The sequence below is a fragment of the Lontra canadensis genome, unplaced genomic scaffold (genome assembly GCF_010015895.1).
Source record: "Lontra canadensis isolate GAN:19392208 unplaced genomic scaffold, GSC_riverotter_1.0 scaffold130, whole genome shotgun sequence".
Taxonomy (NCBI): Eukaryota; Metazoa; Chordata; class Mammalia; order Carnivora; family Mustelidae; genus Lontra; species Lontra canadensis.
In genome coordinates this window covers 121,432-239,887 of record NW_022631124.1, presented here as the reverse complement: position 1 = coordinate 239,887, position 118,456 = coordinate 121,432, and the positions used below count along the sequence as shown (strand labels likewise).

Here is a 118,456-nt window from a genome sequence, read left to right as displayed (position 1 = left end):
GAAGGGACATGAGAGAAGCTTCTGGAATGCTGGAAATGTTCTGTATTACGGTTGGCAAACTATGGTCCAGCTAAATCCTGTCCACTGCCTGTTTTCCTAAACAGTATTTTATTGGGGCACAGCCATGCCTATTCACTTACACATCATGTGGCCCATAAGACATTCTTCCTATCTGGCCCTTTACAGAAAGTTTGCCGACCCTTGCTCTATACCTTGATTTGGACAGTGGTTTCATAGGTATAAGTTCGCTCTGCATAAGATTTTTAAAACTTTACAGTATTTTATGATACCCTCCATAAAAACATGTATGTTCTATAGTTTGCTGTACTGGACAGATATTTTAAAGTTTACCTTTTTCTTGAAACAAAGCAAACTTGCTTGATCTTTACTTGGTTATTCCAATAGATGAAAGCTCTGGGAGTCAGTCTGTACAACCTGACATTTCTACTGACTGTCATGCTTGGGGGACTATGTTTCCTCGTATGCTTGCATAATTTTGACTAGTACTAGTCACTAATTTAAGAAAAAAATTACCTGTGGGCATTTCCTCGGGGTCAGGATAAGCCTGTCTTCCCGCAGAGATGACTTCTACCGCCTCTGCCACTCGCCTGAAGCCCCGTCATCTGGGACGACTTCCGAGTCACTTGCTGTGTTTCCTTGGCCATCCTGGGGGGGTCAGGTGTGACTAGGATTATGTGAGAGCCAGCTTGTGTGTTTCTACCTTCCACAGCAATTCTTCCTTCCTATCTTCCTGTTCTTTCTTTTCCTTCCCTCTTGCTTTCCCTCCCTCCCTCAGCAGGGCAGGCTTAATTCTCTTTACCTTTAGCGCATGGGATTGCTCTTTGGGGTCGTGGCTATTAGGTTTCCTATCTCTGGGGGCATGGGGCTTTGACTTCTCTGTACTTTACATCATGGTCACCAAAACCCTGGTTCGCTTTCACCAGGGCATCAAAGTGGCCTACTTCTCTGGATTCCTGGGTTCTCTTAGATTCTTGACTGTTGGCTCTTCAGTGCTTCTTTTTCCTTATTTTCTCCCAGCAGAATTGTCCCTTAACATTGTAAAAAGTGAGAGCTTTTTTTCCTCTTCTGTTTGGCATAAGAAAACCTAACTATAAATGTTAATTCCTCTCTTTGTGACACAGTCTACAAAATCGAGACTTACACTGATTTTACCTCTTATTTTAGTATCTTGGAGCTTTGATTTAAAAATGCATAACTACCTTGTAGAACAAATTATGTATTTATTAGAATTATATACCTAAACTTCGCAGTAATTTAAGATATTGTAAAATTCTTTTTTTTTTTATGTGATCGGTGTGTATGCGATTTGGTGGTTGTTGTTGTTGTTGTTTTTAATTGTGTTATGTGAGTCACCATAAAATACGTCATTAGTTTTTGATGCAGTGTGCCAAGATTCATTGTTTACATTTAACACCCAATGCTCCATGCAATCTGTGCCCTCCTTAATACCAACCACCAGGTTCACCTGTCACCCCCATCCCCCTAGGATATTGTAAAATCCTTAGTAAACTAGTCTACCTTCAGCCCAAACCATAAAAATCCAGTCACTGGGGTCACCTGGGTGCTCAGGGGGTTAAGCCTCTGCCTTGGGCTCAGGTCATGATCCCAGGGTCCCACATCGGGCTCTCTGCTCAGCAGGGAGCCTGCTTCTCCCTCTCTCTCTGCCTGCCTCTCTGCCTACTTGTAATCTCTGTCTGCCAAATAAATAAATAAAATCTTTGGAAAAAAAATGGGTGATCTCAGAAGTAATAGGAGCCCACACACCTACCCCATGGGCTGCTTGTTATTGCTGGCTAGGAGACAAAAAAGAGAACAGTTACAGTTAAAAAAAAAAAAAAATCCAGTCACTGAAGTAACCGAAAGTGAACAGTTTTCCTTACAAGGCAGTCATGTATTGGGGAAAGTCATCAGAAAGTAATGACTGCCAGCTGACACATGAACCGGACCCAAGCGCTCGGAGGCTCCTCACCCCGTCCTGTCCACAGCAGATGGGAATGTAGCTTGCCTTTGAGCTGCCTTTGAGTTGGGAGACACCAGTATGAACTCAAGTTTGGCTTACTGTAGATAGTTCTGTATAGAAATATTTACAGATGTGTATATATAGGGTGAGTATACACACATATGTATTTTTTTGCTCTGTCAATTGAGATCGAGAAGCAATGACATCCCCACTCCTAGCTTGCAGATCTTGCTTTCTAATACCAGTCTTCAGTAAAAGGAACCAAGGCTCTATGGAGAAGTGGCTGTGTTTAGGACTGGGGTAGGAAACAGACAAGATGAACCTGGAGCATCTGGAAGTGCTAGAAAATGAGGAAGTGCTTCGAAGCAACCACAATGATGAGCTAAGTCAAAGGGACACAGGGGCCAACTGAGTTTCCAATGGCCAAAGCTGGAACAATTTGAGAAAAAGGCATCAGATTATAACCCAAAGAATAAGATTCCGAGTGCAAGTTGGTGCAGCCACTTTGGAAAACAGTGTGGAGATTCCTCAAAAAATTAAAAAGGGCTACCCTATGACCCTGCAATTGCACTACTGGGTATTTACCCCAAAGATACAGATGCAGTGAAAAGAAGGGCCACATGTACGCCAATGTTCATAGCAGCAATGTCCACAGCAGTGATGTCCACAATAGCCAAACTGTGGAAAGAGCTGAAATGCCCTTCAACAGCTGAATGGATAAAGATGTGGTCCATATATACAATGGACTATTATTCAGCCATCAGAAAGGATGAATACCCAACTTTTGCACCAATATGGACGGGACTGGAGGAGATTATACTGAGTGAAATAAGTCAAGCAGAGAGTGTCAATTATCATATGGTTTCACTTACTTGTGGAGCATAAGAAATAACATGGAGGACATTAGGAGAAGGAAAGGAAAGGTGAAGGGGAGTTACATCGGAGGGAGAGACTGTGGACTCTGAGAAACAAACTGAGGGTTTTGGAGGGGAGGGGACTGGGGGATGGGTGAGCCTGGTGGTGGGTATTAAGGAGGACATGTACTGCATGGAGCACTGGGTGTGGTGCATAAACAATGAATTTTGGAACACTGCATCAAAAACTAAGGATGTATGGTTCAACATCCGCAAGTCAATCAATGTGATACAACACATTAATAAAAGAAAGAACAAGAACCATATGATACTCTCAATAGATGCTGAAAAAGCATTTGACAAAGTACAGCATCCCTTCCTGATCAAAACTCTTCAAAGTGTAGGGATAGAGGGCACATACCTCAATATTATCAAAGCCATCTATGAAAAACCCACCGCAAATATCATTCTCAATGGAGAAAAACTGAAAGCTTTTCTGCTAAGGTCAGGAACACGGCAGGGATGTCCATTATAACCACTGCTATCCAACATAGTTCTAGAAGTCCTAGCCTCAGCAATCAGACAACAAAAGGAAATTAAAGGCATCCAAATCGGCAAAGAAGAAGTCAAACGATCACTCTTCGCAGATGATATGATACTATATGTGGAAAACCCAAAAGACTCCACTCCAAAACTGCTAGAACTTGTACAGGAATTCAGTAAAGTGTCAGGATATAAAATCAATGCACAGAAATCAGTTGCATTTCTCTACACCAACAACAAAACAGAAGAAAGAGAAATTAAGGAGTCAATCCCATTTACAATTGCACCCAAAACTATAAGATACCTAGGAATAACCCTAACCAAAGAGACTAAGAATCTATACTCAGAAAACTATAAAGTACTCATGAAAGAAACTGAGGAAGACACAAAGAAATGGAAAAATGTTCCATGCTCATGGATTGGAAGAATAAATATTGTGAAAATGTCTATGCTACCTAAAGCAATCTACACACTTAATGCAATTCCTATCAAAATACCATCCATTTTTTTCAAAGAAATGGAACAAAGAATCCTAAAATTTATATGGAACCAGAAAAGACCTCGAATAGCCAAAGGAATATTGAAAAAGAAAGCCAAAGTTGGTGGCATCACAATTCCAGACTTCAAGCTCTATTACAAAGCTGTCATCATCAAGACAGCATGGTACTGGCACAAAAACAGACACATAGATCAATGGAACAGAATAGAGAGCCCAGAAATAGACCCTCAACTCTATGGTCAACTAATCTTCCACAAAGCAGGAAAGAATGTCCAATGGAAAAAAGACACCCTTTTCAATAAATGGTATTGGGAAAATTGGACAACCACATGCAAAAAAATGGAAATTGGACCATTTCCTTACACCACACACGAAAATAGACTCAAAATGGATGAAGGACCTCAATGTGAGAAAGGAATCCATCAAAATCCTTGAGGAGAACACAGGCAGCAACCTGTGCGACCTCAGCCGCAGCAACATCTTCCCAGGAACATAGCCAAAGGCAAGGGAAGCAAGGGCAAAAATGAACTATTGGGATTTCATCAAGATCAAAAGCTTTTGCACAGCAAAGGAAACGGTTAACAAAACCAAAAGACAACTGACAGAATGGGAGAAGATATTTGCAAATGACATATCAGATAAAGGGCTAGTGTCCAAAATCTATAAAGAACCTAGCAAACTCAACACCCAAAGAACAAATAACCCAATCAAGAAATGGACAGAAGACATGAACAGACATTTCTGCAAAGAAGACATCCAGATGGCCAACAGACACATGAAAAAGTGCTCCATATCACTCGGCATCAGGAAAATACAAATCAAAACCACAATGAGATATCACCTCACACCAGTCAGAATGGCTAAAATTAACAAGTCAGGAAATGACAGATGCTGGCGAGGATGCGGAGAAAGGGTAACCCTCCTACACTGCTGGTGGGAATGCAAGCTGGTGCAACCACTCTGGAAAACAGCATGGAGGTTCCTCAAAATGTTGAAAATAGAACTATCCTATGACCCAGCAATCGCACTACTGGGTATTTACCCTAAAGATACAAACGTAGTGATCCGAAGGGGCACATGCACCCGAATGTTTATAGCAGCAATGTCTACAATAGCCAAACTATGGAAAGAACCTAGATGTCCATCCACAAATGAATGGATAAAGAAGATGTGGTATATATACACAATGGAATACTATGCAGCCATCAAAAGAAATGAAATCTTGCCATTTGCGACGACGTGGATGGAACTAGAGGGTATCATGCTTAGCGAAGTAAGTCAATCGGAGAAAGACAATTATCATATGATCTCCCTGATATGAGGAAGTGGAGATGCAACATGGGGGGTTAAGGGGGTAGAAGAATAAATGAAACAAGATGGGATTGGGAGGGAGACAAACCATAAGTGACTCTTAATCTCACAAAACAAACTGAGGGTTGCTGGGGGGAGGGGGTTGGGAGAGGGGGGTGGGGTTATGGACATTGGGGAGGGTATGTGCTATGGTGAGTGCTGTGAAATGTGTAAACCTGGCGATTCACAGACCTGTACCCCTGGGGATAAAAATATGTTTATAAAAAATTAAAAATTAAAAAAAAAAAAACTAAGGATGTATTTTATGGTGACTAACATTACACACATATACAAAAAGAGTAAGATTCCAAGTCCACATTGACATAAATTATTAAATAAATAAAGGAGACTAGATAAATCTGCACAGAATTACAAGTAATTTATGTAGATACTTGGCCCATAAAGGTGGAGCATATTCCCTACTCAAGTCTTCCTTCCAAAAAATACAGTGGGAAGAGGAGGAAAAAGAGTAGTTCTCTATGTGGGGGCACCTAGGTGGCTCAGTGGGTTAAGCCTTTTGCCTTCGGCTCAGGTCATGATCTCAGGGTCCTGGGATTGAGCCCCGCATCGGGCTCTCTGCTCATGAGGGAGCCTGCTTCCCCCTCTCTGTCTGCCCCTCTGCCTACTTGTGATCTCTCTGTGTCAAATAAACAAATAAAATCTTTAAAAAAAAGAGTAGTTCTCTATGAACCTCACTGACATACAGTACCTCAGCCAGTTGACCAAGATTAACCTCAAAAGCAGTTAAGTCACAACGATAGTATGTACCGTTAATATGGGTTGAAAGTCACACTTTACCTCTGTGACATTCTCTCCAAAATCCATAACCCCAATCGAAATCATGAGGAAAACGTAAGACAAATTCAAACAAGGGACATCCCACACATCTAATCAGGATGCCTCAAAACTGTCAAGGTCATCAAAAATTCAAGGAGAGTCTGGGAAACTGTCACAGCCAAGAGGAGTCTAAGGAGTTATGCTGACTAAAAATGTAAAGTGGCATTCTGGATGGGATCCTGGGGCAGAAAAACAGTAGGTAACAAGTAAGGAAATACGAGTGAAGTTATGGACTTCGGGTAATAATAATGTACCAGGATTGATTCACTTCCATGAACATACCATACTAATGAGTATCAGTAATGGGGGAAATTTGGTGTGTGGTGCATGGAAACGCTCTGTACTATCTTGGTGATTTCTACAAACCTCAAACTTCCCTAAAATAAAAGGTTTATTTCTTAAAAGCTTATTTAAAAAAATTACATAGCAGGACAGATATAACAAAAAGCTTAGCTAGATGCAATTCTATAGTTATAAAAAATAGCTTCTGCCATAATTGGTGTTTTAGTTTCCTAACGTTTGTCAAAATGTTAAGTATTTTAGTTCAAATAAATTGGAAAAGAAAAAAGGTCAGGGCTATTACACACTTACTTAGCGAGTCTTCTTTTTGTCTTTTGGTTAAACTAAATGTCTGGTTAGGTCTGAAACATAGTTAACAGTTTCCAACTGCTTACAGAATCAAATCAAAAGTCCTTACCATGGCCTAGGTAAAATCCTACATAATCCGGCTCCCACCTACCTGCTTTGGCTTCATTTTATAATTTTATTTTTTATAAACATATATATATATATATTTTTTCCCCCAGGGGTACAGGTCTGTGAATCTCCACGTTTACAAACTTCACAGCACTCACCATAGCACATACCCTACCCAATGTCCATAACCCCCCCCAACCCCCCTCTGCCCAGCAACCCTCAGTTTGTTTTGTGAGATTAAGAGTCACTTATGGTTTGTCTCCCTCCCAATCCCAACTTGTTTCATTTACTCTTCTCCTACCACATTAACCCCCCATGTTGCATCTCCTCTCCCTCATATCAGGGAGATCATATGATAGTTGTCTTTCTCCGATTGACTTATTTCGCTATTTGGCTTCATTTTATATATTCTCCCTGCTCTTTTCACTGATCATGGAGCCACACGCTCTCTGTTCTCAAATCCTAGTAAACCTCGGGGCTTTCACTCTGTTCTTGACTGGTATGTTATTTAACGCTGGGTAGCAAACCATCCCCAACACTTAGTGTGGCTTAATACAACTTAGGATGCTCTGAGTCGGTTATTTGGGCTGGCTCACCCGGGACACTCATGGAGCTGTGGTCTGCTGGCAGCTAGCAGGGCGGGGGGTGGCTGCTAAGTCACGTCTCGTGGTTAGTGCTATTTGCTGATGTTTTTCTAGCAGGCTTTTTCAGGCGCCTGCAGCAGGGGTTCCAGAGGGAGAGAAGCATTTGTTTGATGAAAGCAGATTACAAGGCCATTCCATATTCAAGCAGTGGGAACAGACTCCATCTCTGATGGAAGGAGTCACAAATATGTAGACATTAAAAATCTACCATATGGATGATGCTTTTCCTGAAAACTTTCCAGAACTGTCAACCCTTAAAAATAATTTCTTCAAAGAGGCCTTTCCTAACCACTACATTTAAAGTAGCTTTTTGCCCTCCCTTCCCCATCTCTATTTCATTTCTTGGTTTGATTTGCTGTCATTACAATTATCCGTTATTTCATTGAGCAGAAACGTACCCATCTTTGTTTTTTCGGCACACCAGGGTTTAACAGAAACTGGAAGAACAGTGCACTTCAGTAAAAAGTGCTTTAGTAAAAACAATGAAAACAAATTTTGTCTTTTCTGTCCAGACCAAAAAATGACCTATTTTTTAAAATTCAAGGTAGAAAGTAAGCTGAAATGTTTCAAAGTAGTTAAATTTAGGGCTTCAGTCTCCAACATTAACATCCCAGTTTAGAAGTGTACTTTTTAAAGATCACCCCAGACACAATAATCCTTCAATTGAACCTCTGGTTTGCTCCAGCGTGTAAGAGAGCTCACTCTGGATAAGGTTCGAGGGACCTGTTCCCATCTGTCAAAGTATAGCGGCAGTCACTGTGGCAGCCCCAGCAGGCCTCAGGCTGTCCAAACACCTGACCACTCTAGCCCATCGCCGCCTCACAGCGGGGGCCCTGAGACGTGGCCAGACGACCAGCATCATGCTGGATCCCAATCAATCCTCATACAGAAGGCTGTACCATATAAAGCATAACACTTTTCCGCCATATACTCTGCTCAAATAAAAAGAGATCAAGTCATTACAGAACATTTTTCCATTTTATTTTTTTATGAATGACAGACCTACTCAATCATTTTATTCAGTTTATTTAAATAAGGATAAGGCTACTTCAAAGACCTTTTACATACAAAAATGTACATTACAAGGTTGAACTTTCTGTACTGAATTACAAAACCTGCACAAGCATTTAATAAAAGAGCACACTTAAAAACATTTTGACCATTTTGTAGCCTCTAAAAATTACTGAAGTGGCGTAGTAAATAGAGGAAGCTCTTACATACATGTGATTTAATCTACTGGCAGTTTTACTTAATGTAAGTTTTTAAAAAGGTCATTGCTACTGAGTGAGTCTCTAGACCAGTTTTAGAATCCTCTCTCAAAACTTAAGTCAACCAAAATATTGTTTCAAATAATAATTACAATTCTGAAGAATTTTAATTCTAGCAAAAATATTATGGCCTCCTAGTAGCAGTTGAACCAACTTTCCAAATTGCCTGGTAGCTGTCAAGATTACTAAAGCTATTATGGTTAACTGTACTGCCTTTACAGCCACGGGGAAGCAATTCAGGGCCTTTGGTGCTGCAGGGGCTTGAGATTTCCAGAATTCACACAGCAGTCTATGATCCCTCAAATGTAAGAGGACCAGGGGTCATCCTATCCTCACTCCTCAATGAATGCATGGGGCCAAGAATTATGACATGCAAACCTAAGCCTGACGCTTAGGGTCTGCAAAAGGAGGATGGAGAATGGAAGCAGACTAAGTTAAAACATGGGAAAGGAAAACAAGAAAAAGAAAACGGGCCATGAAGGAGAAGAAAAGAAGACCTCTGCCAATGGCAGGAAGTGGTAAAGCGCCTATAACTACACCTCAGAACCTACTTGCTGACCCGACCGCTTAGCTGTCTACTGAGATAATAAAACAGGTGGCTCTGTTGGAACATGAAATCAACAGCAACAACATTAACCCATGTTCCTAAAATTCATCGACGGTATTCTAAAGTTGTCTGCCACTCCAATTGAGTCCTTCCAAACTTTAAAGCACACCAAAGCAACCCTTCAAAACCCAAGATGCTCGACACTTCTGCTTCAGATTCCCCTCATTCAGGAGGCATCATGACGTGGAGGAAGACATTTCAAGACAAGCTGTATCTATGCCCCTCGAGAAGGCACAGTGCTCCAAGATGTCAGTATTATGGAATACACAGTACGTGGTTTAGCACTTCTCCACACTCAAACTCAAAATAGCTCAATAATATGCTGCTCTATGAGCATTGATTCTGAATGTTCATAATATAAACTTCAATTTGAAGCAACAATGTTACACAGTTCAGCTGTTATTACCAACCTACTCTGTAAGTTAAATATACAAATTAAAAATTAATTTTATTGAGTAACTAAAATAAGTTTCCACTGACTTAAAACCGTCAAATGGCTAACTCTCTCTTAACTAAGAGAGGAATGCAGATGAAAGCAGAAGGGACAACTGAATTATCAAATAGAATTTGTCATCCTACCCTAAAATCTGTACTTTTAAAATATCCCTTAATATACAGTTATGTAAGAGGGTTACTGTTGTCCTTCAATAATATTACACATATCAGCCGTGCAGTTAACTCTATTATTCACTCACTTGGCATAACATCAGTAATTTATGCAACACATAGTATGTATCGATTTTGTCTTATCTGTACAGATTTATAGTCTAGATAAAGGCAGAATGGCTAAAAACTGGAGGGTTCAAGTTTTAGTACAGTATTTACCTGCCAGGCTGAATGAATTTTTTGTAAGGCTATTTAATAGCGGAACTAAAATACCTGTTTTAACAAATCAGAAGAGGAAGGAGACTGCTGTAAAAAGTTAATGAAAAGGCGAACCCCAATGTGAAGATCAGTCATAAAAGGAAAAAAGTATAAAGTATCCTCCACACTTGGTTAGAAATACAAGGCAAAAAAGTGGACAGGAGAACGTGTGGCTAGAAGGTCTACTGTATGTTCCCACTGACTTCCTTCAGACTGGGACGGTAACACTGCTTTAACATGAACACAAAAGCTCCGTGGGTGATGTGTGTGCGGCAGCCCTGTGGGAAGCGCCTGTTACCCCAGCAGGGACCCCCGTCCGGCTGGTACTTGTCTCCTACGAGGTCACTCTGCAGTGACTCCCGGCTTCAGCATCTCCTCTTCTGCCTACTCCAGATCATGCTAAGCGTCCCACCTCTCACCACTATCCCCCCTGGACTCTCTCAAGTGCTGGGACTCCATCCCTCTCCACCTATTTGCCAAACCTTCTGCCATAAGCTACCACCTCGAACATGACTACGTCACCTAAAGATTTTAAAGTTGGCTTCTTTTGGAAAGGATGAAGCTCCTAGGAAGGAGTGACACCTGAGCTCCCAGAGCAGGATCAAGGACTGCTCATGAAAATAGTGAGGAGTGCTGCATGACAGGGACCTCTTAAAGGGGGGACCAGCTGTGAGCCTGACCAGTCAATTCCGTTACAACTTCAAGGGAAGGAGCAACAGCAAGCACTGATTTCCCTTTTTGGTTTTTATGGGGAAAAGTAATGTAAGCACTTCAAGAACAGCAATTTCATCTGTATATTTGGAATAGTTTATTGGCAGCACTACAAATATGCTTCTCTTGGTGAACCTTAAGGAGGAGTTTGGCAGTATTTACTAAAATATTGGGATAAACTGTTAAATTCTTTTGCTAGGGAAAATAAATAAAAATTGCGAACTTCTAAAATATTTTGGGTTTAAACAAAAATCTCAAATTCCCCCAAACACTGAAACAGAGTAATTAAAATAATTCCTAAAATTCATCAGATGCTTTATATCAGACTTGCAGCTAATGATTCATTGGGATCAATATAAATGACTTACACTAAGTCACCTGGTTTAAAAAGAAATTTTTTCCTAGTAAGGGCACAAAAGGCAAAAATTAAAAAAAAAAAAAAAAAGAAGGGGAAAGGAAAGACTGTATTTTTCAAACCTAATTTTAAACCTCTTAAGAAAATTCCACAATAATCAGGATCTCCGTAAATACTGTCAATATATGCGAACTTGCTTGAAAAACTACAGTTACAGTTATATTTACATTTTTGGAAACTTTCCTTCAGGGCCATGTAACATGCTGTATCTTCCTCTTTGTTTCTGGGGGCTTCAGGTTATTCTGAAAAGACATGAACAGAAACCAGTGTACACTTACAGAAATGTCAGAGGATAGCTTGAAATGAGCACTTGAAACCACCGCAGTTTACTACTAATATATGAATGGCAGATCACTGCTGCCATCTGGTGGGAGAAGATTTTAGAAGACTGGGAAATGCACGTCTCGCCTGCCACCCATTTTTTTCCAGCTGTGGTTCTCAAATCTCTGCATATTAGAATCACCCACAATACTTTCAAACATGCCCAGACCTGGGTCTTATCCCAGAACTAACTGAGTCAGAATCCATACAAGGTGGCAGGGATGAGGCTCCGATTTCTGTCTGGGCTTTCTGGAGGCTCCTCCAGGTAATCCTCAAGTGCACTCAGAATTGAAAACGTCTAAGGACTCCAGGCCTCCTTCTTTCCTGCCTACCCCATCGCCTTCCTCAATCTCACAATCCAAGATCTTAATACTAGTAAATTAAAAAAAAAAAATCATACCTCTTAAAGAGTAAAATTTTTCTGAGTAGTAAGATGTGTTTTAAGAGACTGAAAAAAAATCAAGGCTAACTCTTTTATCATAATATTTGAGGTCTAGATTATTCTTCCTACTTTTTTTTTCTCCTTCCCACTCTTCTCTGACACCCTCCTCCTCGGCCCCACAAATATGACTGAAAGAAGTGGAAAGGCAGCTTGGTGCTGATAGAAGCTCATGCAGAGGTCAAATGGGTCTGTATTCAAATAGCAACCTGGCCACTTACTAACTCTGAAACCCTGGACAAGTTTATTTAAACTATCTGAGCTTCCATTTCCTTATCTGTGAAATGAGAAAAAGAACTGTGCTACTGCACAGGGTAGCTGAAAGGATGAACCAATGGAAGAACCAAACGCTGGTCAGATTTACGGTAGTCTTCTTTCTGCTACTATTTTACAATGTTTGAACTACTCTGAGTTTTGATCCCTTTGACATACAATTTGAAGAGTATAATAAAGTCAAAGTATACCATAGGAATGCTACAAACTGAATGCGTGGCCCCTCAAAATTCCTATGTTTACATCTAATCCCCAATGTGACGGTATTAGTGGGTAGGGTCTTTGGAAGTGCTTAAATCACAACAGAGGTGCTCTCATGAATGGGCCCTCAGAAAAGAGACCTCAGAGAGCTTACTTGCCCCTTCTACCACATGAGAACACAGCAGAAAGCAGCCTAGGGTGAATCAGGAAGTGGGTTTTCACCAGACAATGAACCTGACAGCACCTTGATTCTGCACTTGCCAGCCTCTAGAACTGTGGGAAATGCATGTCTGTTGTATAAGCCATTGAGTCAGTATTATTTTTTGTTATAGAAGCCTAAATAGACTAAGACAAGGAATAATATAAAACTGCAGGATGTTTAAAGTAAAACAATTTTCTGAGAAGCCAGGGAAGAATCAAGTATGTATATGTGTGTATATGTATATACATATGTATTTGTACATATAAGTGTATATACATACATATACATGTATATGCCCTCTCACAAATTAAACTCTAAATATATTGCCTATCAGTACCAAATTTGCCAGTATATGAAATCCAAGCATCCAAATGCTTAACTATAATTCAGTCCAACACAGGACACTCCCCTACTTCCCCTATCTCTCCAAGGACAGATAAATTTGAGGGAAGGGGATGTCCATGATAAATTCTGAATACTCTAGTGTGGTTTTAAGGTAAGTATAAAACACACTGAAGGTCAAAATGCTACTGAAAAGATATGTGACTCTGGACAAACTACTTAACATTCTGAGCTTTACTAACAAAGGAATATTTTTCTCTTTTAGTCCCCCAAATGGTTAAAGGATCGGAATGACAAAATACTAGGGAAAGTGCCTAAGACATTTTAAGTAGAAATAAGTTTGGTAGACTTGAAAAAAACATTAGCTTATCATCACGGATTTTATGATTCCAGGAGTCAACGCAAAAAAGGACACAGAAGAGTCAGACCATTAAAGAGTTCAAGAACTGCCTGTGGCCCGGCTCACCCACCCCCACTCCACGAGGCCTCCCCACTCAGAGACTCCATCCCTCTCTCTTACTAGCACAGAAGCCACCCCACACTTACCACAGCCTCAGCTTCTTCTTTAGGGGCCGCTCGCTTTAACTTCACAGGAGTAGCTCCAACAGGGGACAAAGGTGGGGACTTCACAGGACCCAAAGGACTTTTCCTATGCGTTAAGTCATGGTTCTGTTTAGTGTCATTATTATTGTGTTCCATTTTATTGTTCATAGGCAAATTGGAAGACAGAATTAGGGGTGAAACACTTGAAGAGGAATTTGACAATTTTCGAAAGGCATTACTGGTAAAGCTTGCCTGAGGGGGAGGCCTGAGCCGGTCATTATCGCCATTCTCTGTCTTTCTCACTTTGATGCTTGTACTTGTTGAACTTCCATCAAACACGATGAGGGGTCTTTTCCTTAACCCATCTACAGTGCTAGTCCTGAAATCAAAGAGATAAATTCTTGAAAAATACCATCTGCAATGCAAACCAGTCTGCAGGAACTCAAAAGTAAAACAATGACCGGAAAACATTTACTGGTAAGACTCATCTATTTTAAGGAGGACTCCTAGGAATGAAATTTTCTATGTTCATCCTAAATGAAGTGACAATTTTCTGATGTTTAAAGTATAAAATATTTATTGACAAGAAGCTTAAGTTACCTTTAATGTACACACAAAATGGATTTTTTTTAACATCAACCAACCAATTAACCCTAGAACTTAAAACAAGATTTCCTAGCAACTAAAAAATTTTAAGTTTTAAAAATCACCCCATCTAATTGATAAGGTTACCTTGACTATTTATCAGTTATTATTTTAAAAAGATAATGAACTATTAATAAGACTATAGCAAAACTACCACAGTGACACTCTATAGACAATGAGAATATTCTATTCTATTTATCAATAGTCTCTAACGCCAAGGCACTCTCTAAATTCTAACTATAGTATTTGTGTAATGTTAATTTTAAAATTTGGCAAGTCTTCATGGTTAGATTCTGCAAAACCTAACTTCCACTCTGAATCATAAAGATAAATAATAAAAACATTCAGTTGTCTACTATTCATTAAACCTCAAGTGAAACAACAGATTGGAAAGAAAAAACTTTTAGTTAAACATGTAACAAGAACTTGAGCAGTCAATTACTAGGAAGAACACTTCAGCCTTGCTACGCAAAGTGTGGTCAAGGGACCAGCAGCGTAAACATCACCTTGGGAGCCTGTTATGAAATGCAGAATCTGGGGCTTCAACCTGTCATTTTAACCAGATCCTAGGTAACTGGCCAAACTCACCAATTCGAAGGTTATCACTGAACATCATCTGGTAGCAGATACAAATGACTTTCCTACATACACTGTGCCACTGCCAAAGGGAAACAGAGGGCTCATCAGAGAAAGCAGGGCTCATCAGCTTGTGAGAGTTCAACCCAAGATCCCAGAGGCATGCTGAAGTTTGGGAAGCACTGCACTGTTGATCTGGGCCTCGCTCTGTGTGACCTGGGGCATATCACAATACTGCTAATTCAACAATACTGGACAATCTCTTAGATCCTTCCAGCCTTAAGGTTTTGAGTCAAGAGTGAAATTTGTGGGGCACCTGGGTGGCTCAGTGGGTTAAGCCTCTGCCTTTGGCTCAGGTCATGATCTCAGGAACCTGGGATCAAGCCCTGCATCGGGCTCTCTGCTCAGCAGGGAGCTTGCTTCCCCCTCTCTCTCTGCCTGCCTCTTGCCTACTTGTGATCTCTCCATCTGTCAAGTAAATAAATAAAATCTTAAAAAAAAAAAAAAGAGGGAAATTTGTGGTTTTTTTAGAAAGTCACAAATCCGGGGCATCTTGGTGGCTCAGATGGTTAAGTGTCTGCCTTCAGCTTGGGTCATGATCCCAGGGTGCTGGGATCGAGACCCACGTTGGACTCCCTGCTCAGCAGGGAGTCTGCTTCTCCCTCTCCCTCTGCCTGCTGCTCCCCCTGCTTATGCTGTCAAATAAACACATAAAATCTTACAAAAAAAATCATAAATCCTTTTGAAAAGGATACTGAGGAGCTTAAAGAGATTATCATACGAAGTAACAGTATTAAAGCTTTGCTTAGGACAATATGCATGAACATGCTGATCAAGAAGAAAATACTTTCTTAAGAATCAACAAAAGTAAAAAAAAAAAAAAAAAAAGGAATCAACAAAAGTAAGGGGTACCTGCTGGGTGGCACAGTCAGTTAAGCCGCCAATTCTTGGTTTTAGCTCAGGTCATGATCTCAGGGTCCTGGGATGGAGCCCATCCGCCTATAGGCTCTACACTCAGCTGAGGGTCTGCTTCAGGATTCTATCTCTCCCTCTGCCCCTCCCCATCCCACCACTCACTCAAGCCCTCTCTCTAAAATAAATTTTTTAAAAAGATGAATCAACAAATGTAAACCGAAGATGTATTTGGCATAACCACAGATTTACAAAAGCTAACACTAATATGCAGCCCATACCACTATATAACCATCAAGCTAAAATGATGTTTAATTTGAACTGAATGTGTTCCTGATCAAAAGAAAGACCATTTTCCCAAAAAAACTATGAACATACATGTTACATTCTTCAACTATTTTCATACCTGGGGAATACTCCCCCTACCAATCATGAGTTCTTCTTTGTAACTAGAGATTAACACCCCTCATCAACTCGGAGCCAGCATTCGCCCTCACGCCCAGCCCTCATTCCACCTTCTCCCACAATCACTAGTGCGCTGCCAATGACAGTACCGTATAAACAGAAGGGTCTAAAAATAAATTCAGTAATTAATCAATAGCGCCCACTTGTGATAAAACAGACACAGGAAAAGAAATAACTAGCCCATTCAAGGATCTTAGGACACTTTGTCCTCATTAAACCATCTATCACTGTTACAGAAACATAACCATTTAAGAAAGAAATTCATTTGCTTGTGGTTTTATGAAAAATTTTCTGAAATTTAAAAATCTTAGTGTCGGGGCGCCTGGGTGGCTCAGTGGGTTAAAGCCTCTGCCTTCGGCTCAGGTCATGACCCCAGGGTCCTGGGATCAAGCCCCGCATCGGGCTCTGCTGAGCAGAGAGCCTGCTTCCCTTCCTCTCTCTCTGCCTGCCTCTCTGCCTACTTGTGATCTCTGTCTGTCAAATAAATAAATAAAATCTTAAAAAAAAAAAAAAATCTTAGTGTCCCTGAAGCTATATGACAGTTCCTTCATTTCTTTATTATTCGAAGACCTTAAAGTCTTGACTCCACATTTTCTCACAATTCAGCAAATCTTGTTGGCTCTACCTCCAGACTCCAGCCACTTCTTACCAAGTTCCCTACTTCAGTTGAAGTTCCCACCATTTATCACCTGGATCACAGTACAGCCTCCTGATTGATTTTCCTGTTCCCTTCCCCCTACCTTAAATCACTTTGTACTGCAGCCAGAGTGACGCTATTAAAATGCACATCAGATGATATCACCACTTTGCTCAAAATCTTCCAATGGCTTCTTATCTCACAGCAAAGCCAGAGTTCTTACAATGACTTACAAAGCCTTACACGATCTAACCCAACAAACTCCCCTACTCACCTCCAATAAACCTCTTTTCTCTACTCTCCTTTTGACTCTCTCCACTTTGGCCTTGATGGGCTCTTTATTGTTCTTGGTTTATGATGGGCACACTCCTGGCCCAGGCTCTAGTATTCTGTCTGGAATGCTAGCTTGCTCTCCACCATCTACAGGTTTCTTTACGGAAATGTCATTTCTCAGTGAGGTTGTTCTTAGCCACTTTACCTAAAATGGCAATCTCTCTCCCTGATTTACTGTTCTCCTTAGCATTTATATGTGTCACTATGTAACATACCATATATTTTACCTAATTTTTTAAATTATGTTTCTCCCAATTAAAGTATGAGTAGGGAATTGTTGGTTTTAGTCATGCTATAAGCACAGTGCCTGATGCTCAAATAAATAGTTATTGAGTAAATGAATTTTTCTTACCTAAGTTTATTTTACCTGGAGAAAAAAAAAAGAAAAGCAAAATTGTTAAGTCATATGAGATAAAAACCATAACCGCTACCAAGTACCTTTTAGTCTCATTTTTCATCTCATGTTGCTCTCTTTTCTTTTCCATCATTTTTCCCCACCTATTCTTTGGCAAATCTCTTTGAGGCAACGGAATTGCGTGCTGAACATAAAGATCAGTGAGATTGTCTTTGTTTATTCTGTCATTTTCAACAGCTATGTTCTTCTGTGGAAAAGGAAACAAAAGTAATTTCAAAATAACATCCTTCATGGTAATTACTACTTACCTAATAGGGTAGAACATTCCTGCTTAAGTAACAAATTTTATAATTATAACACTTAATAAGTATCTATTTTATAACTTATTTTCCACAATATAATACTTAACTTATTTTACTTACAATTTAAAACATACAAAATTTAATATAACTTAACTCATAATTTACATTTACAATTCTATAATTATACCATTACTATGTATTTACTGTAATTACAGAATTTGTTATTTAAGTGTGAGTTTATTAATTAAGTCATATAGGACTTATAGGGACTTCAAGTACACTGCAATCCCACATAGTACTGTAAGTAGTATTTCAGAGGTTAACCTCTGCAAATATTAAATTCAGCCTCATCTTAAAAGACAATGGTCATATATTCTCAGTGTGACAAGGACTGCAGTCCACAACTGGTCAGCCAGTCATTAGGCATGGAGACCATTTCCAGTAGCATGGAATCCATGAAGTAAACTGAAAATGGGAGACTTCCTGGGGAAATCAGACCCAAAGAAAAAGCCAACAACGGTAACTATTACTGCATGCTGTCAAAAAGTTACCCAGAGTGTGACTAACATGATCAAAGTAGTGGGCTGGAGGTCTCACCCCAAATACTGTTTCCCACATCTCCCTAATAATGCTCTTAAATTGAAGTCAACTACCAAGATTTCAAACGGCCCTACAGATGGACACTGCAGTCCCCTTACTAATGACTGTACTAAGAGTGCATCATTACAAACTGCCCTTCATATTTTCACCAGTCTTTTCAAGTAGCTTCCAGTCACTGTCCAGCCATCCCTCTCTAAATTACCTTACTCTCCCTCACTTTCCAATTTGCTCTCAACATCATGGAAAACATGCGGCATAAGGAAAAGGAGTAGCTACGATAAAGAGTTGATTTATCTGTGTTCAGTTTAAGTGGCAAATCAAGTCCAATTATGTACTCTGATAAACTTATCCTGATTACTTTTTTCTTCTAAATTTAAAAGTACAAATATTACTTTTCTCTGTTATACTTGACCACCCTTTGTTATCAGTTTTCACCCTCTATTCACTCAGAAATATGAAAAAATCCTGGCGAGTCCCCTGGATAACACTTCCAGAGAATTCATAGGCACCTCAGTTTAGAAGTACTGCTCCAGGGTGGTAGTTCTCGAGCATGGTCCCTGGGCTAGCAGCAAGAAGTTGTTGAAAATGCCAATTTTCAGGCCACGCCTTGGACCTACTGAATCTGACACTCTGGGGATGGAACCTAATAATCTGTAATTTAACACGCTCTGGGGGTGATTCGTGATTCTGATGTGCCTAAAAAGTTTGAAAACCTCAGGGGAAAGGTAACCTCCATAAATCTACTCAGTAGGGCTGAAGGAAATTAGCGAAAGAGTACTAAGGCGTAAACATATGGAAAGCAACAAAATATGGTACTTAAAACCACAAGAAAACTTTCAGTAATTCTCTACCACTTTAAACCAAGTTCATCACTTCTTTTGTCTCGTGTTTTGTTGATTGTGTGAGGTCACATTAGCTCGAAAAGAGGAAATGCCGCATTGAGAGCCAGGAGTCCTGAATTCTCCCCCATTTAGCAACGGTGTGACCTTAAAAAAAAGTCACTTCACTTCTCTGAGAATGAGTTTCATCTTTAAACGAGGTGGGGATATGAACAAAGGGCTATTTCTCCGACGCTTTCCAGCCCTGACAGTCCTTGATTACTATCCTTCATTTCTACTACGATTCCGCCCCCCCCCCCCCGGTCCCCCGCACACATTTAGGCCGCTGGGGTCGCCTAGGACTCCTCTGTCAGAGAAATCAAATACCCAAGAGAATGAGTCCTAATTCTCAGGAATTCCTGATATTCTAAGGACCTCTGTTTCTCGGGGAGAGGTGTGGGGAGACCTGGTCCGTCCGTGTGGAGTGGAGAGTGACACAAACCAGGCGGGAGGGGCGACGGCGGCGGGTGTGTCCGCTTGCCACTGAGGATTACTTGGGGCCAGCTCAAGTCCGAACCCCTCTCCAAAAAGGCCCACCCGTCCCAGCGCGCCCGACCTGCTCCAGGGTGAGGAGAAGGAACTCCTGGGACAGCAGCTCCGGGTGCAGCAGCAGCTCCGAATCCGTGCAGCTGCGACCGCCCACATCCCCCGCCATCGTCGTCGCCAGGAGACCCCGGCCAGCTACCCACAAGCCTCCACGAAAGAAGCGTCCCGGAAGTGACGTGAGGGCGGGGCCGTGAGTGTGACGTCCCTCCTGGTGCGCCGGGCGTCCCTCTACGCATCTGGTGGCGGACCGGCGTGCTGGGACAGATCTTGTTAAGGGAGGACTCCCGGGGCCGAAAGAAGTGGAAGGGACGTCTGCAGAGAAAACGATTGTCGTTTGACTTCTTACAAGAAGAGTCAAGAAAAACGAAGGTCCCGAAGCGGGCCACGATTGGTCGCACTTCCTGTGACGTCCAGGGCAGAGGCCAAAGGGATTCCTAGGGCAATCTCGCGGGAAAGAGGCGGGGCAGCTAGATGTCCTTTACCTCTGTATATGGCACTAGTCGCTTCTGAAATTGCCTTAGTATTTTTTTTTTCAACCTGTTTCTGTGTTTCCTGATACTCCTTCAAGATGATGATCTTAGGCCAGAGACTTTAATTCTTTGTAACCCCATGGCCTCACACATAGTAGGTTCTGAAATATTCCCTGAAGTAATACTCTGAATTAACCTGCTCACGTATGAAAATAATAACAAAACCACCAGTGAAAAGGCCAGGCATTTGTTAGACATTAACGATGTGCCAGGCACTGGATTTAATATGGATAATCTTGCTCCTCAGAACAGCACTATGAGGTATATGTTATGAGAATGTTTTATTTTCCAGGTGAGGAAACTGAGGCATTGGGTAATTTGCTGAAGATCAGAGATTGAGGAAGTAGCAAGCCAGGCACTTAAGTACATTTTCTCTGCTCTTATAACTAATGTGAAGTAACAGTTTAAAACGTATTCTTGTAGGTTTCTGTGATGATATAATCCTTGGCAATTCACCAAGAAATCTCTTCTAGTTCTCTTTCATCTTTCGTGGGAGAGATACACATCCCAAAATATTAGGCACATTTAAAACTTGCAGGCTGGGGGCGCCTGGGTGGCTCAGTGGGTTAAGCCGCTGCCTTTGGCTCGGGTCATGATCTCAGGGTCCTGGGATCGAGTCCCGCATCGGGCTCTCTGCTCAGCAGGGAGCCTGCTTCCCTCTCTCTCTCTCTGCCTGCCTCTCTGTCTACTTGTGATCTCTGTCTGTCAAATAAATAAATAAAATCTTAAAAAAAAAACTTGCAGGCTGTTCTAAGTGTTTACTGTTTGCAACTCTATGAGATGTATCCTCTTACTGGAAGTTAATTGCAGTAAAACATGTGAACAACTCCGAGGATGCTAAAATATAAACCTTGAAGAAGCATTGGAAAATAAGTGAGATGCTAAATCAAAAAGACAAAGTAAGGCTAAGAGGTGTTTTGCAATTTTTCTTTGTCATTTATGTATATGATACTTTATCTATTAATTGACTTTCAAAACTGGGCAGAAACTTCAGTTAGTCTGGTTCTTTCATTTTAGTGTTGAGGAAGCTGACCTGAAAGACATTGAAATGACTTGCCCAAAATAGAACGGAGTTTTAGACCTGAGCTGAGGGAGGTATTTGGATGTTCTAATTTGCAGTTAAGTGCATTAACTTCATGGTATTAGAATCATGGTATTTTATATCCAAAATCTGATTACATTTTCATAACAAAAGTGAAATTCGTGTGGCTGGTATTATCCTCATTTCCCTTTCTAGAAGGCATGTTGTTTTAATGGCAAAAGCAGTTGTCTTAGAAGGAGCCTGGACTTGAAAACTAGACCTTAGTTCAGATTTTTTTCCTGCAGCAAAATGAGACCATGGGTGAGTTACTTAAGTCTCTCAGCCTCAATCTTATCAGAAAAAATTGCTGTGCTAACATCTGTGAAGAATTATCAAAGGAGTACAGATTATATAACACACTTGGCACAGAGCAGGTGCTTATTAACTGGTAGCTGTTTTTATAGAAAGTATTCAACCATAATTATGAGGCAGTCTACAAAACTGGTGAAAAGGGCAGGCTTTGGAGTGGCCCAGACTTGGATTTTAGCCCTGGCTCCAGCACTCACCTAGGACAAATATTTCATGTCTCGCCACTGCAGTGTCCTCACCTGTGAAGTGAACACTGTAAGGCTACCCCACAATGTTGTGAGGTTGGAGCCAGAGGATGTAAAGTGCCTCCTCTGTTGCCACTAACTGGAGATTTGTTGTAGTCTATTGCTAGTCATCAAAGGAAGCAAGTGGCAGGATGGTGGTGTGGGTGGGGGAAGAATTGAGTTTAAGAGTCTGAAAATATGATTTTACATCCTTGCTGTGCTCTTTTACCCTGTGGTTTTCTAGACCAATCACCTAACCTAAAGCCTCAAGCTCTTTTATCAGCAAAAATGTTTTGTGGAAGGTAAGATCTGTTCTCCCCCCACCTCCGCCCCTCTTTGTTAATTTCCCAAAAGTACTTCTCTGCTTTAAAACTAAATCCATTAAGATAATTCCAGTTCCCTCTGAACCAAAAATCTCTAGAGGGAGTGTCTCCTGGGGCAGGAAAAAACATCAGATTCAGAGAGGAGGAAGTAGATTCAAACACAAACACTCCCCAAAGGAAAGAGAGACTATTTGATAAAGCCTGCCCCCACTGCATCCTGGGCAGAGCCTGGGGGAGTGGAGCCTGAGAGAATTTGTGGTCAGGTGACTGTGCTTTAATCAGAATTTCTGATGTAGGAAATTGGGGTGAGGGAGAATTTGCATTTCTAACAAGTTCTGAGGTAATGTTTCAGATATGTGTGGGCAAAAGGGCCACCTCACAGATATTTCTGCCACATCACAGGGCAAGGAAGCCACAGACATTCCTCAACCATCAAGCTAAGCAGTCGCCTTGATTGGCAGGCCTGTCAGCACCGGAACAATGAGACTGAAAACCAAACACTAGAGTGGACAAAGAACATCTCAGAACCCTGTGGGGACCAGTGATGCTAGGACCTGACATCTCCGGCTTCCTTTCTTGGCACTTTAGAAATTCCCGGACCTGATTAACACAGGCCTGGGGAAGAGGGAGGGCCTCTGTTGATAAGATTATTGTCACTGAGGCTGAGTGGGGGCTTGAAAAAGAAATAAAGCTCAGTTATGGAAAAAAATTCTATTTGTTACACATTTGAGTTTGTAGACTGAAGTTCATTCCTGCTACTCTGTTATCTGTGAGTATTCTATAGTAACCAACAGTGTTTATGTTTAGTATTTATAAGAATTTTCTCTTTACTCAAAGATCATGAGGTTTTATTCTTTAACATTTTTATTTGGTGCCGATACTTGAGAAAAACAAACTGAGGGATACCGATAAACACTTCCATGCCTGGCATCATTGCCTCACTAGGTTATGAGTTCCTGTAGGACAGGGTCCACACATTTACTTTGAATCTCCCATCTGGTTAGTAGCACACAAGATGCTTGTATTTAGTAGGTACTCGGTAAATGTTCAATGAATGAGTCATGAATAAAATATGTACTGATGACTTTGGGTGTTGATTCTCTTTGTTGGTAGTGTAATATTTAAGATAGTTATGTTATGAATATTTTAGTATTCTCAAAAATATATTTGAGCATAAATAAAATTAAGAACTTCAGGGCGCCTGTGTGGCTCAGTGGGTTAGGGCCTCTGCCTTCGGCTCAGGTCAGGATCCCTCGGATGGAGCCCCACATTGGGCCCTCTGCTCGGTGGGGAGCCTGCTCCCTCCTCTCTTCTGCCTGCCTCTCTGCCTACTTGTGATCTCTGTCTGTCAAATAAATAAAATCTTTAAAAAATTTAAGGAACTTCAAAGTGAATATAACAGTTTGAAGAGTTCTTCACATTTTTGACCTGGGTTTTTAGGTGTTTAGAACAACAGTTCTGCTTCAAGTTTCAAATAACTACTTTCAGTGCCACAGTAATAATTAATGGTTATGGGGCATCTGGGTGGCTCAGTGGGTTGAAGCCTCTGCCTTCGGCTCGGGTCGTGATCCCGGGGTTCTGCGATCGAGTCCCGCGTCGGGCTCTCTGCTCGGCGGGGAGCCTGCTTCCTCCTCTCTCTGCCTGCTTCTCTGCCTACTTGTGATCTCTGTCTGTCAAATAAATAAATAAAATATTTAAAAAAATAATTAATGGTTATATTTTTATTACCATTTCTTATTCTTTTTACAATCAGATCATAATAAAGATGCATTTGTGGACTTCAACTACTCTTCCATAGGTAATCCTTTCATGAGCTTCTTGAAACATTGTTTTGTCTTTGGGTTCTGGGTACCCAGCAAAATGCTTCGAACACAGTGTGAGACCAGTAGCATACACTGAATGAATATGAGCAAACCTTTTCTGATTCTCAGGCACTTCCTAACTCAGCTCCCCTGTGACCAAACTTCTAGAGCACATTACTTTTTGCCTTAGGATCGTATTAGGTGGGTCTTTCTTTCACATGTTCCACTAAATCGGGGGTTTTCAAAATTGAGTGATTATTAGGGTCAGCTGGAGAGCTTGTGAAAAACTCTTTGCTGGGTCCCAGCCCACAATTCGGATTTAGGAAGTTTGGAGTAGGGACATGGGAATTTGCATTTGCAGGTTCTGAGATGATGTTGATATTGTTGATTATTGACCATACTTCATAAACCACCGCACAAAATTAAGTTGCTTGAGGGCGGGGGCTAGGTCTTCCTCATTTCAGGATCCCCAGCAGCCTCTGCCATAGTACCTGGGACATGGGAGTAGCTCAAGAAATAGTGGACTTGGGGGCACCTGGGTGGCTCAGTGCGTGAATCCTCTGCTTTCAGCTCAGGTCATGATCTCAGGATCCTGGGATCAAGCCCTGAATCGGCCTCTCTGCTCAGTGGGGAGCCTACTTCCCCCTCTCTCTTTGCCCCTCTGCCTACTTGTGATCTCTCTCTCTCTCTGTCAAATAAATAAATGAAAAATCTTAAAAGAAAAGAAATAGTGGACTTGAATAATAGTTCAAAGTTTATTTTACTGAATCTAGATTACAGGTATATGAATATATGTACATATATCCTTAAATGAGCTAATACATGTAAAAGCTCTTAAAATATGACATGTAGTGAACTAAGTTTGCTTAAAAAATAATAAATGTGACCTTTCTTTGCTTGACTTCATCGTCTAAAATGATATCCAAACGTTCAAGAGATATGCTCTTAATAAGACTGCTTATAAATGAGAGTAGCAGAATGTTAGCATTAAAAGCCTCTTTTGAAGATAGCCCGGTTTATTAACATTGAGCATCAGGGATTTTCAAAATTAGTTATGTGCTCCCCACATGCAGATAGACACAGCAAGAACATGACAGACACACTCGTTGCCCTCACGAGCTGATAGCCAGTGAGGAAATGAGGAACCCAGAGGAAATATGAGGAAGTGTAAGTAGAGGATATTAAGTTTGGGGAATGACTAGTAACTATGAAAGGATTCCCTTGTATCTTATAACTCCTGATCATCATTAATCTGTCAGAACTTGTCTTTTGCATATTCTATAAAATTTTGCTCTTAACATGTTTAGTATGGGCCCAAGGGATAGTTACTAAATATTAATAAATGAAGTTGAAAATTCTTTTGAAAAACATATGACTTTGATATTTCTTCTTCAGTGTAACCAATCAAAACAACACGAGGAATTTAGAATAAGCCCGATGCAGGTATTTGCACGTTTATGGAATAATTATTTATATCCAGGTGTCTGTCATATGTGAAACAGACTTCTTGGAAAGTTCCAGGAAGAACAGATGTTTCTAGGTGGAATCATGTGCACATGTGGAACTTGCCATTTTAAGAATCCTATGGGAAATCTTTTCACAAAGGAAATAATTATTTCTGAATTATCTTTTTCCCCCCTATTTTTTGTTAATACACACTTTGACTTCTCGATTATTTAAAGCAGAACACAAATGCTCCATCAACTAACCAATCAATAGAATTTAACTTAATAAAAAAAATTTGCTGTGGTGTTGAATTCCGGATTCTTCTTCCTGCTCTATTCTTACCACCATGGAAACTGGGACAAGTCTTTGGGACTTTACCCCAGTCAACTCACTTATAAAACGGAGACATTACTAGTGCCCACTTCATAAGGATATGGCAAGGCTTAAATGAAATCATTGCTGTACGACCAGCATCTGGCATTCAAGAGATGGTTACCTCTGCAACCAGTTTTGCACAGCTCTCCGTATGATGTAGAGTAGGGCACTAACATGGAAAAGCACAAATCCTAGGCTCAGCTGGGTCAGTGATTAGGTGATGGTCCCTCACATGTTCTCCCAGAGCCTGGGCAGAATGAGGCGACTGGGCTGAATTTGCTCTGATGCCTTTCTGCTCCCTGGCTCCACTGGCTGCAGGCCTCCTTGGATTTGAGTCCATTCACTACCTCTTGCCCTTGAAGTGCAACTGCTGGTCATAGCTCTACCCTTCAGGGAAACCTGTTCCCCATACCAATGCTAATCTGGTTTCACTGGGCAGAACTGAAACACTCGTTGGGGGCGGGGCATGTGTGTGGCCATTAATTTACAAGGGAGGTGGGGGTAAAGGACAGGCCACCAAAGATTGCTTCTTGGTGTTTCTTTATTTCCTTCATTTAACTTTATTGGGGGAAGGGGCCATTGTTTCTTCTCCCCTTGAAACAGAAGACTGCAGAGTAGAATCCAGTATTTGCCTCCAGATTCAGGATAACAACTGTTTTACAATCCCTTGGGGGCAGTGGCAGAAAAAAACTGGGGCCACAGCTCACAGATGGGTTCTAAAGTCAAGGAAAACCATTTAGAAAATTTGCCGTTTATATGCTAATAATTGAACGCTGACAACTCTGGAGGAAGCTTCCTAATTGTTCCATCTTAAAACTGGATTTTGACTATATATTGAAGAGAGAGGTTCGTGGATTTATAGTATCCCAGGATTCTTCATTGCAGCTGATGACGCAAAGGAATAGCTACTGATAGACTTTACTAAAGAGAGTGGGTAAAACAGACCCAGGACTCCCCTTTAAGATAAATGCGTCATGTAAATGTACAGCCCTCTCTAGGGATCCCGTTCGGCCCCAGGGGCTCTGGATTAGCCAGGGGCCTGGGTGTGGTGGGCAGCGCCTGTCCAAAGGGACACTTCAGCCCCACAGCGGGTACTACCAGCTAGCCAACTCCCCAAGCCCAACTCTGTCAGATGGCAGCGCGGTCAAGCCTTTCCAGGACTCACTGACTGATTGGTCCATTCATTCACTCGGCAGGTATTCCCGAGAGCCTACCCTCTGCCCAGCGCCGCGTTCGTGTTAGAAACTGAGCGGCGAGCAAATCAGGCGGGGCCAGTGTTTTCCCGAAGCTCTGCGTGCGGGTGGGGGAGGAGAAAATACCTTAACAACAGCAGTCCCCGCCGGCGTTTCTGGGGCACCCACCCTGTGCCAGGCGGTGTTCTAAGTGCTTTTACACGAATTAACTCATCTGACCCCGCGTACCGCCCCGAGGCGGGCGCGCTGTAGTGATCCCGGCAGGCGGGAGGAAACTGAGGCCGAGGGGCAGCCCACCAGGGCACAGCTCGCAGTTTAGAGCCGCCCCGAGCGCTGGGCGGCGGGGCGGCGGGGCGGCGGGGCCCGGCTGGACTGCGCTGGGACCGCGGCGCTCCCGCCCTCTGCCGGCGCCGGGCGGCCGCCCCACGTGACGGGAAGCAGCGGCGGCGGCGGCGGCTGGGCCGGGCCAGCCCAGGAGCGGCGGGCCGGGAGCCGGCGGCGGGCGGCGCGGGGCCCCAGGCCGCAGGGTCGGCGCGGGACCGCGGAGGCCGGCGGGCGCCGCGCGGGTGAGTGCCGAGGGCGGTGGCCCGGCTGGGACAGGCGCCGGGTGCTGGGGGCAGCGAGCGGAGGGGGTGGGGCGGGGGGCGGTGAGGAGGGGGTGCCTAGGGGGGTGGGGGCGGGGCGCGAGCCGGCAGGTGTGTGTGAGCGGGGAGGGGGACAGGTGTGTAGGCCTGGGGGGGGCGGGGGCTTGTTGGGGTGAGCCAGTGTGCACGTGCGTGTGGGCTGGGGCAGGTGTGCCGGGGCTTGGGGTCCGCAGGTGTGGATGATGTGGGGGGTGTGTGTCTTTAGGCGGGTTAAAATCCAAGAAGACCCAGTCCCGGGTTTGGGGTAGGCTTTCGGTTTTCTGGCGGGGAGGAGCCGAGGACTCCACCCCTGCGCCCCTAGCCCCGCCACCCCGTGTAAGGAATGGTTTTGTCGCTTTAATTGATGTTTCCTGGAGCTCTTGGGATTTCAGAGTTCAAATTCCGGGTCACGTTCGGCCCTGAATTGTTGCCCCTGAACTGGCAGACTGGGCAGGGGTGTGCCGGGGAGAAGGGAAGAGACCTCAAGGGCTGGAAGCTGCCAGCCCTATGGGATTTTTTCCTTTCCATTGCCTTCTGGAGGTGCAGATGGAAGTTGGGTTCTCCGCTTGCCTCTTGTGGGTTATATGGGTACGACTTTAAAGACAGGAGCTGTGGTCTTCATTTGTCTGCCCCTATCATTGCTTCTTCCCAGGGGATGTTGGGTGATCCTCGGAAAGTACCCCACCCCCCAGCCTGGTTTTCCTGGGGATTCTATCTGGTTCTGGAAATTGGGGTTCACACAGCTTCTTAATGCTAATGGACTGTATCGGGCGGGCACTGGGGTCAAAACCTGTCGGAGCAGGGTTTTATCCTTGATGAAGTGCATGTGGTTAGCCTCCTGTCCATGCGGAGTGAGAGCAGTCGGCTGCTGGTGTGATTTTAGTGACAGGTGAAGGAATTGACAGGTGTGTGAGGAGGGTCCTAGGGCAGTGTGAACGGCGACCTGAGTCAGAACTGAGGTCGTGGGTGGGCCTGCCTGTGCCCACTGCTCCCTCCTGATGGGGACTTGCATCTCTCTGTTGGTCAGCAGGAAGCTCCCAGAGCTATGGTCAGTTAGATAGGAACTTCTGGCTGGCTACTTCCCTTGCTTTTTCCTTCCATTTCTGCTAGCCGGGCAGATTCAGCAGTCATTGAAGTGGCCTCTTTGATGTGTGGCACCGGAAAGAGTACTGACCAGAATCCCTTGGAACTGTCTGCTATGAGCCTTTCTCGGGCTCCAGTTCCTCTACAAAACGGGGACAGTGCTGCTCCACGGTGGTGATGAGCATGGAGCTTTGGGTTCATACCCAGTCCCTGCTGCTTCCTAACTGTGAGCCTTGGGCAATTGACGGAAAGTTCTGCATCTCGATTTCCTCAATCAAAACAGTAGTCATGGGGTGCCTGTGTGGCTCAGTGGGTTAAAGCCTCTGCCTTCGGCTCAGGTCATGATCCCAGGGTCCTGCCTCTCTGCCTACTTGTGATCTCTGTCAAATAAATAAATCTTTAAAAAACAAAACAAAACAGTAGTCATATTGGAAAGATGCATGTGCTCTTATAAGAAACTGCATTTGGCACAGGGCCTGGCACTTAGTAGGTGCTCGATAAATTATTAATACATGTAAATGAAGCTATAAAGCTGTATCCCAGCTCTGAAAATCAGTAGTTTTATGCTCTGAGAAGTTGTTGGTTTTTTTTTTAAGGTATTATTTATTTATTTGTCAGAGTGCGAGCGAGTGAGCATAGGCAGGGGGAGCAGAAGGCAGAGGGAGAAGCAGACTCCCCACTGAGCAAGGAGCCCGATGAGGAACTCATCCTGGGATCCTGGGATCATGACCTGAGCTGAAGGCACACCCTTAACTGGCTGAGCCACCTGGGGGCCCCTGCTCTGAGAAATTGTTAACCCGATGAATACTTTAATCTGGAGTTAGACTTGTAGTGGGTTCTGAATTCCAATTTGCTGTACACATTCACAGTATACATTTTTACAAAGATTTCAGGTGAAAGGTGTGGCAGTGCCCCTCACTTTCAGGTCCTCTGCCTTTCCTCCTGCACTCATGGCTGGGAACAGCGGCCCTTGGTACAAGGGCCTGTGGAGAGCTTATCCACCACCAAGGGGCTGGGGAGATGGGGTGGGGGAGGCTTCCTCTAGCCTCACCCAACCCTCCAACGACAGCAGTTTGTAAGAGGGCCTCTTCCTCCAGTGGACCAGTTTTAAAAGCCCAGAGCTCCCTATTTTAAAAATGCTTTTTCTAGGCCCGAATTGCAGCTAGCATTTCTGTTTAGGGAGGAGGAAAGAAAAAGTAGTTGTTACGGTTTCTTCCTTCACACCAATATTAAAAATGTGCGATCCTTTAAGAAAGTGTGAGGACATTTTTCTTACTGCGTTAACCCTCTTCATCTTGGTCTGAATCCGGTCCTCATTAGAAATACATTAAAGGAATCCTTTGTGGTGGCCAGATGTTTGGATACTGCTGGAATAATTTGGCTGGGACTCTACAACTCATCTCCTCTGTGGCCAACCTGACCCGTTTGGCTTTATTAAAAAAACACGTAACTCCTAAATGAACACAGAAGTAACAACTTAGTTCCGGGCCACCCCAAACGAGCTTGAGTGTTTGATGCAACAACAGAGCAGGAGCACTCATGGAGCACGTTTTGCAATCTTGCAGATGATTTGAGAGCAAGATCTTTTCTCTGTTCTCGAGAGTCAAGTAACTGCTTTTGAGTAAATGAAAGACTCAAAAAAATACTGAACGTGAAAGAGGACAATGGCCTAGCTTCCAGCAGGCACTCCGCAATTCTTTCTGGCTCTTTGAAGGTCCAGTATTGAGGAGATGCACCAAAAGAGATGCCCTTGAGACCTAGTCCCCCCCTGCTCTTCTTCTGTCCCCTCCTTCCCTTCCCAAATCCCTTGAGTTGTAACTGCTGACAGTATATATAGGAAGTATATGAAATACACATACATAGACATACCGTGTATATGCATATGGTGTGTGTGTGTGTTTGTATACGTACATAGGGTATACATACTTGAGGATGCCTGCATATCATACGTATGCATATGGAGTGTGTGTTTATATGTATAATATGCATAAATAGTGTATTTGTGTGTGTCCATTTACATATGTGTATTTACATGTACTTGCCAAGGAAAATGATACCAGCTATGAATAATTACATAAACGTATGAGCCATGCTGCTATCAGGATGACAAAGGGGATGTTAGACATGAGCTCTGTTTTCTTCTTCTTCTTTTAGATGCGCTTTCGGCTCACTGGAGCAGACTCGTTTTGTGATAGCTAGTCTGAACACTATTTCTCTCACGTGAGGGCAAAGATAACATGAAGCACTTCTCCAGTTGGGTCCTTATCAAAAGAGGGAAATGTTGTCCGTGGGACAAGTCAATACTTTTGCTGTTGATTCCTGGCAAATTTAAGATTGAGTCACGAAGGAGATGGCTGTGAGAAAGCGAAGAACATGGGACGGGAGCCAGCCTGGGGTACCGTTCCATAAGAATTTAAGTCACACAAGCATATATCCTGTTTTGATAAAATTACTAGGTCAGTGGGGCAAAGTGGGAGCATATATATCATTTCTGTGTCTGAAATTTGGTATGGTGGTGCTGACACTGCACCCCATTTGGTAAGAGACATTTATTTGTGACTAAAGTTGCTGAGGGGGCCGTGGTGCCGGGGGTAAGCTGTTTGGCAGCAAGAGGGTAAGCTGAAGGATGATAAGAGGGTTCCTCTTCTGGACTCAGCATGGGAAAGCGAGGGCCCTGCTGGGAACAAGCGTCCCTGAGTGGAGCTATGACAGGACATCATCTGAAGGCCTTGTACCATGGTGGCCTCATGCTTAGAATTGTCACTTCCTTCAGGAGGACTGAATTCTCAAAGAGGATCTGAGATCAACTTGCCCCCTTCAGTCCTTAGAGTGGAAAGAATAGGGCCATGAAATCAGAAATAGGAACTGGGGTTGAAGCCGGTTTCCTCCCGTTGTAGCTGTGTAACCTTGAACAAGCCACTGAAAAATGTCTTCACATCCATAATAGTATCCACCTCTCAGAGAACTGTGGGAGTGGAAGAAAATAATTTACATCACATGTGTGGTATCCAAACCCAGGTCTTTATGGGCTCTCGGGGTGGACGTAAGGGCATCTGCCGGGGCTGTCTTTGGTTGGTGACCCTCCTCAGTCCACACTTGGAGCAGTCTTTACCCCCAGGCAGGCTGTGTATGCAGTGCTTAAGGGGGTGGGTGCTTGAGTCAAGCTACCTGGGTGGGAATCCAGCTCTCCATGGTCATTTTGCTTTTCTAATCTGTTTCCTTCTCTGCAAAATGGAATAATGATAGTACTCACCTATAGGTTCCTTGTGAGCCTGGAGATACCACTTAACAGAGAATCTGGCACACAATGAGTCTTCTAGAAGTCTTTGCTCCCCTATGGTACTGTTATTAACTACCCTTCCTCCAGAGGAGCTAGAGAGGAGTATAGGGGAAGTCTATAGTCCAGTCCAAATTTCTCTTTTACAAGGAAGCAACAGGTGCAGAGGCTTGAAGTGACTTGGCCAAGTTCATGAGCAGGTGTCCGAGCTGTGGAGCGCAGGATCCCCAGACTGATGTTGAGAATGCCTGCTTTGGACCATTCCTGCTTGACCACAATTCTCTGGGTTAACTCTGGGGCCCGAATCCTTACCTTGGAAGCCTTCATCTCTGTTCTTTTCCAGCTCTGCTGACCCAAAACCCTACTGTTCTCCCTCAGAGCCCTTTGCCTGCCTGCTTCTCCTGAAGCTCATAGTGTATCAGATTTTGGACCCAGTGGAATCAGCTCACATTTGCCCCAGTTCAGTCTGAAGTTGTCGGTGGGAAGAAGCACCTCAAATGAGCAGAAGTCTCAAACCTTCCTCTTTGAAATGAATTCTCAGGAGGTAAAAACAAAACAAAACCAACAAACTCAATTTGTAGGTATTACTGATACACGTCATTTTAAGCTAGGACACCGAACTTGAGAAAAAATCACCTCCAAAAGTAACTCAATAAAGCAGCAAGTAGAATTGCCTCAGCATAGCCTGAGGCTCTAGGGAGGTTCTGCTGGATGGCTAGTCACTTCGTGCTCTCCTCTGTCCTTGTGGGTTAGTGACACCCAGATCATTCTGAGCATCTCTTCTCCAGTTAACAAAGGAGATTCTCGGAGCTCCTTTTTCTCTGTCCAATTACTTAAAGGCAAGATAATAAATCGATAAACTGTGATTACAGTTATCTTTTTAACTTTCTATTTTGAAGTGGCTGTGGGCTTACAGAAGAGTCCAGGAAGAGTACAGAGCTCACGTGTATGTCCTTCCCCAGCTTCCCCTTTTGTGAGGAAGTGTGGTACAGTGATCAAAACTAGTATGTTAACATCAGTGTTATTAACCAAACTTATATACACTAATCGTTTTCAGCGGGTTTTTCCACTGACTTCTGCTTTCTGTTCCCTAATCCTGCTTCTGATCCAGTTTCCCCACATTACATGTGGTTGTCATGTGTCCTTGGCCTCTGACCTATGACACTTGCTCAGTCCTCGCTCTTCGTGACCTTAGTGACTTGTGAGGAGAGTCAGGGATTTTGTAGTCTGTCCCTCAGCTGGGGTTCAGCTGGTGTTTTCTCGTGATTAGGTTGCAGTGATCAATTTTAGTCTAAAATACCCCAGCAGCAACATGCCTCAGTTCCATTTTATTTATTTATTTATTTATTTATTTATTTATTTTAAAAGATTTTATTTATATATTAGAGAGAGAGCGCACAAGTAGGCAGAAAGGCAGGCAGAGGGAGGGGTGCAGGAAGCAGGCTCCGCACTGAGCAGAGAGCCTGACATGGGGCTCGATCCCAGGAACCTGAGATCATGACCTGAGCCGAAGGCAGAAGCTTAACCCAGTGAGCCACCCAGGGGCTCCCTCAGTTACATTTTAATTTTAGGTTGGGATGCAGTCCATGTCCGTGCCTTCCACCCCTGAAACAGCAGAGGCAACTGTGCTGAAACTTTGCCGGGTCCCTAGCACTCTGCCTGAGCCCCAGTATTTGATTCCTCTGGCCATGCCCCTGCTGAGCTGGAACAGAACTTTCTTCTTTTTCCCCATCATGTCTCTTCTTGCTTCCATGTGCCCAGTCCCCTAAGTACACTGGTATATTCCCTTGAGAATTCAGGGGAGATCTGTCAGAGGACCCAGTTGCAGTTTAAGAAGCAAAAATGTCAAGCTTTCTTATCATTGGAAAAATTGTGACTACTGAGTCTTTAAATCCTACCAAGTCTCATCTGACTTTTGAGTGGTTACTAAGATAAATTCTCTATTTTTTCCTTTGGATTTTTAAAAAAAGATTTTATGTATTTATTTGATACAAAGAGAGAGGGAGGGAGAGAGAGAGTTATTTCTGCAGACTGAAGGCCATTGTGAGCGTCCATGTGAAGTAGGGATGTTTAGCACTTAGTTTTTTTGTTTTTTTTGTTTGTTTGTTTTGCAACAAACAAATGTTCTGCCTTTATTTTTTTTTTATTAACATATAATGTATTATTTGCCCCAGGGGTACAGGTCTGTGAATCATCAGAATCATCACAACACTCACCATAGCACATACCTTCCCCCATGTCCATCACTTAGCCTCCCTATCCCTACTCCCCTACCTGCCAGCAGCCCTCAGTTTGTTTCCTGAGATTAAGAGTCTCTTATGGTTTGTCTCCTTCCTGATCTCATCTTGTTTCATTTTTCCCTCCCCCCCCACCTCTCAAATTCCTCATATTAGAGAGATCATATGGTAATTGTCTTTCTCTGATTGACTTATTTCGCTCAGCATAATACTCTCTTGTTCTATCCACATCCTTGCAAGTGCAAGATTTTGGGGGTTTTTTGATGGCTGCATAGTATTCCAGTATGTGTGTGTGTGCGTGTGTGTGTGTGTGTGTGTGTGTGTGTATACACACCACCTCTTCTTTATCCATTCATCTGTTGATGGACATCTACGCTCTTTCCATAGTTTGGCTGTTGTGGACATTGCTGCTATAAACATTCGGGTGCATGTGCCCCTTCGGATCGCTACACTTGTATCTTTAGGGTAAATACCCAGTAGTAGCACTTTGTTTTTAGTAGGGACTTTGATTACCATTTTATTTTGCTAATTTAGCACAAAGCAAGCATCTGAAGGTAGTTTGCAGTGGAAGAATTTTTGCTAGCAACATTTTCCTCTTCCCACCCAAGAGTGAGTTTTGAGTCTGTGACTTGGCTGTTCATTCAGTCAAGAACATAGCATAGGAAATAGAGGTTTCCAGATCAAAGGAAAATGAGTGTCCAGTCCCACCTACCTGCCCTGCTTGATGCCCACAATGAGCGTGTGGTGGGAGGGAGGAGGACGGGCAGGTCAGAGCCCAGGACCCCCAGGTACAAAGATGGTGGCTGGACACCGGGCAGTAGGTCACAAGCCACTGCCCACACTGTTTCTGCTTTCTGTAGTAAGCTGACCTGAGCTGGGCTGATACCAACTAGCCAAGCCCATCTCCCGACGTTTCTGGCTGGCCCAGTGCCAGCGTGGGTCAGCCTCCATGGCTAAGATCACAGAAAATGGGCCCCGTCACTGGTTTCTAACTTTTCCCATCCAAAATGTCTCTCAGGACCAGCCTGAACCTGCATGGCGGTCAGCAGAATGTAGTTCTGTGTTGCGGGGCCCTCCTTTCTGGATCCTTCTTCCCCACAGTGATGTGCTATCAGCTCTGCCCTCTGCGTTTCTGCTGCCCCACCTGATCACAGGGGACCATGTAATAACCCGTTGACATGGAGCCAGAAACAGCTGATGGAGCCCAGGAGGCTCTGTGTTCCCTCCCAACCCTTTCCAAGAGCACGAGGGCGGATGACGGCTTTGCTTAACTCCCTTCTAAGTTTGGTTTTTAGAGTTGGTTTTTTCAGTTTTCATGAAGATTTTCCCTGTAATGGATATTGGTATCTGTTTATGGATTCATAGTAAGTATATTTACCCAGAGTAAGTGAGAAACTTCTTAAGAAACATTTTTTTTTTTTTTATAAAAGGCAAGTCCTTTATTAAAATGGCAAAATGCAAACTTTTTAAAAGTCCTTGTTTTGTATAGAAATACTGCAGGTCGCAGGAACATTCAGGAAAGCAGGCACATTTCTACCTAATGCCTGATTTCCTGTGATCAGCCAGTGTGGGGTTATGGGTAAAATCTGCAGTACCCCCATGCCCACCTCCAACCCCAGCTTTGACCCTCACACATTACCTCTTTCCATATGTACAAGTGACTACAGTTGGCAGATGGGAGTAAGGCAGTGTTTTTCACTTTAGGGATTGCTATGCTGTTAAATTCAAACAAACCATTGTGGTTAATGGTACCTCTTTCCTGACTAATGGTTTCAGACCCTTGAAAAGGTGCTCAGAGAGTGGTTTTGGCTTAGGATCCCTCTTCACAACTGGTCAGTTTGTAGAGTCCCTTGGATACTCGCAGACTTAGATCTTGGTACTTTCTAACTCAAGCAACTAGCAGACATAAGAATTTGGAATTGAATGTAGCCGGGTAATCAGGAAACAGGGTCTACCAGGGACTGATGTGAGGAAGTCAATAGCTATAATTCATCTTTATACTAGGAGCAGAAAGGTTGCCTGAGGTTGGGTTTTTGAGGGCTGCCTATCTTATGCTGAGTTTGGAGTTTATCTGTGAGGCAGCAGCATACTTTCCGAAACATTTTAAGGACGGTGACAACATGATGCTGTTTTAGGCATGAGGTCCATGTTCCTGCCCGTCCTCCTGTATGGCTTTGAACCTGGCCTGACTTTGGCCCAGACACTGGGATGACTGTTTGATCTCTGTTCACTTATGATGGATTGTCAAGAAACTCAAAAGAAATTAATGTAAATTGAGAAAAATAGCAAATCTGACTTTTGACAGTGTCCTTTTTAAAATGTAGATGAAGAATGAATCTTTAGCTTGTTACAGGAAGGCACCTGCTATAATAGGGCTGTCCTACCCATTGGCGAGTTTTTGAGTTTTAACCCTCTGACGTGATCTCTGGTGCACATAGAGCTGACAGGGCTCTGAAGTGGTGGTTTCATTTTATTTTTTTTTTTTTTAAGATTTATTTATTTATTTATTTATTTGGCAGAGAGAGAGAGAGAGAGAGCGCACAAGCAGGGGGAGCTGCAGAGGGAGGGAGAAGCAGACTGCCCACTGAGCAGGGAGCCTGATGGGGGGCTGGGTCCCAGGACCCCAGGATCATGACCCAAGCTGAAGGCAGACACTGAACCTACTGAGACACCCAGGCACCCTGAGTTTGTTTCATTTTAAAGTGTTGCTGTAATTCTCCAGTGGGAGACTTTTTGCAGACACATGGGACGCCTTATCCATCATGAGGTTGCTTTCATATTCTATGCACATTCTATGACAGCAGCTAGCAGAGTGTCATTCTTTTAGTTCAAGAATAATAATGAGTGGTAAAGATCTCATCTTAATCAATGTCACTTTACCATAGCGTTCTTATAGCAGAATGTATTTATTTCTGTCTCAGATCAGGGGTCCATGTGTGTGTTTTTTACCTATATAAACACACACATGAACACACACAGATGTGTTTTTTTTCTTTAATCTTATAATGTTGCACTATAAGCCTGTTTCTACATCGAGATAATCTCTTTCAAACATTGTCTTAGTCCATGTTTATTCTTTCTGTGTGACTTTTTTTTTTTTAACATTTTATTTATTTATTTGACAGAGAGAGAGATCACAAGTAGGCAGAGGCAGGCAGAGAGAAAGGATGAAGCAGGCTCCCTGCCGAGCAGAGAGCCTGATGCGGGGCTCGATCCCAGGACTCTGGGATCATGACCTGAGCCGAAGGCGGAGGCTTTAACCCACTGAGCCACCCAGGCGCCCCTCTGTGTGACTTTTTAAAATGAGTCCTGACCTTGGTGGGATTTAGTACAGAGAAAATGAAGAGGGAGAAAGGTACTTTGTAATTCCAATCTTGAACTGGTTGAAAACGAAGAGTGGAGTTACAGTTGACCCTTGAAAAACATGGGTTTGAACTGTATCGGTCCACCTATACTTGGATTTTTTTAATATAAATATAGTACTGAAGTTTTTTGCTATAAATGCAGTACTATAAATTTTTTCTATATATATAGTACTCTTCCTTATGATTTTCTTAATATTTTCTCTAGCCTACTTCATTGTAAGGATACAGTATATAATACATTAAACATACAAATGTGTGTTAATCCACTGCTTACGTTATCAGTAAGGCTTCTGTTTAACAGTAGGCAACTAGAAAGTTAAGCTTTCGGGGAAATCAAAAGCTACACATGGATTTTGAATTGTGCTAGGGGTTGCTCAAGGGTCAGCTGTGCTTATGTGAAAGGTGAATTGAAGCTGGGGAGAGGCCCGGGGGGTGGGGGGGGAAGAAGCTGGCCTCCTGGGAGCTGGGACCCAGGAGGATGTGTTTACCTTCTTGGGCATCCCATCATGTGTTAGTATTTTCCTCTGTCTTTAAGAATCTAGGGGGATTTCTGGGAATCACTGATAGGCAGACCTATATTGGACTTTGTAAATATGGGTACAATGTAAAGTAAACACTGGATTTAGATGAACTGAGAAATTAGAAGTAAACCATTTATTATTATTTTTTTTAAAGATATTTTATTTTTTTATTTGGCAGAGAGATCACAAGCAGGCAGAGAGGCAGGCAGAGAGAGAGAGGGGAAAGCAGCCTCCCCGCTGAGCAGAGAGCCTGATGTGGGGCTTGATCCCAGGACTCTGAGATCATGACCCAAGCCGAAAGCAGAGGCTTTAACCCTGAGCCACCCAGGCGCCCCAGAAGTAAACCATTTATGTCTATGATAAATGTTTTCATTAAGTGAAATTTTATTTTTTTAAACTATTTTTTAAAAGATTTTATTTATTTATTTGACAGAGAGAGAGAGAGAGAGAGATCACAATTAGGCAAAGAGGTAGGCAGAGAGAGAGGAAGGGAAGCAGGCTCCCTGCTGAGCAGAGAGCCCAATGCAGGGCTCAATCCCAGGACCCTGAGATCATGACCAGAGCCAAAGGCAGAGGCTTAACCCTCTGAGCCACCCAGATGCCCCATTCAGTGAAATTTTAGACAAGGAGCGTGCATTTTGTGAATCTTACCAAGTTCATTAGGCTGAGCTTCTAGGTCTGTTTCCACAGTAGGCTGGTTTGGGGAAATGAGTAGATTTTTAGTGGGTGTGTGTATGCACACATACAATTTAATTACTGTTCACTACACTTAAAGGAGTATTTATAGTCTGAATTAAGATATAAGGAATAATAATAAAAGCAAACTTAGTTTGGGGCACCTGGGTGGCTCAGTTAGTCAAGCGTCCGACTCTCAGTTTTGACTCAGGCCATGAATTCAGGATCTGGGATTGAGCCCTGCATTGGGCTCCATGGTGAACAGGGTGTCTGCTTCAGGATTCTCTCTCTCTCCCCTTGCCCCTCTCCTCCAATAAACAAATAAATCTTAAAAAATAAAATAAAGCAACCTCTGCTTAGGAAGCAGAACATTACTAATACTTTTGAAATCTAGCCTATCCTTATTCTCTATCCTGCCTCCCTGAATTTGTGTTTATCATTCCCTTACTTTGCTTTATGATCTTAGTATATATGGCTGAAACCCTAAACAGTATATTAGAGGGACATATTTTTTAGTCTTACAGAGCCTTGCATATCATTCAGTATAGAGTACTCTGCAGTTTACCCCTTAGCTAGAGATCCGTCCTTGTTGGTAGCTGCAGCTCTTTCTCTCCTCCCGTTCAGTGCTGTGTCCTGTCCACGGATGGTGAGCTGCTCCCAGTGTCCCTGTCTCAGACAAGATTGCAGCCGGTGATGTTCTTGCTTATCGCCTGGTGAACATAAATTCTGTAGGCCACGTGCCTAGAAGTGGGATCACTGGCTTATGCCTAATGTCATGGTCTTCTCCATGGTGCCAGAATGGTCTTGCCAGTTTAGAAGATTCTACTAGCTCCGTAGAGAGCTCTCATTGCTCCCATGTTCTTGCATGCAGCTGACATCATCGGTCTTCAAAGGTCTTGTCGGTTTCACAGTTTAAAATGAAGTCTCATGGTCATTACAATTTGCAGTTGCAGATGATGAATCAGGTTGAGCATTCTTTCATGTCTGTTGGCTGTTCATGCTTCTTCTGAGAGACACCTGTTCACAGATTTTGCCCATTCATCTATGAGATTGTTGTTTCTTTCTGCAGGAGTTCCCTGTATCATCCAGGGATTTTTTATTTTGTTACTTTCTTCACAATGTTTTGAAGAACAGAGGTTTTACATTTTAGCATGAACAAAGTTTATCTTTTTTTCCTGGTCTTTGTACTTTTTCTTGCACCTTATTTTGGAAATTCTTCCCTACCCGAAGGTCATAAACATATTTTTTCCATATTTTCCTCTCAAAGTTTTAAAGTTTAAAGCCTCTCATTCTTAAGGATCTTAATCCATCTGGAGTAATTATGATCCATGGTAGAAGGTAGGAATTGAGTTTCTTTTTTTTTCTTCTATGCAGGTATCCAGCTGTCCTGCACTGATGATTGTTGTTTTTATTAACATATAATATATTATTTGCTTCAGGGGTACAGGTCTGTGATTCATCAGTCTTACACAATTCACAGCACTCACCATAGCACATACCCTCCCCAGTGTCCATCACCCAGCCACCCTATCCCTCCCCACCCCCCACCCCCGCCCCCTGCAACCTTCAGTTTGTTTCCTGAGATTAAGAATCTCTTATGGTTTGTCTCCCTCCCTCATCCCATCTTATTTCATTTTTCCCCTCCCTTTTCCCCACCCCCTGCTCTGCCTCTCAAACTCCTCATATCAGAGAGATCATATGATAATTGTCTTTCTCTGATTGACTTATTTCACTCAGCATAATACCTTCTAGTTCCATCCACGTTGTTGCAAATGGCAAGATTTGGGGGGTGGTTTTGATGGCTGTATAGTATTCCATTGTATATATGTACCACATCTTTATCCATTCATCTGTTGATGGACATCTAGGTTCTTTCCATAGTTTGGCTCTTGTGGACATTGCTGCTATAAACATTCAGGTACATGTGCCCCTTTGGATCACTACATTTGTATCTTTGGGGTAAATACCCAGTAGTGCGATTGCTGGGTTGTAGGGTAGCTCTATTTTCAAATTTTTGAGGAACCTCCATGCTGTTTTCCAGAGTGGTTGCACCAGCTTGCATTCCCACCAACAAGTGTAAGAGGGTTCCCCTTTCTCTACATCCTCGCCAACATCTGTCGTTTCCTGACTTGTTAATTTTAGCCATTCTGACTGGTGTGAGGTGCTATCTCACTGTGGTTTTGATATTTATTTTCCTGATGTCGAGCACTTTTCCATGTGTCTGTTGGCCATGTGGATGTCTTCTTTGTAGAAATGTCTGTTCATGTCTTCTGCCCATTTCTTGATTGGATTATTTGTTCTTTGGGTATTGAGTTTGATAAGTTCTTTCTAGATTTTGGATACTAGCCCTTTACCTGGTATGTCATTTGCAAATATCTTCTCCCATTCTGTCGGTTGTCTTTTAGTTTTGTCGACTATTTCCTTTGCTGTCCTGTACTGATTATTGAACATGAAAGATTGTGCATACAGCCCATGATGTACAGTGCCACTCTTGTCACAGTGGGAGGTTCCAGGTGCACACATAGAACCTGGAAGCCTGGAGCCTGGACATGTTTTCTTGGATTCACTTCGTACCAGTACCCTGTTATCTTAATAACTGTGGCTTTATGTGACACTTTATCTTTTGAGTCAAGTCTCCTTAACTTATCTTTTCCAGAAGTGTCTTGCTTTCTTTGAAAGGCTCTTGTCTGCCATATGACTTTTATAATCTGCAAGTTGAGTTACAAACACATTTACCAGTGAGGACTTTTATTGAAATTGCATATATAGACCCTAAGTGCATAGCCCAGTGAATTTTGACAAATCTATGCACCTGTGTAAGCAATACTGAAAACAAAATCTAGAATATTTCTGTCATCCCAGAAAGTTTCCTTGTGTCCCTTTCCATTTGGTCCCCCTTTGTCTCCAAGGTAAACACTGTTTTGATTTCTGTTGCTAGAGAGGAGAGTTGCCTACTTTTGAACTTCATATAAATGAACATATACCGAATGTGTCTCGTTTCTTTCATTCGGTGTTTTTGATTTCATTCATATTGTTGCTTAGCAGTAGTTTACTCCTTTTTACTTCCAAGTTATGTGAACACCCCACTCTGAAATGGATACAAATGAGTAAAACCAAGCTGTTTCCTGTTTGGGGCTATTATGACTAAGGCTGCCTTGTGTGTTCTGGTAAAAGTCTTTTTGCAGATATTGATTATATACTCAAGAGAACTGGAAACATTCAGAGTGGAATTATGGAATAACAGCATAAATGCATATTTAACTTTATTAAAAAAAGTCAGATTTCCACAGTGATGACACCATTTTGTTTATTTGAAATGTAGTTGACACACAGTATTATTAGTTTTAGGTATATAACGTGATGATTTCACAATTCTATACATTACTCATTGCTCACCATGACAGGTGTAGTCACCATTTTTCGCCATACAGTGTTACTACAATATTATTTTTTTTAAAAGATTGTATTTATTTATTTGAGTGGGAGAGAGGAGGAGGAGCAGAAGGGGAAGGAGAGGGACAAGTGACCTCCATGCTGAGCAAGGAGCCCAGCATGGAGCTCCATCCCAGGACCCTGAGCTCATGACGTGAGCTGAAGGCGGATGGTTAACCGACTGAGCCACCTAGGTGCCCCTACAATATTATTGACTATATTCCCTATGTTGTACCTTTCATCCCTGTGACTAGTTTATTTCATAACTGTACATTTGTACTTCTTAATCCCTTTACCTATTTCACCCGTCATTCCAATCCCTCCCCTCAGGGAACCTCCAGTGTATTTTGTGGTTCTGTCTCTATTTTTTGTTTGTTTGTTTGTTTGTTTTTGTTTTGGGGGGGTTGTTTTTTGTTCTTAGGTTTTGTTTTTTTGATTCCATGTGTAAGCGAAATCATATGGTATTTGTCTTTCTCTGTCTCGCTTACTTCAATTAGCATAATACTCTCTGGCTCCATCTGTGTTGCCATAAGGTACTTTTTATGGCTGAGTAATATTGTACTATGTATATTTTATATAGATATATACACACATATATGTAACATATATACATATCATGTCTTCTTTATTCATTTATCTATCAGTGGGTGCTTGATTGCTTCCATATCTTGGTTATTGTACATACTGCTGCAGTAAACATAAGGGTGCATATATCTTTTTGAATTAGTGTTTTCATTTTCTTTGGGCAAATACCCAGTAATGGAATTACTAGATTGCATGGCATTTTTATTTTTAATTTTTTGAGGAACCTTCATACTGTTTCTCATAGTAGTTGCATCAATGGACATTCCTACCAACGATCCATGAGGGTTCCCTTTTCCGCACATCCTCACCAACATTTGTTATTTCTTGTTTTGATACTAGCCGTTCTGACAAGTGTAAGATGACATCTCATGGCGCCATGATTAGCGATGTTGAGCATCTTGTCATGTGTCTGTTGGCCATCTGTACTACTTTGGAAAAATGTCTGTTCAGGTCTTCTCATTTTTCAAATTGTTATTTTGGTGTTAAATTGTATAAGTTCTTAATGTATTTTGGATATTAAACCTTTACTGGATATATCATTACAAATATCGTCTCCCATTCAGTAGATTGCCTTTTCATTTTGTTGATGGTTTCCTGCACTGTAAGAGCTTTTTATTTGGCATAATCCCAATAGCTTATTTTTGCTTTCATTTCTCTTGCCTGAGGAGACCTATCTAGAAAAATGTTGCTAGGGTTGATGTCCAAGAGATTCCTATCTATTTTTTCTTGTAGGAGTTTTATGGTTTCAGGTCTCACATTTAGGTCCTTAATCCATTTTGAATTTTTTAATTAAGGAAATGGTCCAGTTTCATTCTTTTGCATGTAGCTGTACAGTTTTCCCAACACTATTTATTGAAGAGACTATCTTTCCCCCATTGTATATTTTGCCTCTTTTGGCCATGTAAGTGTGGTTTTATTTCTGGGGTCTCTGTCCTGTTCTATTGATCTATGTGTCTCTTCTTGTGCCAGTGTCATACTGTTTTGATTACTGCAGCTTTGTGGTATATTTTGAAGTCTGGCATTGTGATATGTCCAGCTTTGTTCTTCTTCCTCAGGATTGCTTTGGCTATTCAAGGTCTTTTGTGGTTCCATACAAATTTTAGGATTATTTTAGTTCTATGGAAAATACTGTCGGTATTTTGATAGGGAGTGCAATGAATCTGTAAATTGCTTATAAGTATGGCCATTTTAACAATATTAATTATTCCAATCCATGAGCATGGTATGTCTTTCATTTGTGTTATCTTCAGTGTGTTCCATCAGTGTTTTATAGTTTTCAGAGTGTAGGTCTTCTACCTCCTTGGTTAAATTTATTTTTCAGTATTTTATTTACAATGCAATTGTAAATGATATATTTTTAAAAATTTCTTTTTCTGCTACTTCATTATTAATGTATAGAAATACAACAGATTTCTGTGTGTTAATTTTGTACCCTGTAACTTTACAGAATTTATTTATCCTAATATTTTGTTTTGGTGGAGTCTTCAGGGTTTTCTGTTTATAGTATCATGTCATCTGCAAACACTGACAGTTTTACTTCTTCCTTATCAATCTGGATGATTTTTATTTCTTTTTCTTGTCTGATTACTGCAGCTAGGTCTTCCAATACTGTGTTGAATAGAAGTAGCAAGAGTGGACATCCTTGTTTTAGTCTTAGAGGAAAAGCTTTCAGTTTTTCACCATTGACTATGATGTCAGCTGTGAGGATGGTACCATTTTATACAGCTTCCAACAATGTATGAGATTTTTAGTTGTTCTGCATTCTCATTATCATGTAGTGTTGCCAGTCTTTTTAATTGTAACCGGTCTAATAGGTGTGAAATATTATTTTATTATGGCTTAAGATAAATTTTTCTGATGACTAATGGTGGTGAACATCCTTTCATTCTCTTATTGGTCACTCATATACCCTCTTTTTTTCTTTTAAGTTGTTTATTTTAGGTAATCCCTACACTCAACATGGGGTTTGAACTCATAACCCCAAGATCAAGAGTCATAAACTCCTCCAACTGAGCCAGGCTAGAGACCCTCATATACCTTCTTTTTTGAATTAAAAAAAAAAAGTTTGTCTCTTTATTGATGGTTTGTAGAAGTTTTTATATATTCTAGGTATGAGCCCTTTGCTGGATATATGTATTACAAATTTTCTCCCATTCTGGGGCTTGCCTGTTCATTTCTTTAATGGCGTCTTTTAGTGGACACAAGTTTTTAGCTTTTATGAAATCCAGTTTATCAACTTTTTTTTTTAATTTTTTTTTTAAGATTTTATTTATTTATTTGATAGAGAAGGAGAGATCACAAGTAGGCAGAGAGGCAGGCAGAGAGAGAGGGGGAAGCAGGCTCCCTGCTGAGCAGAGAGCCCGATGTGGGGCTCGATCCCAGGACTCTGGGATCATGACCTGAGCCGAAGGTAGAGGCTTAACCCACTGAGCCACCCAGGCGCCCCTTATCAACTTTTTTTTTTAATGGACTCTGAGGGACTCTCTTTTATAGGTCCCTCGGCCAGCCTTCCTGTAGCCTCAGGAGTGCCTTGGTTTGTCAGTGGTCATCTGCCTGTGTTTTGATGTCTTTCCGCTATGTCTGTCTTGCCTTGTATCCAAATTTTCCGTGTTATGTAGTGACACCTGTTATATTGGATTACACCTCTCACCAATGACCTCATCTTAACTTGATCATCTTCAGTGACCTGGTTTCCCATAAGGTCCTATTCACAAGTAGTGGGATTCAGGACTTTAATGTATTTGGTGGCTATAATCTACACATAACAGATGGTAATAGTCTTGTTCCTTGTTTTATGCTTTTTCTCTTTTATTTTGTAAATGTGAATTAAACCAACAGATTTTATTACCTTAAGCCAATATCACTTGCCAGCTTATTCATACTGTGTCTTTGTGTGTTCAGTATGCTAATAGTTAATACTTTTGCATGTTGATTTATAAGTAAGAATGATTAGGATTTTCTTTTTTCTATATCCTTATCAGGTTTGGATAGTGAAGTTATACTTTATACTGGCTTTATAAAATGAAGTGGGACATGTGCCTCTCCTTTTAATTTTTTTTTAATTTTTTTATTCTCCAGAACATTTATTATTTCAACTTGGTATTATCTGATTCCTAATTGTTTGGTAGAACTTCCTAGGAGGGCCGTATGGACACGATACTTGCTTTCTGGGACAGCGTCCACAAAAACAGGATATATAGCCGGTGTTGCATTGCTTATAAAACTCATCTGAATCAGCTCTCCTGGGCTTCTGGGAGCCTCTGGAACTGTTGTAAGTGATCTTAAGTCAAGAACATGGAAAGACATTTTTGAAGCTCACGGATAACCTCAGAATTGCTGCTGCCCCGCTCGGTGTGTAGCAGAAAGAATGGAACTGCCATTTTTTGAGCTGAGATTTAAGAAACGTAGAGAATAGGAGGGAAGATGCCAGAGCAGCAAGAGACTTTCACAGGGGATGCAGGCGTGAATGGAAAGCTAATGTGTCTGTGTATGCCTGCAAAAGAAAATTCGGATTTTCTCATTAACATTTTCAAAGATATTCACTTAGATTCTAATGTCACCAGCGGGGGTGTGTAGGCTCTCTAGGTGGTAGAAAGTCATTACTAATATTTTAACTTGGTCCTTAGTACATACTGTTTTACACTGTTACTTGCTTATTTTTCTAGTCCTTCTTCCTTAATGAGATTGGGATACTCCTGGGAAATGGAACAGTGCCCTTTATTTTGCACACATAGAAGTGCTTATTGCGTATGTAATGTCATCCTTATTTAAATTGCTCTCTGTGTACTAATATTTTCAGTCTCTTTCCTTCACCAGGTCTGTATTTTGCAGTTTTGAGGAAAATATTAAAATGTTGCACTTTCAAATGACCATACTTTTAAGGGGATGTTCTATCAAAAAGTCTAAATTTCAGATCAGTTTGAGATCACATAATAGAGTATGAGTTATACATCTTGGAGAAATTTTCAGTTTTATTACCATGTTAAAACCTCTCTGACTTCAGACCCCACTAAGTTGGACTTAATGATAATACAGAGAGACATGACCTACAGTCTATCTTTTTATGATTCATATTGTCTCTAAGTGAGTTTATCCTGTGAATTAGATCATGGAGAAAATTTCTCTGCTGCTTAAAGGAATAAACCACTTTGAAGTACCAGAATATTATTTTGTCAGCTTTCAGTTACCCCTGTGAAATTCTGTTTTAGCAACTGTGAAGTTTGTAATACATTGCTGATGATTGGGAGGCTGTGCGTTAGCACCCCAGGACTTATTTATCCCCTAGTTCCAAGTTGGTACCCTACACCACATCTTCCCAGTTGCCCGCCACCCTGCAGCCTCTGCTAAGCACCACTGAACTGTATTTTTATGAGTTTGACTTTTTAAGATACCACATGTAAATGAGATCATGCTGTTTGTCTTCCCCTGTCTGACTTATCTCACTAGCAGAATGCCCTCTAAACCCACCCACTTGTTGCAAATGGCAGCATTTCTTTCTTTCTCAGGGCTGAATAATATTCCATTGTATATACACACCACACCTTCTTTATCTATTCCTCAGGGGAAAGATTCTCCTGGCCTGTGAGGGAAAAATGCAGAATCTCTGAATAGCCTAATGGGATTCCTTTGAAGTTTACAAAGTTCCCTCCCTCCCCCACACACCCCATCTGCTTTTAGAATTCATTCTTTATCCTTGATTTCTAACAGGTTTTTTTTGCATTGAGATAATAGGGTGATCTGTTAGCTTTGTGAACTTGGATGTTCAGTTCTCTCCCCAGTTTTGGGAAACTCTCAGCTATTATTTCTTTAAATAATTTTCTGCTCCCTTCTCTCTCTCCTTCAGAAACTCCAGGCACTCCAGCATTTGTTCTTTTGATGGAATCCTGTTGCTCGCTTTGGCTTCCTTCACGCTTCATTGTCTTCTCTTTGCCCTCCCCACACTGGGTTGTTTCAGAATGCCCATCCTCTCACCACTTATTCTGTCCTCCAGACACTTTACTCTCCCGCAGATGCTCTATTGCATTTTTCATTTTACTCATTGAGCTCTTCAGCCTCAGAATTTCAGCTGTGTTCTTTTTTTATGATTTATCTTTGTTAAAAATCTCGTTTTGCTCATGTATTATTTTTTTCAAGGTTTCATTGAATTGGCCGAGTTTTCTCGTGGCTCACTGAATTTCTTCAGAGCAGCTACTTTGAAATTTTTATCAGCTAGATCACACATTTCATGCCTTTGAACTCAGTTTTGGGGGAGTTCTTACTCTCCTTGCGATGGCACGTTTCCTTAGTTTGTCACGGTCCTTGTAGCTTTGAGTTGCCACGTTCACATCTGTGATAGTGGCCGCTCCTAAAATCTGTACGAGTTGCCTGGAGATGGGTGTTCTGGGCCACCGCGGTAGTAGGCGGGTTCTTGGTCTCTTGCCATGCTAGCGTCCACTCTGCTCCCTTGCTCCCTCTTGTGGTGGGATTCTGAAGCTTTTGGGTCTTCTCCGGTTCTTATCTTTGGTAAGATAACTTACCAACCGACTCCTGGAATCCTCTCCTTTGTTTTCCTGACGGTGGCGCTGTGGCTCGTTTGTGGTTTCTCCCTGGCCAGCGATCTAGGCCTGCTGTCTGAGGGGCTCTGGGTCTACTGGGCTCTCTCCCATGCTGTACATGCGCAGGAGCTGCTGAACGGTGGGTGGAGGTGTGGGTCTAGTGCTCAGGCGTTGGGGGTGCCTGGAGACGCACTGGTGAACTCCCTGGGTGTGGTGCTCCCACCGGCTTGTGGTGGACATTCTGCTGCACACCGTCTCCTGACTGCCCTTGGAAGTTCCCATTGGCCTCTCTCCCAGTGTCCTTCCTTCCCGCAGCCACGGACATCCAGCCTCTGTACTGTGGGGTCCTGCTGCAGAGCAATGGGAGTCCGCTGCCGCATCCCACACCGCTGGGGTGGCCCGCACTGCTGCATCCCTGCTCTATCCCCTGCAGCAGAGACTGCCCCAGTCTGACAGATAAGTCCCCTGCAGTGGTTCCTTGCCAACACAGCCCTGGGAAGGTTTACCTTAATGCCTCCTCTGCTGTGACTGATTGGCCAGTCTGCTCAGATTGTTGTGTGGTCTTGTGTGGTTTTTGCTGTAGTGGCATGCTGGAAGCTCCCCTGGGGAAGGCTGGACTTGTGCACAGTCTGCCCCTTGTGTGCATAGCCACGCCCATCGGCATTCTGCAGGTTTCTCCCCAGCTGCAGGGACGAGGTCTGGCAGGGTTGGTGGCCGTTTGGTGGCTCCACTGGTTCCACAGCCCACTCTGAGTTCTGCCTGCCTGTTGCCGGGTGTGCGAGTGGGTGAGGCTCTCCTTGGTCCCATGGTGTGCGGTGCTAGATCCTAGCACCCAGCCTGGGGCACTGGTCTGTGGATGGATGTCTAATTCCTTGTGAAAAGGCAGGATAAAAAGGAGGAATATCTTAGCCACCATGATGCTGACATCAGTCTCCTTCGGCTTCTTATAAACCACATTTTTTTTTCCAAGGCCTATAGCAGGGAACTTTAGCAAGACTTGAGTAGTTGTAGTTATCAGAGAGTAAAACATTTCTTCTTAAACACTCATACTACAAAACTTTTAAGTAAACCAGATGCTTGTCTTACAGCTCTAGCTCTCCTCTGCCTCGTCCTCTGTCCACCCAGTCCTTAGACTAAATACGCCATGTTTGCATAAATTTACCACAAACGTGTCTGGTTCATCTCTTGTGTGAAGCGAAGACACCACACCTCGGAAGAGTTAAGTAGGAATTTGCTTATGAGTGCCCACAGCCTGTCTCTCTGTTCCTTCTGCAAAGGGAAGGGTACAACTGACACTTCGAACATTAGAGTCACTCTGTCATGCAATCCTAAAAGACAGCCGTTATTGATTGAACAGGGAAGGCAGCAGTATTTCTTAACCCCTCGCTTTCACGGACTTAGGACGTCTCGATGTCTACATCTCAATACCTGTGTTTTATACTTTGGCACTGAAATGGGGAAAAAAAACCATCATCTAGGTTAGATTTTGTGGTTCTGTTTGGTCATGACAAATAGATGGTAGACTTTAAAAACAGTTGGCGTCACACTCTGAAGCTTACTTTTCCTCCAACCCTGGCTTTCCCCAGGACCCTGCAAGTTCCTGCGGCCCCAGATAGTTGGACAGGATTCCTTCTTCTATGATGCCTTCCGATCCTCGCGCCCCACTTTCTTGCCTCTCTTCCATAGTCTCTGTGAGGGCAGCTCATGTAAATGAGTATGACAGTGTGTGGGGTGGGGGAGGCTGTGGGTGAGTGTGTGTCTGGCTTACATTTCAGTCTGTCTTTCAGTGTCAACAAGGTGGACACTGGTTCCCTAGCTAAGGGCAGAAGACAGCATTGTTTCATCTCTCGCTACCCAGCTTGGGAAATAAATACCGAAAGTGGGCTGGGGCTTTGAGTTAGATGTATCGAAGATTATTAGATCATAAACTTTTATTGGGTCCTTGTTATGTCCTCAGATATTAAATATTTTATATGAGCTCACTTACTTAGGCCTCAAAATATCGTTATGAGGTAGTGCCCTTATTACACTTCATTTTACAAATGAGGAAACTTGAGGCATGGAGAAGCCAGGTGACTTTCCAAGTCACATAGCCAGTAAGCGACAGGAAGGAACTCCGATGGTGTCCAGCAGAAATGCCTCATCCCCAGACCTGAGATACCCTCCCTCCTGGGGATTTTATTGACAGGAGACTGGAGTTCTCCTTGTGTAGCTGTTGCTTCCCCAATAGACAGGGGAATATAAGAAATGATAGCATTCTACATTCTTTCTTGAATATTTCCAAGAGGTCTTCTAGCCTTGGCTAGAATGCCTGAAAGGATTAAGGAATTTTAGTCTCTCTGGAAGCGACCCTGCTCTGGACAGCCCAAAGTGACAGAAGAGTCCAGTGGGCCTCCCCTAACTTCCACGAACCTTCTACAGACCTCTGTGGAGCTCTTTCTCCCTCCTGCTTTCGTGGAGCGGGGAGCCTGTGTGATTGCCTTCCTGTGGGCTGAGAAGTCAGGGAAAGGCCATCTTGCTCATTTCTGCTTCCTCTGACTTGGTGGTGTTTCACTCTTCAGAGGTTGGGGCAGTCGGTCTTCTAGCGGGAAGCATCCCTTAACTGACATGTCAGTGACCTTCTCACAGGTCTCTAGATCTCTCCACCCCTGGCAGACATAGGGATTTGAGGCACATCTTTACCACTCTGCATGAACACCTCTCCTCGGAGAGCCAAATACGGTGCTGAGAAGAACACCACGTGCCAGGTGCGGCTCCCGCCTCAGTGTTTCTGACAAGATCTGTGGGGCAAGGTTTAACCAGCTGAGGCAGCTGCGTCCCACTGTTCACTAAAACACTCAGCCAAGTGGCCAGAGAGGCTCAGGGGAAGATCAGTGAGGACCTTTTTTGCCTTTTTCCAAATAGTTTCTGTTATGTTGTCTCGGGGCGGATCTGTGTGCTGGTCTTCTGCATCACACAGAAGCTCTTGGTCCTCTCCCAAGAGCAACCTGAGGAAACTCCATGGACTTCTGGGCTCCACTGAGAATGGGCAGGATGGCCTTTGTCAGGAGCCCATGCATGTGCTCTCCTGCTGCAGTCTCCCATTGCCTGGTGGAGGGAGACCCAGAGGGAGAGCTTTTCACCCCGGTACTGTTTCTTAACAGTGTCGAATAGTTTCTTCCTGAAATCATAACTGAGGAAGGAGGTATATCCGTTGTGACCGGACATGGTTCTGCTTGGAGTTCGTTCCCCTGAATTAACGTCCTGGTCCCTCTCCCCGCAGGTCACCAGCAGACATGATGAGCACCAAGGCCTTCACGCTAGTCTCTGCTGTGGAGTGGGAGCTGCTGGCGGGAGACAAGGAGCGGGTGCACATAGAATGCGTGGAGTGCTGCGGGAAGAACCTTTACGTGGGCACCGGTGACTGCGTCGTCTACCACTTCCTATTGGAGGAGCGGGCGCTGCCCACTGGGACAGCCACCTTCTCTGCCACCGAGCAGCTGCACCGACACCTAGGCTTCCGGAAGCCAGTGAATGAGCTGCGAGCGGCCTCGGCCCTCAACAGGCTGCTGGTGCTCTGTGACAACTCCATCACCCTGGTCAACATGATGAGCCTGGAGCCTGTGCCCTCGGGGGCACGCATCAAAGGGGCCACAGCGCTGGCCTTGAACGAGAACCCGGTGAATGGGGACCCATTCTGCGTGGAAGTCTGCATCATCTCGGTCAAGCGCAGGACCGTCCAGCTCTTCCTGGTGTACGAGGACCGGGTTCAGATCGTCAGGGAGGTGTCCACGCCGGAGCAGCCCCTGGCCGTGGCCGTGGACGGCCACTTCCTTTGCCTGGCTCTGACCACGCAGTACATCATACTGAACTACAACACGGGCTTCTCCCAGGACCTGTTTCCTTACTGCAGCGAGGAGAAGCGCCCCATCGTCAAGAGGATCGGGAGACAGGAGTTCCTCCTGGCAGGTCCTGGAGGACTGGGTGAGCCTCCACCAACCTCCACCTCCCGTCTGTCCATTCCTTTTGCCTGACCTCCGTGAGACTGTGCACAGACCCTAGCTGTGAAAATAGGTGCTCATGAGGAGTATTCTCCAGCACTAGGGATGCGTGGCGAGATATAAACAGAGTTCCGAACCAGTGTGCACTCTAACATTCCCTTAGATTGTCCAGGGAATGTAGGGTCCATGGAACAAAACTAGGCCAGTCACAAGGTAGACCAGCTTTCTTCTGTGCTAGTGGAGCCTCGAGATGACTCGGGGAGAAAATTCCATTAAGTAAATGACTACAAAATAAAAATCCGTAAGCCTTCCGTATAAGATTTTTTCCACGTGGGTGGGTTTGTCAGGTTGTTTGCATTCTTTGTTATGGAAAGGAGTGGAGCTCACTTAGACATAATTTCAGGTGTGACACCCATTACTGAACTGACTGCAGTTTCATCCCACCGCACTGTCTTGTCACCAGGCCCCGAAAGGGCTTTGGCTCTGTCGTCTGGCCTCGTGAATTCCCTGTGCTGCCTTCTTGAAATTCAGGCTCAGAGCTGTTCATGGTGTGGGTGACTTGTATTTTCTTTCAGTCACGGATGGCTCATTTTAGGGTTCGTGTGTGTCTGTGACACACAGTGGGTGCTGGGGAGGGTGAGCACCCCCCTCACTCCCAGTGCTCATTAACCGTAGTCTGTGTGTAGGCATCTCATTCCAGGTGAGGGGTACAAACATATTTTCTGGTCACAACAAAAGTTGAGTCACAAACTCTGGTCATTAACACGTACAGATTTTTACTTTTTTAAGTCAGTTTTATTTTCTTGATCTATTTTGGGTTCACAGCAGGATTGAGCGCAAAGTGCAGATTTCCCATGTACCCACTACTCCCAGACACACACATCCTGCTGCACCGTCCGCGTCTCCCCACCAGAGGGCCACATTTATGATAATGGAGTATCTACAGGGAGAGATTATAACTTCCAAAGTCTGTAGTTTACGTCAGGGTTCACTCTTGGAGTTGTACGTTCTTTGGGTTTGGACAGATGTGTAATGACATGTATCCATCATCATGGTACCATAGAGAGTATGTTCACTGATTCTCGGTGTTCAAAATTCTTGTCTTCTACCTGTTCCCATCCCCTATACCCCCAACCTCTGGCAACTGCTGATCTTTCCAGAATGCCGTGTAGTTGAACTCATACAGTACCTTACCTTTTCACATTGACGTCTTTCACTTAGTAATATGCATTTAAGTTTCCTCTGTGTCTCTTCGTGGCTCAGTAGCTAAGATTTAAATATATATATATATATACATATATATATATATTTATTTATTTATTTGAGAGAGAGAGAGCACACAAGCATTCAGAGCAACAGGCAGGGGAAGGAGGCGAAGGAGGCAGAGGGAGAAGCAGGCTTCCCACCGAGCAGGAAGCCTGACATGGGGCTCGATCCCAGGCCCCCAGGATCATGACCTGAGTCAAAGGCAGATGCCTCACCGGCTGAGGCACCCAGGCGCCCCACGATAGTTCAGATTTTTACTTTTTAGAGAAAATATTCTTTACCCCAGCCACCTTTTTTTCTTAACAAAAATTCCCAATTTTAATAAAAATTTGTGTTATGGAAAACATAAGTAAATAGAATATTATAATGAGCTCTAATGTACCCATCGCTCAGCTCCAGCTGTTATGAATTCCTTGCCAGTTGTTTGATTAATACACCTCCCTGTTTCCCCTGCTCGATTATCATAGCATCATGGGCCTGATAGCACTTCTCCTAGACACCATTCAGTGTGAAGTTCTAAGTTCTTTAAAAAAAAGAAAGATAAAAGGAAAGAAAACCACAATACCATTGCATACCTAAAAAAAAATTTAACAGCAATTCCTTAATATTACCAAACATCAGGGCATGCCATGTTTCTCCTACTATCACACGGATACAAAGAGACATATGTAAATACTTACCTACATAAATTTGTGTGTAAGGATATGTATGTTTTCCAGTTTGAGTCAGATCCCTCATGAGGCCTCATGATCCCTCCCTACATTGCCACTGATTGATCAGTTAAGTGTCTCTCTGTCTCTTAAGTTCTCTTACGGTTCCTTCTCCTTCTCTTTTTATTTTCCCCTAACTTTTTGTTGAAGAGGTTGGATCACTTCACCTGTTACCTTTGCGTTTCCTGCCAGCTGATCATTAGGATGCCAGGTGTTGTCAGATTCAAGTGTGGGATGTTTGGGGATTTGTTGTTGTTGTGTTGTTGTTGTTGTTTTGCTTGTTTCGGGGAGAGGCCAGACTTCGTCATCGGGGTGGAGGCCTTGCATCGGGTTGTGTAATTTCTTTCTCTCTCTGCGCTGTCAGTGGCTGTTGATGAGTGATGTGTACAGCCTTTCAGTCTTGGGGCTGCCAAGTGGCAGCGTCCTCTTTCTGTCCCTTCCTCCTCCGTGTGTTAACTGGACTGCTTCAGTGGAGAGGAACTTACTGTATTTGGTTGCCCCGCGGGTGCATTGTTAAGAAAGGCAGAACGAGGAGGTTCTCAATAAGGTGATCCCTTCTGTCTTCCAGAAGTGGCTTTTTGGAAGATATCATGACGCATCATGGATTCAGACACATATGGTGCGTTTCCATCTCTTTGTGCTTGCGTGGGGCTTGTCCACGTGGACTGCCGGGCACCTTCCACATGACCCTGGAACTCGGCTGGCTTCCTTGCCTTCTGGTGTGGAAGGTGTTCCAGGTTCATTGTGCGCCTTTCCTGCCCCAGATCTGGTTTCAGCCATTTCTCCAAGGACCCCTGATGTTTAGAGACCACGGGCTGGTGCTAGATCTGCTCGTTGCCCATTGTGTTTAGGCTTCGTCATTGAACAGAGTTGGGAAAGAGGCGTTTCTGTAAAGGTAAAATCCATGGTGAGGCCGTACTGATGGAAACAGTTCACGGCTCCCTGGTGTTGACCTCATCTGTGTCTGTGTTCTGTCTGCTTTCAGCCACATTGAGGGTCTTAGTAAACCACTGCCGACATCATTGTTCCTTTGACTAGTCCCACAGTACGCAGAACAACAGTACTAACACCACTGTTCCCGCAACGTAATGACCGAAAACAGTTTGATTGTTTATGGTTCTTTTTGTCTTGAGGGTCGGGTGTATATAAACCCCACCAGAAACTGACCTGTCACATTACTGTGTTCTGAAGTCACTTGGAAGAGTCCCCCTCTGTTTGGTTATCCCACCACCTGGTTACATAGTTAATTCGTCTTATTTTACTTTTGATTTTTAGGAATTGCTTTATTTTATTTTATTTTATTTTATTTTATTTTATTTTATATTTTCACTGTGTAAGTATGTGCGATGTTCCAAGTCATGTGGGCTACAGCAAGGTATACCCAAAGAGCTGATTCCTGTCTTCTTCCCCCTTAGGCAACCTTTATTTTTATGGTATTTTATGGTTTATCCTCTCATTTTTTAATAAAAAGTACAAATAAATATTACATCTCTTTCTCAGCACTTTTTTTTTTTTATTTTGTTAGCCTAACAATGTATTATGGAGACCCCTTTGTAATATAATCCAGAGATTTCACAGCGGCATGCTACTGCGTTGTGTGGAGGTGGTGTGGTGTTTTATTTATTTTTTTTTTATTTTATTTACTTATTTGACAGAGAGAGAGAGATCACAAGTAGGCAGAGAGGCAGGCAGAGAGAGAGGGGGAAGCAGGCTCCCCGATGAGCAGAGAGCCTGATGCGGGACTTGATCCCAGGACCCTGGGATCATGACCAGAGTCAAAGGCAGAGGCTTAACCCACTGAGCCACCCAGGTGCTCCTGGTGTGGTGTTTTTAATCAGTCCCCTTTTAGTGGGCATGTGGGTTTTTCCAGTTTTACTAGTGCCTTATTTTTTTTGTACTTTCCTGGTGGATCTATGGAAGAGCCTTTTGTAGGTGGGATTGTTGAGTCCAAATACAAATGCATGTGAGTTTTGCTAGGTATTGCTGTATTCCGTTGATAAAGGTGTGCATTTTCTGTTCTCCCCAGCAACATATGACAATGCCCGTTTCCCCTCAGCTTTGCCAAAAGAGTAGGGTATGTTGCTGAGCTTCCTTCCGTGTTGTCCTCAGTCCTGTACATGAGAAGTGGAATCTCAGCGTAGTTAATTGCATTTCTCCTGTGATGAGCAAGTGTGAACACTTTTTAAAAAGATTTATTTATTTATTTCAGGGTGCGGGGGGAGGGGCTCAGAGGGAGAGGGAAAGAGAATCTTAAGCAGACTCCTCTTGGAGCCCGAAGTGGGGCTCGATCTTACAACCCTGAGATCATGACCCGAGCCAAAACCAAGAGTCGGTTGCTTAACTGACTACGCCACGAAGGTGCCCCAAGAGGGGACATTTTTTCATACATTTAGGAGCCATTGCATTTCTTGTGATGGGGATTGTCCTTTTCTCTTGCCATTTCTTTTAGTGTCCTTTCTGTGTTTGAGATACCAGCTTGTTGCCTGGTATAGGTTTCAAATATTTGTTTCCAGTTTTTACCATGAAAAGGTTTTTCTTCAACGTTCCTATATAATCAAATGTATTAACCTTTTTACTTTACTAAGTCTTGATTTTGAATCACAGTTAGGCGAGAAGTCCACCACTGAACCACCAGTGCACGTGACTTCAAGTCATCCTTAGGGTCGCTTCCCTCTCTTCTGGTTACAGACAAAAATCACCCATGTTTCCTGCTGGTACTTTTGTGGTTTCATTTTTCACAATGCGGAGTATAAGGAACAGATTTAGTTTTTCCTTTTCTCTATGGCTGTCCATTATCCCAGCCATCCTACTACAGAGCCCACCCTCTGTGACTGATACAGACAGCCACCTTTAACACACACCGAATTCTCTTACGCCTTTGGGTCTATCTCTGGATTTTCTGTTCTGTTCCCTCAGTGTGTTCATCTGCTTACGAGCCCGTACCTTACTGTTTCAGTTATAAAGGCCTTATAGGGAAAACATTGACGCCAACCACTTGTACGCTCTCTTATTCGTTACCTATATACAGGTTCTGTATGCGCATAGTAATCAGCAGCTTTATTACATGGCTTCAGAATTAAGTTCAGATACGGACGCCTGGGTGGCTCAGTTGGTTAGGCTCGTGACCCTGGGATCCTGGGATGGCGTCCCACCCCCAACACCCATGTCGCTCAGCGGGGAGTCTGCTTCTCCTTCTGTTCCTCTCCCTCCCCCAACTTGTGCTCTTTCTCTCTCCCTGTCTCTCTCAAATACATAAGTAAAATCTTTATTTAAAAAGAGTTAAGTTCAAATAAATACTCTAATGAATGCAAATGCACCTTTAAACATATGAAAGCTATGTATTTTCATTTTGCTTCTCTTTCTCCCTGAAGATTTCTCCTGTGTCATGAGAAACCACTCTTAGCCTTTTGCCTTAGCTTAGATTTTCCTGTTCTCAGCAATATTTTGTTGAAATTTTCATAATGCGATTGAGTCTTGTGATTTTAAACTCTGTCCTTTGATACCACTTCTTGAAAAATGCAGACAATTAAGCCTCTCCCGACTCCACATGGCCCCCTGGCTGCCTGGCCCCCTCCCCTTCTCCCAGCTCAGATAAAGGGACCTCTGATATTTAAAGCGTTCACCGTTGAAAATAATGCTTTTTAAAAATGTACCATGTACACATTTGTTACATTTGCACGTTGACAGCACTTGACTCCAACAATATAGAAACAATAGTATTTGTCACCTGCTCTGCAGGCATGTAATTAATTGGGGGGTGTTAATAACAGTACCTCCGTGCCTAAGTGGTTCTGGGCACCTTCTAGTGCCCGACCTGGGCCCATCAGCTGCCAGTGACCGCTCTGCTCTTTTATTCCAGTGTCATCTTCTGCTTTTTGGGTAAACAGAAGCCTTTGTTCTGGACCTCTGTTTTCTGCCCATTCTGTTACAAGAACATTCATGTCAGGGCCTCTGCACCGCATATCTCCTGGGCTGGGTGGTACCCAGCCTTACATGGGTAAAGGCAGTCACCGGGATTTAATTCCAGGAGGAGGCAGGACAGCATCTTACAGTCCATGTTCCTGGGGGAGTGCGCTATTCATGGTTATTTGACCCGAAATCTGGCAGCGTCGTTGGGCTTACGGTTTACGATTGGGCTTACGGTTTACGATTTGCCAGGCGCCCCGGGGGAGTGGCGTGCCTTCACGTTATTCCAGCTGGCTGGTTTTAAACGCACAGAAGGGTCAAGAGAGTGCTTCCTCCTCCAAAGCTCAGTCCTCCTTCCAGAGTCTTAATGCTTCCCAGAGCCTTGGGCCTCGCTTTCTCCCCACCAGTTTTTAATGCTGCCTGAACACCTGGGCAGTGCTGTTGGTAGGCTAGTTCCGATGGTACTGACGTCCTCTCTGGTATGGTAAAACACTGGCAATGCCAAACCCAGGGCCTTGGGTCCCAGGCATTGTCCCACCTCTGCGACAGAACCAGCCTACTCTCTTTATTCTGCCCCACCAGCCTCAGGAGCAGTCCTCCCTCACACTCTGGAGATGACGGTCCCTCTCGGGTCATCCTGTACACTGTTGTGGCTTCTGGTGTGCTCTGTGGAAGCGTGGTGTGTCCTCCCTCTTCCTGCCTTCAGGAAGCATGCTACCACCAGCCCCTGAGAAAGCCCTGGAACCCCAGGCTTGCGTCTCTCCAAAGTCTGTGACCTCCAGTTCCAGGAAGTGCCAACACTGCCTCTCAACCAGCTCTGCATCCTGGTCCCTGTTTCGTTTCAGACTCCACAGTCTGTTCCATCTCGAGACTGACCCCCGCATGGTGGCCCTTGCCTCCCCTTTTCTCTTGCTCCTACTGAGTCTGTGGCCGGGTTCCCCGATTCACCCCCAGAAGTGGCTGCCCCCTCTGTTGTGCCCCAGCCCTGGCCTGGTCCATCCCGCCTCCGTGGTGGCAGGCAGCCATCCGGCCCTCCCTTGTGTGGCTCCTTGCACACACCCTTCACACTCCTGCCCAACTGGCCTTTAGAAGCCCCTGCGATCTCTAACAAGTGCGGGCCACACTCCTCAGCCCGCCTAGGGGCCAGCGCTGCCCATTCCAATGCCAACTTGACTTTCAAACAGGGTTTGTCCTGTTCTGGGGACACAAGCCCGCCCCACTGCTGCCCCGTGCATGTGTCCTCTTCCCTGTGCAGGCTGGGCTCTGGTCACTCAGCTCTGGACTTGACCTCCAGAAGCACTCCATCTGCACTCGGAAAGTTTTTTGCGCCTTTCTGTGCCCTGGTCTCCATCTCTTGTGTGGTCATTGTTTAAGCATTTCCCTTAACACCTTCACCACCTTGAACCCTTGAATCCATTGTCCGTCTCTTGGTAGCGAACTCCGTGCTCCACACCGTGAATGTTCATTGAACTGAAATCACTGCTCAACATGCTAATTTGTAGTAGTTCTTTTTGTCTGTACTCATTTAAGAGAGAGAATTCTTTTCTGTTCGCGGTACGTTCACCCAGAGCCACATCATCTTTTAATGTATTATACTTAATTTTATATTACTATATTATTTATACTATAATATATAATATATAATATATATACTATACTATAATATATGATATATAATATATAATTATATATTATATATACACTATAATATATATATTTATACTATAATATATATAATATATATAATATATATTTATATGTATATAATATATATTTATACTACTATATTATACTACTACTATACTATATATAGTACTATAATACAACTATTATTATATATAATACTATATATAATATGTATATACTATACTATATGTAATATAATATATACTACTATATTATATAACATATATATATTATACTACTATATTATATACTACTATATACTAAAAATATCGCAGAGACCACCTTTGTACTTATCGGTTGGCAATAGATTTAAAAGTGGAATCAATTAAATTCAGTTTGGGTAGATAATACCCAAATTATTCTTCAAAATATATTTCCTTATACCATACCAATACTTGTCTTTATCATTCTATAACATTTGGCCAATCTAATGAGTAGAAGTTGTTTTTACTGTTTTTCATTTAAACATGTCCCCTTAGTTATTGATGAATATGAGGCTCTCTTCATATATTTATTAGCCATTTGCATTTTGTCTTTTTTTTTTAAAGATTTTATTATATATATATATGTATGTATATATATATATATATTATTATATCAGACAGAGATCACAAGTAGGCAGAGAGGCAGGCAGAGAGAGAGAGGAGGAAGCAGGCTCCCCGCTGAGCAGAGAGCCTGATGCGGGGCTCGATCCCAGGACCCCAGGATCATGACCCGAGCTGAAGGCAGAGGCTTTAACCCGCTGAGCCACCCAGGTGCCCCTGCATTTTGTCTTTTGTGCTTTATTCATTTATAGCCTCTCTTTCTGTATTGAGTCGTTGGTCTTTTTCCTAATGATGTTTGGAGACTCTGAAGGGCCAAAGGGAAATGCTCCAGATCAGAATGGTTTACATAAAGCAATTGTGACTTCTTAGTAGACGACATGTACACACACAGACACACACACACACACACACACTCTCTCTCTCTCTCTAGGCTTATTGTGCCGTCATCTTTTTTTTTTTTTTTTAATTCAAGGTACCTAACATATACTGTAGTTTCAGGAGTAGAATTTGGCGATTTATCAGTTGCATATAATACCCAGCGCCCATCACAGCAAGTGCCCTCCTTCATGCCCATCACCCATCTAGCCCATCCCACCCCTCCCCCCAGCAACCCTCAGTTTGGGAGTTCCAGTTGTTGCTCGCACATGCCAAGAACCCATATGTAACTTGTTAAGGAGGCCGTAACAGTGCTCTGAGCACAGCGTTGTTCTTCAGGGAGGGCCTCGAGTGTGTTCGGCAAGAGCAGGGCGAGTACGCATGTGTGAGGTCCTACGTGCTACCCAGTTTCAGGAACGGCCCAGTGAGGAAAAGAGCTATGTTTGTAATTAATTGATTAACTGTAGTGTATTTTAGTCTTTGTAACTACAGAAAATTTCGGTGCGTTGATGATTTCACAGTTTAGGAATTTTGCTATATGCTACAGTTGAGATAACCTTCCCTTCTTTAAATCTTGAAGTTCTCTGCCTACCTCTGTGTCTCCCCTCCCTGTTCTCCATCCTGTACAGCAGAGACCAGGTGTCGTGGTGGTTTGCAGGCAACAACATGCTGTTTCTAAAGGTGTTTTACATCAACTCGTTTGAAAATGAAGTTATATTGGACTGACTTTACTTTGCAAATGTATTAATTGTGGTAAACCCCAGTGTCTGCAGACTATATAGCTCATCGAGAAATGGCTGGTTTGGTGCTTCATGGACAAGACAGATAAGCTGTCATTTGTTATGGAAGTTATGGACAAACACTCAACAGCAGTGTGTCTTGCAGTGCAAAATTGGTTCTGTCCCTGCGTTCAAGGGTGCGCGTGTCCAGTATTAGACTGCAACTCCGAGCAGGGGCAGTTCCTGATAGGACGCCCTGCGCAGTGCCTGGCACATTGTAGAAGCTCAGTAAATGTTTGAGGGAATGTATTCAATATTCATTCAACAAGGAAGGGCCATAACTTAGGCACGCTAACCAGCTGGAGGACTGGATGTGGGAAAGACCTTGTAGAACTGCTTAAATTGCTGGGAAGTAACTTTTTCCACACAGCTGAGGACATGTGCTTTATACACCTTCCAGGGGGTACATGTAAACCTTTTTTAAAGCTCATTTTTAACTGGAAGTAAATGAAAGGTACACATTCAGGGTGAGGTAGTTCTCATCCTGATAAAGTCATGTAGGCTTCTTCACACCTGTAGCATATTCTTTTTTTTTTTTTTTTAAACATTTTATTTATTTATTTGACAGAAATCACAAGTGGCAGGCGGGTGGGGGGGAAGCAGGCTCCCTGCTGAGCAGAGAGCCCGATGTGGGGCTGGATCCCAGGACCCTGAGATCATGACCTGAGCCGAAGGCAGAGGCTCTAACCCACTGAGCCACCCAGGCACCCCTATGCAGCATATTCTGTCATCTTTCTGATCTTAAACCAGAAGGAAGAAGGGGATGGCATTCTGCCCCCAGACCCATCTACAGGAAGGAAAAATGCCACAGGTCTTCGGAGGCGCACCTGACTCTTCCCGTTTTTACAGGCATGTTCGCCACAGTTGCTGGTATATCTCAGCGGGCCCCTGTGCGCTGGTCAGAGAACGTGATCGGCGCAGCCATTTGCTTCCCGTATGTCATAGCGCTTGATGACGAATTCATCACGGTGCACAGCATGTTGGACCAGCAGCAGAAGCAGACCCTGCCCTTTAAGGAAGGCCACATTCTACAGGATTTTGAAGGTACTACTTTGCACAGAAATCTCAATGAAATTGAGTTATCACTTCGTTTGTGACGTTCAGTAGATGTTAGTAAGGATCCATTCGGAGCTGGACCTCAGGCTAACCTTCGAAGCTACAGAGGTGCTGGTAATGCAGTCTCCAGGCTCCAGGGCCTCCAAGGGCAAAGGGGAGATAGACATTTAGACAGAGAGCTGTAGCAGTGGAAGAGCTTGATAGGCATGAAACAAAGCCAATTGGGAGAGCAGAGGAGGAAGTGTTTCTTGGAAATATCAGGGAGGGCTTCCTGAAGGAGATGGTATTTTAGCCAAATCTGTAAGGATGAGTAGGAGTCAGCCAAGCAGATCTGGTGTGGAAGAACGCCAGGTAGAGTGGAAGGTGCCTGCAGATCTGCGCAGGAGGGAGCCCTGAGCTTTGGGCCATGCGAGCAATTAAGGATGACTATAGCACGTCATGCATGAGGGGGGCCGGCCTGAGATGAGGCTGCAGCAAACCAGGGCTGTCTGGACAGACCTCCCCTTGTGTGCACCAGTGAGCCAGGCAAAGGATTTCTTTCACTTTTCCTAAATTTTATTATGAACATTTTCAAACATACTGAAAAGTCGAAGGAAAACAAAGTGAAGCACCATAGACTGTTCAGCTAGACTCAACACTTGTAAACATTTTGCCAAGCCCTTCAAAAGTAAGAAAAAGACATCATGACAGTTAATCTGAAATACTTCAACATGCATCTCTTAAGAATGAGAGCATTTTCCTACGTAACTGCAAAGCCCTTGCACCCCTTAGAAAATGAACTCTAATATCCTGGCCATGTTCAGATTTTCCCAGTTGTTCGAAGAAGATCTTTTATGATATTTTCCTCAAACTGAGAACGAATCTAGATTTATACGTTGCATTTGCCACTTAAGAATTTTAGCTCACCAAACACTACCGTTCCTGTTCAAGACGTGAAAGATATCACTTACTAAGACTTTCGGCCCCCACAATAAGCGTGTCACACTTCAGTCGGGGGCCCCAACACACACATCAGAAGAGCATGTCTCATAACAATATCCTGGTGCCATGGACCGGTGGCAGAGGTGGGCACGGGGTCATGGGCACATAGAGACTGCTGATGTAACCTCCCCTGCCCCTGGTGCAAACAAGGGGAGGCTTCCCAGGAAAAGGGACACCGGTGTAGAGAAGGGACAGAATCTCATCTGAGTATGAGAAAATGACTTCGCTTGTGATATAGAAGACACGTAATCTGGGCAAGAGAGCAGAGTGGGAAGACTATAAGGAAGATGTCCAGGTAAGGAAAGATGAGGCCTTCCGTGACACCAGACAGTGGGGCTGGAGTGGAACGATGGCTTCCTAGGAGAGAAGAGTGGAGGATCTGGGAAGACTTGGCTGACCCTGAGTCATCCTTCAGACAGGAAGGAAACATCATCTCATTGCTTCCTGTGCACAGGTGATAGTTTTCTTAAAAGAGTGTGTCTGGAAGGGAGCAGAGCCCAAAGCTTCATAGAGTGTGCCTTCGATTAGAGCTCCAGTTCTGTGGACTGTCTGCACAAGGTCTCACAAATCCCACGAGGGTGATGGCCATGGGTCAGGTGACCTCACAGGGCTGTGGGGAAGTGATAAGGTCAGACTAAGACTTGGTTATTTAGATGGTAGGTGAATATGAAATACCTCATGGTTCAGAGTGTCGTATTATAATCTTTGTTTCCTATAAGCTAACATGGAAAGAAAAGAATTCTTAAAAAATTTTACAGGAAGTATAGCATAATTCTCATAGATCACCATACTTGATCTCTACAACTTCTTTGGACATATGTATCTATTCAACTGATTTTATTTTATTTTATTAAGATTTTAGTTATTTATTTGAGAGAGACAGAGCATGAGCAGAGGGAGAGGGAGAAGCAGACTCCCTGCTGAGGGCCGAGCCCAACACGAGCTCAATCCCAGGACCCTGGGATCATGACCTAAGGTGCAGTCAGATGCTTAACCAACTGAGCCAACCAGGTGCCCCACTACTCAGCTGATTTTAAATTAATTACCCCCCCCCTTTTTTAAGATTTTATTTATTTGAGAGAGTGAGAGAGCATGAGAAGGGGGCGGGTCAGAGGGAGAAGCAGACTCCCTGCAGAGCTGGGAGCCCAATGTGGGACTTGATCCGGGGACTCCAGGATCACGGCCTGAACTGAAGGCAGTTGCTTAACCAACTGAGCCACCCAGGTGCCCAGCACTTTCAAATAAACGGCAGAAAAGCATATTTTTTACTTTGGAAATGTGGTATAGCATCCACTCTTTTCCTGACAGTTAACAATATGGGAGGAAGGAAAGAAAAGCATTGCAATGTATAATTTCTTTAGGAATTTTGTGTTGGGAGAACTACAATGAAATCAGCCATCAGATTGGATGACAATCCCGTTTTGGGAGAGCAGCGTATGTCTGTGCAATATGTTCTTTCTCTTTCCAACACTGTTGAACTTTTCCCCAGGAAGAGTGATTGTCGCCACCAGTAAAGGAGTTTACATCTTGGTTCCATTACCCCTGGAAAAGCAAATACAGGATCTTCTAGCAAGTCATAGAGTGGAAGAGGCTTTGGTTTTAGCAAAAGGAGCCCGGAGGAACATTCCAAAAGAAAAATTTCAGGTTTGTAATTAAGTTGGCCCCAAGAACGCATGCCGCCAGGCCACCAGCTAGCGAACATTCGTATCTCACTAACATACGTTGGCCCTCTCTGTGCGCCACGACCTTGCAGATCGGTTTTGGCTCTGGTGTTTTGTTTTCACAGCCTGTCCACATCACACAGGTACGGAGGCGGTTTGCAGAGCAGTCCAGGACAGCTGGACTGAGGTCTCACTGCCCACCGAGCCCAATAAACCTCTGGTTTGATTCCGGGGTCTCATGTACACACCAAGTACTATTTCTGATCGACTCTCTTCTTCAGTGGGCCTTCAGAGAAGAGTCAGGAGCATAGTTCTCATGAACCAACAGAGTAACCGTATCAGCAAATCACAGTTAAATATTCAGAATTGGTAAATACAACAGAGATAGGATTACTTTAAAATATCAGGAAGAAGTAAAGACAAATTTAGACCTTGGATCAAAAGAGATAAAGTCTACTTGATTTTCAAATAAGGAGATGGTAGAAACTCATTCATTCAGTCTTTTTTTTTTTTTTTTAAGATTTTATTTATTTATTTGACAGAGACACAGAGAGAGGGGGAACATAAGCAGGGGGAGTGGGAGAGGAGGAAGCAGGCTTCCCACCGAGCAGGGAGTCCGATGTGAGCCTCGATCCCAGGACCCTGAGATCATGACCTGAGCTGAAGGCAGCCACTTAACCCCTGAGCTACCCAGGTGCCCACATGCAGTTTTTCTGAACAAAAAGACAATATGGTCTGATAAGGAGAGTAGGGGAATAGATGAAATGCCCTAAAACGGAGCTGGATATCTTTAATTTCTATGATTATATAAAAAAGAGTGGACTTTACAGATAATGCTATAGAAGCCAGCATTAGTAAGAAAAAATCCCAGCTGGTTCCTGTGGAATTATAAATATGTGAAACTACAATAAACTTCTTGTTCAAATTAGAAAAAATTTTTTTTTTAAATTCTAAATTAGAATTTGTCTCCTGATTTAGAATTTGTATTTGTTGGGATGGGGTTGAATGTTAAAAGTTTAGACTTCTAGTATCTATAGGAAAAGCTTTGTTAGCCATACTGATAAATGGCCCAATACTGCAGGAATCCATCTAATTATTTCTGGAGGAGAATACTTTTAATGCACTCGAGACAGCAACTTTAATGTAGTTGGGGTGATAAAACTGATCACTCTCTCTCTCTCTCCTGCCTCTCTGCATGCTTGTGATCTCTGTCTGTTAAATAAATAAATAAAATCTTAAAAAAAAACAAAACAAAAAACTGATCCAAGAATCACAAGTTATTTTTATGTCCAATGAAATCAGGTTCCGTAGAATTTGCTGCTTGATCGGTTATTAGGTTAGTTCACGTCACGCTATGTATGTGAAAGTAATGAGACATCCTGTGGGTGTGTGTGTGCTGTGCTGAATATTGAAACTGATCACGTAAAGCTCTGTGATGTAATCATGATCCCTTGACAGTTACCAATCAGTCTGATTCCCACACGATTCACTGACTGCTGTGGAATGAGGTAATGCCTTCTGACCTCAGTTGCTTTCTGCCGCCAAGAAGACCAGACATGTCTTCATGGTTATGGGTATGAAAGTGGGCATCTTTTTTTGTCATTTTTTTCTTTTTTTGTATAGTTGACGCACGATGTTACATTAATTTCAGGTGTACAGCTCAGGGATTCACTGTCTCTATACGGTATGCTATGCTCACTGCAAGTGAAGAGGGTTTCTTTTCTGCATTTAAAGATTGATAATGTTCCTTTTTGTTCTGGATTTTTTAAGATGAGACTTATCTGTTTGCGTTCAGCAGGGGGCAGCAGAGGCAAAAAGAAGAGCTGTTCAGGGGCCTTGCTAAGCTGAGCGCACTTCCCTCCGCAGCCTGTAGGTCAAAGCCAGGTGGGGGGTGGCCTTGCCTTCCGTAGGGTCAGAGGTCTGTCATTGCCCTTTTTGCTCTCTACCGCATAAGCCTCCCGTGGGCATGTTGGGTATTTAGGTGGGCCACATGGGGTGCACACACACATGCTTTAAGTGTGCAACATTTTCTTACAGAAACCTCCAGTGTTCCTTGTCTGATCTTTGCCCCCTCCCCTCTCCTCTTGCTGAGTAGCTAAGTGCAGTCAGTATGGGATCTTATTCATTGTCATCTTGCTCGCATATCACCTGAGTGTCATCTTGGTATCTTTTCCTTTCCTTCATGCTCCCTGCCTTCTCGCATTTGCTGCAAACTCCTATATCCAAACCTGGAAATACACCCTCAGAATGATCTTGAATTCAGCCTTCATTCCCCGTGCCCATTGCTATTGCTGTGCAGACCCTTCTGTTTTGCCCGAGTTATTATTTTAACAACCTCTGTGTGTGTGTGTGTGTGTGTGTGTGTGTGTGTGTGTGTAGTCCCTCCTCCATGCCACTGTGGGAATGTTCTTTCTGATTTACAGATGGACTCCTTTGCTTAGAGTACTGCGGCTTTCCAAGCCCTTCGTGGCCTGGCCCCGCCCACTTCCATGACCCACCTGCCGCCTCAAAGGCTAGAGGGCAGCCACTTAACAGCTGACAGCTCCTAAAGAAGCCAACAACAACTCCTGAGCCCTGCAAGGTGCCTGGGCTCTGCTGGGCCTTTCAAAACAGTTTTGTTTTTTTTTTTAAGATTTTATTTATTTATTTGACAGAGATCACAAGTAGGCAGAGAGGCAGGCAGAGAGAGAGAAGCAGGCTCCCCCTTGAGCAGAGAGCCTGATGCAGGACTCGATCCCAGGACCCGGGGATCATGACCTGAGCCAAAGGCAGAGGCTTTAACCCACTGAGCCACCCAGGCACCACTCAAAACAGTTTTAGTCGTCAGAACGATTTAGAAGTAACCAGCACTACTGTCTGTCCGAAGATGGGAAGGCAGGACAGCTGAGAACTGGTTTCACGAATGGACACCTCTCCAGCTGCATGGCTGCCAGCCCTCAGAAGCAGCATGTGCCCCGCCCCCTGACACCCCCCCCCAACCCCACCCCTACCCCCGCTACGTGCCTTGCCTCCCAGTTAGCAGAAGGAGCCCTGGGCTTTCACACCCCTCTCCGCCCTCCCCTTTTCCTGATTCCTGATATATGCAGGTTTCAGTTACTGGGGTATGCTTCCAGACTGGACAGTGGTTTCCATACTCTGCTTACCCCTCTCATCTGAGTTCTCCCCATCCCCCCCAGGCAGAACTGATCCCTCCCCTGCATTTCTGCGGTTTGTGTGTCAACACTCAACACAGGAGTTTGCACTTGGCTCAGGCCTTTCCTGCCCGAGTTCCTAGGTGGACTCTGTCCTCTTTGTCCCCGGGCACCCTGGTCCAGACTGGGCAGAAACTCACTGCTCTAAAAACAGAGCCAGTATATAATGGATTATGGAGCAGACAGTTTGTGTTAAAAACAGATCTGAAAGGGAAAAATAATATTGACAGCAAAGGAGAGAATTTTCCTGAACGTGTATGTGTTTTTGAGGATGAGACGTGACTCTTGTGATGATGAGGTGCATTATTTATTTTAGCTTTCGGGTGCTTCTGACCAAATGCTGGACCCTGGCTTAGAGAAGCTCAAAAAGGAGAGGAAAAGGGACCACAGTCCAGTGGATGCCTTGTCCCTCTCCTCCCACCTTCATTTAAAGCAAGTATCTGTTTTGTGTCACTGACTCCTGAACTAGGGAGGGCTTTATCAAGAAGTTTAATTCTGGGACTGGGATTAAAGGACTAGTGCTTCCCGAGATCCCAGAGGGCCAGAGAGTTTAGATCTTTAAGAAAGCTGGGCTTGCATTATGTTAAGGTGTAAGATGTCATAAAGAAAGCCACAGGGCGCCTGGGTGGCTCAGTGGGTTAAGCCGCTGCCTTCGGCTCAGGTCATGATCTCAGGGTCCTGGGATCGAGTCCCACATCGGGCTCTCTGCTCAGCAGGGAGCCTGCTTCTCTCTCTCTGCCTGCCTGCCTCTCTGTCTACTTGTGATCTCTCTCTGTCAAATAAATAAATAAAATCTTAAAAAAAAAAAAAAAGCCACAGTAAGGAGACCTCTTGCATTAACAAAGGCTTGTGTCAGGAAGTTCTCCTGGTTTTTGTCGTGTACTATGGAAAGTATTCATATTTAAGCTTGAACTCTGGTACCTGTGGGGTACTTTTTCTATTTCACCTAAAACTATTTGAGTATGTATTTTTAAAAGGCAAGATTCCCCTTTTAAATGTAACCACGGTGCCGTCTACAGAGCTTCCCAAAGTCATCAGAGAGTCCTTCAAAGAACAGAGTACCATCAGTGTTCACAACTCCCAGGTGTCCTGCGAATGCTGCGTCTTGCCGTTCTCCTTGTCCTCCACGGAAGTCCCAGGCAGGCTGTGCAGTCAGGCGACCGTGTGCCCGAGCCGCTCCGAAGCATCCTCTGTGCAGACGGGCCACCATGTCTTTCATTTATGTAGTTAGGGTCCTTTGTTTTGTTTGACTTTTGTTTTCTAGGGATCACTCTCTGGAATTTAATTTTGTTTTCTGATTATGTAAAATATTTACAGAGCTCGAAGGAGTCTTTCCTCCCTTCACCTCTCTTCCCCCCCCACATTCTCTCTCTTCCTTCCTCCCTGTCCCCCGGGTCTTTTTTTGGTGTGAAACTTGTGATTTGTGTTCTAATGGTTACCCTAGTCCTTTGGTTTTCTCTTCTTCTTGCGGGAGGGTGGAGACCTCCTGTTTTCTGTTGTTTCCCCACTTTGAGCAGCACTTGGAATTAGCTGGTGAGCTCTTAGTGCCTTCCCCTCTTCTTCCCCAGCATCTGTATGAAAGTCACATGCTTTTATCCCCAGCATGTCCGCGAGCACATTGTCCTTCTGTGTCATCTCCCCGTGAACCCCTGGTTTTGATGGTCGCATTGTCTCTGCTGTCGCACGCATACAACCATCTCCTGTCTCTCTTATATTTGTCCATCTTTGTTCAGGGCAGATGCATGTGGAACGCTCGGGGCACATTTTATGCTGCTGACTCTCCGGGCCTCTGGTTTTCCGCAGCCACCGATCCTCCTGCAGATGTCCCAGCAGGGGCGTATGGGAGCACTGACCCTGCATGTGGACAGCAGTTCCTCCACAGCCTTTATACTTGGGGGCCCATGTGGCTGGCTGTAAAGTCTTTGACTCACGTGATCGTTCAGTGAGAGACTTAAGTAATTTCCACCATTATGTTTTGCCATCAAGAGCTGACCAGTATTGGGTGACAGTCTGAATTCCTTGCCCTTCTAGTGACTTGGCCTTTTGCCTTGAATGCCCAAAGGAGTTTTCCTTGTCTTTCAAGCTCAGTCTCTCCTTGTCACCTGGCAAAGTGGAGCTGGTGAAGACCCCTTCCCCGGCGGTCAGGCTTTCCAATGACGGTGGTTTGGGAACTCTGGCTTTCGTGGCCTCACAGCCCCCTTTTCCTCTGTCCACTTCTCCCCCCCATTTTCTAACACCACCTGGTTCCTGTAGTTGGTGGTGGGCCCCCAGTGGCTTGTGCTTTTGGGTTTATGGGTATGCCCAGTCACTTCGTGCTATTACAAATGTTGGCACTGGGTTTTTGGTTTTGTTATCCCCAAATGTTTTGTCTCTTTTACTTATGGCAAAATACACAGTAACATAAAATTTACCGTCCTTACCATTTTTAAGTCTACAGTTCAGTGGCGTTGAGCACGTTCCCACTGTTGGTCACTCATCACCACCACGCATCTCCAGAATGTCTTCGCATCTTGCAGAACTGAAACTCTGTCCTCATTAAGCACTAGCTCCCCATCCCCCTCCTCATGGCCACGCCACGCTTTCTGTGTCGACGATTTTGAGTGTTCCAGATACCTCATGTAAGTGGAATCATGCAGGATTTGTCCTTTTGTTCCATGGCTTGCTTTACTTAGGATGATGTCGTCAAGCCTCATCCACAGTTATATGTCCGAATGTCCTTCCTCTTTAAGGCTGAGTAGTACACTCCATTGTACACATGTACCGCATTTTGTTTTTCCGTTCATCCACTAAAGGACACTTGGGTTATTTCTACCCTTTGGCTGTTGTGAACTGCTCTGAACCAATTGTTCTGTTTTATGAGAAGCCTGCAAGAGTAAAAAGACTGCCCTGCCACAGTCTTCCCAGATACCTTGGTTTTGAAACATTTTAAAGTACTACTTAAAGTTTTAGTAAACTTACACACATATACTCACAAATGCATTCTACTTGGCAAAACCTACTCTAAATCAATTAAAAACCTCAGTAACAAAAAACTACTTGCACTTTAAAGCACAGAAGGTGGTCTGATTTCTCTAAAACATCAGGCCCTCCTTTGAAAAAATTTTTAAATAAAGAATGGCTCCATAGAAAAATGAATATGAACAGATATTTCATAGAAAGTAAAATCACCTACCTTATGAATGTATGAAAAGATATTTAGTCTTACGCATACAGAGATGTGCAAGCTAAAAGTCCATGAGTTTATTTTCCGTTCAGATTGTTAAAATCAGAGGGTTTGGGGATACTCTGTTGAGGGTGTGGGGAAATGGACACTTGCAGAAGTCACTTCTAAGAATGTAAATTGCCTGCAGGAGGACGAACTGAGAATCGCTTTCCAAGTTACAGGGTACAGTTCTCCTAAGGGGTATTCTACGGGTCTAAGCACAAAAATGCCAAATAACCAACGGAGACTCTACATGATCAAATTGGTTGTTTAAGAAGAAACCCAATGACCCAGATGCCGCCAAAAGAGGAGGGTTCAATGCGCTGTGGTCTAGCGGGCTGTCAGGCCACCGCGCAGCCAGGAACAAGAACCAAGGACTTTGTGTGTCAAGGCGGATGGTTCTCTGAAAGACAATGAATTAAAAATGTACAGAGTGCAGACAGTGGGTATAGTGCTACTAAAATGGGGGACAGAGTTAACTTAAAAATACATCACGTATTTCTGCAGCTGCCCAGAAATTCATAGCATCGATTACCTCTGGAGCGCCACTGGCTGGGACTGCGGTGGGAGGGAGACTCTTCATTAAACCCCTTTGAATGTTTGGAAATTTGAGCTCTATGAATGCATCACTTCCATTATAAATCTTAAAAAATACAGGAGGAAAAAAATACTTGTACGTGTGTGAGGAAAAAAAATCGAAGAGCAAGGGACTTTTGTCCTTCGAATGTCATTTTTCTTCTTAAATAGCTATGTATTCCTATCTCTTAGTGTATCCTTTACAAGAGTCGGGACCTGTGCTTTGGGTAGGGTTCCTTATGCATGTTGAGTTCCTCGGGCCTCTTCTCCGGCCCCTGCACCCGCTGGCCCCCACTGTCCCTGTCTGTGGAACTGACCACTTTTCCTGCTTTGCATGCATATCTGTCACATGACTGATTCCAGAGCAGGTCTTCTAGTCTGCATATCACCAGACCCTGCTCTGGGATGGGGATGGGTGCAGGGCGGAAAGGTTCTGTTTTACACAGTTGCATTAACTAGGTTTCTTAGCTGGAGGATTTCTCAGAGCTTTTAATACTCTAGTATCTATTGCGATCCCTAAGAGGCCATATAGCATGTATTTTTATTACTCTCTTTCTGTGAGTTCCCAAGAATGGGTATATGTAAAATACATTATTTTATACATTATGGATTTGTATTACATATGTAGGTGTGTGTATATACGTGTGTGTGTATGTGTGACATGTAAATACTCTTTATGTATATTTTGTATATATCAGTATTTACAATTAACACACACTCGTGTGCATACACATATGCATCTGTGTCCAAACTTAATGAGGATGGATTGCCTTTTGAACAAGGAGAGAATGTCATGGCCACTTAGGTGGGACAACTGTTTCACCCAGTATATTTTCAGAAAGGTCTTTCTGTTTGTCAGTAACTAAGTGAGCAGAGTTTTAAAATAAGTTTTTTAAAAGCCTAAAACCCACTGCTGCAATATGTATTACAAGAGAAGGTATGAATACAATTAAAAGTCCAACATTCATACCAATTTTTATTTAGAGTTGGGTTGTACTCATTTTACAGGAATGATATGTACGTACCAGATAGCCCAAGCCTTCTTGATCTTACAGGGCCTTATAACCTGAATCTTATGCATAGTCTCATGTCAAGAGTAGGCTGTACTCTGGATTTGTAATGGTTTGTATCTGGCGTGTAATGACCACACCCGGTGGTTTCTCTGCACTAGATCTGCAGTCATCCTTGGTAGGAAGCGGGTGTGCCCGTTGGCCCTGCTCTCCTGGAGATGGGCCCACTGGCAAAACCAACAGCAGTGCCCTTGAGTGGGGAGGGGGATCCAGGCCTGACCCTAGAAGTGGGCTTTCTGCCCTTTAAAAAGAAGCCTCTCTGTAAATAGAATAGAATAGAATCTTCTGCTTCACAAAATTTCTGGTTACCCAAAGCATGACAGAAATCTCAATTCAGAAGCAGAATCGTAGAAACAGGTTTTGACTTCACTTTGACCTTGCTCCCAGAGTACGCGTGACCTCTTCCACCTGGCTGGTGGGGGCCCTGTGCCTCTGCGCAGAGCAGATACCAAGTGGCACTTATAAGAGCTCTGTTGGGCTAATTTTACGCTCTTGGCCTGGGACTTCTGATAGCTGCCTTATGCCAAGGGACAAATCAGAAAGTTGAAAGGACAGCTGAAGACTCTATTGTGCTAGCTCTGCCACTGGGGAGATAAACAGACTTTCTTGTTCTCTCTCCTCACATGGCCATCTTTCTTGTCCTTCTGCTGGCCGCCCTGACTCCAGGTCTGTAACCCTGCCTCACCTGTGTGGAGGGCCAGAGAAGCTGTCCGTCAGAGGGGATGGTCTGGAAAGGAGACAGTCACTTTCAGAGCACCAGGAATCGGCTGTGCTTGCCGAAGTTTCCGTTCAGGTGTTTGCGGGTCTGAGTCAGTGGTTTGTTGTATAGCTTCTGTGGTTCCACGTCTAGGTGCTTCTATTCAGGATGACGGGATCTCTTTGCATGCTTCTTCTGCCTCTAGCATTCGCGGACTCGAATACAGAAATAACCCCATATTCTTGGAGATGGGGAGTGTTCGCAGAAGTGGTTTTTATTTCCCTTTAGGAAGGGAAAGAGTAGATGGCGTTTGAGTCCTGCAACCACGTGGAGTAAATCGTGATTCGGCTGATTTCTCATCAGCAGGCCGGAGATCAAGAATTCCTCTACTGCAGATGATGGCTCCTTCTTATCCTTTCTGCTAGGTGGATGGTCTTCATCGTGTCTGCTTCCAGAAATGGAGCTGTCATTCCCATACAACAGAACCTTGACCCACTCCTGTCTGCTTATTGTTGGGGGGTTTAAATAGGCCAGTTTTTAGGCCACACATGGTTGCTATCAGGGAAGAAAGGTAAAGGCAAGTGGTAAGGAGATGAAAAAGCAATCTGCCTTTTCTGACTTCTCTCAGGGAATGTCTGTGGGGAGAGGGAGGAAATGCTACACTTTTGAGAACTTTTCAAAACTACAGCAAAAGCCCCTTTAAAAGCTGATGTAAGGGAATGGAACTAATGGTCTTTAGGTGCCAACTGTCTCCACTTCCCTCTCTTCTTCAGTGGGTAACAGTGTTAACTGCCTGCTGTATACCTGGGTGACTCAGTGGCTGAAAAAAATTGGGCTTTAGAATCAGAAAGGTCTGCTTTTTAAATCCCAGCTCAGCCACTTACAACTTCATGAACTTTGGCTAAGATCTTAACTGTCCCTCCGTCTGAGTTCCCGAATACCGAGGAGATAGCTCTTCAGATCCAGAAGGCCTTCCTGAGTGGCAGGTGTCATGCCTGGGTGTGGGGCTATGAAGAGGAATAATGTACGTGCCGTACCGCCAAGGTCGTCGTGGCTCACAGGACAGCACAGTGGTTGGAGGGTGGAGGAATTGAACTCCCAGGGTTTGAAATATGATTGGAGTCTTTGATCTTGAGGAGGTGACCGCCTGACTGTGGGCTGGCACCAATATGAACAGAGCGTAGAGGCATGTCCAAGAGCTCCTTGAAGCGAAGGATGCTTGCAGCTCCAGCACTGACCAAGCTGGAAAGCGACAGGAGGGGGCGGGGTTAAGACACTACAGGAATGCTCTCTAGAGTGCCCTTTGCTCTTGCTGGATGGCATGAAAAGAAAGTTCCATGGTCAAGGAAATCTGGGCAATCCTGGTTGAAACCGAGATCACTGGCAGCTTGATGGCAGGAATTCTGCCTGGGGAGTGTGACCGTGGGCCGGGCACCTCCAGGAGAGGGATTAGGAAAGCATGTGGATTTATCTGTCTGCTGACTAAATGGCATTGGCCTTGTGCTCTGAGGGATACTCAGAAGTGAAGTGTCAGTTCCAGAGGAGTGGAAGCACGGGGAACAGCTTCTGGGCCTCTGGAGACGCTGGGGCTGTTGCTCTCTGTCTGAGCCACCAGAAGTAGAAGCTGTCCCACTAACCCTATGAGTTAAGGAGGAGGAGGACAGAAGATAAAAGGACACATTGGGGAAGAAGATGAGATTTATGGGGGAAGATCCTTGGAGAGGGAAGACTAGTCAAATAGAGAAGAACTTTATTTCAGGAATGTGAAGTTAGTTCATTGACACACACATGCACAGAAATATATTTGTATTGGAAATAATTTCATATATGCCATGTTTTTTCTTTACCTTATAACTTCTGATTTCTGCGTAATCCTGAACATTGGGTTTGCATTCTGACCAGAGAGTTTCTCCCCATTGTGCTGGTTTTGCAGAGTTTTACGGGGTCTCTCAGAGATGAATTCAACCTATCTTTCCTTGCAGGTAATGTACAGAAGGATCCTGCAGCAGGCCGGGTTTATACAATTTGCACAACTTCAGTTCCTGGAAGCTAAAGAGCTCTTCAGGTAAATTTGAGGTGTTGATAGCAAGCCTTCCCACGTGTCCCTCTGTGGTCAAGACCATCTCTACCGTGATACTGTGAGGGGAATTGTTGCCGTGGTTAGATTGTGCTTCAGGGGGAAGTGGGGAGGCTTGTTGACAACAGCACCCACCAGCGGTGCTCATTTCTCTCCCCCACTCCCTAGCCTCAGTTTACCTGCCCTGTGTCTCGAAGAGGGTGGAGGCTGAGGAGGAGGAGAAGGCTCCCATAATGGTCCTGTGGAGAGAGAAGAAAGGAGTTCTAGAGTGAACTCAGTAATGCAGAGAATTCCTAGAAAAATGCTGTTCTTGCTCACTTTTCCTTCTCTTCAGAGATTTTATGGGAAATCAGAAGTTTAGGAACAGAGCAGGCGCCCCTGGGAAGACTGGTAGAAACTGTGCTCCTTCCAAGATTCACAAGGAAACGTTTGTAAGGACAAGCTAGGACCTGAGTTTTCAGGCCATCTAACTAGACTAGATCCTGCACGTTTTAGAGCCGTCTCAAGGATAAAGGGTGTATAAAGCGTCAAACAGATCCTTCACATCTGGGGAGCGGCCGGAGCAGAGCACGGCTCAGGAGCACGCTGTCCGCCGCCTGTTCCACAGGCTCTTGGACTCACCACCGCTCCGGCCTCCTGCCCTGTCGCACGGGGGACTGAGGGAACAGCGTTCTGAGTCAAGAAGGAGTCACTTAGTGAATAGCGATGCCCCCTCTAACTTATACTTAGGTCGTATTCTGTGTGGTGTTCTCATCTGTTCTTGGCAGGAGCAGTAACTGAGGGACTTGTGTAGGTTCTTTGTCCGTGTGGACCTCGCTCTCTTCTGTCCTGCCTGTTCTGTCCCTGCAGCATCAAAAACCTTCTCATTTGGGTCCATCTTCTCATGGGTTAATCTGGAACAGTGGGCGAGTGGTCATAATCTGTTCCTAGAACAGTTCACAGATTTTTCTAACAGAATAGCTGTAGGTTCTGTCAGTCATTAATACAAGGCTCCCCCGTCTTTCATGCTTCAACCCCTTCATAGCGTAAACTGACGGTTGCTCCGTTGTCAAAATGTGATGGAGAGAATTGGTCCTCGAAGCAGGCAGGCCCAAGGCAAGCGTTCCCTTCCTGCGCCCACGGCAGACGTTGCTAATAACGTGGGATTGTTTTTTTCCTCATTGATGTGGGACTTGTCCTTGCATTCCATCTCAGTTTGGTGGAGAAGCCACAAGTGCCAACACGTTGTGGTCAGCACCCAAGAGAGAACCTCTGTGGGATTCGTGCTGTGGGCCCCTCCGCTCTGCGTCTGTCCCCCGAGACGTGATACAGCCCATCCTCGTGTGCGGTCAGGTCAGCACTCCTCCCAGGAAGCAGACCTGGCCCAAGAATCAGCGCCAGAGTGCGGGGTGAGACTGCCGCCTCTTTCCTGGCATACCCGTGCGAGTGTGGACGGCGGCTGTGGGCCCGCCGGGCAGCAGTGCAGGTGCCGCTCTGCAGTGGGGGTGGGGCGCTCTGAGGGCAGGTGCAGAGCACGGGCTCGGATTGGGATTTGGCTGCATCCTAAATGATGAGAAGCTTCCCAAATTGAGAATCTTACAGTCTGGACCCCTTGGGCTGGGTAATTTGTTAGGGGTGCTCTCTCATGCATCGGAGGAACCCTGGGCCTCAATTCACTCAGTGCCAATAGCGCCTGCCAGTGGTGACCGGAAGTATCCCCAGACATGGCTCGGTGTCCCCCAGGGAGCACAACTGCCGCCATGAGGGATGCTGCTTTAGGCAGAAGGAACAAGGCAGCAGAGGCCAGGCGGGAAGTGTGTAAACCGGAGAGGTGATGGGTGCAACTGAAGCGTCAGAGTGTGGGGGGGATGGTGGAAGCTGACGCTGTGAGGGCATTGGGAGCAGCTGGGAAGGCCCCAGAATGCTGTGCTCAGAGATCTGGGGTTTATCCTAAAGAGGCCCAGCACCATGGAAAGTGACTAGAGGACAGGAGTGGAAGGAAGGAGAACCAGAGGATGGAAGTCGGGGAGGAGGAGAGACTGTCCAAACTTGAAGGAAGGTGGATGTCGTGAACATTGACGGGAGTGAAGACCCCAAGCCCAACCTAGGGTTCCCATTCATGTCTGGGAACCCTGCGTCTACTTCCACAAGAGGGACCCCCCCGGTGGGGCTGCTTCGGGGCCAGCATTGAGGTCTGCAGCTCCTTGATGCTGCCACTGTTATCACAGTGGACAGGACGAGCAGGCTGGGGGGCACAGCGGGGGACGGGGCCAACAGGAAAGCAGAGGTGGGATGTCACCAGATGGGCTCCATGGCCTTGCACAGTTAGGATACCATTGGAGTTGTGGTCTAACCTTATGCACCGAGTTGTGGCCTAACCTTATGCTCTAAGAGGCCATTGAGAGTCACCACAGAAACAGCCTCACGAATGCTCCTGCGGCTCCCATCATAGGAACTTTGATGAGGAAACTGTAAGTCACCTTCTGGCAAAGTCCCTTGTTTATGAACCAGTGAGCAAACCTGTTTATAGTTTGGTGCCAGGAGAAGCGTTGGCTTCATAAGGACGGTCCTTCACCATTGACCAGACGTGCTGTGTTCCTTCCGCGTTCCCTTCTTGGCCTTAGTTTCCAGGGAGTCTGCTGCTCCCTTGGTGTTAGGACCCTCTCAGGGGTCTCCATACTCATGTCAGCACCGGCGGTGCATGTTTCTTTCTGCATGGCCCCCTCTGTGCTTCCTTGGAATTGCGTGGGGGCGCACAGTGCTCCGTCCTCTGCCACGCCCGCCTACACATCCAGCTCCCTGCGAGCGGGTGCGGACGTGCCCACCCCCCGTGTTGTTTTGTGCGCCTATGTGTACTCTTTCTCTCTTTTTGCTTCATTTAGTTTGACACTGTAATTGCAGAAGCGGCCAGCTTGACGTCCGGGAGCTGATCTCTCTCTACCCCTTCCTGTTGCCCACCTCCTCCTCATTCACACGGTCCCACCCTCCTCTCCATGAGTACGCAGACCTGCACCAGCTGACCCAGGGGGACCAGGAGAAGATGGCCAAGTGTAAGCGCTTCCTCATGAGCTACCTGAACGAAGTCCGCAGCACAGAGGTCGCCAATGGCTACAAAGAGGACATTGACACGGCCCTGCTCAAGCTGTACGCGGAGGCTGACCATGACAGCCTGCTGGACCTCCTGGTCACCGAGAACTCCTGTCTCCTCACCGACAGCGCTGCCTGGCTGGAGAAGCACAACAAGTGAGTGTTCCCTTCCCGCGTGCAGCCAGGGCCCCTTGAAGGTGCTGCAGCCGCCGTGCCTCAGGCCCCACAAGACTCCTCCCGTGACAGCTGGCACCCCCCAGCTTGGACCCCCACCTTGGCACAGTCTGCAGACTCCTGGAGGGTCTCGGAAGGCGTGCGCTCTCATAGCCCGTCCTAGGCCTAGTCAGTGCATGAAGTGATTCTTAGCACCCCCATCTGTACTGTCCACGTAGGGCTCATCCGGGGACGTCACCATGTGGATGTTGGTAAAATTTGCAGTGCGCTTTAGTCAATGACGGCCAGATTGCACAGATAGACAGACAGCTGGGTAAAAAGGTTAAAAGGGAGACTTCTTGATCTTGTTGATAAACGCATATGGCTTAAAACTCTGCCTTCATCATGAGCATGAGTTGGTAGACAGCCGTACCCTTGCCACATGCACAAGGGCAGTCACCCACAGTCCCTGACTGGGTAGGAGCCCATTACTGCTTTGTTCTGGGCAGGTACGGGGTTCAGCTGGGGGGGTGAGGGAGTTCTTTAAAAGTGTTGGATGACCCCTAGACTCCTTTAAGCAGTATGATTCTTGCTCTGTCATTTTTGTTACTTATTTGGAATGGTAGAAGGACTGACGAAGGCCCACAGGAACCACAGGCGTCACAGACCCAGATCCTGTCTCTGCATGGGTACTGGCTCTTCCCACACTTTCCCTCAGTTTCCCAGATAGACTGTGGAAGGGAGTTGCTTTGTTCAGGAACCAGAAAATACACTGATGCCTCGTGGTAGTGATGTGGCGTGGTGGGGTCCGGAGAGTTGGCTTAACCCCCCGAAAGGCTGAGGAGAAGAGGCGGACTCCAGCGAAGAGTTCGAAACCCTGAGAGTTCGCTCTCAGAGGGTTACCCAACATGTCCCCTGGGTCAGCTTGTTCTCGTCACCAGCTGGGGATGGGGAGGATGGGGAGCAGGGCACCTGTGTGGACCTGGGGAGGCTGGAACTGCCATGCCATGTTATCACCAACGTTTTCCACACACAAGTGAGAAGACAGAGGGCCGGTAGGCATTCCACTTGCTCAAGACCGTACAGTCCCAAAGTAATGGAACCTGAATTGAAACTCAGGGCCTAGAACCCTGGGTGCCCTCCCTGGATTCCCCCTGACCTGATCTCTGCGCTGGCTGGGTACCGTGGGCCTGTGTTGCTCTTGTTCGTGTTCAGACTCCTGACACCGTCTTTCAGTAATAGCTCGGATGACACACCTTCTGAGTATTCTTTGAACACCTTATGTTGGGTTAACAGTAATCACCTGAAGAGATATGAAATTATATCAATATTTGAGGAAATTATAAAGCAAATCCAAATAGAATTTTTTGTAGTATAATTATGACTTTATTTTTTAGCTTGTCCTAGAATTTTCTGTAGTATAATTATGATTTTATTTTTTAGCTTGTCCTAGACTTGAGGATGTTCCTTTTTGGAAGTTGATAGGGCGTACATTTGATCTATTTATTTTTTTAAGATTTTATTTATTTGAGAGAGAGAGGAAGTGAGAGAGTGAACACTAGCAGGGGGAGCAGCAGGCAGAGGGAGACGTGGACTCCCTGCTGAGCACAGAGCCTGATGCAGGGCTCCATCCCAGAACCCTGAGACCATGACCTGAGCTGAAGGCAGACACTTAACCAACTGGGCCACCCAGGCACCCCAGTAGGGCATATGTTTTAATATCAGAAGTAAATAAACAGAAATGAGGATCTCTTTGTCATTGAAAATGTGTTGTTGAACTCTGAGTTGAACCAAGTATAGGGGACCAGAGGGTCATCCAGGGGCCTGTCACTGGGTGGGTGCCAGCCACAGCAGGTGGTTGGGAGAGACCATACTCACCTCCTTGTTTTCTTTCAGGTATTTTGCACTTGGACTACTCTATCATTATAATAACCAAGATGCTGCTGCTGTTCAGGTGAGTTCAAAAGCATTTTAGCCTGATTTTTAAACATCACTATCCTTTAACTCGGTATTACTCGGGGAAAAAACTTCCCAAGTTGATAGAGACTACTTTTGCCTGACCTATAACCTTTTCTACAGAAGAAAATTAATATACTGTTTTAGAAAGTGAATTCCTTAAGAAATGTCAGCCAACGGTTTTCTTTTCTTTGTCTTTACAATTCTTTCAAAGACGTTATCAGGACTGAGTTTTTGAAAATTTAAGAAATAAAACGAACTGATTGCTGAGCCCTAAGGCCTGTGACGTCACCGCCTTACTGGGAAATTAAGCCTGGGGACAGCCATTTGCTTGGAACTTCCACCGTTGATGACGGTTGGGCAGGGTACATCATTCTCCCCATGTCACCTGTGACAGAACTGAAGCTAATCGAGGCCGGTCCCTTGCCCGGGGTCCCAGCCCTGCTCAGCGGTAGGACAGGGATTTGAACCGCTGTTCCGGGTGGCCCTGGCAGAGATACTGTGCCAGAGATAAAATGCCACACTTACCTCTTGTCTCCTGTCTTGTCTCGCCTCTCTTGTGAGGCAGCTTGTGACTGGTCAGAAGACATCCTCTCCTTCTGTCACTTGTTCTCCACTGGAGTCCATGCTATAGTTTCCTCAGGGGCCTTTTTGTTTTCTTCTGTGAGTGGCCGAGAACATTAGCCACTGTCTCCAAGCTAAAGTCAGCCTTGGGCTGTCACTGTCATGGTAACATGATTGCAGATGAGGTTTAAAAAAAAAAAAAAAAAAAAAACTGGCTTCCATCAACACACACCCCAATGGTTTCGAGTAGATTTGGACATCAAGGGCAATATTTTTATACTCTAAAACGTGTAGCTGTAGGAATTACGGCCTGATGTAAGTGTAATAGTGACATCAGCAGAGCCATAGAGAGAGGAGGGATTGGCAAAATCAAAGTGATACAAAAGAAATCTGTATATGTGGCAGAATTCTGCTGTAAAAAATAATGACACTTTCCATGTGTGATTAGCTTATTTGGTGTGAGGATGTCAGTGTTAAGGAAACTGGTACCATAGGAAAGGTTCCCATGCTGATACCAGAATCACAGAGACAACATTGCCAGCCCTGTTTTTTGGGCTTCTCGAGAGTGGCGTGGTCCTAAAGGGCAGTGTGGTGGACAAACAGATGGGGTACAGGGGATGTGGTTCGGGCTGTGGGGCAGCCTCTGCCTCCCCCCCACCCCATGATGTGGCCCCATTCTGGGTTTCCAATAGGGAAGTTTCTGGATGAAATAGCAAGGGACTGTTGTTGGCAGCTCTCATGAGCCCCCATGCACCAGACAGAACACTAGAGGACAGAATGACCAGTATTTTTGAAGACATGGTGTCTGACTATCACAGTTCATAAGGGACTTCAAAGTCAAGGATTCCCGGGTCGGGGGAGGTAGAAACAGCCCTGCAGAGGGAGGCAGGTGAATTTCTTGCTCTGTGTCGAGATCCTGTCAGTGATCGTTTATTTCACGAAGAAACGTTTGTAATACATCTACCTTTTCCCGTATGATGTGTTTCCTATTTGTATTACTGCGCTGTCATTAGAAAGGAAAGACAAAGAATCCGCAGCTTTATCTCCTTGATTTCCTGGACCACATCTACTACATACATGGCTTTATTTCTCTGAAAACCTTAAAATTGATTTAGGCATTCAGAATTTGTCCTACCACTTTCAAGTATCAAAAGGCCAAATAAGTAAACATATGCCCCTCCTTAGCTAATTCTGAAGGGTATGTAACTTTCCATTTCTTCTTCTTTCCTCCTCTCCAGCTCTGGGTAAACATTGTGAATGGGGACATTCATGACTCCACTCGCTCGGACCTGTATGAATATGTCGTCGACTTCCTTACCTATAGCTTAGACCAGGAACTCGTGTGGAAGTATGCCGATTGGGTCCTGCAGAAAAGTGAAGAGGTTTGTGCATCATAAATGCTCTTTTATGGGGGGTGGCTGCTAGCAAAAATAGAAGCCTTGATTTTCAGCGAGAAACAAGCCACCAGGCTACAAGCCTCACCCTGTCTGTAGTTTGCTCCCTTCTAATACCTCTCCTTGCTCCACCGGAGTCCCAGGTCTTAGGAAAGTTCTGCATCTCCCTCCTTCTGAGATGCACTGGTCTGCCTCTTTGTCTGGGGCAGGCCATGTTTATAGAAAGGGAGAAAGCATAGCCAGGTCACATTCTTAGCGTCTTCTGAAAAATGTGTGTGTCTATGTGACTCCCCACGCCTGACCAAGTGTGGCACTTCCGTTTTCGATGCACTGTCGCCTTGCAGGGTGTGGGGACCAGGCCACTGCCGGCCCACCCTTGTCCTAGCTCTGTGCCACACCCCCTGGTGTGGAAGTTGAGGGTCTGGAGGAAGGAGGGAGCCCTGCGTGGGACTTGCTGTCCAGGAGGCTGAGAAGGGACAGCAGGGAGGAAACACGCCAAGGAAGCGCCTGGTGGCTGCTGTGGGGGAGGGAGGAGGCATAACATTCTCAGGACTCCTCAGTGAAGCCCCAAGATGACGGGAAAACAGTCGTAGCATTTCCGTTCTCACTGTTGAAAACGGGAACATTTCCTCCGCTCCCTTTGAAGAGACAGACTTAGCTTTGTGACGTAGGACCTTCATCATAAACATAGAGTTTTCTCTGTCACATCTGCTGTTCTGAAATCTCCACTGGTATATGTCCTCCATGGTGCTGTCTGACCTGGAGGTCTGAGCCTGTGGGCTCACGTACTTCTTATTCCATCGTACTTCACCTGTGTGTACACCCAAAGCTGTCGAAAGCACTGGGCTCTTCCCAGTGCTGGTAGAGGGCATCAGCGAATCATTCCCAGAATTCTGTCTATTCTGATAGATGGTATCAGCCTGATGATACACCAGGCACTCAACATACATCGTCTCTGTTAAATATTCTAGCAGGGTCACGGGGTAGAGATTACAGGCGAGGAAACCGAAGCTGAGCTCTGGAAACTTCCCTAGGTCGCACAGTTGGTACAGCGCAGATCCAGGCTTCCAGAACTCAGAATTCACACTCAGGGTAGCTGTGTGGTGTGACCCATGGGGTGCGTGTCTGCGTGAGCTACAGTGAGCACATGTCCGTGACTGCCCAGGGGAGGGCGTGTGTTTACTCCCCTACTTGACCCATTCGCATTTCCTTGGAAGACGGGTCTGCCACAGCGAGCCCCACTCGACAGGCATGGGAAGGCCATCCGGAAACTTGCCCCAGTGGATGTGCATAGATGAGCCACATCGTGGGTGTGTGCAGAGCACTGGGTTTACAGGACGTTCAGGACTGTGCGCGTTCTGTCACTCATGGTCAGCAAGTGACCCTCCTTGTTCTCAGACAATCTTCATCGTGCAAAGGACGTAGCTTCCTGGGTTGTCAAAACCTGCTACCAACAAATGTTTCTTTCATTTCTGACCCTTTGAGAATAAAGGAGGAGGTTTCAGAGTTTAGGTCACCTTTCCTGTCTTTGGGTCGTGTTCTGGTCTTTGTCAGTGTCCCACCTGCCTGTTTTGTCTATATCCCCATGTTTTTGTTTTTTAGCTTTATTTTAGAAGTGGAAAGAGGCAGAGGAAGAGAATCACAAGCAGACTCCCCACTGAGCATGAAGCCCAATGCAGGGCTCGATTTCACGACCCTGAGGTCACGACCTGAGCCTAATTCAAGAGCTGGGCGCCTAACTGACTGAGCCACCCAGGCACCCCTGTGTATCCCCATGTTTCTGACAACAATTTTCCCCAAACATAAATGGGCAGTGCCCTCGAAAAAAGCAATAGGTAATTGCTGCTGTTCTTCCAGGTTGGAGTTCAGGTTTTCACCAAGAGACCTTTGGATGAGCAACAGAACAGTTTCAATCCGGACAGAGTACTCACTTGCCTTAAGAAGTACCCTACAGCCCTTGCCACATACCTGGAACATCTGGTCATAGACAGGAGGTTGCAGGTGAGCCCATGGACCTGGACGAACATGGGGGCGGGCTGCCACGCCACAGTTGTGCTTTCAGAAACAGAATGGAACTAGGAAGCCTGTTGGCAGATGGTTCTAATGTAGTACTTTAAATGGAGCTGTTTTAAACGTTCTAATGTATTTTCAGTGCCTTGCGCCCTGGGTGCTCAGCCTGTCCTCGTGGGTGGGCTAGGGGACTGGAGGTTTCCGAAGATTACAGGAACATACGGCCTTTTCTTGACCCTCCTTTTAAAATTATCCTTAAGGGAAATGAGAGAAGCTGCACGTTTTTGGAAAATACCTAAATCCTGGGGCCCTCACTTTGCAAATGAGAAACGACCCTTTTATGTTTTTTCTCACGGATGTGAAGTCTGCCTTCTCTGGATGGCAGTTTCTAGATGTTTTCCATCCGGTGAGTGTGTCCTCTTCACTGCCCCCGAGACCCTGCCCCGGCTCGCCCCGGCAGCCCCGTGGTCCTGGTCTGGGAGCTCCCGTGGGCTCGGGGAGCTCCATGTTCCCCGCCTGTAAATGCCGTCGGCTGGAATCCCATCTCCCACAGAAGGAAGAGTACCACACGCAGCTGGCCCTCCTCTACCTGGACAAGGTGCTGCAGCAGAGGTCCGGCACTGGCAGCGAGGCCGCGGAAGCCACAGACACACAGCTGAAGCTCCAGCACCTGCTCCAGAAGTCAGATTTGTACCGAGTGCACCTGCTGATAGGTGAGTGGCGGTTCACTGGTCTCTCCTCCATCCCTGTCCCCAGCAAGGAGGGAAGGAGCTGATGAAGACTCCGGTGTCGCTCCTTGTCTTGAGTCCATGGTGGGGAGTCCTTGAGCCTCTTTTGGCCCTAAGTCAGCCTGCCTGCAGGGTGGGGCGAAGCTTCTCAGGCCTCCGCCCTCTAGAAACAGATGCGGGCTCTTTAGCTGATGACACAAAGCTACCCAGGGAGTTTGGAAGTCTGTGTTATCTGTTGAGCGTGCCTTCATTTAAACTGCCTTACACGGCTTTGTGCTTGAATCCCAGTTCATTCTGATGGCACCAGTGTTTGGGCCAGGCTGTGCCAGCTGGCACTGTCCCCAGCTCAGGGCTGTCACTGAGCCCTGAGCCATAGGAAGGCAGGCAGGTATCTTGGATGGGAGCCTGGTTTTCATTCCCTTGGGTTGCCGAGTCTGTGGTTTTTGTGTTGTATAAAGTGCCGCAAGGCAGCACAGTGCGTACACCCAGTAGAATTAGCTAGTTTCTTGATACATTTGACATCATAGAATTTTCAGATTTGTTCTTACTGGGATTAATAATATATTTCTCTGTCTTTAATGGCATTGACAGTTTTTTGACTATTACCTACAGTCCATTCTCATCATTTGCCATAGTTACATTCTATAAAGTCTCCATGAACACTGAATTACTGAATCCTGAACAATTGCTCCCAGGGAAGTACAGGGTCAGGTTCCTGCAAACTGCTGATCACAACATTTTCATCACCCATCAGTACATTACCCTGTTTTAGGAGTGCTTCTGTTTAAGACACCTTATTTAATAGGTACTGTTGATTGGTTAACATTGAACTCAGAGCCAGCAGAACTCTAGCTCAGGTGACACACACGTTTTCTCCATAAGGCATTTCAATAGCCTGCCTGTGCTTGGAAGCATGAGGCCACACCTCAGCACTGTGCTTGGGGCCCATTTTAAATGGCAATGTCACCAAGAGAAGAAGCACGAAAACTCAAAAATCGTGGCACTGAGTAAACCCTGGAGAGGACTGTTAGCAGAATGAGGGCTGCCACAAGAAGGCAGTGCCTCGATGGCCTTACGGGGCCTCATCTGGGACCGTGCATTGCCGGTGGCTCCAATTGTGTGCCAGCCTGTGCGTGTCCGCAAATAATCCTAAAAGCCCTGTGACTGCTGGTTTAGGGATTCCATGGGAATTTGGGCAAGCGAGCCAATTCATGAATATGGAATCTGAATAATGAGGACTGGTGACTGTATGTGCCGGGCCCAGGTCAGTACGCTTAGCGTGCATTACGATGCTTTCCACAACGACCCTGTGAAATAAGTCCTATTTTTAAAAATTATGGGTTGATGTCATTTTCCGTACAGCCTAAAAACTCAGATTGCAGAAGAAACAAAAGAAGAGCTTTAGAGTCACATTGATAGGGATTTTTAACAATAGGAACCCACACTCCTTCACATGAAATATAGTTTAAATTGGAATAAAGGGGTTCACGGCACTTTTTGCCAGGAAGGGTTAGTGTCTGAATTTAAATCAATAAAGTGCCTTTTTGCCATAGTTGAAAGATCCCGTACTGGGAAAATAGGAACGATGCCGGATCAATTGAAGGCCTGCGACCGTGATACTCAGGTTTCACCAGGGCCTACCAGGATGACGGGTCATTTGTTCTATTCAGTCGCTAAAAATGTGTATTCTGCCGTAAGACTCTCCCTGTGAGTAGGGCCTGGCTTCCCCTTTGGGAACACCCAGCTCTGTGGCACGGAGGTCCAAGCAAGCCTTGTGTGAACTGCCTAGGTCGCCGGGCGCGCTTTGCCCTTTCTTGAGTGGAGAGCACCGGGCGGCGGGGGGGCAAGCCGGGGCTGGCTCTAACCACAGGCTGCTGCCACGCAGATAGAACCCGGGGTGCCGGGCTCCCCATGGAGAGTGCCATCCTGCACGGGAAGCTGGAGGAGCACGAGGAGGCCCTGCGCATCCTGGTGCACGAGCTGCGGGACTTCGCAGCGGCCGAGGACTACTGCCTGTGGCGCTCCGAGGGCCGGGACCCGCCATACCGGCAGCGGCTCTTCCACACGCTGCTGGCCATGTACCTCCAGCCTGGCCCCGCCGCGCCTGAGCTGGCCGTGGCCGCCACGGACCTCCTGAACCACCACGCGGCCGATTTCGACGCCGCCCGGGTCCTACCGCTACTGCCAGGCAGCTGGTCGGTGCAGCTGCTGCGCCCATTCCTGACCGGGGCTGTCCGGAATAGCGTGCACGCCCGCAGGACCACTCAGGTGGCTCTGGGCCTGGCCAAGTCCGAAAACCTGATCTACAAGTACGACAAGGTGAGAGCTGGGCCCTGCCGGCCGAGCCGGCTTCTAGACCCCGGCGGGGGCGGTTTTTGGTGGGGGGGGGCACGTTCTATTCAGGTAGTTCCGGGTGCATCTTCTCTGCACCTTCAGCACCTCAAATACCTGATTCTGCTCACGTGGAAGCCCAGGTACGTGGAGGCAGAGGCGGGGGCTGGGCTGGCGGGTGCCGTTCTTCTCCCCGGCTAGACGGCGAAGCTTGGATGGTGTTCCAGGCAGCGTCCTACGCCAGGCAGCATGGGTCACGTCATCCTCTCAGCTTTCTCATGCAGTGTCTCCTGCCACTCTCCCTGTGTCCCAGAAGGGTACCTTGAGTCCCAGGGAAGTCACATAGCACACGAAGAGCCCAGACGTGGATCCCAAGCCAGCTCACACCTCCACATTCTAGGTCCCCTGCTGGTGGGCTGGGCTGCAGGAACCAGTGCCACGGATGGCCATCTTTCACTGTGTCCTCACATGGCACAGAGAGGACAAGTGCTGGTCTTTCTTCCTCTTCTTTTTTTTATATTAGTCCCAGGTGTACAGTACAATGATTTGATATTTCCATGTGTGGTGATGTGATCATCACACTATGTCTGGTTAACCCCTGTCACCGCACATAATTACAGGTCTTTTTCTTGTGATGAGAACTTTCAAGATCCGTTCTCTTAGCAACTTTTAAATATACAATACGGTAGTGTTAACTGTAGATTCCATGGTCTACGTCACATCCCCAGGGCTTACTTATTTTATAACTGGAAGTTGGTACCTTTCAACCCACTTCACCCATTGCCCCCACCTGTGGCAACCGCCAGTCCATTCTGTTTCTGTGAGTTGGGCTTTTTTTTTTTTTTTTTTTTTTAACAATTCCACGTATTAGTGAGATCACACAGTATTTTCTTCTGTCTGACTTATTTCACTTTGCTGATACCTTCTAGGTCCATCCATGTTGTCACAGATGGTGAGCTTTCCCTCCTTTTCATGGCTGAGTAGTATTCCATCATATAAATATACTGCATTTTCTTTATCCATCGAGGAACACCTAAGCTTTTTTATGCCTTGGCTGTTGTGACTTATGCTGCAGTGAACTTGGGGGTTAGTGTTTCAAGTTAGCGTTTTAGTTTCCTTCAGATAAATACCCAGAAGTGGAATTGCCTAATCACGATATAGTTCTGTTGCTTTTTTGAGGAACCTCCATCCTCTTCTACACGACTTTGCATTCCCACCAACAGTGCACAAGCATTCCTCTTCTCCACATCCTGGCCACTTCTATTCCTCTCCTTGTAATGGCCCTGGTGCCATCCTGGGAGCCCCACCCAGTTACCTCCCAGAGGCCCCAGATACCACCCCATTGAAAATCAGAGCTTCAACATAGGAATTTGGGAGGTGGTGGGGGATATAAACATTCAGTCCACAACAGAACCCCAGTATAGATCCCCTTCTGGAGACTTCTCTCTTGTGAGGCCCACACTCCATGCAGTCAGCCCAGGGATCTTTCCAGGGCGGGAAACTGATGTGGCCCTCTCACATGGAAGCCTTCATGACTCTCTAGAACAGGAGTTGAGGCCTGGAACGTCCCGTCTCCCCTCCTTTGGTCTGGCCCTATCCATCTCTTCCTGCTTCCCGGGACACATGGAACCTCCTTGATGTGACTGTTTCACACATACGGCCTTGGTACCTGCAGTTCCCTCTGACACAGTCTTAACCTTTCCTTTGGGGCCTGCTGACCACCTGCTCACAATGCAGCCTTAGTACTTCTTCCTTTGTGAAACCTTCATGTCCCTTCAAGCAGGAAATCCCCTCCTTTGCCCACCCACACATTCCGTGCACATATCCATCATCGTCTCCCTTCACTGTTAGACTCCGGGTTCTTTGGGGGCAGGGAATTCAGCTGTCGAGCTCGGTATCCCTAGAGCCAAGCCCAGCGTCTCAAAGGTGTTAAAGAAACATTTGTTGAAGGACTGATGAAAACTGAGGAGTACAGGGTGATTTCCCTAAGTTGGGTTTGATCCTGCCGGTAGGCCAGCTTGCCTTCACAGACACCAGTGAACTGTGCAAAAAGGCTTCTTCACTTGCAGAACTGTAGTCCTTTTTATCAGACAGGGTCCGGGGAGGTACAGCCTGGTTTGGTTAGTGACCTTTAAACAAATGAAAGGATGCTTCCCAGAACCAGGCAGGGCAGTACCACCAATCGACCATATATGGCTTTGATGGAGTCCCTTATTTGTGCCTTACTTTTCTTGTTTGCAAATGAGAGGACCCGGGAACTAGATCATCTATATGGGCTTACCCAGCTCGGATGTGACGTCACTTTCCGACAGACCTTGCGCAAACGCAGAGCTCAGGAAATGTTTGAGAGAGGGTCTGCATAGAAATGCCTGGGTGAGGCAAGCAGCAAGTACTTTTCATGAAACAAGAAAGCAGTTCCATAGCATTTAAAAAAAAAATTGGTGGGAGGGGGTGCCTGGGTGGCTCAGTCATTAAGCCTCTGCCTTCGGCTCAGGTCATCATCCCAGGGTCCTGGGATTGAGCCCCATATCGGGCTCCCTGCTCAGTGGGAAGCCTGCTTGTGTTCCCTCTCTTGCTGTCTCTGTCTCTGTCAAATAAATAAATAAAATCTTAAAAAAAATTTTTTTATTACTATTATTTTTACTTCTCCAGTTACTCGGGACGTTTTTGTTTATTTTCACCTCTAATGTTCTATTTCAAGATCTGTGGGGTGACGCGTGTCTGCTGTGGTATAACTTTTTTTTTTTTTCTTCAGATGAAGTTGAAAGGAAGCTCAGTTCAGCTCTCAGACAAAAAGCTCTGCCAGATGTGCCAAAATCCCTTCTGTGAGCCTGTGTTTGTTAGATACCCAAATGGTGGGCTCGTCCACACCCACTGTGCCGCCAGCAGACACACGAACCCCAGCTCCCCCGGCCCCGGTGCTCGGACTTGAAGAGGCCCACCCGAGGGCGCAAGGAGGACCCTGAGTTCTTTACCGAGCCTGCTGGGTGCAGATAGCGGAAAGCCGCTGCACTGGTGTCAGCCAGGGAGTGACATCTGGGTGCTGGGAGACTGCAGTCAATGTGAAACGGGCTTTTCGCTGCTGACCACTCCACCCTGAATGTTCACGGGAAATCCTGGAAACAGAGACACATCAGGGTTCGCCCGTCCCGGGACATGGTAATCCCAAACAAATGTCTACTTTGAGAGAAAAATGAGCCTTCCCCATGCCGTCCAGACAAGCTGGACGCCCCTGCCCCCGCCCCTGCGCCTCGGGCTTCAAAAATGCATTTGCACTGGAAATGTCTGCTTCAGGGTGGCCCAGAGATGGAACTGTCGCCGGGCAGGGTGAGGAACACGGCCTTAAGGGGCGCGGGGGTGGGGGGTGGGGGCTGTTTCCAGGATTACCTCGTGGGCTCTGCCTTTGCCCTTAGAAACGGCTGACCTTGGGGGAGTCTTTGTTCTTGCCTACTTCCCATCCGGCTCTCAACCCCTAAAGGATTCTGCCTTGTTTACCCAAACACCCCCCCTTGGGGAAGTCGAGGACCCATCGGAAAGTGCTAAAGCCCAGGTGACAAGCTGCCGCCCCCATCACGTGAAAGAGGACAGTAGACAGGCGGCCTGCGGCACGTTCCTGTCCTGTCACACTACCTGCTGATTTTGAAACTCCATGATGGCCATGTTTGACTAAAAATTGTTATTTGAAGTTCTGTCATCTCTGCAGTTTTTCTCTTCTTTGGAAACTTATCTGTTGTATCCGTTAGGGACATTTTTTTTTTCCTGTTAAAATGTACCTCCTACTGACCGCTCGGGAAATGAAAAGGGAAACGTTATGAGCACAAGCCACGTGGAGTTTCATGAGAGGCCGGTTTGAACCTCACACCCTCAGCAGGGCAGGCAATGGGTGGCAGCTACCCTTGCCTGTGACCGAGATGTCATCTTTCCTGCCAGGCGCTTCTGCACACCCCGATGAGGAAGTCCAGTCAGGCTGCCTTACCTCCCAGCACTTTACATGCCTGCTCTGAGGTTTCCTGAACCCACGGGAGGGGTCCCCCTTGTTCACCACAGACTGGGGGACTCACTGTGTTTCTGCCAGACATCGCGGAGAAGCCGAAGTTGTCCTTACTTCACTGCCCTCTTTCAAATTTCTTCACTGGGATGAATGATTCTATCCGGAACTCACACAAGACACTGTACCCCCTGCCACAATGCCGGGAAAGCAAGCATTAGCTTGTGTGTGTCACAAGGGGAGGACCCTGGGATACAGCCCCTTGCCGTCACCCCGAGCCTGACAAAGCGGGGGCCAAAGAATTCATGGTCCGTTCTCAAAACAGTGTTCTCCTGTACTAATCATGGTCAGTCTTCTTCTTCCTTTGGCGATTCTAAGTGGCACAAGAAAGCGACAGCACGCCTGCATTCTTCCCTAGCTGCGTCTCCAGCTAAAGAATCAACGATGAAGAAGTTCTCCTTGTGACTCAACCACATACGATGTCGACGGGGGCGAAGTAGAAGCCCAGTCGTGAATCGACCCTGTGGGTGACTGCTACGGAATGGTCCTGTTACTGCGCACGCTATCATGACAACTCGCGAGGTCGCATTTCTGCCTCAGAGAGCAGGTCCCTAGCACGTGCTGTATCACACCGCTGAAAGCACTGTTTCACTGGACACAAAGTGGGTACAATCTGGAGAGCGCCTTGTGACTGCTCATTCCTAAAATGGGGACACTAGTCTCCGCTCTCTCTCTGAACATGGGTCCGTGTTTTGAAACATTTGTCATCCTTTAGAATGACAGGGATTAAAGTCAAGTCATCTCCTATGTTCAGAACCATACCTTGCTCTCCTCTTTGTCTGACTCCCACGGGCCCTTTTCACAAATCAGATTTTTAAAATAAATACATGGTTCTTTCTAAAGGCCTGCTGTTTTGTGACTGTGGTGTTGACTAGAACAATTAGAACATTGCTCAACCCTTTCCTCCCCTCATTAGGTTCTATGTAACCACTCTAGTTAAAACAGCATGAACTGAACCCAGTTGGCATTAATATTCTTTGGGCAATAAATACTGTTGAATTTGAGGAACTGTTTCTCTGCCGTTGCCTGTCAGGTGTTGACGTGGCAGTGCCCCCGAGGGCGCGGTGCAATGGGCCTGAGAGCCGAAGAGTTCATGCCCACGAGCTTGGTATATGTGCTTGCTGAGGTCAGGAGTCCAGAGCAGCTCGGGTGGCCAGGGGATCGCACCGTCAAACCGATGCCTGTCACACAGCTAGGGTAGCCCTTGCTTTTTGCTTGCTTTCCCCCTCTGGAAACCTTTGTCCTTGCAACTTTACCCTTCACCCCTGGTCAGGTCCCAAATACACAAGATGTACAAATGTAAACTTGTTGATTTTATTAAAATTCTTTTAATTCTTTGTTCTTTCTGTAATTTTTTATATGTGTTTGTAAAAATCATCTTGGCCGGGTGATGGCTTCCACCTGCACAGTACCTAGTCATAGGAGCTTTGGAACCTACTCACCCGGACCCCATGGCTCCTCCTAGCACCTGAAGCCGACGTTCCCTGGCTGCCCCTCAAATTCTTTGTTCCTACTTGACTGAACTTTAAATGCTCTACTTCTGAAGGTACCTCCTGCATGTTCTCAAGGTGCCCCTTGACATTTGTTACCTTCACAGCAGTCATTACCCTAAGGTCTTTAGCAGAGGAGATTTCTGGTCACTTCTTCCATACCTCACCTCGTAGCCAGATGCCCTTTAAGTGAGCCTGCCGCCCTTGAATTTCTAACTCTGAACAGAGTCAAGGACTAGAACTTTCTTTCACCTTGTACATTTGACTTCCGTAGAATCTTGTTCGTAGCAGGTCTGTGAAAAACGCTATGGAATGAATTTCACAGCACATTGCCATGTTTCTTATTCCTTTCTGGGCGCCGTGGCAGCCCTGAGGAGAGCCTCTGACAGCGGTAACCCTATTGTGCCTGGCAGTCAGGCTGGTCGAGTCCAAATACGTGTGGGTGACAGTAAAGGCGAGGTGTCAGGTGGCATCCATATCTCAAGTTGCAGGAACTGAGGCATAGGTTGATGAGGCAATTTTCTTGGGAGGCCAAGACCAAGAGCTCCAGTCCCCCCCAACTGAGCTCCCCTCCTGGTGCTTGGCCAAAACCAGCAACCAACCCAGGGTTGACTAGAGTACTCACACAGCGGTGTTCCCACTCTCCGAAAGTCACAAAGCAACGAGTCGCATATCCTTTTCTTGTTCTATATTATATCCTGTGGCTCATTGGCATATTAAAGATTGAAAGGGGGCTGGTCAGTCGGTTAAGCATCTGACTTACTTTTAGCTCAGATCATGATCTCAGGGTGGTGAGACTGAGGCCCACATTGGGCTCCATGCTGGATGTGGGGCCTGCTTGGGACTCTCTCTCCCGCTCCCTCCACATCTCCCCACCCTGCTCACACGCTCTCTATGGATGAATGAACGAATGAATGGGTGCTTAGGCTTCCAAACCTGACTAGAAAGGGAAAAATGATAGATTCCCACTGCCTACCAGAATATTACAGGGCCAAGCAGCTGCGAGAGAAAAAGAGTAAATTGATGTCCTAAATGTGACTTGGTAGAAGCAAAGACTGGCGCCTGACTCCGTGAAATGGGCCGTGGTTTGTGTTAGATTAATTAGGTACTAACACACCATTTGCTCCTGGCGGATCTGTCAGCCTTAGCGTCGGGAATGAAAATGTACAAGAGTCTAGACCATATGGACCAGAGGCCCTTTCACCTCGAAAATGCTAAATGGCTCGAGCGCCATCTAAAAGCTTGTTAATACCTTGTTCAGTTGTAAGCACTGGAATTAACGAAGCCTGCTTTTCTTTAGCTCGCAGCCGGGGAAGGGAAACAAATAGCTGTAATTCAGTCTGCGGTCCAGAGCTGTGTATCAGTTAAACGAGACATGTGGCCGGCAGGGGCTCAGAAGCACCACAGGCCACTCAATAGGTCAGGTGAGGCTCGGGAAGGAACATGTCACCACTAGACTCCGGGGAGCCTAGGTCTTGTCGGGCTCTGACACACCCAGCTGGGGGCCAGGGCCGGGGCCAGTCCCATCACCTAGACCTTGGTGGTGTGCTCTGTAGACTGGAGTCGGAGCTGTGTGGTATCTGAGGACCCTTCAGGAAATCGGGGCAAAGGAATGGAGTCGGTGTGGTCTAGCCTTTGAGACCAAATGCTGCCCCAGAGGATTGTGGGTCTCAGGCTGTGCCCAAGCTCTCCCAATCCTTCACTGTCAGGGTCATCTTCTTCTAACGAAGGTTTTCCATTTGTCTCAATTGCCCAATTTTTCCTTGGTGTCCCCAACTGAGCTGGGGAGACAGATACCCAGCCTCATCTCACTAGGCTTGTGAGCATCGATACACAGCACATGGCACCATTGGTACGCATCTGACTAACTCATCCTAGCCTCGGCCTCTTTCATCCACACGTGTCAGTGATTTACCTGAGTACCTAATGTGCACCATAAAATTAGCATAGTGGGGCTGCCCCTACCCCCTCCTACCTCTGCTCTCAGCTCCGTGTCAACCCCCACAGCTGTTCTAAAGTGTTTTTCAATGCATTGCTGATGGACCGCCAACTGTCGACTTTAGCTTACAAATAAACCACAACACTAAACTTTCGCTTTCTTTAGAATTAGCATTTCCCATTGTACATATCTAAAGGCATTTGAATTTTTTGTGCTTTCACTTAATTTACAAGACCGTGTTCACTTTCTTAAATATGAGGTATAGTCAAAATCGATTTTCGGTCAAAAAAAAAGTTACCGTAGTACTAATATGGCTGTATGAAAATACATTTTCTGTGGGTTAGTCTTCTTGCCATTTTCATGGCTTTTTTTAAAGTCATAAAATATACATAACAAAATTTGCCATTTTAACTGATTATTTTTCAGTTTAAATTCAGTGGCATTAAGTACCTTCATAGTTCCCTCACCACGCTCTCCAGAACTCTTTCCTCTTCCCAAAGTGCAGCTGTGTGCCCAGTAAACACTTACTCCCCAGCCCCTCCGAACCCCCATTCTACTTTGTGGCTCTATGAATTGCATTACTATGGACCTCCTATAAGTCACAGTATTTGTTCTTTTGTGACTGGTTTATTGCATTCAGCATAATGTCCTTAAAAGTCACCCATGTAGCATATGTCAGTATCTTCTTTCTTTTAAAGGCTGAGCAGTACTCAAGTTTCATAGCTTTTATACAGTATACTTAGTTACACAAAGCATGCGTACATAGGCCATCTGCTGATATGTATTTTATATAAAATTAGAATTGCTACTTTGTATTATTCTTTTTTTAACCTTATTTTCTTAGTGTTCCAAGATTCATTGTTTATGCATCACATTATTCTCATCAACATGTAAGATATAACTCTGTACAACCATCGAAAAGTTGTCTGTTGTCCTAATCTTTCCCACTGGGTTAAAACAGATCCACACACAGAGCTTCCAGATGGCCTTATGGGGGACCTTTGAAATTGAGTTCAAAATCAGCACAAATCTTGTCAACAAGGAAAGACAATGAAGCCCAGTCAAGTGTGTGAGCGTCGTCTCTGCTCCCATAAGGGCGGTCTCACATGGTTGAACGCTGGCATCCTGCTGGTGCTATGCCAGATTCCGATTTGTGCACCTACTGATAGAATTTCCAGATACCTCGTGTTGATGGAAATACTGGAAAATGAGCTGCTTCTTCGCAGCTGACGGAAGGTCAGCTGTTCGCAACCCGACAGGAGCTGTGCCTGGATGCCATCCAGGGGATGGGGAGGATGGCTGGCTGGCTGCGTGGGAGCTGTCTAGCGCTGTCCTCCATCCCAAACGGCTACCGTCCCTCCCGGGGCAGCCACTGCCACCGTGACTCGCTCCACCTTACTATCCTGTTCAAGCAACTGCAGAATTAGAACCAACCTTGCCGTAGAGAAAAGCAGCAGAGGGAGCTCAAAGACTCACGTTACCAGAAATTGTATTTAATGCCAATTTAATGTGGTTTTTCATGTTTCAGTTCATGCTTTCATTTAGTCATATATTCAATCATTCATTCATCCCTCAAGCATAGGCTGGAAGACTGCTATGTGACAGGTATTGTGCTAAGTTCTGTGGATAAAACGGTGAGGAAGAGGCGCCTGGGTGGCTTAGTCCATGCCTCTGACTCTCCGTTTCAGCTCAGGTCATGATCTCAGGGTCCTGGGATTGAGCCCCACGTTGGACTCAGCACTCAGCAGGGAGGCTGCTTGTCTCCCTCTTTCTTGCCCCCTCCCACTGCTCGCATGCATGTGTGTGCTCTCTCTCTGTTAAATAAATCTTTAAACAAAAAACATTCAAAAAGACACATCTGGTCTAGCCCTGCTAGAGCTCACCTTAGAGATAATGACAGCACAGTGGGACAAATGCCAAGAAGAGACAATGCGGGTACACCCACAGCATAGACGAGGAGCCCTCGGAAAGGAGGTGCTCTCGGCAGAGGGAAGAGCAGAGCCAAGCCCAGAGGTGAGTAGGACGGTAGCCCCTTGAAAACAGAGACTCAGTTTGACTGCAGTCTGGAGGGCAGGCAGGGGTTGGTGATGGATGAGGCCGGGGTAGGGGGCTGAGGCTTCAGCCTGCTTCTCGGCAGAAGGAAAAACACAAGTGCTTGTGCTGTGGAATGACCCACTGTCCCCACCCGCCGGGGCAGCCATGGCCAACAGCTGCACCTAGGACTTTTGCCTCTTCATCTTTACATAGTTTTTAATAACATGGGAAAGGAACCCCCCCCCACCGAGGAAGACACAATACAAACTGTGTTAGCCAGTTTATTTGAAGAATCCTTTGCTTTAAAATGGACTATATTAATAGACACGTCAGGGTATCGAAAAGCCAGCAGACCAGGAGATGACTGCTGTTGAAAAGTTAGTTCTTGGGCGCCTGGGTGGCTCAGTGGGTTAAGCCGCTGCCTTCGGCTCAGGTCATGATCTCAGGGTCCTGGGATCGAGTCCCGCATCGGGCTCTCTGCTCAGCAGGGAGCCTGCTTCCCTCTCTCTCTCTCTCTGCCTGCCTCTCCATCTACTTGTGATCTCTGTCTGTCAAATAAATAAATAAAATCTTTAAAAAAAAAAAAAAAAGAAAAGTTAGTTCTTATGCTCAGATCCCAAGAGAAGGGACCACGCCATCCGACCGGCACAAGGAATCCCGGGGAGGGGGGCAGAATCAGGTAGCACAGGGAAAGGATGGGTAGTGTGTGCAAGAGTCTTTTTCTGTGGTTTCCCAGGGAAAGAATAGGTGTGGCAGGGGAAACAGGCTTAGGGGTGGGTAGCTGGAATGATTTCAACAGGCTCTGGGGTGTGTAGAGGCTGTCCTTGATTGTCTAGTCCCGGGCCCCGCTCCCCAGGAGGGGAGGTGGATAGTGGCTGGGAGCATGGGAACCTCAGACAAGGTGGCGGGGTGTGGGCCCTGGACTGGGGTTTCCTATTTATGAAATGCGCTGGTAGGTGAACTATATACTCTCTCTAGGAATTAGCTGGCCCTAGGAGTGGCATTCTGTCCACGGGCGGCAAGGCCACAACGTCAAAGCATTGCAGGACAGAAAAAAAGAGAAATGGCTAATCCGTCCTTTGGATCAGGCCACCAGCGCAGCCACAATTATATTCTACTCTGCTCCCCAGGTCAGGGAATTGGACTTAAACATTTAATACGTTTTGAACAGCAGGGTAGAAAGGTTGCCTGAGTGTCGCAGAAGTGGAGACACGGAAAATAGAATGGTCTGGAAACGCTTCCTGGGCCCAGCTCACCAGCCAGACCGCTGCTGTGTTCGAAGGGCTGGCTGACTCCACTTGGCCTGCCGTTGCCATAGATAGTCCTCTTAGCCCAGGTTTCTGGGAGGTGTACTATCTTTAACAGTTATTTCTGGGACTCCGTTCTATAGGTAATCCATGAATATGTATTAATTGGCCTTTAGCTTTTCCAAAACCATGGAGCTCTTGTACAATGCCTCCTCAGTCACGATGGCTGCCTGTCTTCTACCCCCGCAAACTCAATGACCCAATTCATGATCTCACTGAGGCCCAAAGGGGTCTCTGCCTGGCTTGTTGGCAGAGGGCCCATTGGTGGTTAATGGGAAGTGCTTCATGACCTGACCATATACTTTCTCAAGTTGTTGGTAATTCTTTTTTTTTTAAGTTTTTAATTTATTTATTAGAGAGAGAAAGCGAGAGGCAAAGCACGTGCAGAGGGGGGAGAGGCAGAAGTGGGAGAAGCAGAGGGAGAGGGACGGACGAGCAGACTCTCTGCAGAGCAGGGAGCCCCACATGAGGATCAATCCCAGGACCCTGGGATCATGACCTGAGCCGAAGGCAGATGCTTAACCAACTGAGCCACCCAGGCGCCCTCAAGTTGTTGGTAATTCTTAAGCACAACTGATGAAAGAATAAATTTCCACAGACTGTCTTTAAATAAATAAATAAATATATAAAATTTCTCGGCAGAGAAATTTACGCCAAGGTTGTTCATTACAGAGTTTTTTTAAAGATGATGAAAAGTGGGGGAAAAATACACAAAAAACAGAGTAAGTAACCTACATCAGTTACTTAGCTTGTGGTACATCTACACAATGGAAGACTTCCAGCCACCGGAAATCACTTTGAAAAAACAAAAACAAAGTTAAAAACAACAACAACAAAAAAGCTAGGCTATGAAGTTGTGGCGTGGTTTAGCATGATCTGAACTTTGCAAAAAGAAATATACATTTTTAAATGTTTCTTACATACAAATACAATTGTGGTTTTTTATTATGAAAGTTTAGAACACGTTTAATTTTCTTTGTTTTGGGGTTAACAAATCCAATTATTGTTTTCATTTCTATAAGCAGCAAATTATAATTTAAAAAATCTATAATTTAAAAAATTAGTAGATATGATCTTTACAACTTTTCTTTTTTTTTAGAGAAAGAGAGAGTGTGAGTGGGAGTGGAGGGGAGGGAGAGAGGGAGGAGAGAGAGAATCTTAAACAGGTTCTATGCCCAGTGTTAAGCCCGATGTGGGGCTCAGTCTCACAACCTTGAGATCGTGACCTGACCCAAAATCAAGTCAAACGCTTAACTGACTAAGCCACCCAGGCACCCTTCTCTTTACAACTTTTCTTAAGACTGGATATCATTCATTCATGAGGATGGAGAATATACCATTCTTTTACAGAATCTAAATCTAAATTTTAGGGGCACCTTGGTGGCTCAGTCTGCTAAGTGTCTGCCTTCGGCTCAGGTCCTGATTTCAGGGTCCTGGGATCGATCCCCAAGTTGGGCTCCCTGCTCTTCAGGGAGTCTGCTTGTCCGTGTCCCTCTGTCTCTGCCCCTTGAGACTCATGCTTACTCTCTTTCCCTCTCTCTCTCTTTCCAATAAATAAATAAATAAAATCTTAAAAAAAAAAAAACCTAAATGAATTAGTGTCCCCTCATATCTAATTAAAAGCTTACCCATGTCTCCTTATGGCATTATCAGAAGGAGAAGGGAAGATCCAAGAAAACCAGAGGAGTGGTCCAGGGAATGAAAAGGACCTGTAAGCAGAAGAGGCTTTTACGAAGTGTAACAGAGATTGGACTCCTTGTGACAAAATCTTGTGGGGCATCCTCACTACGCAAGGGGATAGGGGAAACAGCTAGGAGTCTCATCTGGGCCGAGTGAAGTCCAGAAATACCCACCTCCACAGTGCAGGTCTTAGCTGGATGCATGTCAGAAGTCCTAGGGCTCCCCACAAGGGAGGAGGCACATTCTGAATAGCCTGGACTGACTGCTTCCGGAGAGGCCCAGCAAATTCCAGAAAATACGGAAAGCCTTGGGAAAGAGCCTCCTCTTTCCCCCTAATATTTGCCCATTGCTTCTGTTCACACTTTGAACGCAAACTCAGCTTTCCATTTTTCCATACGCATATCTGAAATTGTTCAGTCTTGTTTGTCTTTTATGGCGAGGTGAGTGACCCTCTCTTCATGGTTTAATAAAACACTCTAAGACTTCATGACAGTATAGCAAAATACTGTGACCAGGAAAAAGGGCAGTGGCACTTTAATGAGGGTAGAAATAAGAAATACAGTCCCCACAAAGGACAGTTAGTAAGGAGCAGCAAACCTGTCTTTAAAAAGGCTTCCAGAGGCGCCTGGGTGGCTCACGAAGTTAAGCGTCTGCCTTTCATCTGCTCAGGCCATGATCTCAGATCCCTGAGATCAAGAGCCCCGTGTGTCTGCCTGCTCTTCCCTCTCCCTCTCCCTCTGCCTCTCCCCTCCCTGCTCATTCTTTCTCTCAATAAACAAATAAAATCTTCTAAAAAATAAATGCTTCCAAAAGTGAGCTTGGCTACTTTCCCCCTCAATTGCAATGACTGGCAAAATGATAGCCATTGCCAGAAGCACAGAGACGGTGCAACACGCAGGTCCAGAGCAAGGGATCTCTGTTCTACCTACCTGGACATTAGCGGAACTTCAGGCATTTATCGAAGCACCTCAGAAGGCTGAAATTGCTTATCAGCGTCCTCAGATCTGTGATCGCAAAAAGGTAAAGTTCTGGTCCTACAGCTAAGTTCTTTCCGTTGTTATCAGACTAATGAGAAAAAAGAAAAAAGTCTGTGCCGTAGCCCCTCCCGGTTGGTTCTCTGAGTCGGGCAATCTCGGGCATCCCTCTTGTCCCTAGAACACCCTGTCTGTCCCCTGCTTCTCCAAGATGAAAGACAAGAGAACAGAAGGTAGGCTGGGAGGGTCTGCTTAAGGAACCCTGGACGCCTGCCTGAAATAATGCAGTTGCGCGTGCGCATACACGCAGACACGCGCACACAATGCCTTTGCCTCCAAACCTCTTTATTCTTGCAGAATCCAGATGTTAACCTCCCACCTGGGGGCCCCCAAGCCCTCCCTTTTCATGAATAGTTAAATTGCCGCAGCCTGGCCTGAGCCTCCTCCCACACTCCCTGGTGGTTCACCTTGCCATGGGCAACCTGTCTCCACGTACCATAGGCAAAACCTTGAAATTTTACTCTTGCCTTGAACATAATTAAATTCTTGGGCAGAGTTGGTTTCAATCACTGTTGACTCTTGTTTTAAATAGTAATTAAAAAAAAAAAAATCTAGGCCAAATTCATTTCTTCGTGACTGCAAATTTTCAAATGGTTAAACTTTGTTTCCCTTCTTCTGCGTCTCAAAGATTAAATGTGGCGGCTTTATCTCCTTAGCCCAGGCATAAATGCGTGCAGTTTTTCTCTGCGGATGTAGGTCCCTGTATGTTGAGGGCTGGAGGTGAAGAGGCACCCCTCTTGGGTTGATGGAATAGAGGTGTGTTTATTTTACAAGGAGCAAGGCTCCCTTATTTATGAAATTTGTGCTTAGGATTTCAGAGTTGGTATGTCTGCTAGGATCCCTTGTTTTTCAAAATCGTGGTATTTTGGCAGAAACTGCTGGGAATCCACCAAATCCTCTTCCTTTCCGGGCTAAGAAAGCTGTACGTCATCACAGGTTCCCCGGATGGGGACTCCATTTCCCGGCCTCCGTTGCAGCTGGCTGTGGTCATGTGACTCAGCTCCTGGCTGCGGAAGACCAGGGGAGTGTGGGTGTGTCTTAGCCCACCTTTCCTTTCCTTTCCTCAGGAGCCAAACACAGCCGTGGCCACAGCCAAAATGCACCACAAAGAAGACAGTGCCCTGGAGAGTTAATGGGAAACTGGATGAAAGGAACCTGACTGGGGCAACCCCATGAGCAGAGATCCCACCTCGCTGACGTGGACCTCAGCGAGAGGGAAACAAGGTTATTGTTTTAAAGATTTTATTTATTTACTTACTTCCTTACTTACTTATTTTTGAAAAAGAAAAAGAGAGAGCGGTAGGAGCAGAGAGAGAACCTCAAGCAGAGCCTGAGGTGGGGCTTGATTTAATGGCTCTAAGATCATCACCTGAACCAAAAGCAGACACTTAACCCACTGAGCCACCCAGGAGTCCCCAAAGTGGGGTTTTTAGTCCAAAGCAGCATGTGCTGTAATTCATGTTGGGGAAGATAGTCCCAGGGGTCAAAATAGCCAAGTAGGAATTGATCTAGAATTTCATTGCTTGGCTTGGTTGTCAGAACGACCTAGAGAAACTTTGCCTTCATTTTGTCCCAGCAACAGGAATCGAGATTCGAGACGAGAAGGTAGTGGATTTTTAGGGGTAGTCAGGATTAGGATGACACTTCTGAGGCTTATTTGTGTCTCATTTTCTGGGGCGAGGCTCTCCCACGTCGCTTCTGGAACAGTTATTACCATAGTAGCTACCCAGGCCCCATAGGAAAAAAAAAAATATTCAGGTGCTGCAGGGCTAAAGAGAAGATGTAAACCAAAACCCAACAAGCACCACTTTCCCTGCAAACCTCGGGGAAGGAGATGAGAACTTGGTAGCTGTGCGGGGTCTTAGGAAAGCAAAGTTCGTTAAAGATTCGGCGAGGCTGGAGAGCATTCTGAAGGTGGCAGACCGGAAGTCAGCGGTGAAGACTTAACTGGCTGGAGTTACTTAGTGGGGCCATGATTGTTTTCAAAAGTGGGTGCCCCGGTTGTGACCCCCCCCATTGTTCAAATAGTCTCCCCATTGTCATCTTATATTAACTTCCTGTGCTCATTCCAGCTTGGTTACTAACATCAAGGTTCTAGATTTCCTAATGTTGTTTTGTCCTAGGAGGTGTTAGACACCAGATTTGTGGCTTACCCTTCATGGGCTTGGTGCTAATTTTGATAAGAACATAGTCTTGTACACTGAAAGAGCAATAATACTTTATTTAAAATATATACAAAATTATTACTTTAAAACATATATACTACTGTCCAACATACAGCATATAACACTGGTTGACAGAAATTTGGATACCTTCATTCATTCAGCTTGTGATTTCTTTTTTGCTCCTGAAGAACATTCTCTTAAGCTCCCACCAGAGGGGAGGTCCCAAGGACCTGTTACCCAGGGTGGTCTGGCTGTGCTTCTGGACACCACTGAAGCCAAGCAACTCGTCTTGAGGAAACTGAAGGCAAAACCTGGCCCTGCCTGGTGCACTAGGGACACGGAGTTGACCGGACCCACGTCAATCAGTCACACACCAACTGCCAGTCTTCATGTGCGTTCTCTCTCTTTCTCTATCTCTCTGCGCTCTCGTATATGCATATTATATGCATATAAATGGATGGGGGAGTTGGTGAGAAAGTGGCAATTATTTCCTTAACAGACCTTCCTCTGGGCTTAGGTTAATGTAAATCATGTTCTCTTTCTTTCCCTCTGTCACTGGTACTGCAGGAAAAGAGCAATAGAATGGGGAGTTGGCCTCTTACCAGTCTTGGAAAGGAAATGAGAAAAGAGACAAAAAGAGACCTTCTGTGCTGTTAGACCAAATTCAAGTTACGATTATCCTGAAATGCGTTGGACAACTGCTTTTTGTCACAACCCATGCATTATTCGTCACTATTCCCACAGTGCCTTGCATCTACTAGGCACTTAATAAAAGCTCATTGCATGGATAAACAAACACACACAGGGGATCTGGTGAGTCCAAGTAGGAAAGGAAACAGACACACTTAGAATCTGAGCATCTGTGAAACAGTAAGGGGCATTGGACCTCATCTGGACCTCCTTCCTTCCTTGGCAATGGGGGAAACTGAGACCCTGTGAAGTGCGGTGAAATGAACAAGTTCACAGGACTAGCCCCTGACAGAGTTAGACTTGCAATCAGATTTTTGGAATCTCCTTGAATTTCCCACTGTCTTCAGATTTGAAACTGTAACAAGAACTCAGAGGCCTCAGTGGCATGCCTGAACTTGAAAATCATCCCCTGACATCAGAAGCTCCTGATGGTGACGGGTGGCCCTGGGCACAGTGGCTGAGTGGATAGCACAAGCAGAAAGGTCCCCTCCAGGCAGCTTTAGTCCTGGGCTCCTGGTTCCAGCTGGGGTTGGGAGCCCCAGGTTCTGGCAGGTGGCCAGGACAGCAGCAGTCAGACTGTGGATCTGAATGAGGTAGGAGGAAGGCAGAGCTCAGTGGGGAACTGCTCAGAGCTCAGCGGGTCAGGTGTTTATGATGCCCCCCACTCCAGCCCCTGTGCTGAAGTCCATGCAGCAGCTCACCAAGACAGCAGCCTTGGGCACTTGGGAGAAAACATAAACCAAGCCCACTGACCGCTTCTGAAACTGAGAGCAAGTCACTATGGGTACTTACTGAAAAGATGAATTACAGAAAGAATGGGTTTCTTCTGTGCATGGGATGGATGGCATGAAACAAAGGGAGGCATGGGGAACAGTGGAGGGAAAGAGAGAAGGGGCAGGGGGACTCTCATGGCCCAGAGGGAGAGCTTCAGGGCCTGGGGACAGGGCTAGGCCAGGTAGGAGCAGTTGGGTAAATGCAGGACCACTTGGGTGGGCTTCTTATTTCAGCTGAGCTACCCCGATCATTCTCTGGGCTTCAAGCCATGGACACCTCCCATGTGTCCCACTGAGCAACTGAAAAGCACAGGAGCTCACTCTACTTCCTGGTGTGATTTTGGTTTATCAAAAGGAAGATTGTGCATGATCAGAAAGGCACACCTGACCAACATAAAGAGCCTTGTGTGTTTCCCATGCTCCACAAACATAAATACCTATGAAGAAGGCTGGTGTCAAACGAAAGGAGTGGTAACCCATAAGATCATCCCTTCTGGGTTTCCCATCTCAGAGCAGTCACCACAGGGTTGCTCGGAAGCAGGTGCATAAGCAGCTCTTTAGAGCCTTTCTCCAGCCCCACATTCAGTCTCCCTGCCTTCTCCCTAACTTTCTGCCCCCATATGCTTACCCCATTCCCACTTTATCTCAGCTACCTTCCACTTTCCATCAAACCCCAAAACGGCTCTTCTCCAGTGAGAAACAAAAATAATACATCTTGCAAACGTGGGAGCTGCAACCCATCCGGGAACAGATGGTACATTTGTGCTTACAGGGAGGGCCACCAAAACTGCAGATTACCACCAGCCCGCCAGGACACAGATCAGAAGGGCGTATGAGCTCCTTCCGGCCGGGAACTAGCGCATGGGGCTCCTCCCGCCGGCATCCTCCTAAACGGCGGACTGGTTTTCATTGCACACATAGACCGTGCTGGGCTGGATTCTCCTCCGGATCCGCTCAGGCACTTTGGGGAGGATTTGGACGGTCTGGGGCAGCAGCTCAATGCAGGCCTCGCGGAATTTTTTGATTCTCCAGCAGTAGACGATGGGGTTGAAGACGGACTTGAGGTAGCTGAGCCACAGGACGCAGGAGCTGGTGGTGTAGAAGGAGGAGCTGCAGTAGAAGCCCCGGCTGAACACCGAGAGCAGGCTGTAGACCGAGTGCGGCAGCCAGCACAGTGAGAAGCCCACGAAGAGGATCAGGATGGTGGTGCAGGCCTTGGTCTTGAAGCTCAAGTCCAAGCTGACCTGCTGTTGCCGCTGCAGCCTCCGCAGGCCGGCCCTGGTGAGCTGTCTGAGGTCCAGGCTGTCGGACTCATTGTGCACGCGGATGGCGTTCTTGCGGACCGTGTGCAGAATGCACAGGTAGGAGCACAGCATGATGCCGAAGGGCACGAAGAACACAGCCACCACCAGCGCCACCACGTAGGCGCGTTCCGCCGGGAACTCCGTGTAGCCCAGTACGCACTGCGGGGCCCGCGCCGGCACCTCCATGAACGTCCGGCCCGCCAGCGAGGGCGCCGACACGCAGAACGACAGCGCCCAGGAAACGGCGATGATCCTCTTGGCCCGCCGCGGGTTCAGCTTGTCCTGGCGTTGGACGATGATGAGGAAGCGGTCCACACTGATGATGAGCAGGATGGCCACGCCCTCCAGGACAAAAAACCAGTAAAGGGTGGCTGAGAGCCGGCAGAAGTAATCCCCAAAGTGCCAGTGGACCGTGATCAGGGTGACGGCCGTGAAGGGCATGCAGCATAAGGACAGCATGATGTCGGAGAAGGCCAGCGTGGCCAGCAGCAGGTTGATGGCGGAACGCATGGCTGGCCGCTGGTACACGATGATGCAGACCACAGAATTGCCGAGGAATCCCACCACGATCATTAGCATCATGATTATTGCCAAGGATATCCTGAGGGGGGCAGGGGGTGTGGTGACCCCAGAGGCTGACACGTTGCTCCCATTCAGCAGCAAGTACTGGTAAGTCTCAGTGGTGGAGCTGTTGCAGGCCATCATGGAAAAAAACCTGGAACCCAGACGGAAAGGACTGGAAGGACTCCCCTCAGCGCTTCGGTGGCTGCCATTTTCTGTCTGTCGGTTGCATGTCTGGGATCTCTAGGGCATGGGAATGGTGGTGAGCAGAAGTCTTTCTTTGGGAGCGGTAACCAGGATTTGCAATTCATGGATCACAGCTTCATCGTCTGCAGACAACTGACTGTGTCTGCAGCTTCCCGCTTGGATGGTCTCTGTAGCCTAGAGCAGAGAGGAGCAGGGGAGAGAAGGGAGTGAGACTTTCCAAGCACGTTTTGCACACAGCAGTGTTTAGATTTTACAGGTATTATAAACATGGCGGTGGAGAGAAAGAATGACTCATTGATTCATTCACCATTTGGGATAAAGCTTGGCAGTCGCAAATACTGTGTGCCTTGTCAAGTAGCCCAGGGAAATCTCATCAGACCTACTTTGTCGTGGGATGAGGAAGGGAATACTCTGTAGTCCATATTTATTTAATGAGCATGCATTTGATACATTTTATTGTAAGGAAGTTCATAAATACATGGAAGTTGATGCTGTTGCTACAATATTTTTAACTTTATTTATTTTTTTTTTAAAGATTTTTATTTATTTGTCAGAGAGAGAGGGGGAGAGAGAACGAGCACAGGCAGACAGAATGGCAGGCAGAGGCAGAGGCAGAGGGAGAAGCAGGCTCCCCGCCGAGCAAGGAGCCCGATGTGGGACTCGATCCCAGGACGCTGGGATCATGACCTGAGCCGAAGGCAGCTGCTTAACCAACTGAGCCACCCAGGCGTCCCTTAACTTTATTTTTTTTAAGATTTTATTTATTTAATTGACAGAGAGAAAACAAGCAGTGGGAGCGACAGGCATAGGGAGAGGGAGAAGCAGGCTTCCCACTGGCTGGATCCCAGGACCCCCAGGATTGTGACCTGAGCTGAAGGCAGACGCTTCACCGACTGAGCCACCAAGGCACCCCGTAATTTATTTTGAGATAAGTGTAGATTCACATGCAGTTGTGAGAAAGAAAAAAAAAAATCAGTGAGATCTCATATGCCCTTCACCCACTTTTCCCTAATAGTAAAGTCTTAAGTTAAAGTAGTGTTGCCTTGCCGTAGGATTACTTTTGGAAATGCTGATGGAAAGGAAGAAACTCTATACCTAAAGATAGGTTCTTTTAAAAGATAATGTTGATTTTTATTTCTTGTCTCATAGGTGGGGTAAGAATGGTGTCCAGTAGCCCACGTGTGGACTCAGATCGCCTGGGCTGGGTACAATCTACACCCACTACTTATCTATCCCTGGGCAGCCGCCAGCAGGTGGCTGAGCCTCTGCTGACAGGACTACCTCGTCTGTAGCCCATAAGTAATAACTAGGCCTACTACAGAGGAGCTGCAAAGATGAAATGGGAGAAAATGCACAGAGTGATTTAACCACACCTAGATCATAGCTGGTATTCAAGAAATGTTAACTGTTATCATTGGAGCCCCAAGGAAAAGCAATCACAATGTTACAATGGCTATTGTTTCATTTGTATGTTATACACATAGAATATTTGCATCTGTTCTAGACCAGCGGCTCTGGGTACCCCAGGGAGAGGGTGTTCGTAATACATTTCCCGTTCCCCCACCCCTCAGCATTTTCAGTACAGGCATACCTTGTTTTACGGCCCTTCCCTTTGCCGTGCCTCGCAGATGATTGCATTTTGTTTGTGTGTTTGTTTACGAACTGACAGTGTGTGGCTACCCCGGGTCGAACAAGCCTATCAGCACCCTTTTTCCAACAGCATTTGCTCTCTTGGCGTCACTGTGTCACATTTTGGTAATTCTTCCACTATTTCAAATTTTGTCATTATCATTCTATTTGAACTGCTGCAAACTCATGTTAAAACGTTAATGTGTGAGGAGTTGCTTCTTACAGGTGAGTAAAGAAAGTGTTTCTTGAGATGGAATCTCCTCCTGGTGAAGAGGCTGTGGAGATTGTTGCAATGACAGCAAAGCATTCCGACTGTTCCGTGAACTCCATCAATAAAGCAGTGGCAGGGTTTGAAGATAGACGCCAGTTCTGGAAGAGGTTCTACTGTGGGTAAAATGCTGCCCAACAGCTTCGCCTGCTATAGAGAATCGCTCGATCTCTGTGGCAAAAGTCATCTTTGTCTCATTTCAAGAAATTGCTACAGGGACTAGTGTGGCAGTGGTGGGGGACAGGAGAGAGAAAGAAAGAAGGAGAGAGGGAGGGAGGGAGGGAGGGAGGAAAGAAAGGAAGGAAGGAAGAAAGAAAAGAAAGAAGGACATTGCCATGGCCCAGCCCCCTGCCTTCAGCAACCACCACCCTGATCAGCAGCAACCATCAACACGGAGGCAAGACCCTCCACCAGCAAAAAGATTACAAATTGCTGAAAACTCAGATGATGGATAGCATTTTTTAGCAAAGTATTTTAAAATTAAGGTATGCGTGTGCTTTTTTGAAGATAGAATATCATTTGGCACTTATAGGCTACAGTTTAGTGTAAGTACAACTTTTTTTTAAAGAATTTATTTATTTTTTCAGAGAAAGAGCAAGCACAAGCAGGGGGAGCGGCAGGAAGAGGGAGAAGGAAGCCCCCCACCAAGCAAGGTGCCCGACGAGGGGGACCCGATCTCAGGACCCCGGGATCACAACCTGAGCTGAAGGCAGACGGCCAACCGACTGAGCCACCCAGGCATCCTGTTAGCACAGCTTTTATATGCGCGGGGGAACCAAAAAAGTCATTTGACTCACTATATTGCGACAGTTGCTTTATGGCAGCGGTCTGGAACCGAACCAGCACTATCTCTGAGGTGTGCTTGTATAGCTGATTGGACGGGCAGCTGACCCACTGGCAGCTAATGCATAGCCTGGTCAATGAAAGCAGAGCCTCACTCACTCAGCCTGAAATCTGAATTAGGAACTACTAAGCCACTAAAGCAGCTGCCTTGAGGGATGTAACAGAAGGGTATATAGAGAGAAGTCTCCAGGCCACAAGGTATGATAGATACTCTGCCTTTGCTTCTCTAGTTCTCCTGGCTACTCTCTCCCTTGCCACTGTGGGAAGGGAGTCAGGGGAGGGCTTTTTGCTCTGGCCCCCTCCCACCTGGTTGTGGTTGGCAGTGGTTTATTTCTCTCCAAAACTCTCAGCTCCTCCAGGGAGGCTGCCCTGCAGCCCGGCAACCTCTGCAGATTCCCTCCTGTCTCAACCTGGAGGCTTAGGGGTGACAGGGCTTCCCGATGCTGCTAGCCCAGGGTGCTTCTCCAGCCCTCCTGGGTCTCTCTTAACCCGGCCTCTCCTTTGACAAGAATCCCTTATTAATCAGGGGCTGATCTCCTTCCTATCTACACCCTGATTGATACAAGGGGTCCTGGCCAACCAGAGCTATGAGGAGGCAGAAACCAAGAGTAAGTAGCTATTAGGAGGTAGAGAAAAGTGACATGTGTGTGGCATAAGGAAATAGAAACACAGGGTAACCTACCTCAGTTCATGACAGGTTTCCAATCAGAGTTGCATTTCCAAATGCAAATCAATATTTATGCCTTTGTTTTTAATTGCATTCTTAGCTTTTCGCTTTCATATAGCTGTTGGCCATTGGTATGTCTTCTTTGGGGAAATGTATAATCAAGTCTTTTGTCTATTTTTTTCATTGGATTGTTTTTTCACTCTTGGGTTGTATTTCTTTATATATTTTGGATATTAACCCCTTATCAGATCCACAGTTTGCAAGTATTTTCCCATTCTGCAGGCTGCCTTTTCATTTTGCTGATGGTTTCTTTTGCTGTGCAGAAGCTTTTTAACTCGATGTCCTCTAGCTTCTTTATTTTTGCTTTTTGTTGCTTGTTGATGTCATATCCAAGAAATCATTGCCAAGACCAATGTCAAGGAGCCATTTTTCCATGTTTTAATAGTTTTGGGTCTTACATTTAAGCCTTTAATCCATTTCAGGTAAAATTTTTGTGTGTGAGATAGGGGTCCAATTTCATTCTTTTGTTTGTGAATATCTGGTTTCCCCACCATCATTTATTGGAGACTATCCTTTCCCCATTAAATATCAAATATTATTTGGTAAGGGATATTTATGGGTTTATTTCTGGGCTCTCAATTCTGTTCCATTGATGTATGTACCTGTTTTTATGCCAGTACCATATCATTTGGATCACAATAGCTTTTAATAACATTTGAAATCAGGAATTGTGATGTTTTTAGCTTTGACCTTCTTTCTCAGGATTGCTGTGGCTATTCAAAGTCTTTATGAGGTGTTTTTTTTTTGTTGTTGTTGTTGCTGTTGTTGTTTTGGCTACTGTCATGTTTCCTTGATTTTTTATGATCTCTGTGCTCATGGGGTGGTGTCTGCCCATTTGAGGAAATATGCACTTCTTCTAGTCTTTATAGACTGACTTCAGCAGCCAAGCTGGTCTAGAGATTCTGGGTGGGTCATCTGGTGATGTCTGGGTCAATAGGTGAGCAGCCCTGTTGCTTGGGTACAATGGGTGAGGCTTGGGCCTTCAGCCTGCAGTTATAGGCCTGAGACCTGGTCTATGTGGGTGGGCCTGGATCCAGGGTCCCCAGGGGTCAAGCAGACTCCAGGGATCACTGAGGTGGGCCCCAAGTCTGGATTCACAGGCTTGGACCAAAGTCTGGGGACATGAGGGTGGTCAATGACCTGGGGCTTCAGGGACAGACCTGGAGATGGGTCTGCAAGGGCCTGTCTGGTGTTAGAGTAAGCTAGGAATCTAAGTACGTGAGAGCTGGTTTAGGCTCTGAGTCTATGGGGGCTGGTTGGTCCTGGGATGGGCCAGTGGCCTGGGTCAGTCCATAGTAGTTGGCCTGGAGCTTGGGCTGATTGAGAGCTGGAGGCCACAGGAGTTACTGGGCCAGCAGGAGCCAGCTGACATTGGTGTGAGCAGGTACCCTGAGTTCACAGGAGCCTCTAGGAGCTTGGTGCCCTGGGAGCCACCTAGGGCTGTAGGAATTGGCATGGTACTTGTCCCTGGTGAAGTCAGGTGCTCACTTTTCTCCTCCCGTGGAGACAGGGTGTCTCTCTGTGCTGGGCTGCCAGGTTTGGGGTAGGGGATGATGGAGGGAATGTGAATCATCTTTCTTTGCCTCCTTTGTTATTTCCAGGAGAGAGGATTCATTTAGCTTGGCAAATGTTTCCATAAGATGGAATACACTTTTGAATTGCTAAACAATGTATCATTCCTTATGTACTTCATTTTAAAATCACCAAATAGTGATATAAAATAAACCTGCAGAAGTCTGTTGTATTTCATTACACTAGCAATGAAGCAGCAGAAGATACCAGAAATAAACCTAACCCAGAGGCAAAAGATCTGAACTCTGAAAACTATAGAACCTTATGAAAGAAATTGAGGAAGACAGGAAGAAATGGAAAAACATTCCATGCTCATAGATTAGAAGAATAAATACTGTTAAAATGTCCATGCTATGCAAAACAATGTACACATTCAATGTAATCAATCCTTATCAAAATGCTATCCACATTTTGCTCAAATTGCTCAAACAAATAATCCTAAAATTGGTATGAAACTAGAAAAGATCCCAAATAGCCAAAGTAATGTTGAAAAAGAAAATAAAGTTAAAGGCATCTCAATTCCAGACTTCAAGCTGTATCACAAAGCTGTAATCATCAAGACAGTATGGTACCAGCCCCAAAACAGACACATAGATCAATGGAACAGAATAAAGAACATAGAAATGGACCCTTAACTCTATGGTCAACTAATCTTCAACAAAGCAGGAAGGAATATCTAATGGCAAAAAGACAGCCTCTTCAACAAATGGTGTGGGGAAAATTGGACAGCCACATGCAGAAGAATGAAATTAGACCACTTTCTTACACCACACACAAAAATAAGCTCAAAATGGATGAAAGACCTAAATGTGAGACAGGACTCCATGAAAATCCTAGAGGAGAACATAGGTGGCAAACTCTGTGACCTCTGCTGCATCATCTTGCTAGAGACGTCTCCAAAGGCAAGGGAAACAAAGACAAAAATGAATTATTGGGACTACATCCAGATAAAAACCTTTTGCACAGCAAAGGAAACAGTCAACAAAATTAGAAGACAACCAACATAATGGGAGAAGATATTTGCAAATGTCTTATCAGATGAAGGGCTAGTATCCAAAATCTATAAAGAACTTATCAAACTCAACACCCCAAAAATAAAAAATCAGGCAAGAAATGGGCAGAAGACATGAATAGACATTTCTCCGAAGAAGACTTACAAATGGCCAATAGATACTTGAAAAAATGCTCAGCATCACTCGGCATCAGGGAAATACAAATCAAAACCACAATGAGATACCACCTCACACCTGTGAGATTGGCTAAAATCAACAAGCCAGGAAACAACAGATGTTGGTGAGGATGTGGAGAGTGGGGAAAAGTCCTACATTGTTGGTGGCAATGCAGGCTGGGGCAGCCACTCTGGAAAACAGTATGGAGGTTCCTCAAAAAGTTAAAAAGAGAACTATCCTATGACTTAGCAATTGCACTACTGAGTATTTATCCAAAGGATACAAACATAGTGATTTGAAGGGGCACATGCTCCCCAGTGTTTATTGCAGCAATGTCCACAATAGCCAAATGATGGAAAGAGCAAAGATGTCCACTGGCAGATGAGTAGATAATGAAGATGTGGTCAGTCGGTCTATCTATCTATCTATCCAATGGAATATTACTCATTCATCAAAAAGAATGAAATCTTACCATTTGCAACAACGTGGATGGAACCAGAGGACATTATGCTAAGCAAAATAAGCCAGCTGGAGAAAGACAAATACAGTATGATTTCACTCATATGTGGAATTTAAGAAACAAAACAGATGAACATAGGGGAAGGGCAAGACAAATATAATAAGACAAAAAGAGAGAGGGAAGCACACCATAAGAGACTCTTAATGGTAGAGAACAAACTGAGGGTTGCTGGAGGGGAGGTGGGTGGGGAAGCTGGAGGGATTTGGGTGATGGGCAAGTGCGGGCACTAGAAGTAATGAGCACAGCTTGTTATATGCAACTGATGAAACACTAAATTTTACCCCTGAAACTAATAGTATAGTATATGTTAACTGAATTGAATTTAAATAAAATAAAAAAAAATAAAATTGCCTAACAGTATAATAAAATTTTAAAATGTAGGAGCTAATGAACCAACAATTTGACAAAATGTTCTTTTTACAGGCCCAGGTTTTTTTTTTTTTTTAATTTTGGGAAACAAATGTGTAATAATTTCCATAAAAAGAGTGTTGTAGTTATAAATGCAAGGTGAACGGACTGGCGGGAGAAGCTGCTGGAGGGGAGGCAGTGGCTTCTGGCCACACCTGGAATCTCCACCTCTGGAATCTCTGTTGCCATGGCAAAGGATCACGTGGCAGAACTTCCCTGGGAGTGGGGAGGCTGGCGCAGGTGAGGCCTGAAGATGAGCAGTAGGAGCAAACTGACCCACTCCAGACTCCCTCCTTCCATGGTTAAAGGCACCAGAGTGAAAGCAATAAAAGGAAACTAGAATTTTCTTCATTCTTTTACTTTCCACCAGAAACAAAACATGGGAGTCAGACAAGAATTAGACTTGACAGAGACTTCCAGAGACCCCGCAGGGACACACTTTGACCTCCTGCTTTTCTTCTTCTTCAGAAGCCCTCTTCCTGCTTTCCACTTAGCAAGACCCACTTCTTCCTCTGTGCTTGCAAGAAAGAGTCTTTCTTCCTAAGCTCCTTGTGGTCGGTATTACAGATAAAGGGATCCACTGCTTTTTGAAAGTTTTCCGTACGCCACTTTGCTTTTAGGTAGAACCTACATTTGTCCTGGTTTTCACTAACTGAAAGAAATCCAAAGAGGATTTTTCTTTTACCAAAGAAAGGGCAAGAAGCGACAATAGCGTTCAGCACCAGTTTTGCAAGGAGCCACTAGATAAACAGTGTGCACCCGAGCTCCTTCCCGGGGATCTATGCTCAGCATCTCGGCATCACACCACCAGTGCTCTGACCCTTTAGGCTGTGCATCTGCTAGCAAGATGTGTCTGCGGGTATCAGAAAGCCCAACAGAGCTTATCCTTTAGGTCTGGGAGTCCTGAATTTCTTTTCCCCATATAAATTAATGGCAGTTGCTTCTTTGCTGGCTACCATTTCTTTTCTTTTCTTTTTATTGTGTTATGTTAGTTACCATAAAATACATCATAAGTTTTTGATGCAATGTTCCAAGATTCATTGTTTATGTACAAGACCCAGCCCTCCATGCAATATGAGCCTTCCTTAATACCCGCCACCAGGCTCACCTATCCCCCCAAACCCCTCCCCTCCAAAACCCTCAGTTTGTTTTTCAGAGTCCACAGTCTCTAATGGTTTGTCTCCCCCTGCGATTTGCCCCAATGCACTTTTTCTTTCCTTCTCCTAATGTCCTCCATGCTATTCCTTATGTTCCACAAGTGAAACTATATGATAATTGACTCTCTCCTTGACTTATTTCACTCAGCATAATCTCTTCCAGTCCCATCCATGTTGATGCAAAAGTTGGGTATTCATCCTTTCTGATGGAGGCATAATACTCCATAGCATATATGGACCACATCTTCTTTATGCATTCATCAGTTGAAGGGCATCTTGGCTCTTTCCACAGTTTAGTGACTGTGGCAATTGCCGCTATGAACATTGGGTTACATCTGGCCCTTTTCACTGCATCTGTATCTTTGGGGTAAATACCCAGTAGTGCAATTTCAGGGTCCTAGGGTAGCTCTATCTCCACACTGTTTTCCAAAGTGGCTATACCAACTTACATTCCCACCAACAGTGTAGGAGGGTTCCCCTTTCTCCACATCCTCCCCAACATTTGTTTCCTGTCATATTAATCTTTGCCATTCTAACTGGTTTCAGGTGGTATCTCAATGTGGTTTTGATTTTAATTTCCCTGAAGGCTAGTGATGATGAACATTTTTTCATGTGTCTGCTGGCCATTTGTATGCCTTCCTTGGAGAAGTGTCTGTTCATGTTTTCTGCCCATTTGTTGACACGATTATCTGTTTTTTGGGTGTTGAGTTTGAGAAGTTCTTTATAGATCTTGGATATCAGCCCTTTGTCTGTAGTGTCATTTGTGAATATCTTCTCCCATTCCATGCATTGGCTGGCTACCATTTCAGCATGTGAAAGTTTTCACAGGAGCACTCTACTCTCAGATAGTGGGAGACACCTGCATCTCAAATTGAAGGGATTTGGTGAAATAAAATTTTGGGAGACTGAACACCAGGCCAGCTAGCCTAAAGTTTCTGCAGGTGGCGATATCTTCATGATGTTACCTCGGTTTAGATACAACCAGTCCTCAATGTGATAGGCCTAGAACTTGATTTGGCCAAGCATGCCCAGAAGGGTTTCATCTCTCAGTGGTGGGTCCAGTTATCCAAACTCCTGGAGGGCAAGCTATATAATCAGAAGTCTTGTGTGTTATTCTACAAGTGAGTGATATCCCTCATGCAGACCACAAATGCTTGCATTAAGGTGATATAGTACTTTGGTACCTCAGTCTTCTGATCTGTGAAATGGGGATAATTACCTATGTCTTCCCAGAATTTTAAAATACATGTGCAATGCTTGGTACAAAGAAGGGCATTACTAAATAATTACTAAACTAATAATTAATCAACTCCACATTTCTCATTATTTCAAGTTCACAGGTTTGTTTCTTGGGTCAAAGTAGAACTGTGACACACAGATATGAGGCCCTCATGGATTAAGCACCTCCTAGAGCATAGAGTAAGGGGCACTGAGTAGAAAACATACCCTTTTGGGTCTGCATGCCTATCAGTCCTAGCTAGTAGCTAGTCCTTCACCCACCCCCTTGCGATGCTCTAAGATTGGATTGTCCCTATGTGATAGTGACAGAGAGCAATTTCATGCTTCACCAAAGGAATGATAGTGTGGAGAATTTTTTTTTTTTTAATGTGTTGTGTCTTGGGGTTGAATCAGATTAAAATTGCTTGGGCTTCCGGGCAACCACTTGTCTTAGATATTTTAATTTAGTGTTTTGGTCACAGTCCTGTTGTTAATATCCAAATCAACAACACTTTTATTACCAGACACTTTGGAAAGTTAAAGATCAAAGTAAAATGTAATAAGTGAACCAGGAATGTTGCACTATCATCCTTCAGTTTGAAACAGTGCTCAATATCTCTCTGGTGCTTTTCACTCTGAGAAATGGGAGCCATGAATGATAAGCCAAGGAAGAAGCCAGCTGGGAATAGAACAATTTCAAAGTACTTATTATAGTTCTTCCTATCCAAACCATTTCACTCTGGAAAGGGGAGGTCGCACAGGTGCTGGAAGATAAAGAGATAAAGAAGCTAAGGAAAGGACCACCAACCTGTGCCTTGCCTGTGTGCTCTGGGATAAACAGAAGCATGCTGACAATGTCCTTGATGAGCTGAATCCATGCAAAGGATAGAAGGTCCTTTTGACCTTGAGCAACGAGGAAACACTGCCATCCATACACTGCATTTACTGCAATGCTTCCTAAAACTTCTTCAACCACCCCACCCCACTGTCCCACCACCTAGCTTTTGCACACTGAGTACACTTTCCCAAGCCCCTGACCATGCCCCGTCCTGCCATCCTCACAACTGGAAGAGGGAGGCCAGGAAATGAAAGGGATGCTCTGATACAGTCATGACACCTCCAGGTCATAAAAGCAGGAAGAACATGGAGCCAGGGCTGGAAACCAGGTTTCTAGTACGAGACCCCAGAAGGGGGACCAATCTTGGTTTGGACCATGCAAGAGTGACAGTGGCTTCAAGTCTATGAGGCTCACAATCATGGGGAAGAGGAAAGCAAACCCCTACCCCAAAACCATCCAAG

The 118,456-nt window shown here is 45.2% G+C and overlaps 3 protein-coding genes across 5 annotated transcripts; 1 reads left to right on the top strand and 2 right to left on the bottom strand.

Moving 5' to 3' along the window:
• Positions 1-10,927: 10,927 nt before the first annotated feature.
• CUNH2orf49 (chromosome unknown C2orf49 homolog) lies at positions 10,928-20,016 on the bottom strand. Of its 3 annotated transcripts, XM_032842434.1 has the most exons (5): positions 19,850-20,016; positions 17,597-17,760; positions 13,843-13,969; positions 13,594-13,716; positions 10,928-11,511 (listed from the first exon to the last, which is right to left on the bottom strand). In XM_032842434.1, the coding sequence occupies exons 1-5, from the start codon at positions 19,946-19,948 to the stop codon at positions 11,455-11,457; spliced, it is 570 nt and encodes a 189-aa protein (XP_032698325.1). In that variant the 5' UTR covers positions 19,949-20,016; the 3' UTR covers positions 10,928-11,454. The 3 variants fall into 3 exon arrangements, with proteins under 3 accessions (XP_032698325.1, XP_032698324.1, XP_032698323.1); XM_032842433.1 differs by having other exon boundaries at positions 13,594-13,969; positions 19,850-20,015; XM_032842432.1 differs by lacking the exon at positions 10,928-11,511 and having other exon boundaries at positions 13,594-13,696; positions 19,850-20,014.
• A 7,620-nt stretch (positions 20,017-27,636) lies between these two features.
• TGFBRAP1 (transforming growth factor beta receptor associated protein 1) lies at positions 27,637-91,772 on the top strand. The gene is made up of 12 exons (XM_032842393.1): positions 27,637-27,688; positions 51,717-52,417; positions 62,551-62,745; positions 65,228-65,382; positions 76,118-76,200; positions 79,093-79,434; positions 81,328-81,385; positions 83,190-83,333; positions 85,203-85,346; positions 85,909-86,068; positions 87,969-88,402; positions 91,170-91,772. The coding sequence occupies exons 2-12, from the start codon at positions 51,730-51,732 to the stop codon at positions 91,344-91,346; spliced, it is 2,580 nt and encodes an 859-aa protein (XP_032698284.1). The 5' UTR covers positions 27,637-27,688; positions 51,717-51,729; the 3' UTR covers positions 91,347-91,772.
• A 14,688-nt stretch (positions 91,773-106,460) lies between these two features.
• Positions 106,461-107,830, bottom strand: GPR45 (G protein-coupled receptor 45). Its single transcript, XM_032842418.1, has one exon. It carries the CDS (start codon positions 107,581-107,583, stop codon positions 106,462-106,464), a length of 1,122 nt encoding a protein of 373 aa, XP_032698309.1. The 5' UTR covers positions 107,584-107,830; the 3' UTR covers position 106,461.
• Positions 107,831-118,456: the final 10,626 nt, after the last annotated feature.

What these genes read in the sequence shown, in the direction of transcription:
- TGFBRAP1 (XM_032842393.1), top strand. Translation starts at nt 51,730, where the DNA reads ATGATGAGCACCAAGGCCTTCACGCTAGTCTCTGCTGTGGAGTGGGAG. An exon ending in TCCTGCAGAAAAGTGAAGAG is followed by an intron (nt 83,334 to 85,202) that starts GTTTGTGCATCA and finishes CTGTTCTTCCAG; the next exon opens with GTTGGAGTTCAGGTTTTCAC. An exon ending in TCATAGACAGGAGGTTGCAG is followed by an intron (nt 85,347 to 85,908) that starts GTGAGCCCATGG and finishes CATCTCCCACAG; the next exon opens with AAGGAAGAGTACCACACGCA.
- CUNH2orf49 (XM_032842433.1), bottom strand. Translation starts at nt 19,948, where the DNA reads ATGGCGGGGGATGTGGGCGGTCGCAGCTGCACGGATTCGGAGCTGCTG. An exon ending in ATGAAAAATGAGACTAAAAG is followed by an intron (nt 13,970 to 17,596) that starts GTACTTGGTAGC and finishes CTTTGATTTCAG; the next exon opens with GACTAGCACTGTAGATGGGT. An exon ending in AAGAAGAAGCTGAGGCTGTG is followed by an intron (nt 11,512 to 13,593) that starts GTAAGTGTGGGG and finishes ATGTCTTTTCAG; the next exon opens with AATAACCTGAAGCCCCCAGA.
- GPR45 (XM_032842418.1), bottom strand. Translation starts at nt 107,583, where the DNA reads ATGATGGCCTGCAACAGCTCCACCACTGAGACTTACCAGTACTTGCTG.